General features: G+C 38.0%; 2 protein-coding genes and 1 pseudogene across 2 annotated transcripts; all 3 read left to right on the top strand.

The window, feature by feature from the left end:
* The first annotated feature begins 24,726 nt into the window (after positions 1–24,726).
* Positions 24,727–92,229, top strand: MTCL3 (MTCL family member 3). The gene is made up of 8 exons (XM_001106088.5): positions 24,727–25,450; positions 27,353–28,544; positions 29,014–29,238; positions 31,019–31,177; positions 63,466–63,537; positions 69,871–71,046; positions 72,960–73,271; positions 91,983–92,229. The coding sequence occupies exons 2-7, from the start codon at positions 27,444–27,446 to the stop codon at positions 73,068–73,070; spliced, it is 2,844 nt and encodes a 947-aa protein (XP_001106088.2). The 5' UTR covers positions 24,727–25,450; positions 27,353–27,443; the 3' UTR covers positions 73,071–73,271; positions 91,983–92,229.
* Positions 86,973–104,072, top strand: KIAA0408. Its single transcript, NM_001194871.3, is given in 6 exon segments — positions 86,973–87,189; positions 91,983–92,237; positions 96,246–96,608; positions 96,697–96,776; positions 98,882–100,214; positions 102,305–104,072. Coding segments are annotated over 5 exon segments (2,085 nt in total). The 5' UTR covers positions 86,973–87,189; positions 91,983–92,102; the 3' UTR covers positions 102,479–104,072.
* A 21,939-nt stretch (positions 104,073–126,011) lies between these two features.
* On the top strand, positions 126,012–126,414 carry LOC100429560 (protein cornichon homolog 4 pseudogene; annotated as a pseudogene).
* The last annotated feature ends 17,765 nt before the right edge of the window (positions 126,415–144,179 follow it).

The following is a 144,179-nucleotide window of genomic DNA, read 5'->3' as shown; positions in this document are numbered from 1 at the left end:
AATTGAAAGGTGTTTAAAAAGAAAAGAAAAACCCATGTTAATGAGTTAATGAAAACATGTAAATATAAAATAAAATGCTAGAATAAAATATTAATGAATAATCCCAGATTGAGGAGAAAACTATCCAGTTATGTAACCAAATGCAGAAACCAATAATTAATTTGTAAAGAAGATTCTTTTTCATTAAAAAAATTGTTTTTGTCTTGTTTTGTTTTGTTTTTGTTTTTGTTTGAGAGGGAGTCTCTCTGCGCCACCCAGGATGGAATTCAGTGGCATGATCTCGGCTCACTGCAATCTCTGAATCCTGGGTTCAAGAGATTCTCCTGCCTCAGCCTCCCGAGTAGCTAGGACTACAGGTGCTCACCACCATTCCCAGCTAATTTTTGTATTTCTAGTAGAGACAGGGTTTCATTATGTTGGCCAGGCTGGTCTCGAACTCCTGACCGCAGGTGATCTGCCCTCCTCAGTCTCCTAAAGTGCTGGGATTACCTTACTCAGCCAAATATATATACATACACACACACACACACACACATATATATATATATGCGCGCGCACACACACACACACAGAATAAGTGAAGGTGAGAAAATGGGATAGGGAAACCCACTGAAATCTAGAATTTATTGGATGTCTTTAATGTTGGGGCCCCTCCCATTCAGAGTAAATGATGAAGCCTGGTGTTCTGCAGGTGACCTTAGCAGATGAAACACTTCCAGGAAATTCTACTACAAGCCTCCATATACATGTTTCTCAGCTTTGGAACAAATATGGTACTGCTATAATCTGCCCTGAAATACTTGGACCTGAGACAATGCAAAACAGATTAGTGGAATATATTATGTAGGTAACTAATGGTACTGACTGTTTCACAAGGTTGTGCAGATTCTAGTGTATCAGTTGGCAGAAGAAACCAGAATATAAAAGACATAAGCAGAAATGGGTGTTACTCATGAATCTCTGAAAATGTGTTTCTCTTCATTGATTTCTCAGATATGTATGTCCTCCAAAGCTCTGGCTTTGTGGAGATCAGGGCTAGGAAAGGACTGATAAATGTTAGCAGTGGTCTCTCATGGTCATGCATTAAGGCTGAAGAAAACATGTTGGAAATGTAGTTATCCAATTTTCTTCTTCATAACATGCACTGGATGAGCCCCAGAGGAGACTGATGGCATGTGATTGATACAGTGTTGCATAGAGGTAGACATACAACCTGGGACTACGCATGGTAGAAAGGAGGGTAATGGAGTTCCATATTGAACCTCTCTTTCCTCATCACACTCACTAGGAGGCCAGAAGAATATGTAAAACAATAATATGATTTAGGTTTAAATTACATCTTCTAAACTATACTAGAAGTATCAGAAATACTTTTTCCTGCCATATACGAATCATGTCCAAATCATCAAGGGGTCCAGGGCCTCTCAGCTAGGGCCTTAGGGCCGCTAAGCATGGCCACTACCCTGTGACTAGTAGGCAATAAGTAAATGTTCCCTCTTGGCCCACTATCGCTCCTCTCCTCTGCTCTCAACTCCACGTGTCCCTTGATCCCTCTTGCTCCTGCCACAGGTTTATGCCTCTTCTCTTCAATGTGTCCTGCTTCGGATTGTCAAGTGTTCTGATATCATCCATCTCCAAGGTCCTGAAGATAGGAGTGAAGCTGTGAGTAGAAAGTGAGGACCTAAGAGGGCCTCTTCCTGTCATGTCTCCTGGAGTTATTAAGCTAAAGTTGTCTCTGCCTCTTCCTGTGATTTATGTTGTATTTCCAAAAGCTGCCTTTTTATCCAAGATTTGTCTTAAACTTAGCCCTAGAAAGAAAGGTAGATACAGGAAACACGGTCATCAAGGATTGCAGAAATACCAATCTCAGGCTCAGGGAGTGGAAACCGCAGTTTAACAAAGAGACTTGTCTCTCCATCGGCAACACTCCCCAGGTGAGGAAGAGGTTTGGTGGATTCACTTCTGGTAAATGACACATTTAGAAAGGAATCCAGATGCCAAATAAGGGGAAAGAGAGAGAAGAGGTAATAGAGCGGAATAGAAAGCTGTGGTGCTGCAGAAAGCTTGGATAGGTGTGTGCAAATTTATAGCGGCAAGTTCTCCAGCGGGTGTTGGTTCTGTGTGTTTTCAGCAGGAAGCTGATGACTGAAGAAAATGTGGGAAATGTATGTAGAGAACATGGCAGTTTGGAGTTGATTCTTATGCAAAGTCCACAGGGTGAGGGTGGGGGATTTTGTCAGTATTAGAGGCCCCTTCAGAAGGCATCCATTTGAAAAGTTCACTCATTGGGATGGTCCTCCATGGAGGGGATAAAAAACTACATGGAACCAAAGATTTGGTCCATAAAATGGATTAAAGCACATCTTCTTCACCCCATTTCCCTTCTTTAAATTACTCTAGATAGTTTCTGTGAAACAAGACTGTTCTCGTTTATCTGATTTTCATTATAAACCCAAGTCTACTAAGGGCCAGGGTCCTCTGGGCATCGGAGATTCATCTCTCCTTTTATAGGTTACCCCTGAGGTAGAAGTTTCATGGAGGCTGTTGTGCTTCCAAATAAACAAGCCTAGCCACTGCTTTCCCAGGCTGACCTGGTGAAGATGATTCCACTGCATTAGATCTTGGGGGTGGAGGACCCTTTACAGTATGGCAAAGATGAGCAGACATACTGTTGCCTTAAATATATCTGCTTGAATAATGCTTTAGCAACACCTGAGCTGATTTATCTCTTAGCATCTCTGAATAATTTGCAAAGCTGTTCCTTGTTACTGCCAAGAACAGTGTAAGTTATGTCTTGTCATGAAGAATTGGTGAAAAAGAGAGTTCATTCGGTTGTAATATGCAAGCCCATGGAAATATGCCTACAGGAGGCCCAGGAATCCTGCATCCTGCTTGGATGTAGGAAAACCCCCCAGTATACTTTCCTCAATCAGGGGACTGTGACCAAATGCCACTCTTTCAGGCTCCCCCAGATCTTGAGCCTTGTGTGTGTGAATGTTGATTCTTGATGAATCTTGATTTCTAGGTCACCTCTGGATTACTCTGGAAGGAAGGAATGAGGTGGAGGGGAGCAATATTGCTTTCTATATTTCAGTGAAACATTCTTAGAATTGTCATTAATGTGGTACATTTTTAAATAACTGCTAAGAAGCCAGATGATATCAATAAATATTCCAGATATACTTAAAATATATCACCCACACATCTATACTATAGAAAATATGTTAATGACTACACATATACATTTTATATTTTAAGACTCCATTTAAAAAACCCGTTTACCTCAGTAAAACTGTGATTTATATTCAAAATGTATCTGATTTTAAACCTTACCACTCAATGGACTGCACTCATCAGTCTTTAGTTTACAATGTGACTAAAAACTGCTCCCATGGTGGCATTCGATACAGAAATGGGAAATTAAACTAATTTTTAACAAGCTGGAGTAACAGTTTTTTCTCACCTGAGGATGGATAGAATAATATTCCCACACACCAGGAAATATTGTTACATCAAGGGAAGAACATATGTTCAAATTACCTCTTTTCTCATGACTTTTTCCCTTGTTGATCATATCAAGATTTGAAAAACTTCATCAAATAACTGAGGATTTGTAAATATTAGCCAGATCCTGGGCATATGGGTCATGATATGATGAATTTTCTAAAGATATATAAAAGACCTTGGTACATGCCTAGTGCTCCCAGTACAAGTTTATTTATCACATGCACTATGAAATACTGTATCTGCTAAGTGAATGTCAGTTTATACTAAGCATCATCAAATAATGTTGGACTAAATATAGTCTTTAAAATATTCATGGTTGAGTGCTCAATTTTTTATTATAGAAGCCTGCAGGAATCCCTCACATTAAAATTATGCTGTGCTATGTAGACCTGATAAATGCTGGAATCCCACTGTTGTAAATCACACATCTATAAAAGAAAGAAAATAAAACGTATTTTAATACATTGTATTAAAATATCTGGTGGGTATAGAGTGAACACGTGGATTCAGAACCAGTTTGACTGCCGGCTCAGAGCCCTGTGACTCCCTTTTTTCCTATCCTAGTACCAAAGTGGCACAGCAGCTCTCAGGGGTGGCCCTGGAGTAAGCAAGCATGCCCTCCAGATGCTAGGCTAATGAGACCACTTACTTAACTATGTTTTGCCTCGTTCTCAAGAGCACCTGTTTGTCTCCTAGGAAGAAAGATCATATACCAGACTATCTGTTGCAAACCTTGACATCTGGTTCATGTCATACCATTATATGAGAGCAAATGAATATTTTATGCAAGCGAATTTATCCCAAATTTTCTAAATTTCATAGTTATTGTGACATCAACATTAAAAAGGTGGGTTTTGAAAACATTAATTGAAATGATTCTTTAAATGGCTGCTATTCTCTTGCTGGGCCCATAAAGTATATAAATATGTGGTTATACATTTATTGTCAATTTATGATACATTTGTAAAGATTACATTAAGAAAAATAAAACTTCAAATATTAAATACATATTTAATGTATAATGCTGAAATTCTCTAGATTTATCACTAGATGGTAGTATATAACATTCAATACGCTCTGTTCCCCTGATTGTGCTGTTCTCTGCTTCAAGCTCTTTCCAAATGGCTTTTTAATGATCACAGACTTAATTACAACTAATCTTTAATATCTTCTCTGTCTAATATCTAGACACTGATCAAATAATATTATAGTAACTGAGTGATCTTGGACAAGTCTCTTATCCTCTCTGTGCCTCAGTTTCCTCGTCTATGAAGTGCGGTGCACAATTCCCCTTGTAGCCTCTTGATGTCACCTGAATATATCAAAGGTAAGCCTATAACCTAATAAGTGACTCAGAATCTTTCCCCAGGGTTGTTCAAACTGTACTTAGGAGTAGCTAGTACATCCCTGGTAGTGGGAGCAGCAAGATGTAAAATGCAAGTGCTGGAGGAAGCAGGGCAGGAAGCTGCCCTTGAGCAGAAAAAAAAAAATGAAACTGAAAAGCAGAGAGGAACACAGACAGTATACTGAGGTAGAGAGGGGAGGGTTCAGTAGGAGAGAGTCCTGACCAGGCTGATGTCCCTGGTTCCAGCTATTCCTGGAAGCCATGATGTCACGCTTCCAGGAGTTGATTATTCATTCATTTCCTTCCTTCCTTCCTTCCTTCCTTCCTTCCTTCCTTCCTTCCTTCCTTCCTTCCTTCCTTCCTTCCTGCCTTCCTCCCTCCCTCTCTCTCTCTGATGGAGTCTCGCTCTGTTGCACAGGCTGGAGTGCAATGGCATAATCTCGGCTCACTGCACCTCTGCCTCCTGGGGTCAAACGATTCTCCTGCCTCAGACTCCCGAGTAGCTGGGATTACAGCCACGCGCCACAACACCCAGATAATTTTTGTATTTTTAGTAGAGACAGGGTTTCACCATATTGCCCAGGCTAGACTTGAACTGCTGACCTCAGGTGATCCACCTGCCTTGGCCGTTCAAAGTGCTGGGATTACAGGCATGAGCCACCGCTCGGGGCCACATTCCTGTACTTCTTTAATCAAACTTGATAATAAGGCGTTTCTCTAATAAATATTCACTTTTGCCCCAGCTACTTTGACTAGGATTAGTTACTTTAATCAGTGCAATTCTTACCAATTCTTCCCCAGGTGAGAAAGAGATACTACTGTAGCTCTTAAAAATTAGTTTAATTTCCCATTCCTGTATCAAATGCCGGCATGGGAGCAGTTTTATTCACATTGATAAACTAAGCGCTGATGGAAGCTGCTCACTCATTCTGTCTATTGAGGAATAGTGGAGCTGTTTAAGTCCTTACCCAGGTGGTCTATTTCAAGTTTAACTCTCAGCTATACATTTAACACCAAAAGAGGAAAAATGCAAAGAAGGTAGAAGACAAAATAAGGAGAAGTTCAAAGTTTTGGCTCATTAGAACTAATTAGAATCTTTTTTTTTTTTTTTTTTTTTTTTGAGACAGAGTCTTGCTCTGTCGCCCAGGCTAGAGTGCAGTGGCAAGCTCTCAGTTCACTGCAGCCTCTGATTTCTGGGCACAAGCGATTCTGCTGCCTCAGCCTCCTGAGTAGTTGGGATTACAAAGCACCCACCACCACGCCAAGGGTAATTTTTGTATTTTTAGTAGAGACGAGGTTTCGCCATGTTGGCCAGGTAGTCTCCAACTCCTGACCTCAGGAGATCCTCGTGCTTTGGCCTCCCAAAGTGCTGGGATTATAGCAGCGAGAATCTTAAAGAGATACACGGGCCGGGTGCAGTGATTTACGCCTGTAATCCCAGTACTTTGGGAGGCCAAGGGGGGCGGATCACCTGAGATCAGGAGTTGGAGACCAGCCTGGCCAACATGGTGAAACCCCGTCTCTACTAAAAACACAAAAATTAGCCGGGCGTGGTGGCGCGTGCCTATATTCCTAGTACTCAGGAGTCTGAGGCAGGAGAATTGCTTGAACCCAGAGGCGGAGGTAGCAGTGAGCCGAGATCGCGCCATTGTACTCTTGCCTAGGCGACAAGAGCGAAACTGCCGAGAGAGAGAGAAAGACAGAGAGAGAGAGAGAGAGAGAGAGAGAGAGACCCAGAAAACTCAAGGACTTTACAAATGGGTATTGCCTTTTAAGACCATAACTTCAATCCTAAAAATCTAGATACTTCAGTCCTTCCAGACATTTTACTAGCGGGGATTTTAACAGTTTTGGAGGGTAGGTGAGTGCTATAACTTTATTCTATTAACTTATAGAGGTCCTAATTTGATGATTATAAACTGATGGTGTTGAGTGGGTGCAGTGTCTCACGCCTGTAATCCCAGCAATTTGAGAGGCTGAAGCAGGCAGATCACTTGAAGCCAGGATTTCAAGACCAGTCTGGTCAACATGGCAAAACCCTGTCTCTACTAAAAATATAAAAATTAGCTTGGCGTGGTGGCATGTGCCTGTGGTCCCAACTACTCGGGAGACTGAGGCATGAGAATCATTTAAATCTGGGAGGCAGAGGTTACAGTGAGCCAAGATCATGCCACTGTACTCCAGCCTGGGCAAGGCATCTGGAGTGCAGTGGCATGAGACTCTGTCTCAAAAAATAATAATAATGAAACTAAAACTATGTTAATTAAACATTTTAAAAAATAGAATAAACTGATAGTGTTAACATATATTTCCCAGGTACCTAAATTTTCAGAAATCCAAGACTAAAATACCTAGCAGAAATTACCAGGGGTTCTAAACCAGTGCAGAACCTCAAAGCAATAAGTCAATTTGGAGATAATCCTACCTCTCTCAATCTCTCTATCTTCTTTCCTCTCTCTTTCTCTCTCTTTTCTTCTCCCCCTTCTCTGTCTGTCTTCTCTTTCCCTTCCTCTCTCTACCTCTTTCTCTTTCTCAATGTTTCTATCTCTCTGTCTTTTCTCTCTCTCTCTGGAAAAATGTTGGATTTTGGAGTCCGTTATGGCAATGAGCTGCTTATGAAAGCAGAATATCCTAAAATGGAGACACAGCTAGCAGAGTAGGGCCACAGAGAACCTCAGGATTCATTTATTAGTTTTATGACTCCTTTAGACCCAGCAGGAACATACCCTAAGCTTATTTGGATCTGTACAGAGCCACTGCTCTGCTAGCTAGTATACAGATCAAATGGCAGCTGCCTGATATGTGGAGGAGAAATTTGAAGTATAAAAAGTAAGAACGTGGTTTAAAAGGGACAGTCTTTTACGAGTGTGTCCATTCACCCTTCACTAAGTCATTGAAATAAAGAATACTATGGGTTTGAAACGGTTAAAGAAGAAATTATCAATAAGCCATGGCTGCCCACCCCACTCCCATTCGCAACAGTGTCATTTTCCCCAAAGAAACGGAACTTCCCAAGTTCTCCTTGTTGTGAGTGGACTCACATTTTCCAGTTCTCAAAGATCTCAGTATTGGGAATGTCTATGAAATACCGTTTTCATCCACCCACTATAGTTAATCTGGCCAATTCACATTTTCTCCCACATGAAAATTGTAAAATTTTCTTCATTTCCATAACTATTTCTTTTTTTTGTTTTGTTTTGTTTTGTTTTGAGACGGAGTCTGGCTCTGTCACCCAGGCTGGAGTGCAGTGGCCGGATCTCAGCTCACTGCAAGCTCCGCCTCCCGGGTTTACGCCATTCTCCTGCCTCAGCCTCCCGAGTAGCTGGGACTACAGGCGCCCGCCGCCTCGCCCGGCTAGTTTTTTGTATTCTTTAGTAGAGACGGTGTTTCACCATGTTAGCCAAGATGGTCTCGATTTCCTGACCTTGTGATCCGCCCGTCTCGGCCTCCCAAAGTGCTGGGATTACAGGCTTGAGCCACCGCGCCCGGCCTCCATAACTATTTCTTTAAACTTGATCTCAGTTTGGGTTATAGCAGTCCCTTCTTTACTCTTTCTTGTCTCCCTCAGATTTATGCAGTTTTTGACTGAAGATAATCTCTATTCCCTTCCTCAGGTATCTGCAGTGTGTTCTTGCTGATTTTCATACCAAAACAAAACTCCTTTTGGCGTTTAAAATCTCCATTAATGTTTTTTATTTATTCATACGTTTATGCTTTACTCATGGATGCATTCATTTATTCAAATAAGTTAAAATAATTTTAGTGCTTACTAAGATCCTCTATCCTGAGTCTTAGGGATACAGCAGTGAAGAAAAACAAACTCCACCATCATAGAGTTCCCACTGTAAGGTGAAGTAGCAGACAAGAAACAGTACATCAGGTGGAGATTACTGCTATGAGGAAAAATATAAAGCAATGTAAGAAGGGTAGAGATTATTGAATGGGTGGAAATGTATGTAAAGAATTAAGATTATATCCTGACAATCAGAGAAGGTGACATTTGAAAAAAGACCATAAGGAAGTGTGAAGTTGAAGCAAACAACTATTTGGGGAAAGAGAATTCCTATCAAATGGGAAATGATGCTTCAAAAATCATGAGTCATGAGTGTATATCTAGTATTTGAGGAACAGGAAGGAGGTCACTGTGAAGGAAGACCAGAGAAGGTCAGAGAGAGCGCAGGAGCCAGAATTTGTAGGGCTTAATAAGCAATATATACACCAATGTGGAGGGCTTTATGAGGAATATATATACCTTGAGTTTGCTATGGGAGAGATCCCAAGCCATTGTACAGGTTGAGCTACGAGCAACATGATCTGACTAACCTTTGAAAAGATGACTTTGGTCACCATGTAAGCTTCACTTATATGAGAAAGAGGGCAAAGTTAGAAGTGGGGTGACTCTTACAGGCACCATAAGTTTTCCCCTTGGACTGTGGTGGTAACAGTGAAAGCAAAAAGGATCTCTTCTATTAGAGAATTATTTTGCATATAGGGCTGGCAAGATTTCCTGAAGAGCTGAAGTAGGATATGAAAAGGAAGAGAGGAGCCACACATTTTTAATTGAATAATTGGAAAGATGGTGTTTTCACTAACTGACATTGGAGAACTACAGAAGATATCCAACTACTCCTTAATAGAAAGATTCTATGTGTTTCAGTTTGGCCTCCTTCCTAGACTTACTCTACATCTCTCATTTCCTTTGCTAAAATTCATCTGCCTACCCACAACACTCTCAATCAATCAAGAACATTTATAAGCCACTCATAATTTTCAAAGCCCTGCATTAGAAACTGAAAAGGACATCAAAATATATTATGTGACTCCACAAGTTTCTAAGAATCTATGTGAGAAAAATAACGTTTACCTGTAATAATATAAAAATATAATTCACGTATGCAAAATTATCTGGATAAATAGCCTTTTATGAGCAAAAATTAGTGAATAGCCACAGACATACAGTAGGGCTATAACTATGAACAAGAAATTACTGCTCTTAAGAAGTTTGTAACATACGCTGAAAGTTCAATAAGTGATATCCATGTTTCCTGGTTGGAATGTAACAGTTTTTCAAAATGCATTAAATGAAAAAATGAAACACCAGAACTAAAGTGGGAAGAGATCATTGTCAGCCAGGGGAATTAAATAAATAGGTCAAACCTGCAGTTCCTGCAATACCAGCTTGCATCTTACTGTTTCATGATGCTTTCTCTAACTAAATCCTTCTCCAGCAAATTTCCTCTATACTTACATACAATCAGCACTAGTCTGATTTTCACTTACGTTTATGTTTGCTTAGAAGTATACATTAGTTATGCTCTAGAATATCCATTTGATGGCAGGAGCTTCATCTTATTTAATTCCCTTTGAGCTTTAGAGAAGCTAAATAAATATTGTGAAAAAGTTACAACACATACTTGAATATTAAAAAATGTTTTACATTACTTAAAATCACTTTTGGAAAAGGGGGAGGGAGTAGGGATTCTTTCCAAAAGTCTATAAAACTTCCTTCTTTTGGAATATATATATCTTTTGCAGCCAAAGATAGGAATCCACTCAATGTTCAACAGAATCTGTCGAGTACTTGTTCCCTAATTTTAGTTGTCAGATTTTAATCCAGGAAGTGGTACTATTTCCACATATTGTGTATAATTTCAATCAATCGTGAGATGTGTGATGTAAAGATTCCTTTCATCAGGAACTGCAAGTTATATTAATTTCTTCTAAAATATTTCTAATTTAAACTCCCACTGAAGACTGATTTTTCTAAGCCTCTTCAGTGGGAGTGAAAACTACAGTTAATGTGAAGTCAGATCTATATTTTGTTCCAACTCTGTGGCTCATTCATCTGCACCTGGTTAACTCAGACTAGTAGATTTGCTCTCTCATCTATCACACAGAGCTACTAAACCCTGCCTATGTCACATAGCACTAGATTGTGATGAAAAGTTTAAAAATAATAATAACCATCTATAGAAACACTATCAATCGTGAAGCATTCTACAAAAGTAGAATATTTTTGTTTACCAGTAAAACCTGCTAATATGCCAGTTCTGTCTTCTGGCGAGATGCTTTTGGTCAAAATGGGGCATTTATCTAAAATGGCAGACAGCAGTTTGTTACTTTGCTGATTTTGTTTCTCATACTTTAGGAATTGTGTGTGTGTGTGCATTTCAAACAAAATATCCTTTAGTTGTCTCAGGTCATCAGTGACATTCATAGTATGAAGTTTTTGTTTTTAAAGATGCCAAGATTGACAAAACATAATGAGAGAAATTATTGCACAATGCTGATGTTTTCCATTTGTCAGCCACACTTGAGTTTCTTAAGCAATATTTGAGATTATCATAATGTAAATTGACATATCATTTTTATTGTACTTTTTATGCAAAAGGAAAAGAGAAAGCCAAAAAAAGATAACAAAGAGAAAAAACATTGAAGTGAAGGAAATTGCTTCAAACACAGATGAAATAGCTGAAAATACAAAAAATGTAGTTAGTTACTTTGATGGGTAGATGCAGTGAACATTATAGTTCTCTCTGCCTTCTTCCTTTGTTTATTCATTTTTGTAACCATTTTATATTCTTCATTTCTAAAGGAAGTATAAAAGGCTTTTAATATTCTTTATTTGTAAAAGAAATTTAATATAATACATGAAATAATTAGAATTAGAATTTATAAAAGCATTCAGCTATGTGATAGAGATAAAAATCAACTAGCTTTAGTTTCCATACATAGCATTAAATAATTGGAAAATAAAGCTGAAAAATAGGCTGCTTATCATTTAAACAAACATTCTGGAATACTGGACATAAAACTAGAAGAAAAGTGCAACACTATAACAAAAAAACCTGAAACATTATTAAGGACCATTTTTTAAAAGCCAAAATCAATGTATAGATTATATTCCTAAGCAAAAATGTTCTAATATTTTAAGGACATGAATTTTCCTAAACAAGTGTATAAAGTCAGATAATCACAGCAGGATTTTCATGAAACTTGACAACAAACTTTAAAGTTCATTTGTAAGATAAAATGAAAATAGACAGGAAAAAATTTAAAGAAATAAGAGGGAATGCCCTACCAGATATCAACATGGTGTATGAATTCATGGTAATTAGAATACCATATGTTAGCATAATAATAGATTAATCAACAGACTAAATAGTATGAAAAAGACTCGTAATAATATTGGAATTTAGAACATTAAATAATTAGTATACAGTTAAGAGCACGTATTATGGAGCCAGAGTGCCTGTGTTCAAATTTGATCCTGACACTAATTGGCTGTGTCACCTTGAAAAAATTATTTAATCTCAACCTAAATTTTGATATATATAAAAAGGAGATATAACAGTATCTACCCATTTATAAAATTAAGCTCTTTTTTTATTGAGAAGACCTTTCTAAGCTAGATGCAAACTTAAGCACTATAAATATAATGATTTGAAAAGTGCTTGCATATGAATTTTAAATTTCGTCCAAAACACTATAAAGTCAAGGAGCAAAGGAGAGTCTGGAGAAAAAATTATGAGTAGATTATAGAAAGGTATATTATCTAGAGTATTTTAAAAATCCTAAATATTAATAAGAAAACTTGAATCTAATTGAAAAATAAGCAAAGGAGATGAAGAGCAATTCACCTACCAATGAGATATAAAAAGATGCCCTATATCACTAATAATCAGGAAAACATATATTGAATAAAAATTATATATAGCTTTTATTTACTTTTTCTTAACCTTAAGTTCTAGGACGCATGTGCAGAATATGCAGGTTTGTTACATAGGTATACATGTGCCATGGTGGTTTGCTGCACCTATCAACTCATCATCTAGGTTTTAAGCACTGCATGCATTAGGTATTTTTACTAATGCTCTCCCTCCCCTTGCTTCACACCCACTACGTATAGTTTTTGATCAAATATATTGTAAACTATTTAAAAGATAACCTAGTTTTGACAAAAAGAGGAAAAACAAGTCCTGTCATGCACTGTTAGTAGGAAAATGCATTAATAATGCTCTAGAAAGTAAAAGGGCAAATTCTTAAAATATTAAAGGAGCATATACTTCAATCAGTAATTCATTTCTGAATGTCTACTCTACAGAAAAACAGAGGTGCACAAGGGCATATGTACAAAGTGGGCTTTTTATATTTTTACGTACAATAAAAAGTCACAAACAATATAAATGTCTTAAATATATTGGAATATTTCTAGTATGGTGTACTAAGCAGCAACTAGAGAATAAGGCAAATTAGTATGACTCATAGGAGAAGATACCCAACTCATATTGTTAAGTTAAAAGAAAGCATATTGCAGGACTATACAAGTGGTATGCTCACATTTTATATTTAATTCATTTACTTCTAATACAAATTCATAGGAAAGGCCAGCAAGTGCATGCACTAAACTCTCAACAATGATCAATTCTGTGTTGAATAATGAAACAAGAGAGATGTGAAAGTAGACTTTCAGTTTTTAGTCTATATTTCTCTATTTTAAAAATGTTTCACAGTAAAATATGTAGGCATCACTTATGTAAATAAAATAAAGAATCCATAGTAGACACCCCTATCACATGAAACTCCTTTTCAGTCGATTATATGATATTTTGCTATGGTTTGAATTTTTGTCCCCTCCAAAATTCATGTTGAAGCTTAATCCCCAGTGTAGCAGTATTGAGACGTGGGACCTCTGTTTGTTTGTTTGTTTGTTTGTTTTGACAGAGTTTCCCTCTTGTTGCCCAGGCTGGAGTACAATGGCATGATCTCGGCTCACTGCTACCTCCGCCTCCCTGGTTCAAGCAATTTTCCTGCCTCAGTCTCCCGAGTATCTGGGATTACAGGCACCCGCCAGCATGCCCAGCTATTTTTTGTACTTTTTGTAGAGACAGAGTTTCACTATGTTGGTTGGGCTGGTCTTGAACTCCTGACCTCAGTTGATCCACCCGCCTTGGCGTCCCAAAGTGCTGGGATTACAGGTGTCAGCCACCATACACCCGGCCTGAGACGTGGGACCTCGTAAAGGTGACTGAGTCATGAGAAGTGATTGAGTCATAAGGGTTCTGCCCTCAAGAATGAATTAATCCATTCATAGATTAACGGATTCATGGGTTATCATGGGAATGGGACTAGTGGCCTTATGAGAAAAGAGAGACCCAAACTAGCAAGCTCAACTCCCTCAACATGTGATGCCTTGCGCATCCTTAGGACTCTGCAAAGGGTCCGTACCAGCAAGAAGGCCCTCAACCAGATGCACTCACTCAACCTTAGGCTTCTCAGCTTTCATAACTATAAGAAATAAATTCCTTTTCTTTATAAATTATCCAGTATTAGGTATTACATAATAAGCAACAGAAAATGAACTAATACACCACAGAATGCCCAGCCTCACTGATTTCTATATCTCTAAGATTTTCTACCACCCAAGGAACTTTAACCTCCCTCCTCTGCCAACTATAATGCAGAACAATTGAACTTTGCCCCATTTTGTACTCGAAATCCAATGTGTGAAAATACAGAGTTGTAGTATAATCCCTTGTTTAAAAGCATTTAGTTGAGATGTCTCATAACTACACTGAAGGTGTCTTGGTACCACTAACATTATACGTTTATAATAGACTACCCACTGAAGAACCCTTAACTCACTTCTTTTCCTTTTAGATTTTGTACTATGAGGACATGACTCTTTAAGCCAGGACAATGATCCACTACCTCAAGATATAAAGCCAAGGAAATATTAGAAAATGGGAATCAAAACCTTAACATTGTTGAGCTATAAAATTTTCCCTAGACTGCCTAACTCTGGAAATCTACAGGTAAAAAATATCATAATACATATTCATATATTTGATATATGCTAGTGTATAAACATACTATATATGTATATATTAATTTGTTAGTTATATAGTAATAGAAAATAAATAGATATTTCTTTAATACATAATAAATTACTATATAATAAATACATATTCATATCTAACTAATATATTAATATATTATTAGTTATATTAACATGTAATATGTATTAATATATGTATTAATATAACATATTAATATAGCTAATATTTAATTATATATTCATATATTAATATAACTAATATATGATAGAATAACCTAATATATTAATATATACTATGCTAATATATAAACATATTTTATATACATTAGAATATTTTTTACCTGTAGATTTCCAGAGTTAGGCAGTCCCAGGGATAATTATATATATATGTATACACACACACACACACACACACACACACACACACACACCCCACCATAACCAAAACAAATCAGCATGTGGTATTTTCAATGAACAGGTTTAAAGTTAAAACATTATATTGAATTTTTTTTTTCTATCCCTGCTCTATGTGGATAAGAGAGATGGGGAAAGCTAGAAGTGTGTGTGTAAGTGGTCCCAGCTGTCTGTCTGAGTCCCAGACCCCCCACTCTGAAAGTCTCCACTCAGGACCCTTCTTATTAGCAGTGTCCACTCCTTGGGCCTACGCTTATTGGGAATTCCACTTGTAGAGGTTGTATGAGCTCCAGTTTTCCAAACATGAATTTATAACTCAAATCTCACCCCATAGTTTAGTTCTGTTATCTGAGAATATCCAATTTGGTTTCCTTTCTTACAGTAATAACTACATAAATGGTAAGAATTTGGGGTAGTCCTTTGGATCTTTAACGAAGTCTCAGCTTCCTCAGTAACAAGTTGGTGCAAATTTTATCCATAAGTTGCTCCAAAAGAATCAGACTTTCCAGAGGGTATTGCACAGTGGCATGGTGTCTTTTTAAACATATATAGTGGTCTTTCCTCCCAACTGCTAATATCTGGTCAGAACTCAACTAGGTATCTTAGAGACTCTCTACATAATCAATCACCATTTAAAGGTTGTTTGACCCTTGATTCAGAGAGTTATTGTTTGCCTCAAGACTGAAGTACATATCTACTATTTGGGCATCTCAGTATCAGTATCTCATTCCTTTGATAACAAAGACTTAACTTTCCTTTGGAAGACCTGAATCTTCCATCCTGCCATATGGACTGATGAGATTTACCCTACGACCTAGCTTAAGCATCTGACACATGGTCTAGATCTAGTAGTGATAATTACACGTTCCCAGGACCACTGGAGGGTGAACTTAAGACCCAACGTGGAACAAGGAGAGTGGTGTCTGGAATTTCACTAAAGCTAACTGAAAAAAAAACAGATGTTCTTATTTTTCTGAGGTTGATAAGCCTGGAAATGCAGGTGTTTCCCCACAGACAAAGAGCCTGTCTGAGATTGAAGCCAACACAGAGGAAAGCAGACATACAGGGGGAAAATGACAAATTGAAGATGTGCTTTAAACGCTGAAATTCAGCTTTATCAGGTGTCACGAAAGCCAGTTCTACCTTGGAACTACTTTTTTCTTGCACTCAGAGTTAACTACTATTCTGAATTTTGTTATTATTTCCTTGCTTTTCATTCTAGATTCACTTGTATGCATGTATCCCTAAATAATATTGCTTAATTTTGCTTTTTTTTTTTTTTTTTGATAAAGAGTCTCGCTCTGTTGCCCAGGCTGGAGTACAGTGACGCAGTCTCAGCTCACTGCAAGCTCTGTCTCGCCGTTCACACCATTCTCCTGCCTCAGCCTCCCAAGTAGCTGAGACTACAGGCGCCCGCCACCGTGCTGGGCTAATTTTTTTGTATTTTTAGTAGAGACGGGTTTCACTGTGTTAGCCAGGATGGTCTCGATCTCCTGACCTCATGATCTGCCTGCCTCGGCCTCCCAAAGTGCTGGGATTACAGGCTTGAGCTACAGCGCCCAGCCTAATTTTGTGTGTTTTAAAATTATGTGAGTAAATGTTTTGTTCATGTATTTTGTGAATGACTTCTTTTACTTAGCAATATTGAGAACTATTTACATTGTTTGTAGCTACAGTTCATTCATTTTGACTGTTATATAGCAATCCATTGAATAAATATGTAACAATTTTATTACTCATGTAATTCCTGGGTTTTTGATATTACAAATGTCTTCATGAACACACACACACACTGGAAAACATGGAAGAAATTCTATCCCTATGATTGAAGATCCCAGATTGTAAGAACCTATTGCCTTTAATATTTTTGTATAACATTACAATATTTCCCAGAGTGATTGCACAAATATGTAATCCTACCAGCCATACAAAGGCTTAATGTTGCTCCATATTCATTTCAACATTTAGTTTTATCAGACTTTTTAATATCTTGAAAATATGATGGGAATATGTTAGTTCAAGTATTTTATTAACATTTCCTTTTTTACTAATAAGATTGAAAATATTTTCTATCTTTGTGAGACATCCATTGCTTATTTATGTCTTTTGATAATTTTGTGTTACGCTGTTAATTTTTTATTGATTAGTAGGAACACTGAAATTTTCTGGATATTAATCCTTTGTTGTTACAAATTTAAAGCTACCATTCCATATTTGCACTTTTAAAAAATTATCTTTTGATGAATATAAATTATATTTAGCAAAGTCTGATAGTTTAATGTGCCCATTTGTCTTATACAATTTTTGAATTTTATTTTTTAAAACTTCCTTCTTTATTTGAGACCAAAAATATTTTTCTCCTGATCTTCCTTTTAACTGTTTTAAAGTTTTGTCCTTCATGTTAAGCCACAAATCCATTGTCAAATAGTATTTTATGATGTAACATAGTGACTTATTTCTTTTCTTTTCTTTTCGTAGACTTAACCATTTGCCTTAGCACTATTTATTGAATAATCCATCATTTCTCTGGTGATTTTAAGGTGCCATGTTACTTTACCATCTCTGTTTCTTTAGGTTTTTTATCCCTGAGACATATACGTATACTGAGTGTTATAGTTTAAATATAAATGTCTGGTACAGCCTGTTAACTCATTTTGTGTTATGGCTATCATTGGCCTTCGAGACTTATGTACAAAACTAATACTCATATGCTAAAGTTCAAAAAATAAACCTGTGAGATTTTGATTGGTATTATTTGAACCTATCAATCAACTAGGAAAAAATGGGCACCTTTTGGATAACAAGTTCGCTTAATAACATCTATTAACATCAATGTCTTAGTTGACTTAGGCCTTGTTTAACTTTTCTGAATAAGAGTTTATTGCTTTCTTCAAAAAGATACATTTCTTGTTAGAGATTTTTATAGATACATTAACTCTTTTGTAGTTATGATAATATATCTTTTAAAACCATATTTTTGTTTCTTATTGGTGTATTGGCATGACTTATAAGTTGATTTTTTATTATATAGTAATATTTCCTTATTCCAGTGTTCATAATTTATCTGCAGATCCTTAAGATTTTTGATAGTTAATCATACCAATATAGCATCTAAAATAAAAAACCAATTTTGTTTCCATTTCCATCCTTAAACTTTTATTTTCATTGTTTCCCTGTAGAACCTTCAGCACAATATTGAATAAAAGTAGTGAGAGAATGTGTCCATGTTTGGTTCTAATTTTAAACAGCATGTTTCTAATCAATCATAAAGTATGCTGCTTACTCTGGATACTTTTAGTGGATATACCGTTTTATGATAAGAAAGTTCTCATGTATTCTTAATTTAGTAATAACCAGCGATATGGTTTGGCTGTATCCCCACCCAAATTTCATCTTGAATTGTAGTTCCCATAATCCCCACGTGTCATGGGAGAGACCCGGTGGGAAGTAATTAAATCATGGAGGCGTTTAGCCTCATGCTATCCTTATGATAGTGAGTGAGTTCTCATGAGATCTGATGGTTTTATAAGGGGCTTTTCCCCCTTTTGCTCAGCACTTCTCTTGCCTGCTGCCATGTAGGTCGTGCTTTTGCTCCTCCTTCACCTTCCACCATGATTGTGAGGCCTCCTCAGCCCATGTGGAACTGTGAGTCCATTGAAACTCTCTTTCCTTTATAAATTACCCAGTCTCAGGTGTGTCTTTATTAGCAGCATGAGAACAGACTAATACAGACATTTGCTACTATTTCTATACATATAGTACCAAAGATCCTAGCTAGTACTGTAAAACAAGAAACATATATTTAAGACAAAAAATTTGGAAAGGAGGAAATGGATGTTATTATTTTCACATGATATAAATATCTACTTAAAAATTAATCTTCATGAAAATTACCAGAGATGATCAAAGAATAAAGCAAGGTTAGTGGACATAAGATCATTGCAAAGAAGTCCATTGTGATTCTATATGCTAACAAGAAATAAATAACAAACGTGCTTTAAAAGACACCTTTGACAACAGCATAAAAATATCAAACACCTAGGAACAAATCTAGCAAAGGATTGCCAGATCTTTGAGAAAAAATATTGATATTTAGAAAGACAACCTAATTAAATAAAAAGACGTATCATGTGGATATATAGATAAATTTAATACCACAAAATTGTAATTCTCCAATTGATTAATGTGCAGTTCCAATTAAAATATCCACAGAGAAAATTCATTACCAGAATTATAAGAAATAACTCAATATGCCTGCTTTTACTGAAATTTTTAGATCACCACCATATATAAAAATGAGTTTGTGAGGGACATTGTAAATTTAAAGACTTTGCATTATCGATCATATTGTTGTTTATTGCACTGAATCTTTTTCATTTCACAGCTTAAGATCTAATCTCAAACCAGGAGGTGGCCTTTATGGGCCACATCAGATGGTTATATAGCCTTCTGGACTTCAAGGGACCAAGCAATGGACAGTACCAGCAGGACACCAGAGACAGGGATGAGAATTGCAGTAATGACAATTGTAACACTCAATCCCTCACAGCAAGATAATCTTGGACTAGCTATGTCATCCAATAGGAAATCACCCTTCTCAAAGTAGCATGCTCTACACATCTTTTTCTGGGTACAGTGACCACTCTGTTCTCTCATCTTTTTAATCCCATTGTCAATAGTGTCTTTTTCTTCTGTGTAAGTGTGGTGATAGCACCATCCTAGTACTTAACTCCAGTTTACTGAACTCTCCATTGTGGTTTATCCAACATCTGATCCACATCTTGGAAGTAGTCCTTTTGTAAAATAAACCTTTTTCAAATTATTTTACATTGAATGTGCTATGTATTTCCTTGAAGGACCCTAAAAATTACTTATGTATAATAAATATCACTGGGTGAAGAATGAATCAAGTCAAAGCAATCTAGCTTCCTGTCAGAAAAAAGTACTCTTATTTTGCGTAGCATGTTATGATATCCAAAACTTTAGTGACTACAAGTTGAATTTAAATCCTACTGATATTTAAGAACAATAACAAGAAAAGCAAGATTAAAGTATAACATATAAGTGGCAGTTTGCTTACATTTTCATAACTCGATCAACTGAATATCAAGACCTTACATTTGAAGTTTGCTTAACAGATATTTATAGTATATAATAATACAAATAACTGTCAGATCCATTTACAGTTACTAAGATCTTCCTTAGATTATGTCTATGCAGAGGACTATTTGACTTTTTTTCAGACAGCATGTGGGAAGAGAGGAACTAGAAATGTAAAGTTTGTACCTTAGGATGCCCTCCTTGTTGGTCTGGCATAATGAAACTTCATCTACTGTGCTCATTTTAAGGCATAATAATTAGTGATGAATTCTGAAACTAGCAAGAGGATCCACAATAGGTAAGATAAAAGATTATTAAAATGCAGATATAGACAATTTAATGATTCTGAGTTATTAAAGTAGAGATATTGGGGGAAGTTTAATGGTGATTCTAAATATGTATATTGCATTTATATAATAAGTACCAGAGTTTTTAAAAGTTTTCACTAAGATTAAGACTAGAGTGAGAATGAGTTTAGATTGAAATCAGGAATCCAACAATATGTTGGCTATAATGAGTGGCTAGACATTGGGTTGAATTACCAAGAGTACTTACAGATGTCATGCAACAGAAGTTATTCAATACTACTCAACAGTCTTGAATAGAAGCCTATTCAAAGCCTAACTGCAAATTTATACAACAGTAAAGGCATGAGTAACTAAGGCAGCCATGATAAAATAGGAATTTCTGTCATTCACAAAACATCCTTAATCCAATACATGAATTAAACCATAAGTTATTGCTCATAAAGTTAAGTTGTAACGTGTGTACATGTACTCAGAGAGATTGTAGAATAGCCTTTATTGAGACAGTTGAAATTAGGCTAATCCCAACATATAATATGGTTTGGGCACCCTGCCTAGTGATAAAAAGATGAATCATGATGTTTACAGCTCGAGGACTCTATGATTCATTGATGATTATCTAAAGTGTCATCCAGAAAACAAATACAGTGTGTGACTGCATACATAGATCAATAAAGGTCAGGACAATGGCACATCTCCAAGCTAAGTTACTCTCTAAAAATAAGATGAACCCAAACACATCAGCTTTTCTCAGTTATGACTCTACTAATCAATTTGTATTGACTAGCTTCTATGTGTCCAATTCTCTGCTGGAGATAATGAGAAAAACAGAAATATTATCTTAAAATATTTACTCTCTGGATGAAAAATTATAACATCAGCCAAGTCTAACCAAGTATTTTTAAATAGTGTGACATAGTTTTGTAGAAATTCAGGAATGGTAAAATGTGGTTAAATTAATGATAACAATTAATAACTACAATAATAGTTATTTCATGCGGATAGCCTACAATGCCAGGCACATAGTAATCATCACTTACCATTAGTTGTGATTACTATGTTCCATGCACTGTGATAAAAATTAACGTCACCACTTCATAATAATAATCACATAAACTAGGTATTATTAATGACAAAAAGTCAACAATATATCATACATGTATGAATAAACAAATGAAGTAGTAAGTGAAAAAAACTGGGGCTCAGAAAGTTTAAATAACTTGCCTAAGTTCATGAGACAGAAAGATTTGAAACTTAAGCTAAACCTGAAAATAGGAGCAGATTTGTGGCTAGAGAGGAAGAGGGAAATACCAAGTATGGGGACTAGAAAGAGGAAAGGTGCAGAAGCAGAATAAGCCTGGATGTTAGTGGGAAAAAGAGACAGTAAGTCTGACTAGGACAGGGAGTGTGGTATTAGAGAGTACACCTTATAGAATGTGGATAGTACAGTTCCTTGCAGTCTAGGAAAAAGAGTTTGGATATGATGTAACAATGTAGACATGACTGAAAACAGAATGACATGAGGAAAATGTTGTTTAATAAAGGTGTAAACAGGCAGCATTAAGCAGTGCAGATCTGACAGAAAAAAACCTATCATTAACATAGGAAGCATTTGTAAGTCTAAACTAGAATTATGAGGGTCTGCATTTTGATAGTTGATTGCAAAGGAGATAAAGAAGAAATGATGAATATAAGATATTTTGAAAGAAAATATGATTATAGAAGTGAAGGGAAAAGATAAAGCAATGAATAAGCCCATGTTTAGTGGGAAAGTATATCAAATGACAGTTTCACTGAAAGAAAAATAGATATAGAATATATTGTTTTACTTTACTAAAAAATAGAAATAGATAAGAGATGGAAAAAAGAGAAAAAATTATATGAGTGAGGTGATAATGTTATCTCCAAATGTAGATATTCTACGCATTGGTGAAAAGATTGAACTAGGATACAGGTGCAAAATCTGGCTTTGAGATGCAGAGTTTTACGACATGCTATGAAAAAGAGGTGAGGCACTTGAGACCAATATAATAAGCACAATTGATGGAGAAGAGGAACCAAGTTTAAGTTGCGATTATGAAATTTAACTAGAGGAAGTCACAACATCTCTGAAACTCAGTTATTCCATGTTTAGTGGAGAAGATAATATCTACTTCACACACTTTGTTTTGAGCACACAAAATGAAAGGGCTTTGCAAAATATAAAGCTATGTAAATTAAGATAGTGTGATGTAAAGTCACGAGAATAGAAGGTTGGAGATTTTAAACTACATATTTCTTAAGGGTTTCCAAGTTGAGACTTTAGCCTTCTTCCCTTGATTGAAGATCCACATTTTGCTGTGCTATGAAGGGGATAACTCCTTATCATAAGCGAACATTAGAAGGCTGATTGGCCGGTCTGCTTCTGAAACACAGTAAAAATACTGCTGAAATCTTTGTAAATCTTGGAAAAGCCTTTGAATAATCATCTTTAGGTTTTGCTTAATTGCAGCAATATAATTTTAAGCAGCAAATAAAGGAATAAATTAGAAAAATCTCCAATTCAAAAGTTATTTTTCTTATGGCATACTTATGGGTAAACAAGCATGTTAAATATTGCTTATACTTATTCTGTATTATTAGTTTCAAGCCTTAAAATTGCATAATACTAAATTATAAAATGAAATATTTAGAAACATTGATTTAAGGATACATAATAATCCATTTTTAGTTTTTCTTTTACTTTTTAAAGTTACTATTTGCACTGAAATAAATGATACCGCTTTAGGAAAAAAAATCAAAACATAGATGCCTGAGAAGAGTAAAAATTCTTAGAGAAGCAGGACTATGTATATTTTGTGTCTTTAGACTATGTTTATAATATCAGTATTTTATTGGTAAAGATTGAACTGAAAAATATTTGTATCTACTTTATCCATTTTGATTGGATGAGACATGTGCATCTTGATATTTCTTAAGGGTATTACAGCTCAAGTTTGGGTACATAATAAGAAATTTCCTAATATAAATTCAAACCAACTTGTGATTACATCTTCACTTGCTTTTTTTTTTTTTTTTTTTCCTTTATTTTTGGTATGCTAGTCGAGGTGTGAGCTTTTTATTATAAATGTCACAGATGTCACTTTTCCTTTTCCCAAAGGTATTTGAAAGAAAATAAGGACATTATCTCACTTTTCACCAGTATGCGTGAGTGTCCCCAGCACAGGGAATTTCTTGATTCAGCTTTGCATCCCAGCACCTTGGACAGTGGCAGGCTCAAAATTGGCTTTTAATACCTATTTTGGAACATGAATGATTTTGTCGTGATATCATACTTGTTTTATATGTCTCTAAAAATAACAATCACCAGAGCTTGAGCATGTTTTTATTTTGCTGTAATAATTGCTTTTATGCAAACTACTTCTAAATTGTTTTTATTTCACTTTTAATGCAAGATCAACACTTGGAAAATTGAATCTCTTAAGCTAAAATTCATGTTAGCACAAAATTATTATTATTTCAATTATTATTATTATTATTTTACTTACAAAATCACCATATAAATGTAAGACAAATTAAATTGTAAAATGCTCTTTCAAAAGCAGTGCTTACTTTTATTCTCATACTCAAGCTCACAAAGAAATTCTTAGAGGTAGAAGGGAGGCTCCCATGCCCCCCGCCCCCCCAACTCAAAAAAGAAACTGAAAAGAAAAAGAGAAATTTCCACTTAACTTTTAAAAATATTATTACTGTGAAACAGTATGGGTTAGTGTAAATTGTAAAGACATGTATGTTCTGAACTCCTCTTTTTAAATGAATTCCCTTTCACGCTGATATAATATATTCTTCCTGCTTTCTGTTATTGTTCGCATGCACTACTATAAAGATTATGGATCCCAGCAATTACTCCTTATTTTCACGGTAGAAACCGGCACTGAATAGGAAACAGGAAAATGTACAGAGGGCAAATCCGTCTGTAAAGGATCTCTATGGGCCGATATTTATTTCGGTTTGCACTAAATTAGTCGTGGCTTCGCAAGAACCCTTTGTCTGTGGGACGGTGGGTCCCATCATGGCAACCATTATCTATTCGTGGAAACGACATCTGCTGACTCCGCCCGGGCTGGGGGTGGGGAGGGAGCACCGCGTGGAGGGCTCGACTGAGAATTAAAGTGAGTGAACAAAGAGAATTCCCATCAGCCGCCCGCCAGCGTCTCGCAGCTGCATCAGGAGACGTCAGTCACGCCCGGAAAGCTGTTCGAGTCCGCCTCCTTGGAAAAGGAGCTCAAGTAAATAATTGATGGAGATTGATGGAATCCAGGACAAAGCTTTGCAGAAAACGAGTGCATCCGTGTTCGAGCGGTTTTGGAATCCTCTGCCAAGTACGGGATAAGAGAATAGAGCAAGGACTTTGAGCGCTGCTGCCAATTTTCCATCTCGGGCGTGGCTCTGGCCTTTTTGTCTCTTTATCCCGCCACTCCCCACCCCCGGACCCCGTCCCCCTCCCCGCCGCCTTCTCTTTCCTCTTGAAAGTAACCTCTCTTTGGTTACTTCTACCCTATCGTCCCTTGCAATCCCGCCCTCTCCCCTGCCCAGTTCGGTGAGGTCAGCTCATGAATATCTCTGCACTTCCTGGGGAGCGTCTGGCCCAGCTTGGTACCTCGCGTGTTAGCCTGCTAAGAGCTGCAGCTCCAGCCCAGCCGCGGACCTCCGAGAAGTCACCAGCTCTGGGGGCAGCTGAATCTTGACGTTACCGCCATTGTTTGGAGAAATCGAGTGGGTGTGGAACTGCGGCGAGCGAGCCTAAAGTCATGCTCACCCGGAAAGTCGCATACAATAATATGAAGTTGAACTTCCCTCAGCGAAGAAAAGCACAATAATAAACCCTGAGATCCCCGGAATATCAGAAGGAAAGTGCTGTTGATTTGCTCAACTACTTGGAAACCTCGCCTCTGCTAAGAAGTGAGCAAGTTCTGGATTTCTAAAGGGTTGGGGATGAATGATGGGGTGGGTCAGCGGGCGGATAAAACTTGAGATTAAAAGTGTTGGTCTAAGTCGTGCCGGGGTTGGTTGGGTGGCAGTTTTCACCGGGAAAGCCTTGAAGAGATGCAGCATCTTGTCACTTTGTGGGAACCACGTGACAGCAGCCGGATACCTTTGATTGTGGAGCCCAGTTACTGGAACACAAGCTTTCACCTGGGTTAATGCTGTCTGGGGGCTGAGTTTAAACATTGGCTTCTCAGTTCTGGAATTATTCTGCCTGATTAAAAACAAAAATAAGTTTGCATTGGCAATATAAATTAGTTAGATAGCCCATGTTAGTGTCACCCAAGATGACAAACTAGGCCAGACGTTCTAGTATTATTGTGGCTGGGAGAGAAGATGTAGAAAATAAGTTGATGGGCAAATTTCTCCCCTGATGTCTTCTTTGTTCACCTTTATATTTCAAAGTGAGTTGGAAGGAGATGCCAGAAACAGAAAGGAAGGTGGATTAGGAATCCTCTGGTAATATTTCTTTATAAAATGAGGAATTACTGCATGCTAAGTTGTGATGCTAAAAATAGATGTTAACAAGAATTATGCAAGTAAAATAACTGGCAGTAGGGTAACCTCCTCTCTGTATAGGACAAATATTTTTAAAGCAGAAATTTATGCCTAGTCATGCCCTTTCACTGCTTTAGACAGAAATAATTTTAAGGAAAAGGCAACTAATTGACTAGCTGCCTGGATCCCTAGGGAGAAGAACCTATGAGGCAGTAGCTTGCTGTTTTTCAGATTAAAGAAGCTAGTGATGGATTTATCTTGGAAATATATATACTGGAAATTGATCTTACCACTATGAGGGAAGATGCACCAGCCTTCTGGGTTCTGTCTCAGAATATGGCTACATAGGAGGGAATGGGCACTTTAAAAAGTACAACTTTGCCTATGATATGCAATGTAAGAAGATGGCTAAGAATGAAAATACTTTCTATCTAGCAATTACACTTAAAACTAAAATGATTCATAAGGACTACAAAATTGGATGAGCATAGGAAAATTCATCACCAGAAACTTAGGAAACTGCAGAACTGACCATCAACTTTTCCAAATGTATTTTAAAAATTATTTCCCCAAAGGGAAAAGATAAGCTTTGGGGTTGCTAATAACTAACCCATATACACAATTCTTAATGCTGTTGTTTTCTTGAAACTGAGATTGATTTAAAGGCATTCATTATTTATATTTTCTTTTAGTTCTATTACAAAGGAAATTGGGTGCATTTCCCCAAAAACAACGTTGGAACCGGCTTGGGAAAGTGTCATTTATCCGTAGAAAATTTTCTCTAGGAGCCCTACATCATAACTCTTTTCCTCTAATTGAACTTGGGAATACTAATTAAATGAAAACTTTCTCCACTAAACTAGGCTTTACATATGGATTTGATGGTGAGGAAAGCCAACGTTGTAAAAGCAGAGATTTGACAACTCTAATATATGGACATCTTTTCTTTCTGAAGCCTCTTTTCGACTTTATCTCTTTTCTTTTATATCTCCCTTCCCACCAATTCCTGTCTGACTCTGTATCTCACCCTTTCCAAAGCCTGCTACCATGAGAATGTAAGGTTCAGCTGCTTTCAGATCCGTCATTTTGCTAAGGTGGAGTGAGATGGAGACAGCGCCACCCTGGGCAAAATGAGAATTGGCATACCTGCATCCTATTCCTAAAGACAGCCCTGCGTCCTATTCCTAAAGTCAAAGCTTCTACTAAGCGCCATCCAAATCTCATCATTTTCTGAGGGCTTCTCTTGTACAGCAATATCACCCTTTGCTGTGCAACAACGCAGACATGTTGTGTTCTTCTCTCCTTTTGTTTCTGTCCCAGCTTAGGAAGGAAGGTTGGCGGCGGTGAAGAGGGAAGAGGATGATCTAGTAATGGGCTATTCCAAATAGCATCTGGTAGGTTCTTCCTAGCCATGAGTCAGCCACCGACTGGGGGCGCTGCCCCTGCCACAGCAGCAGCTCCTCCCGCCGCTGCAGCCACTGAGGCTCGTCTGCACCCGGAGGGCAGCAGCAGAAAGCAGCAGCGAGCTCAGTCACCCGCTAGACCGAGGGACAATTCGCTGCGACAGACAATCGCGGCCACCAGGTCCCCAGTGGGGGCCGGCACTAAACTCAATTCTGTTCGGCAGCAGCAGCTGCAGCAGCAGCAACAGCAGGGTAACAAGACCGGGAGCCGCACGGGACCGCCCGCCGGCGCCCGAGGAGGCGGAGGCGGGGCCGACAAGGCGACGCCCCTGGCGCCCAAAGGGGCCGCTCCGGGAGCTGTCCAGCCCGCTGCTGGTGCTGAAGCGGCCCCAGCCGCGACCCTGGCCTCTTTGGGCGGCAAGAGGCCCGGACCGCCCGAGGAGCCGCCTCGGGAGCTAGAGTCCGTGCCCTCGAAACTCGGGGAACCCCTTCCGCTAGGAGAAGGGGGAGGAGGGGGCGGGGAAGGAGGAGGAGCCGGCGGCGGCTCCGGGGAAAGGGAGGGGGGCGCTCCCCAGCCGCCGCCGCCCAGGGGCTGGCGAGGGAAAGGCGTACGCGCTCAGCAGAGGGGCGGCAGCGGCGGGGAGGGGGCCTCCCCTTCGCCATCCTCCTCTTCTGCGGGCAAAACCCCAGGACCCGGCAGCAGAAACTCCGGAAGCGGCGTTGCGGGGGGCGGCAGCGGTAGTGGAGGGAGCTACTGGAAGGAAGGATGTCTGCAGTCTGAGCTCATCCAGTTCCATCTCAAGAAGGAGCGGGCAGCGGCGGCGGCGGCCGCGGCTCAGATGCACGCTAAGAACGGCGGCGGCAGCAGTAGCCGCAGCTCCCCGGTCTCTGGTGCCCCTTCCATTTGTGAGACCCTGGCAGTCCCCTCCGCCTCCCCAATGGCGGCGGCGGCGGAGGGCCCCCAGCAGAGCTCAGAGGGCAGTGCGAGCGGCGGGGGCATGCAAGCGGCAGCGCCCCCTTCGTCGCAGCCGCACCCGCAGCAGCTCCAAGAGCAGGAAGAAATGCAGGAGGAGATGGAGAAGCTGCGAGAGGAAAACGAGACTCTGAAGGTGAGGAGGGTGGGGGTATCCGGCTGGGGGATGGGAAGAGTGGGCCTGGGAGGATTAGGGCGTGTCCCGGCGGGGGTGAGAGGCTGCTAACCTGTTAGGGAGCCTTGAAGAGGGAGGAGAACAAGAAAGGAGGGAGGGGGTTTCCTAGGCCTTGTCCAAATTTGAAACTGAATCTGCTCTCAGTAACGCAAGGTTTTCATTTAAATTCTAATCTGGGCCTCCGTTTCTTTAATTATAATGGTTTGTCACACTTTTTCCTGGAGAGAGGTAGAGTAAGAGAATGAGAGAGGGCCTAAAGTGGGCCTTTTTTCCCAATTTCCTCTTCTACACTCAGCTCCTTGTCACTCCTGTCTCGTGGAGAGAGGGCAATTAAAGCTGAGAATTTGAAATTGGAATGGGGTGTGCATGGTGTGTGTCGAAAGGGCTGGAAGCGAGTTTGATTTTGACACGCGGCCTGTCACCACCTCAGAACGAGATCGATGAGCTGAGAACCGAGATGGATGAGATGAGGGACACTTTCTTCGAGGAGGATGCCTGTCAACTGCAGGAAATGCGCCACGAGTTGGAGAGAGCCAACAAAAACTGCCGGATCCTGCAGTACCGCCTCCGCAAAGCCGAGCGCAAAAGGCTCCGCTACGCCCAGACCGGGGAAATCGACGGGGAGCTGTTGCGCAGCCTGGAGCAGGACCTCAAGGTCTGCGGCGCGGGGGCTCAGTGGCGCGCGGCAGGGGCGGCGGGTGGGGACTTTGGCCAAGGGCTCTTTAGGCTGAGAAGTCTTCACTGGCGACTGGCAAGGAGCCTTAGGGACACAGTTTCGTAGCGCTAACCACAAAATACTAGGGTCTCAGAAGGGAGAGAACTGGCAGGTGGCTCTAAAGAGTGCAGAGTGTGTGGAGGGCCTGGCAGCAAAGGAGCTAAGTGTGCTCTCCTGGGAGCAAGGTGGCTCTTCAAGAGGTGATGAGAAGAAGGCTCCCTTCTGGGCAGAAGCAAGGGCGTGGCAGAGCGCAGGCTCTAGCCTTTGATCTGCCCTAGTCTGTCTACTGAGAGAATGCCGGTGGAATCGGGCAGTCAGGAGCCACTAAAAGGACTCCTCTGGGGGGAGTTGAAACCCAAAATAGGTACTGCACTAGGGAGATTCTGGAGTTAAGATTTATTTCAGCAAGTGTCCACTCCACCTCCTTCTTCCAGGACTACTTCTTTTCTGCACTTGCCACTTAGGTGACTCCCTGAGAAAATAAAAACAACAACAAAAACAAACAAAAAAACCCCCCAACTAACCAACTTGCAGCCTGTTTGGTGTGAGGTAAATGAAAGAATTTCATTTTTTAAAGTGAAGTCGCCCCTTCAGAATTTCTTCCAGTGGAAAAATCTCAACCTTCAAGTGCATTTTCTAGACAGGTGTGGTCTCCAGTTCAGTCTGACTGTAGGCAGATTCATTGACAATGCAAACTTAATCTCCTTGCACCAAATAAGTATACTGTTCATTGCATTAACTTCATCAAGATTTAAAGATCACATGTAATTTTTCTTTATTTTAAAGAAAGCTATGTGTAAACATTTTATGAAAGACATATGACTTTTTTCTTAACATTTGTTGAGTGTTTAGTATGTACTAAGCACTGTGGCAAACACTGTTACATACGTTATTATTTCATGTAATTCTCAAGGGAAAAAAATCCTACAATGTAGGGATTATTCAGTCACCATTTTCCAGCTGCAGAAGCTACACCTTTTACAGAGGTTAAGTGCCCAGGCCTGAAAAACAGCTAATAGGTGCCAGGCTCACTCTCCACTCAGTCCAAAATCACAACCTGTGTCCTAAGCCTCTATACCAGGCTGCTCCACTTTTCTTCCAAACGCTAGAATTTCCAGGATAATCTCAAAACATGAGGCAAAAATGCACAGTCATTCAAAAAGTAATAATCGCAAGGACTAAAATGTTTCCTAACATTAAGCAACTGGAATTCTAGTTATAAGATTGAAATTCAAGCCCAACCCACTACTTGTAAAAACTTCAATTTTTCATTCTTTAACATAGATTATAATAGAAACATCTACCTCATAGTTTTGTTGAAGTAAAGGAGATTTGTGAAATTTCTCTACATGTGATAAAATCCAGTGCAACATTTGTTACTACAGGGTAGTGCAGAAGTTAAGGGAACAAAATTTAGAGCCAGATTGCTAGGCCTCTTAGCCCCGCAGTGTCTACTCGTTAGCTGTGTGACCTTGACCTCTCTGAGACTCAGTTTCCTCATCTACAAAACAGGAGTAATAGTGCCTATCTCATGGGATTTTTATAGGGTTAAATGATTGATATATGCAAATGGCTTATATGTATAGTTTGTAGAATAATGCCTGGCACATGGTAAGCACTATATAAATATTGGGTTTTAATGCATTCAATAGGAATAAAATTTTAGCCCTTATTATATAGTCATTAATTATATTTTATTGTTACAAACACCTTAATTCAGGTTGCAAAGGATGTATCTGTGAGACTTCATCATGAATTAGAAAATGTGGAAGAAAAGAGAACAACAACAGAAGATGAAAATGAGAAACTGAGGCAACAGCTCATAGAAGTTGAAATTGCAAAGCAAGCTTTACAGAATGAACTGGAAAAAATGAAAGAGGTTAGTATTTGATTATTTCATGTTGTACTATGTATTTTTAGCCCATTAGAAAAGAATCCCAAGGACTAATATGACTGTTAAAAAATTTATTTTATGATTGCAGAACAATTTTTTACTCTTTCCCAAATAGTAAAAAATACATCATTTCTTACCAATAAATGAGTAGCGACAAAAGATTCTGACCTAAACACTGTGTCTAACTCGACATGTACGAGCTTTGACTGATCTCTGTGTTTCATCTCTGTGTCTTCTAAATGTATGTTAATTAAATAAATTCCAGAGCATACTAAATGCCAAGAGTGTCAAGAGTGTCAAGGAATGAGCCTTGTGATAGTTGAGGGGAATAATTAGCCCCATGAGATTACTATTGAGTTCATAGAACCATGAATTTTTAGGATGGAAAAGACTCTAAGGTCCATTTGATCTAATTCAGTCATTGCTTGAAGTCTGTCTATAGCAAAGCCACCCCTTCCCACACTGTTCTAATGCTTAGAATATCACCAGTGACTATCCCTGAAGATATTTCACAGCAGCCAATTGTATCATATCATAGCTCTGTTTAAAGATTTTCCTTTTTTCTTTTTTTACATGAGATATATTTAATTGTAACTTTAGCCAGTTCATCTTAGTTATACCCTTTAGGGTAGAAGAGTCAAAGTTCTCCTTCATGTCAGCTATTTGAAGATTCCAAATGTATTTATCATGAGTCTTCTAAAAGAATAGAATCAGGATAAAGAAATGGAGAAGAAAAGAGACAGAAACATCTATCAAGAAATGATTAGCTTTAAGATAAATAGCAATTTAATTAGAATTAAATTATACTTTTCTTTGATAGCTACCTGAACATGTACAATGCAACTTGTGAAAACTACCATTGAGAATTAGCAAATGCACAAGTTGTCTTCTGAAAAATTTCCTCTGCTTGAATCAGCAGAATTCTAAAGAAAATTCTAATCTTTCCACAGACTGAGGTATTGACCCACCTGTCATTGCTGTGCTTATCTCAAAATGGTACAAAAATATATCTACCATGTAGCAGTGAAAATATCAACAGTCTGATTAAGAATATGTGTTAGGACTTTGCAGAATACAGTTTCAGTGGAGTAAACTATTTTTTTTGTCATCTGTCTTATATTATCCTGACTTTAAACATTTTTTAACATAACAAAATAGTAAAAAAAATTTTTAATGATATGAAATCCTTGGCTACTAGCTAGGAGTTGCTCTGTGCTATAGTAGAAAAATATGGAGACTGGGAACTGTGTGATCTATTTTCACCAGTAACTGGATGACTTTAAAAGACCTGTAACTTCTACTTGTCTACTTTTATCCAGTTCTACACTGAAAGGTTGTTTTTGATGATTCTCAACATCTTTTTTCTGGTATATAAGACTTTTTCTCATGAAATTCAGAACATTGCCATTTAAGGGATGGCAAAGATTTTTCCCTGAAGTTAAGAGATCAAATATGAAATTAATACAGATATAAGTATATATTTCTTCAACAATAATGTACAGTTGAAGGTATGTCAAAAATTGACTTTCATTTAATGAAAAAAAAGTAAAGTAGGTAACTGTATTAGTTCTCTAGGGTAGCTGTAACAAAATACCAAAAACTGGGTGGCTTAAACAACAGAAAAAAATGAATTGTCTCCCAGTTCTGTACTCTAGAAGTCCGGAATCAAGACGTTAGTAGGGTTGGTTCTTTCTGAGGGCTGTAAAGACAGGATATGTTCCCGGCCTCCCTCTATGGCTTGTAGATGACCATCTTCATGGTCACATGCCTTTCTCCCTGTAGCTCTCTGTTTCCAGACTCCCCCTTTTTGTAAGAATATCAGTGATATTAGATTAGGGTCCTCCCTAAGAACCTCATTTGACCTGCCTATGCTCAAGCTATTCTCCCACCTCTGCCTCCCTAAGAGCTGGGATTACAGGCATGAGCCGTCGCACCCAACCCTGATTTTAATTTGATTACCTCTAAATACCCTGTCTCCAAATGAGATTTCATCCTGAGCAACTGGGGGTTAGGACTTCCATATATGAATTTGATAGGGAGGGTAGAAGGAGAGAACAGAATTCAACCCACAGGAGCAACAATCTGATAGCTTCCTGTGAGCAAGCAAAGAGAAAGTTCATCGTCAGTCTCATAGGCGCCATTCCCTGTTCATACATTACTGTACTCTCTCATATTCCTTGTTTATACAATTTAAAACATTCAAGAACAAACAAACTTTGCTTGATTACCAGAGATAAAAAAGAAATGCCTTGTAATTTGGTGTCATGTGAATGTTTTAAGTGGATACCTGGAAAATTGTACTTAAGAATGGCATAAGAGCTTTCTGATTTTCATTTTACATCTATTAAAGGGGAAAATATGCATAGACTGTCTATCCGTTAGCCAGAACGATGGGACCTCTCCCATCTTATAATAAAAGCCAAAATAATCTGGCCACCAGGAGGAAAGGGTAGAACTTGGGAATGTCCTCAGGAGATTGTAAGGATGCATTTCCTTGATTCTTTTGCTCACACTCTTCCCGGTGACTATTTCCTTCAGGGCTCTAATTCTGGGTTGGGAAAATGCTATTCCAGTACCAAGCAATGTGGGTGTAGATGTTTGTACCAAAGAGGAAATTTAATTCTCCTTAGAGTTATAAAAAACCAAATGCCAATGCCTGATTAGGGAATACAACAATAAAAGTAAAAATAATTTAGGAGTATATATGCAGAACATCAGCCTTTAAAGTAATCTTTTATTAAGAAAATGGCATTCATGATTTGAGAAGATGGAAGGTGGTGGGGAACAGAAATTAAAAAAAAAAAAAAACAGGAAGGGAGAAAGAGTGGAAGATAAAGATCTGGAGGATACTTAACATAATAAAGGAAAACCAAATAATATTCTTGTAGGAGTGCTCTATAATTACCCATTTGAGGTTGACCTTCATAGTGTTCAGAAAAATGTCAGAAATAGAAAGAGTAGTTTAACAATATGTTTAGAAATCAGAAATGTTCCATTTAGATAATATTTTTGCAATGATAATTTTATAATGCTCTAAGAAGATAAATATTAAAACTGAGCTGCAATTATAACTGGCTTACTCTGTAGCTAAGGGTTGTAAGTTTCTCCTTGGATGACTTGCAACAACTTCAGTTAACCATCTGCTTCATTGGTTGTAAAATGAAAACATATTCAAGCCCTTGGTGAGTGTTAACCAACTTGGTTAATTTGGTCAGAGATGAATTGTTATCCCTTCATGTCATTCTTTTAAAGGAGAAAAGTAGAACCAGGCCAAGCTCTCCATTAAGAGAAAAGACACTAGTTATAGAGTAAAATAATAAAATATTAAGTAGAATATACTTGAGAGAAGCAATCCTCCAATTCCAAGATTTTAGATCTTTATATGGAGTCATATAGATGTTGAACAGCACCACTGGGACCAATAGACCATCTGCTAGAGTTTAGAACTGTTTACTAAAAATTTAACTAGCTTCAAAGGTATTGACCAATTGCTCTCAGGATTGGTGGCTGCACAAGGTCCTGTGCACCTCCTCACATCTATCTGCCTATCTTCTGCCCCTGAGAGGATGGAGTAGGCACCTGGGAGTAAGAAGAATTGAGTAGAGGCAGAATGGAGGTAATTAGCGGCATCTGTTGCATCTCATTGCTTGTATTGAAATAGCTGATATTTGATCAACTACAAACAGGAGGGACCTCTTCAAATGCTGCCTTTGAATCTTAATAGCATTTTCATCCCAATTATAAAACATTGATTGCTACCAGCAGTATGCTTTCTTACTGTAGAAGAATGCCTTTACCTTTCTGTAACCTGTAGAAAATGGCAATCTATCTTTCAACATTGGAAATGATCAAAGAGACAGAGGTTTTTGTTAAAGTTATGTCATGTAAACAACAAGTAGCTCTTTGAATGCCAGAATGGGTTCATGCACAAATAGGATAAAGTGAGGTTATGAAGGAGGCTTTAGACAATGGATTCTCTGTGAGAGGTGAGTTTTTGCTCCAATTAAATTGAGGATCACTGTCTGTCATGAGGTTCTGCTGCTGTAGCAGTGAACTTTATTTTCAAAGCTTTGAAGCTCCTTGTAATCATCAACAGAAGAAGGGTCATGTTGTGTCACTTTTAAGGTCTGCTGCTTGGTGAAGTGTTGATAACAGATATTTGAGCAAAGAATTCACCAACAGAGGAGCAAGGAAAAGAAAGAGTAAGATGATGATGATGAGAACCGTTTATCAGATCTTTTTTCTTTTCAGAATCTGTACTCCTTATATTGTCTCATACCTCACCCATACACAAGATTCTTAAAAGAAAATAATTTTCTTAACTTTTTTCAGTCTGTGCTCCAGAAGGTTCTTAACTGGCCTACTGAAATAGCACCATCTATCTTGGACTTTTATTTTTTGTGCACTTGGTATAATAGATCTTATCTATTACAATGAACTTTCATTCTAGAACACAAAAGTAATTAGTACTATAAATTTAACAGCATCTCTGTTTTTTTGTTTTTTAGAGTCCCTTGAGGGTATATCTGTATACCCAGATTATCTTTACAAATGGAAAACTTTAATAGGCAAATTCTGTACTACATGTTTATAATTACCTATTTATTTTCTTATATAAAATAAAGAACTGATCATAACTACACTTGGTTCTCATAGGGCATGTTTTCCTGAATAATAAAATGTGAAAAAGAAATGTTGCATGATAAATCAGTGAAGAAGCATTTCAAGAGACAGTTTGATGGGGCATTTCTTGCAAATATTTTCCCCTGGTTCTGGTAGTTTACTTAACATTTTAAAATAAAACATTAGTCATTGATATTTTAAAATGAAATGGCCATACATATATTTAGATGCATCAATTAAACATTATTATTTTAGTCATATCTTCTCAGAGCCAATAGTTTGTTGAATAACATGGGCAGGAATAAGAGACTAAATTAAAAACAAGGAAGAGTGTGTCAGGTAAGCATAGAAAAGCTTGTCTTCCAGGAAGTTGCCATGTGTTATGAATGCATTTTAAAGATGTATTTATGTAGGCATTATAAATTTTATTGGATTTTTTAATGAAATTAGATATACAGTTCCATGTACTCTGAAGTGATCTTTAATATTCAGTCGCATGTAAATGGCTCTTTTACCCAGTTGCCAAGCCCCCATCAGAAGCAAAGTAGTACACAGATCAGAAATTGGTGGATTATTTTTGTGCAATATAATGAACTTTTATTATATACTTCAAATTTCTTATTTACATAAAAATACAGGACAGCATGGCACACCCCCACATTGTTGATCAGATTCCAGTTCCTTTGTTGGCTGAAATTTTGCACTTCATATTATTGAAACTGTAAGGTGCTGAACAAATACAGGCTTTTACCTGATTAAGCATCTCCTATTAAGTACATTTCCAGTTTGCATCTAAAATATCTATTGATTTGGATGTTTGCAATGTAATGGGCTTTCTAAAAAAATTGTTTAATACATGCATATTTAAATTTTTGTTGCTTTTGCTGATGAAGCATATTAATAAGAGTTAAGTCTCCAACCCTGAACTCTTAGAGGCCAGTTTGACTTGGTCCAAGGGCTCAAAACTGAACTTTGAGTGACTCACCTCTGTGAGATTAGCAATTTATCCATGTTAAGTATCTCCATGGAAGTATATTACTTATATAGTTACTAAAGTGTTGTTTATTTCTCTGACTTCTGTATCCAACCTACCTTAAAAGGGGATTTGAGGCCGGGCATGGTGGCTCACGCCTGTAATCCCAGAACTTTGGGAGGCCGAGGCGGGCGGATTACGAAGTCAGGAGATCGAGACCATCCTGGCTAACACGATGAAACCCCATCTCTACTAAAAATATAAAAACTAAGCCAGGCATGGTGGCGGGCACCTGTAGTCCCAGCTACTCAGGAGGCTGAGGTAGGAGAATGGTATGAACCCGGGAGGCGGAGCTTGCAGTGAGCTGAGATTGCGCCACTGCACTCCAGCCTGGGGGACAGAGGGAGACTCCATCTCAAAAAATAAAATAAAATAAAATAAAATAAAATAAAATAAAATAAAGTAAAATAAAGGCGGGGGGGTGGGGGGAATTTGAAATGGTTCACAATAAAGCCATAAAACTATTGAAATAAGGGTTTTCAAATTAGGTTAAAACGCTGGGAAGATGAAGAAAAACTTAATCCATGGGATGTACATTGTTATGAAACAGCTCTGAGTTTAGTATCACTCAAGCCTGGGGACCAAATATTGAAAGAAGTCATTTCCTAGCTATGACCAGATGTAGAAGCAACACTGAGTTTTATGTGAGGCCTCTGGGGCAATCATGAAGAAAATCAATATAGTACAACAAAATGTTGTAGTTATACACAGACTTTACGTGCAACCATCATGGATAAATGAACCTTCTAAATACTTGACAGGTCTTTTCTATAGAATCAACAAATTATGAGTTAAAATTTTACAGAAAAGAGAATAGTCAGTTTTTCATTAGCCATGAATTTGAGTGTGATTGTTAGAAAGTACACATATCATGGAGTCTAGAAGCTAGCTTTGAGACCTCATTTGTCATTCCCTATTACCTTGAAGAAACAACTTAAAATGTATAGGCCTCAGCTTTTAATATGTAAATGCAGAAATTAAACTGAGTGCTCTCGAAGCTTCCTATAAATGTACCATTTTCTACTTTGTCAGTTATCCATCTCTGTTCTCCCTGAACGTTTCATAGTCAGGTGTAAAATTCAGTTTCATTACTATTATTTAAATACTGTAATTATTTTTTCATATAGTCAGTCAACAGCTGTTTTTTGAATGCCTGGTGTAGTGTGGCCATGTAGATAACACAGAAGATATAAAGATATAGATGGCAAAATGTTGCATTAAACTCCAAGTTTGCACCCACTGAAGGTCCCTACTGAAAGTTTTTTTTCCAGATAACACATTTTTTAATTGAAAAAAGTGGACATTTGAGGAACATGTGTCTTTTTTTAACTTTTAAGTTTAGGGGTACAAGTGCAAGTTTGTTACATAGGTAAACTTGTGCCATGGGGGTTTGTTGTACAGATTATTTCATCATGCAGGTATTAAGCCTAGTGCCCATTAGTTATTTTTCCTGATCCTCTCCCTCCTCCCACCCTTCATCCTCTGAAAAGCTTCAATGAGTGTTGTTCTCCTCCATGTGTCCAGGCATTTTCATCATTTAGTGCTAGTTGTAAGTGAGAACATGCAGTATTTGGTTTTCTGTTCCTGCGTTAGTTTGCTAAGGATAATGGCCTCCAGCTCCATTCATGTCCCTGCAAAGGATGTGATCTGTTTCTTTTTATGGCTGCATAGTATTCCGTGGTATATATGTACCACATTTTCTTTATCCAGTCTATAACTGATAGGCATTTAGGTTGATTCCATTTTTTAACACAGGAAGTAAGACACACAGTTATCTCTCTGTTGCTACTCAGCATTCAGGGCCTGTGCTAGTGCTGTAGAAATTACAACTGAAGACCTGATATGTGGGAATGAGTACAAGTTGAACCTCTCTAATAATCCAGCCATGCCTTTTGATGTGGCCTTGGCTCTACACTCTAGGAAGCTATAAAGACTATGTAGTAACCAAAGAATTCATCATCTATTCCAGTAAATAAACCAATGTGTTGAATGATGGCCACTAAACATTCTAATTTCTGCAGAAAGTCTTGAGGTGGGGTTTTTAACCATATGATTCTTAGGATGAAATCTGCCTATGCTTCCTGCCCCTGGAAGGCTCCCAGGCCCTCACCACAGAATGTGGCCGTTAACCAGCGCTGATCCTCAGCTAAACATCCAAATGTTTGTATTTTGTTATTTTTGAAATTTATTTTTATTCCCTATGACTTCTCTGATGTTTTTTGAAGATGCAAGTCTTTATGTTTTCAAGAGCATAATAAAAATTTTTTTTGAGATTACTTGGCCTTTGTATGTGTGACAGACATCAACCTCATGCAGAAAAGACATCAATTAAACAACCTCAATCCCTTCCTTAAGAGATTCTCAGGGCACAGTTGTAACTAAATAGTCCATGTGGTGCATTCAGGCTTTGGGGCAGTAATAAACGACACTATTCTCCACCACTCCCCTCTACCGTGGCCACCCTTGGCTGCCTGTGAATGACATTGCTCCCACTAGTGGCAGAAATAACATCTTATTTCTGTCTCAGCCTTTTAGAAAAAAATTAAAACATATAAACTTGGATCTGACTTTCACTTAGCAACTATTTATGAAGCATATATATAATGTGTATAAGGAATAACAGATAATGTCACCAGGTGGGTAGTCCTTGCCCACAAGTTAATTATTTTCTAATAGGAAAGACAGCTAAAGTACTTCGACTGTAGCTGCACATATACATTACTGTACCAAATACTTCTCATGAAGTCCTCACAAGACCAACCAGACTGTGAGTTCTAAGAAGACAAGAGCCCCTCTTACATTGGTCACTGTGTCACCCTCAGCATCTAGTTCAGTTCCCAGCATATAGGCAATGAGACCACCTTTTTCTGTAATATTACAATAATTATTTCTTACTTGATTTGCATATAACTTTTTTCCTGCATTTGACTGTAAACTCCTTGAGATTAAAGACTGAGTCCGTGTTATTAATTGTGTCTATAACAACCAAAAGAGAACAGGGCACAAAGTTGATAAACAATAAGTAATTTTGAAAAGAGAATAAATCGTAATTAAGCAAGGTGTTCATGCCTGATTTTGCAGAAAGAAAAAAAAAAAAAGTGGCTGTGAACCAGGGCTGTTTTATGGTGCTTAGTGCAATCCAAACATTATGAAAAGGAAGTGGATGGGTAACTCCAGCCTCACCCCACTTCCAGAAATAGAGGTCTCCCAAGACCTTACTACCTTCTAGAAACTTCTAGCACTCACTTTGCATCTCTCAGATTCCATTTATCCCACAGAAACAACAGGTCTTCCCTGAAACAAGGTACCATTGGATTCTTGAGAAAGGGAATGAGGACGGGAACCCAAGAACAAGAAGACGACTCTGACATCTTGGGCATCAGCTCTGCAGTTTAACTTCTTTGTGCTTTGGTGAAAAAATGTAAAATGCGAGTTTAAGGAATGAGAGAAGACTGCAGATCCTGTCACTCCCAAAGACTATCCATTGGAATTTGCTTTATATCTTCAATGTCTGAGACAATTGATTTAGCAGCTAATTTGGCTGGAGAGATATGGAAAATTACCCCAGGGCTGCAGTGGTTCAGTAGCCACCAGTGTTGAGTGCTAATTACATGCCAGTGGCTGAACTAGATAGTTTATGTATAATTATGTTGCTAATAGCCTCATTTTAGAGATGAAGACTCCAAGGCTCAGAGAGGTTAATGTCACCAGTTAGTAGAGGCCAGGCCCACACCTAAGTCTGTCTGCCTCCAATGCGTGGTCTCCAGTAGTCAGTGCTGCGTGGCCTCACTGCAAAGACTAGGCTGCCCCTGCCACTTTCATGTTCTTCCTGACCCACAAATAACCTTCATGTTCTTCCTGACCCACAAATAACCTACCCTCTTTAGGGAACCTCAATACTCCTAGAATCTATAATCCTCTATAATACTCTAGGGTCTATCAGAGAATGTTTTGAGTAAACACTGAGAGAAGACTTCCAAGGTGGCTGTAGGGAAAATCTATTTTATCTCACAGAAAGGGAATCTTTGGAGAAAAAAACTAGAAACAAAGGGCTAGAAAAATGTTTTCAGGTCTGTCAATTCTATCTCACTTTTTACAAATGTAATAGCTATGTTACTTCAGAGAAGCCACGTAATAGCTGACTCTCAATTTAATCACCTTTTAAAGGAAAATAAATATTTTTCCTATCCAGTCTATTCACAAGGGTAACATGAGATAACATATGTGAAGGTGCTTTATAAATTGAACAGTACCATATCAGATGTTATTGTTATTATTATCACACAGCTGTAGGTTGGCTGATTAAGAAAATTCCTAGAAAGAATTTTGAAGTCTAATTTTGAAGAATAAAATTTTGGAGCTATCTAGGACCCCATTTTTTTCTACGGAACTTTGAAATGCTTTTGCTTTCCATTTTTTCATGAATGTCTATTAGTCTCTGAAATTCTCCTTTAAATCTCACTTCATTATAAAGCCATGCTAACTTCTTCCATCTGATCCATTGCCTCTTCCACTAGGCCTGTATTTAGTCCTTACTGCTTCATGATCCATTTGCAAGTGTTTTGATGGACAGGGAGATAATCTGGCTGCATTACCTGCCGCTGCATTACCTGCCACGGCATTCATCAACAGGGCAACAGGGCTGACTATGTTGATTTGTCCTATTAAATGGCTCTCTCCTAACGTACTGCTAGATAAATATGCTTCCTGAAAAGAAACAGAGTAGCAGAGAAAGAAGAACTGTTCTTTGATCAAAAGTTGTCAAGCACAAGATAATTTAGATTGCATTGTAGTTTTTATTGACTCCACAGCTAAATTTAATGTTCTCTGAATTTAAGAACTATATTTCTGGCCAGGCGCGGTGGCTCAAGCCTGTAATCCCAGCACTTTGGGAGGCCGAGGCGGGCGGATCACAAGGTCAGGAGATCGAGACCACAGTGAAACCCCGTCTCTACTAAAAATACAAAAAATTAGCGGGCGCGGTGGCGGGCGCCTGTAGTCCCAGCTACTCAGGAGGCTGAGGCAGGAGAATGGCGGGAACCCGGGAGGCGGAGCTTGCAGTGAGCCGAGATCGCGCCACTGCACTCCAGCCTGGGCAACAGCGTGAGACTCCGTCTCAAAAAAAAAAAAAAAAAAAAAAAAAGAACTATATTTCTATTTAATTCAAATACACACACAGTGATACGTATAAAAATTATCAATAAAAGTTTGGGCAAGAGAAGAGCTTTAGAAAGATAAGATTGCTGTCATAGGAGCTCATCTTTAGCTTCTTAAATTATAATTTACTCAGTTCTTTTGTTTTCAAATACTTGTGGTATTACTTTTGAGTAAATATAATGTGCAATTTTGCTGTATATTGGAAAGTATTTTCCAAATTAAAATTTCAGTTATATGTTGAAGACCTTAGACTTGACTGAATTTGAATGGAAATACAATTATTTATTTGATGCTTCTGTCCTAGTTCCATTTTTACATTTCAGGGTCAGTTCAATTGATCTTTATCCAGATGGTAAATGACATTTGAAGATGACATTTGAAGTTGTCATTTAGCCTTTCGTGACATTTTCTATTTTATACTTACATATTTCACTTAATTGGAGCATTTATATTCAGCATGATTCAACTTAGAAGCACTTAAAATTAAAACTTCGGAGTATTCTACATTGATCTGCTGGCTAGCTCAGTTATTTAAGTTTATGTCGCCAATTAATCATGGGGGTAAGTGGTTAATACAATTAACTGTTAATTTTCTCTTTCCTTCACAAAGGAAGAGTTTCTTACCATTACATTACACAAGAACCTTGAATAATAGTAGAAATAACTAGACCAATTGCTTACTTATTCAGGTATATAATGAGCAACTAATACGTTAGTATGTGGTTGTATCCACTGCCTCTTTGCATATGAAGAAAAGAAAAATTTTCATAGAACTTTATCAAGTGATCCATTTGTGTGTATTTAGGAGTATCTGTTATATGGAAAGTATTATCCATCAAGGGTAAAATATAGCTATTGGGTTTATTCATTTAGTGGTATGACTAAGTTTAAATTAGAATAATTGTGTTCTAGAGTCATTCTGAAAGTAGTTATCCTATTTTTAATTCTACTAGTGTTAATTTTATTCTGTAATACATATACAATTCTCAATTTTCCCAACTGTTAAAATCAAAAATGAAACTTAGAAAATTATTGACTGGGAGAAGTGGCTCATGCTTGTAATCCCAACACTTTGGGAAGCCAAGGCGGGCAGATCACGAGGTCAGGAGATCGAGACCATTCTGGCTAACACGGTGAAACCCTGTCTCTACTAAAAATACAGAAAAATTAGCCAGGCGTGATGGCGTGTGCCTGTAATCCCAGCTACTTGGGAGGCTGAGGCAGGAGAATTGCTTGAGCCCAGGAGAATTGCTTGAGCCCAGGAGGTGGAGGTTGCAGTGAGCGAAGATTGCATCACTGCACTCCGGCCTGGGAACAGAGTGAGACTTCGTCTTAAAAAAAAAAAAAAAAAATCTTTCAGTTAGTTTAACTCCTTACACTACAGCCTGTTCATTGTTAATTTAATGTGAGATTATAGACAAAATTATTAATACTAAATGTTTCATTGTTATAGTATATACTTTCCATTTTAAAGCCTGTGGGAAGGTAAAAGGTGGGAGAAGGGAGAGGATCAGGAGAAATAATGGGCACTAGGCTTAATACCTGGGTGATAAAATAATCTTTACAACAAACCCCCATGACACAATTTTACCTATGTAACAAACTTGCATATGTACAACTGAACTTAAAACAAAAGTTAAAAAATTTTTTTTTAAAAATTACAGGTATTCAAACAATTCAATGCTATCAATGATTTTAAACCACAACTTCTACAATTCTGAGATCATAGTTTTAAATAATCTTTCATTGATTAGATAATACTTGACATTATTTTTCAGGAAAAAAGCTTATAAATATTTTCTGAACCTTCGTACTTTTGAAAATAGCCTTTGATTGATTTCACACAGGAATGGCAGAATAAAATTATTGAGTCAAAAAAATCTGTCTTATTATATATTAGCCCTGGCATTCATTTTGCAATGGCGAAGTATGAGATCAGTCTGACTTGTATTCCTTTGTAGGTCAGATTATTTTCTCTCTACGTATTTATGGATATTTTTCTTCATCATTTATATTAATCTGAGTTCCCCAGTGGGAAACAGGATTCACCCAAGATGGTTCAAATGAAAAGAGATTATTACAGCGGTGTGGGCAGGATTATGGGAACAAACCAGGGCTGGCAAGGCGTTCAGAAAAAACTTGCTGCTCTTGGAAGCCATCACCACCCTGAGAAATGAAGACATAGCTAAGGAAATAGTATTGTAGAGGCCAGTGAAAACTAACCGTGGAGTAGGGTCCTCCCAGTGGGATCTATCGCCTGAAGGGGACTTAGCTACTGCCTAAAAATGTGGTGTTATAAAAGAAAGGAAGTGAGGAGAAATACTCTGAACCATCTCTTCTCCCACCTTCCATCCCTCAGCGTGCCTGCCAGTGCCTTGTATTGGCCAAACCCAAGGAGTCGTCAACTGGTGGGGAGAAAGCCTGGGTAAAGTTTGCAGAAGTCAGCCTCCTGGAGCACAGAGCAGGGCAGAGAAGGAACGAGCATGAATCTGAGTAGCTAAAGAAGAATACCCAGTTCAGAAATACCACCTGGGCATATCTAAGTGATGGTCTTTGTTTATAACATGTCCAGAACATACAGAAAATTAACACTTGTTTATTCATTATTTCAGAAAAGCTTTCTTGTATCATAGATTTGATAATCATGTGCTCTTTTTTTCTTCTTAGCATTTTCTTCACTTTGTATTCCTTACTACCTTCTCATCCTTTCATTTTTTAGTCCTTTTCCTCTGTGGCCTTGGAAAATTTTCAAGTTTGTTTTCAATACTATTGAATCAATTTTCTGCTATGTCAGTTGTGCTCCTTAAAGACATCAGTGCAAAATTTCATTCTTGCATTGAATTTTAGTGACCTTTTTGAGTTTTCTTATTCCTGACACCTTCCTAGTCTTTAGAGCTTAATCTCCTCTTACAACTTTCTTGTTAGTTCATAGAGGCCATCTTTGTTATCCTTTTAAGAATACAATATTTTATAAAACTATCTTCTGTTTCTCATAGCAAATAGTTTTCAGAAATGTTTGGGGGCTCTTTTTCTTTTTTTAGCTGACTTTTTAAGTCATCCTGATGCATTTTACTTTTACAGCTTTGAGGTTTGATTTACATACCATAAATTCACTTAATTGTACAATTTAATGGTTTTTTAGTACATATGCAGAGTTATGCAACCATCACCATAACCCAAATTTAGGACATTTCCATCACTTCGTAAAGATCTTTCATGTCCATTTGCAGTCACCTTCTGTTCTTAGCTCTAACCCCAATCAGCTACTAATCTATTTTTGGAATCTATAGCTTTTGTTTTCTGAATATCTCATATAATTACAATCATAAAATATGTCATATTTTGTATCTGGCTTCTTTCACCTAGACCAGTGTTTTTGAGGTTCATCCCTGTAGCGTGTATCAGTAATTCATTTCTTTTTATTTCCAAGTAATATTCAATTGTATATATATGCCACATGTTGTTTATTCATTCAGCAGCTTTTGGACATTGGATACTTTCTAATTTTATAAATAATGCTGTTATAAACATACACATGCAAGTTTTTGTGTGGATATATGTTTTCATTTCTATTGGGTAGATAGCTAAGATTAGAATTTGGGGGTCATATGGTGAATTTGTGTTTGACTTTTTAAAGAAACTGCCAACTGTTTTCCAAAGGGGTTGCACCATTTTACATTCCCACCAGCAATGGATGAGGGTTCCAATTTATCCACACCCTTGTCAATACTGATTGTATATCTTTTTTATTATTATTATTGTTAGTCTACTTGGTATCAAATGATACATCATTGTGGTTTTAATTTGTTTCCCTAATGATATTGAGTATCTTTTCATCTGCTTATTGTGCACTCATATCTCTTATTTTGTGCAATGTGTATTGGCAGTGTTTAGCCCATATTTAATTGGGTTGTCTACTTATTTTTGAGTTCCAATTTAAGCTCTATCTGTATTTTGGATATAAGTCTTTCATCAGATACATGATTTGAAAATGTCGTCTTCTTAGGCTTGTCTTTTTACTTTCTTAATAGTGTCTTTTGAAGTGCAAAAGTTTTCGATTTTGATGAAGTCCAATTTATATTTTTTTTGTTTTATCACTTACGCTTTTGGTGTCACATCTAAGATGTCTTTTTCTAACCTACAGGAAAATTCACTTCAATGTTTTTTTCCTAAGACTTTTGTGGATTTAGCTCTTACATTCAGATCTACAATCCAAATTGAGTCATTTTCATGTATAGAGTGAGTTGGGGATCTAAATTCATCCTTTGCATGTGGATCTCGAATTGCCCCAGTACCGTTTGTCAGAAAGACTATCCTTTCCTTTTTGAATTGATTTTTTCTCTTTTTCTTTCTCTTAGAAGATATCATCATTGAATGTCAAACATTCTTTATAGATTCAATGTTGGCTTTATATACTCACTATGTGGCTTTTTTTCTTAGTCCCTCTCACTATCCACTTGCTATTAGTTGTCCCTTCTCAGAGCCAAAGGTATAGAACAGCTTGATGTGCACAATTCCAGCTCAATTACTGATGATTGTAAACATTCAGCTAGTTCTGGCCTGTTTGAAGTAGGAAAGGCTGCTACTGCAGCACTCAGGTACGCTGACTCTGAGGGAGACATATCTTAGAAATATTTGAAGCAGTGTGTAGTTGTTCTTTACCTACCTTTAATATATGAAAAACAATAAACCTCAACATGGGTGCTCCCAAGCCTTTTCTACCTGTGTTTCTTCCCCTGAATGTTTGGATAAGGAAAGAATATATCTCATGATTCATTGCACAGCTAGTCACCTACCTTTTTTTCCTTGCCTAATTCCTACTTGTTTGAATATTTAACCACCAGAGAGCTACAGTATTGTCTGTGCAATACTTATTTATGTATTGGGGAAAATAGGATTGGGATGCAGAAGTTTTAGTTGCCTGATTTTTTAAATAACTTTGTTGAATCATATTTTACATATAATATAATTAATCCATTCCAATGGTACAATTCAGTGATTTTGTAGTAAACTTCCAAGTTGTACAACAATGACCAGAAATCAGTTTTAGTACGTTTTCATTACCATAGTAGTAAGATTCTTCATGCTCATTTACTGTTAATTCCTATTTCTTCCTTCCCTTTGACTACCTCCAGCCAATTACTAATCTACTTCTTTTATCTATGAATTTACCTTTTCTAGACATTTCATATAATGTCTAGAATTACACTGTATGTGGTCTCTTAGGTCTGGCTTCTTTTACTTAATACACTGTTTTTCAAGTTCATCTGTGTCATATCATGTATCAGTAGTTCATTCTTTTTGTAAATTGCCCAATAATATTCCACTGGACAGATATCATATTTTATCTATTCATTCACCAGTAGATGGAATTTTGGGTTGTTTCCAACTTTTGGTTATTATGAACAATGCTGCTAGGAATAGTACTGTGCACGTCCTTTGTGGATATACGTTTTTATTTCTCTTGGGTATGTACCTAAGATTGGAATTGCTGGATTATACAGCAAATTTACATTTAACCTTTGAAGAAACAGGATGTCTAGTTTTTATTGGTCTGCATGTCCAATCCTTCTGTTTCAGACATTAAAGGCTATATATTAGATGGCTTATATTTCTCATTTGAATTCCGCTGATGTTATTGTTAAGAGAAAATTTTCTCAGATTCTGGTTAATGCTTGATTGCCACCTTAGTTTTTGATATTACTGTGTTTACATTTTTGTCTTTGCCTTCAGATATATTTTAATCAGAAGTAAATGATAGCTTCATACTATATTAACTCAGAATTCTGTCAATTTGAGTAACAATATGAATGGGGTAAATTTTCTTTAAAAAATAATACTTTAGGAAATAAGTCTGATTCATCTTTGATTACTTTCCTTAACTTCATTAATATGTGGAATATTTTATTCCTATGGCAGTGATATCTCATGCTCTTGTGTACATGCATTTATTTCCCCCAGGTACTTATTTTTTATTTATTAAGGCACTACTATATATGTAGTTCTTAAGTTGCTCTCATATCTAAAAAAGATGTATGTGCATGTATGTGTATTCGTTAGCATTATATCAAGAGACTAAGGAATTTCCTTAGCCTAGAATATGGTACTTACTTTTGTTCAAGTTAAATTTTCAGAAACTTAGTGATTGTCCATTTATTCTAAAATAACTTAGAAATGAGCCGACTGACTTGAACACATACCAGTACAATTCCAGAGGATATCAAGATGCCTGTTAACATGAAGTAAAATCAAATTATAACTTATTTCAGTGGGCATGTCTTCTAATATTTGTGATACATTTCAAAATTACCTGTTTGGTATATGGATAGAGATGTCAGAGATTCTGATTACCCTTTTGTTTTAGAATTTGCTAAGTAGTTTTTAAAGTGCACTGAAATTCTTTTCAGAACCTAAAACACATACATATATACACATTCACAGACACATATATGCTTCAGCATACATATACAATTTTCAAATGCAGACACATGCACATAGGCACATACACTTATGCACATTTGCTCTGTGAATGTACACATAAGCAAACACACTTCATGGATGTGTTACTTGCTTTTAAAAGATGGACTTTGTTCTTTGCCCTTTTAAATGTACTCTCAATTTTTAAAATAAAGCTAATTACTTCTGTCTCTACTCTCCTTATCATAAAAATTGGAAAAGGCCAAAGAAGATCAACTATCCCCAAGAATAGCTAATTAATATAGAATCAAATCATGAAGAGAAAATTTTTTTAATCCATTTAAGATTGCAGAGAAAATATTCTATAATCTTACTTTATTCATGATTTTTACTTAATGGTACATGGACAGAGATTACAGAAGTTGTGATTGTCATGCTTTATTGATGATGTTTTCATACATTTGTAACAAAAAGTTAAGTCAGTCTTTCTTTTTGTGATTTTTTTTTTCAGCTTAGTTCAATTATGTCCCTAGTAAATACCTACTCAATGCTAATTAAAAAATATCTAGGCAGGATTCTTCTTACTAGGAACCAAGGAACATACAAGCAAGGATAGAACAAAAAATCGAAATGTTGTCGACATACCAGAGTGATAAACCTGAATTTACAAAATGAAATTTAATATGAATTAATGCAATGTCTTGAAATTTGATTTTTTTTTTAATTTACACAAATACAAGAGGAGTGAAATACATTCATAGGTATTTACACAAAAAAAGGCTTAGGAAGTTTAGTTGATCATAAACTAGGTACTAATTCATATTATATGAGGAATGTTTGAAAGAACTGGGGAGTGTTTATGGCCTGAAGAAGAAAATATTTGAGATGTGATTGCTCTCTTCCAATGTTTGAAGAGATGTACCACGTATAGAAGATAAATTAGATTTTTAAAATCACTTTAAGTGGTTTTTTACTTTAAGTAGATTTGTGATCAAAATAAAGACTTTGTTATTCATTAGAGACATCTGTAAAGGGAATGCATCACCTGCCTCATAGAGAAGCAAGCTCCTGGTTACCGGGAAAACACAGGTAGGGTGTAGGTAGTGTAGGAAAGATTCTTGTAAGGCACTGTACGGAAGGTTGTGTTTCTTGGACTCTTTCCACATACATGACCTTAGCAGTCCAGGGCAGAGTTTGAACATTCCGGTGTCACTAGGGGCCAAGCAGTGTATATGAATGAGTGAAGCTGTCTATATTGGAAGTGATGGGGCCAACTGGAGAGCATAGGTTGTGTGTGTCTTTTTTTTTTTTTTTTTTTTTTTTGAGACAGAATCTCACTCTGTCACCTAGGCTGGAGTGCAGTGGCATGATCCTGGCTCACTGCAACCTCCACCTCCCAGGTTCAAGCAGTTCTCGTACCTCAGCCTCCCGAGTAGCTGGGATTACAAGTGTCCACCACCACGCCCGGCTATTTTTTTTTTTTAATTATACTTTAAGTTCTAGGGTACATGTGCACAACGTGCAGGTTTGTTACATATGTATACATGTGCCATGTTGGTGTGCTGTACCCATTAACTCATCATTTACATTAGGCATCTCTCCTAATGCTATACCTCCTCCCTGTCCCCTCCCCACAATAGGCCCCGGTATGTGATGTTCCCCTTCCTGTGTCCAAGTGATCTCACTGTCCAGCTATTTTTTTTGTATTTTAGTAGAGACGGAATTTCACCATGTTGTCCAGGCTGGTCTCAAGCTCCTGAGTTCAGGCAGTCTACCCACCTCAGCCTCCCAAAGTGCTAGGATTACAGGCATGAGCCACCGTGCCCAGCCGAGAGTGTATGTCTTAATATTCAATTTTAACCCAGTGTTGCCATGCCATAATCTCAACCCAACTTTACCCGTTCTTCAAATGTTTCAAGTTAAACGGGAAATTTGGATTTTTCAAATGTAAATGGTTTACATTTTTAAATTTGGTAACTAATTCCAAAAATTTTAAAGCATAATTGTGGGCTATCACATTTAACCTAGTCCGGGAATTACCCTCAGAAACTTGCTTCTACATCCTATTAGTGCATTTTGGAAATTAATGAATACTCTGACCTTTAAATTTGTGTTATGAAATATCTTAATTATGTAATTGTGTAAAGAACAATTTTTAAACACTCACATAATGCCCACCCCTTAGTGTCCTGCCATCTTGTAATGGCACATTCAAGCATATTTCTTACAAGATTCTAAACCTGATAGAACAATGTTGCTAATTTCACTGCATTAATGAGTTCGAAGCTGATTGAGATGCAGTGTAAAATAGACTGGACAGCTCATCCTTTTACTTTATACATGTTGGCCACAGTTTTTTTCTTTGCCTCAATTATAAACAAAGGCCTTAAGGAACTGTGGTCACTACCCAGACATAATTTTCTAAATGTCTTTTAATTACTCAATGCAATAATGGTTAGAACCCAATCCATTAACAAGAGTGAATTAGAATACATATCTGCATTTGTTGTTATCATCCATAGTTTAATAAACATATCTTTACTGTGGATCTAAGATATAAAATAATTTTTTTTTTTGAGACAGAGTCTTGCTCTATTGCCCAGGCTGGAGTGCAGGGGCTCGATCTCAGCTCACTGCAAGCTCCACCTCCCGGGTTCATGCCATTCTCCTGCCTCAGTCTCCTGAGTAACTGGGACTACAGGCGCCCACCACCACGCCCGGCTACTTTTTTGTATTTTTAGTAGAGACAGGGTTTCACTGTGTTAGCCAGGATGGTCTTGATCTCCTGACCTCATGATCCACCCACTTCGGCCTCCCAAAGTGCTGGGATTACAGGCGTGAACCACCAGGTTCTCAGATTTTTTAAACTGTAAGCTGAGAAATATCCCAGTCTTAAATCCATTTGCTTGGGTGGAGTTCCCTGAGGCTTTTGCATGGTGCCATCCAAGTGTAATACATGATATATTAAAGAAGCACTTAGCATGTTGGCTTTGATTTTTTAAAGCAAGGTGGTGTTGCTTTGTGATAAGTTTATTATTGGCAGTTTGACAGACCCTCTAATAACCCATACCCTGCTCCAAAAGAAGGTTCTACAATGATGAAAGGATTACTTGTATCATAGACTATTTCAGTGGTAGCCTTGAGTCCCTTGACAAATCCCAGAGAAGCTTAGTAAATACAGAGGCCAATTCTTCCTAAGGATCCAGGAAATGTTTTCATCATATGATATGAACTACATAATGGAAGACAGCCAATATTGAGTTCTAACCTGACTTTTAAAGGGGATGTTTTCACAAAGATCTTGTAGGCCTCAACTATTACAGTTTCTGATCAATGCTATCTCCTCCAGTTCTATTGTAACCACATCCCATTAACAAGAGAAGCCTCTACTTTTTTTTTTTCCCTTCTTTCTGATATCCCATGGTTTTTAAGCTGTCTTAGATTTTCTGGAGTTAAGTTCAGCATTTTACTTTCTACGTTTCTGATGTGCCTAAATTTCACTGTACTCTTAGGTTGGTGCAAAAGTAATTGTGGTTTTGCCATTTTAATGTTTAATGCCACTAATAGTTACAAAACATGGGTTCCAGTTTAAAGACATTAAGCATTATTACCAAATAATGCACTAGGAAAAGGGCAGAGATGTTCTAAAGTAATTACTGGCACCAAAGAATGGCTTAAAAAGACACCGTACAGTTGAAGGGTCATTCAAACCTATTTGACCCTGTGAAGACAATTCTGATTCCCATACCAAGAAAGACTTAAAAGTTTTCTCTTTTATTTGTAGCCTGATTCAAGGGTATGCTTTACAGATTGATTCACTAATATTCCTTAACAATAAAGAATTCACATAACTCTGTAGTCAATCTGACCTCTGCTGTACGTATCTACTTTATCACATGGGAAAAGAATAGAGGAACTAAGAAAAGGAAAATTTATTGCATTCTTTAATTTGAAAAAATAATAATAATACCTTGATCACAGCTATTTTAGTTTGGCATTGTATTAGTTTTTAGAGCAGAAAAATAGTTTTCTCAGCTTTTAAAATTTGCTTTTATTTAGGCATTCACTGGAGATAGGATAAAATAAGTTTGGCAGCCTCATAACTCAGAAGATAGGAATGGTATCTGGACTTACAGAATGGAGAAAGGGTTTCGCTGTCTAGCAGAAGAGGGTTGGTTGATTTATTGGCAAATTCAGATCTCTGCCTTCATGACATGAACATCTGTATGCCAGATACACCTCCTCACCTCTGACATGTGCCTCTGTGATCATCTTTAGAAGGGAGTCAGAGTGAAAAATCCAGGACTTTTAAAATTTATTATTACATCTGGAAACAATTTCCAGATTTAAATTGCCAGTCAACTTTCCTTCCCATATCTTCCAACATTATTTATTAGAATTAATGAATTAATAATGTTTCTCTTCTTCCTTTGTCTATTCTTTTTTTTTTTTTTTTGAGACTGAGTATCAGCTCCGCCTCCCGGGTTCGAGCCATTCTCCTACCTCAGCCTCCTGAGTAGCTGGGACTACAGGCACCACGCCTGGCTAATATTTTGTATTTTTAGTAGAGACAGAGTTTCACTGTATTAGCCAAGATGGTCTCAATCTCTTGACCTCGTGATCCACCCACCTCGGCCTCCCAAAGTGCTGGGACTACAGGTGTGAGCCACCACTACCAGCTTCTATTCTTTTCTAAAGTCTGGCTTTTTAAACTATCACTGTAAGTTTGGAAAATCTAATTCTTAAATTAAAATTGAGAATTTCCTGGGTATAGTTCCCTTTGTATTTGTCTTTGTGCTTCAACTCTATAAATTTACATAAGTAGGGAATTTTGGAAAATTTAAAGTTATTTTTCTTCTCTTGCCTAGAAAAACTATAGAAACAGAATGATAAAATTTGCTAAAACTAAGGGTGGGATGGACAAATATAAATCAGAAGCATAGATAAAGGCATTGTGAAGATGTATATATCACTTCTTCCTAAAAATGAAGAATAAAAGCTAAGTTCAAATAGAAGAAACACTTCAAAAATGTGCTGATTCACACCCAATAATAAGCTTAAATGTTAGGATGAAATTTATTAGCTTTTAACTCATATATACCTTTGGTGCTAATTGAACACCTGCTATTATTAAGGGAAGCATCTACAATTTAGAACTGGAAAAGTGAACTTTAAAAATAATTTTTTTCTTTTTTTTTTTTTTTTGAGACAGAGTCTCGCTCTGTCGCCCAGGCTGGACTGCAGTGGCACGATCTCGGCTCACTGCAAGCTCCACCTCCCGGGTTCACGCCATTCTCCTGCCTCAGCCTCCCCAGTAGCTGGGACTACAGGCGCCCGCCACCGCACCCAGCTAATTTTTTGTATTTTTTAGTAGAGACAGAGTTTCACTGTATTAGCCAGGATGGTCTCGATCTCCTGACCTTGTGATCTACCTGCCTCGGCCTCCCAAAGTGCTGGGATTACAGGTGTGAGCCACCGCACCCTGCCTAAAAATAATTTCTTTAAGCTCAGTTTCATTAAAATTTTTTTCTGGAATCAAAATAGTGGCAAAGGCAGGGGAGAAATAAAAACAAGGAAAATACATTAAGCTTTATTTTTCTTATGTTTGATAACCTCAACTCTTCCTCTTAGCCTTTTACATTCACGTTTTTTTGCTTTTATGGAATTTGAATAAGGGATATTTTTTATAAATATGAACTAAATTCATTAGCTTAATGTATTTTTTAATCCCAGTGGTGAAAAATGTTTGGTAGATGTGTCAGTGGTTTTTTGCTGCGTAGCAAACCATCCCAAAACTTTGTGGCTTAAAACAACATTTATGTGGCTCATAATTCTATGGTCCATTCTGGTCTCAGGTAGGTCCATGCATGTATTTATGGTCAGCTAACAGCTAGAAGGCTCTGCATTGAGGATTAACTGGCTGTTCACTAGGGCAATAGTAGCAACTGGGCCACATGACTTCATGGAGCAGGCCAGCCCAGACTTAAAACACAAGGTAGCAGATTTCCAAGAGAGAGTGAGCAGAATTGTATAATCTCTCAAGGATAGACTCAGAACCAGCATGCCATTTCTGCCACCACATTTTACAGGTCAAAGCAAGTCACAAGGCCAGCTCAGAAGAGGTACAGAAGTAGACTCCACTTTTTTTTTTTTTTCTTTTTTTCTTTTTTTTAGACAGGGTCTTGCTGGAGTCTAGTGTCACCTAGGTTGGAGTATGTGGTGGGTTTATAGTTTACCACAGCCTCAAACTCCTGGGCTCAAGCTATCCTCCTGGCTCAGCTTCCTAAGTAGCTAGGACTAGCTGCATGCCACCATGACTGGCTAACTTTTAAAAAATTTTTGTAGAGATAAAGTCTCACTGTATTGCCCAGGCTGGTTTATTCACATATTCCCATTTACAGGCATACCTCAGAGATATTGCAGGCTCTGTTCTAGACCACAGCAATAAAGCAAGTCACACTATTGTTTGGTTTCCCAGTACATATAAAAGTTATGTTTATACTATACTGTAGTCTGTTAAGTGTGCAATAGCATGATATCAAAAAAAAAATGTATGTACCTTAATTTTAAAATATTTTATTGCTAAAACATCCTAAGGATCATCTGAGCCTTTAGCGAGTCATCATCTTGTTGGGTGGCAGGTCTTCCCTGGATGTTGATGGCTGCTGACTGATCAGGGTGGTGGTTGCCAAAGGTTGGGGTGGCTATGACAATTCCCTAAAATAAGGCAACAGTGTTATTTGCCACATCAGTTGACTCTCCTTTTATGAAAGATTGCCTGCAATGCTGTTTGACAGCATTTTACCCACAGTAGAATCTCTTTCAAACTTGGAGTAAATTTTTGCAAACCTTGCCACTGTTTTATGAAGGAAGTTTATAGAATATTCTAAATCTTTTGTTGTCATTTCAACAAAGTTCATAGCATCTTCACAAGGAATACAGTTCATTTCAAGAAATCACTTGCTCATCCATAAGAAACAGCTCCTCATCCATTAAAGTTTTATCACAAGCTTGCAGCAAGTCAGTCACAATCAGGCTATACTTGTAGTTCTCTTGCTATTGTCACCACGTTTGCATTTATTTCCTCAATTGATGTCTTGAACCCCTCAAGTCACCCCTGAGGGTTAGAATCAACTTATTCCAAACTCCTGTTAATGTTTTTGCCTTTCCAATCAATCATGACTATTATTTTTTGTGTGTGTTTTTGTTTGTTTGTTTGAGATGGAGTCTCGCTCTGTCACCCAGGCTGGAGTGTAGTGGCATGATCTCAGCTCACTGCAACCTCCACCTCCCGGGTTCTAGCAATTCTCCTGCCTCAGCCTCCTGAGTAGCTGGGACTACAGGCACTCACCACCACACTAGGCTAATTTTTGTATTTTTAGTAGAGACAGGGTTTCACTAGGTAGGTCAGGATTGTCTCGATCTCTTGACCTCATGATCTGTCCACCTCAGTCTCCCAAAGTGCCTGGATTACAGGCGTGAGCTACTGCGCTTGGCCCAATCATGAATATTCTTAATGGCATCTAGAATGCCATTTCTTTCCAGAAGACTTTCAATTACTTTGCCCAGATTTATCATAAGAATCACTACCTGGCAGCTGTAGCCTTACAAAATACATTTTTAAAATAATAAGACTTGAAGGTTAAAGTTACTCCCTGATCTATGCGCTGCAGAAGGGATTTTGTGTTAGCAGGCATGAAAACAACATTAGTCTCCTTGCACATCTCCATCAGAGCTCCTGTTTGACCAAGTGCATTATCAATGAGCAGTAATCTTTTGAAAGGGATCCTTTCTTTTGAGCAGTAGGTCTCAAAAGTGGGCTTAAAATATTTGGTAAACTGTGCTAGAAATTGATATGCTATCATAAAGCCTTTGTTCTTTCATTTATAGAACAGAGGCAGAATAGGTTTAACATAATTCTTAATGACCCTAGGATTTTCAGAATGGTAAATGAGCATTGGTTTCAACTTAAAGTTATCAGCCACATTGGCCCCAACAAGAGAGCCTGTCTTTGAAGCTTTGAAGTTAGGCATTGACTTCTCCTTTTTAGCTATGAAAGTTCTAGATGGCGTCTTCTTCCAATAGAAGCCTGTTTTATCTGCATTGAAAATCTATTATTTAGTGTAGCCACCTTCACCAATCATCTTACCTAGATCTTCTGAATAGCATGCTGCAGCTTCTATATCAGCACTTGCTGCTGAACCTTGCACTTTTGTGCTATGGAGGTGGCTTCTTTTCTTAAACCTCATGTACCAACGTCCACTAGCTTCTAACATTTCTTCTGCAGCTTCCCCACCTCTCTTCCTTCACTTTCATAGAACTGAAGAGTTAGGGCCTTGCCCTGGGGGATGTTGTGAGTTGTTTGATCTTTTATCCAGACCACTAAAACTTTTTGCAAATCAGCAATAAGGCTGTTTTGCTTTCTTATTATTTGTATGTTCACTAGAGTGGCACTTTTAATTTATTTATAGAACTTTTTCTTTGCATTTACAACTTGGCTAAGAGGCCTAGGTGTTTGTCACAAGAGGCCTAGCTTTTGGTTTATCTTAGCTTTGGACATGCCTACCTCACCAAGCTTAATTATTTCTAGCTTTTGATTTAAAGTGAGAGACGTATGACTCTTACTTTCACTTGAAAACTTAGGGGCCATTATAGGGTTATTAATTGGCCTTATTTCAATACTGTTGTGTCTCAGGGAATAGAGAGGCCTGAGAGGGAGAGAGATGGGAGAACAGCCAGTTGGTGGAGCAGATAGAACACACACATTTAAGTTAGCCAATTTATATCAGCGCAGTTCATTGTGCCCCAAAACAATTCCAAGAGTAACATCAAAGATCATTCATCACAGATTATTATAATGGATATAATAATACTGAGAAAGTCTGAGACATTGGGAGAATTACCAAAATGTAACAGAGACACAAAATGAGCACATGCTTTTAGAAAAATTGCACCAATAGACCTGCTCACTGCAGTTTCCACAAACCTTAAATTTGTAAAAATTGTGGTATCTGTGAAGTACAATACAGTGAAGCTCAATAAATCAAGGTATGCCTGTGCTTTATATCAACTCTAGATTACTTATGATACATAACACAATGTAAATGTTATGTGAATAGTGGTTTTACTATATCATTTTTAAGTTTGCATTACTTTTTATTATTGTACTTAAAAAAAATTCAATCTATGGTTGGCTGAATCCACAGATGTGAACCCTGTAGATACAGAGGGCCAGCTATATGTGATATGTCCTGTTTTAAATACTTTTCGGCTCATACAATTTTTACTCTTTAGTCTTTTTGTTGAAAAGCCTAAGACATTTTTATTTTTCCAGCTTCTTTCCATTTTATATTCCAGCTTTTTAAAGGTCTACTTTTAAAGTTGATCTTTTCAAATGGGCTTTTATTTGTTTACCCATTTTTATCATTTATCAACTTTTAGTAACACTTCCAAAACAAATTTGTTTCCAAAACAAATTTGTTTCCAAAACAAATCTAGGTAAGAAATAAAGCTCCAGTAGCTGTTTCCTCATTGAACTGACATAGACTGAGCACCTACTTTGTGTCAGGTATATTTCCAAGAGCAGGAGCTCTAACAGAGACCAATTCTAGGAGCCTGCTCTTGTGGAGCTGACATTGCAGAATGAGAAAACAGACATGAAACAAACAAATATACAAGTCAGTTGGTGAGATTAGAGGAGCTATGGGGAAAAAGAAAAGCAGAATTAGGAAGACAAGGAATGTGCAGAGGAAGAGAATGGGGGAAGGATTTGCTTTTTGATATGAAATGGCCTGGGAAGGTCTCTCTGATTAGGGAACCTGAAGAGACTATGGAAGTGGGTCATGAGAGTGCATGAGGGAAGAATGTTGCAGGCAGAGGAAGCCATAGTCCAAAGGCCCCAAACAGGGGCATGCTTGGCATGTTTGAGGAACTGCAAGGATGCCTGTGACACTAGAGCAAAGAAAGCAGTGAGGAGTGTGGTGGGAGATGAGGTTGAAGGGCTTGTTTGGGATGTGGAGTTGGCAGGTGGGGTGACCACATAGAGTGGGCTGGTGGTTGACAGAGCCAGCTACACATTCTAGTCACTCTGGGAGCTTTGAAAAAATGTCTGGGCCCAATCCCAAAATCTGTTTTAATTGGTCTGGGTTGAAATCTGGTCAAGTCTTTATAAAACATTACCAGAATAAATCTAGTGTGTAGTCAGGGTCTGGTATACCTTAGTAAATAAAGCATGGCTCTGACTCTGAGTGAGAGGGCAAGCCACTGAAAGATTTTGCACAGAATGACACAGCTTGATCACCCTGGCATGTGCCTCTTCCTCACCCACATTCCCCTCTGGACCTTACGATCATGCCTTAGTATGAAGCTTAGGATCCTTCCTCACCCTTTTAGAGAAGAGAGTGAATGCGACCTAAGCAAGCTCTCTGGGCACTTCACCTGTTCTGCCTCTGCCAGGTTGTCTGGGTAAGTGTCAAGGATGTAATAGAAGGAAAAGAGGAAGACTTCTAGGAACAAGAGCCCCTCCTGTCCCCTTCCAAGACAAGTTGGAGACAGAGCTCCTACCTTTTTCAGTTTGCTTCCAGCAGGCAATCCCTGGGCCTCCCTCCCAGTGTTAGTCACAGTATTTACTGATTGATTTAAGAACCAGTAAGTGGTGTATGTCACTTCTGCTGATCCCTATGATGAAAATATTAAAACTCCTGCACATATGTCATATATGTAACCTAGTACCCCAAACCTTGCAGTCATGTTCTGTTACCATAAAAGATATGCTCAGAAATCATATAAGCCTGCTATCTAAATTGCACCTTTTTTCCTTTGAAGTAACAGTATAATGTAGTTGTTCAGAGTGGGAACTCTGAAACTGGCTAATTTGCATCCTGGTTCTAACACTAGCTAGCTGAGTGACAAATCCATTGTGTGCTTCAGACAATGGTGTCAATAAGGCTGTTGTCAGTCTGAATGAGTAGATACATATAAAGTGCTTAGAAAAGTGCATGACACATATTTAGGGCTCAAAAAATCTAAATATTAATGTGTCTATAGTTTCCTTCTTGATTTAATTACCACACAAATGAATCTCTCTTTAATTTTATCAACAGCATAGGAGACTTCTATATGCATAATACGTCTTTTGGTAGCATGTTAGGCACATTCTTCTCTGTTGTTTAATTGCTGAAAACATAGAGATGCTACATCTTAAGTGGAGTAAATTTCAACTGAGAAAAGGAAGGTAATCTCAAAACATTTTTAGAAAACAAACAACCCATTTTATATCATTGCTGTGCAAAAATAATTACTGGCAAAACTCTCTAATTCCTGGCCTTCTCATGGTCAGAAAGAACAGCAGCCTCTTTTGGACAAGCTGAGGCTGGGAATGTAAAGAATTAAGAAGTGAACAAGAAATGTTTTCAACATATTTATCTAGAGAACCATCTAGAGAAGTGCCTGCTTTGCCAGCAAAGATGAAAATCTGAGATTCCATTGTGGCCTCCCAAACTGCTCCCCTAGCAGAGGTTACAAGATTTAGTGGATGATGGTGGGGGAGGACGACAAGGGGGGAGGTTACACAGTTTCATCCTCACAGGAAAGGGACTACTTGGACTCACGTTATTTCTCTAACTTTCTTTATACATATAAACGTCTCATCTTTGTTTCATAGGATTCAGAAAGCTAATAAAAACTTACTGGAATATGAAAATATGATGAAATATTTATTGAAAATGCAAATGTGATACTTACAGGTACTAGCAGCCCTAAAGGCACCGGAAAGCTAATGTATCTTTATTCAAGGGGAAGGCTTTACTTCAGAGCTTTATTTGAGCTTAACACCCCACTTCAGTGATATCTAAATAAAAGTGAAATAGAAAATGCCTCTTAGGAAAGAATGCCCTAATTTCAGCATTTCTCTTATATTAATTTAGAGGTCTCATTTTAACATTGCCCACAGGATAAAGTCTAAATTTCTCAGCTGCACAAGCTGACCTCAATCTTTTCTGCATCTTCTTCTACCCCATCTCTACAGTGGCCCTACCTCCATCACTTCTTTTCAGGAGTTAGTGCATCTGAAAGGCACACTCATTTCTCTATATCTTTACTCCTAAAACAGTTTGTTCAGTTTTATTTCTGTTGAAATTTTGCATATCCTTCAAAAGTCAGTTCTCTTGGATGATTTTCTCTGATTCCCCAGGTCTGGAATTATAGCTTCTTCCTTTGCTCTCTCAGTCCCTTGTTCTTCATTTATTGCCCTGAGTTAGTTCTGCCCACTGTTTATCATCCTTTTATCATAATAAACAGTTAGCTCTTTGGGGAAAGAGTACAATATTTCTTAGTCATATGTGTTTGGCATATATACAGTACCACATATAGACCAGAAACTAAATACCTGTGAAATGAATGAAACACAAAGACCAAAAAACATTTCCAGAACTAGAACGTACTTTTCTCGAAATCCCTGCATGTCATCTCTTTATCTCACAGCCATTTGTACTGCCACCCTTCTTTGTATGTCTTCTATGACGTCTAATTATGACATTTCTTGCTCAATTAGGAGCATTTACTGCTCCAAGTTGACCCTAGGACAATAATTTGACCTGAATGAGATCAAATTCAATCTTTATTCAATGTCCTTCAAGATCTGACTTATGCCATCAGCAAATCTCATGTCACTCCTCTCCTCTCACTCTGTAACATCCATACGAAATTTCTGCCCCAGAAATGGGTTTTCTGTGTGGAATGCCTTGTTTTTCCCTTTTCCTCCTCTTCATCTTCCATTGGCTGGCTACTCATGCACCAGATTCTAGATAAGATGTTGCTCATTTTGGAAATTATCCCTAGCTTCCCACACCATCTCCAGCCCCAGATTAGATAAATTCTTTCTCCTTAGTGATCTAATAGCTAACAGTTAGATATCAGAAAGACTTGGGTCAAGATCTGAAGCTATTGTTACTAGTAATTTTAGACATTTGCAAACTTTAGCTTATTAAGTCATAGATTTTAGACATTCGCAAACTTTAGCTTATTAAATCATAGATCACTGGGCCCCATCCTCAGAGTCTCTGAATCAGTGGGTCTGGGATGAATCTCAAGAATGTGCTTTTCCAACAGCTTTCTGGGTGACACTGATGATGCTGTTCTGAGGAGCACAGAGATAACTGATGCTTTCGATAATTTATTCATCTACTTTTGTTTGCCACTGTAAACTTTAGTTTCAGCATCTGCAAAGTGAGGCTAAAAGGAGTGTTTAAAAATTAGTTGAGATAACGTATGTGAAGGGGTTGACATGAATTAGGGCTCAATGACAGTTAATATTGTTTTTGTTTTATCATTGCTTTCATAACACTGTGTTGAATTCCAAACTGAACAGATCGTGCCAAGTAAGCTGAGAACCCCCAAAAGAACAAAGATTGGTTTTATTATTATTGTGTCACAGGTGTCTTATGAAGTGTGTTAGTAGTCAGTAAATAAACATACAATGGAGTGAATTCAAATACAAGCATTCAATAAGTATTTAGTGAAACAAATTTAATGCTTCTTGTAGGTAGCCCCTACCTAGAATGTTCCAGATTTCTCCATTTAGCTCACTTTATTCTTGGTATTCTTGGGACTGTTTTGTTGATTATTTCCTAAATTACTTTTTGGTTATGGTGAGTCAGTCCCCAAGCTTTCCTTTCTAAGAAGATTATACAAGCAACAGAAAGAACTTCTTCCTGTAAAGAACTAGAAATGAATAACCACGTGGGCTATTCATTTGTCTCTGTAGTTTCGGTTTCATACTGAATGAAAGCAATTGCATAAAAGTATTCCCCTGCCTTCTGTGCTTGAACATATGCCTTTACTTAACAGTGGATTTGGGTTAGAAATTAACATGTGAAGAATTTAACTTTCATTTCTTTGCAAATTTATGAAGCCTCCTCTTTGGAAAAGCCTTTCCTATTTTTACTGTCAGACTATACCCCTTTGACCTCAGAACCTCGTATTTGGTATATTATATTCATATATTATTAACCTCGTATTTGGTATCATATATTCATATATTATTAGTTTGGCGAGTATTTTTTTCACCAAGTGCCATGTGGCAAGCACTATTTTTATGGTGGTGATGCTTCTCTGTCTCCTCCCCTGCTAAGTTTCAGCCTCCTGATGGTAGATGCAGTATCTAATTGAACTTTGAGTCTCCCCCTCAATGTCTAGTATATGGTAGACATTCATATCTATGGATAATTATTATTTACATACAGAGACCCTTCATTATACTGGTGTGAGAAATGGAACTGAGCACCAGAGATCATATAATGCTTGTCCTTGAAACAGTTTGGCACGAGCTGTGTATTCTTTGACTTCCAAAGTGTTAGTTTGAATTTTAATTAGGATCAGCCAGTAAAATGTGGGAGATTTTACATAAGAATCCAGATTTCCAGCTTCTCTTGTAAAAGCCCACATTCCTGTATCACACAATGAGCTGAAGCTGTGGCTGGTCCACCTGCTTCTTGAGATGGGGCATGCCTTCTCCATTTCACTACAACCCTTACCATGCCCTATCATTTTGCACATGTCGGGGAGGGGCAGGGGGGTGATGTGTGGTGAAGGGAGAATGAAGTTCTTCCAATTCTTCATAAATTCACTGAAAGTGTGCGTTCATAAGCTTATAGCAACCTAACTCCCAACACTGTAAATAATAACTTACTTTTTTCCTTCAGTGATGTGGAATGCTAACAAGCATTTGTTTACATTTGAACTATATATCATATTGAGTAAACAATCTAAATTTTGTCTGTTGTTTTTCTGTATTTTCACAGTAGGTTTCTTGTATTTCTCAAATTAAATAATTGCCAGCTACATTCTACTGTAATGTGTATCCTAGTCCAAAGTAAAAATATATCTAAATCTATGTGGTTTAGAATTCTTTTCCTCCTTTTATGATTACTGAACTAATTCTTTTTATTTGTCTTGGTTTTGTCATTTGAGACTAGAATACTTAAAAACATAAAATTGAATTAAAATTATAGTTTATCCAACTAAATATATTCGTGCTTTGTTTCAGTTATCCTTAAAAAGAAGAGGAAGCAAAGATTTGCCAAAATCTGAAAAAAAGGCTCAACAGACTCCCACAGAGGTATGTGGAAATAAAATTTCAACTAGTACATCAAGTACCTCTAAGTGTATATAATAATAAGCTACATTTATAAATAGATATAATGTCCAGATAAACTTATGGAAAACAAAGTCAAATTTGCTTATCAATTATGTAGTTGTGGATACAGGCAGTATAAATCAGGATATTTACTAATAAAGCCAGCCGTAATATCCCTATTATAATTGCTTTACATTGTAAGCACACAGAAAAATGTCATTCGTACTTTATACGCTGCTGTATTTGAGAACTATACTCATGATGCTAATCTTGTCCTTTTATAATTAATAAGGTCAATAGAAAGGCTGTTCCTATAGTGTCAGGAGAAAGTAAAGAAAGGAATGTTACAGAGGGAAGTCAGAAGGGAGAGAAAGGCTCGTTATATCTTTAGAGACCCCTGGAATGAAGTAATTCTCCATACCAGTGATTGGAGAAGCAAAATAAAGGAGACAAAGGAATAAAAATGAAAGTTGAAAGATGTACTCAACATGGGCTTGTTAAAAACCTTAGAAACACAGCCACAGTAAAGACTAGCTCTGCTTCCAAGGTAAAAAGAGGTGCCAATGGTTGTAATGAAGAAGATTTTAAAATGGAAGGGGAAACATTTGGGATAAAAGTGACACTATTGTTAAGGAAAGGGATCCCGATCCAGACCCCAAGAGAAAGGGATCCCGATCCAGACCCCAAGAGAGGGTTCTTAGATCTCACGCAAGAAAGAATTCAGGGCGAGCCCATAGAGTAAAGTGAAAACAAGTTTATTAGGAAAATAAAGGAAGAAAAGAATGGCTACTCCATAGAGCAGCCCCGAGGTCTGCTGCTGGTTACCCATTTTATGGTTATTTCTTGATGATATGCTAAACAAGGGTGGATTATTCATGCCTCCCCTTTTTAGACCATCTAGGGTAACTTCCTGATGTTGTCATGGCATTTGTAAACTGTCATGGCACTGGTGGGATTGTAGCAGTGAAGATGACCAGAGGTCACTCTTGTGGCCATCTTGGTTTTGGTGAGTTTTAGCTGGCTTTTTTACTGGAACATGTTTTATCAGCAAGGTCTTTATGACCTGTATCTTGTGGTGACCTCATATCTCATCCTGTGACTCGGAATCCTTAACCATCTGGGAATGCAACCCAGTAGGTTTCAACCTCATTTTACCCAACTCCTATTCAAGATGTAGTTGTTCTGGGTCACATGTCTTTGACATTATGACTCTCCAAAAGCACTTGGCTGGATATTAACCTTTAAACTATGTCCATTGGATTCTATGGTACTGTAGTATACTTTTATGATTACAAGGTTTTTTTCACATTCGATAGATAATTTAACTAAAGTGATTTTAAATATTCAAAATTTGAAAAAGTTGATCTCAGACATTTTTTAAAGCATAACATATTAACTGTATATTATTTTCCTTTTTCCTCTCTGTACCTGCTCTATTCCTGCTCTGTTTTCTCTGGTACTTGCACCAGAATGTGTATAGACCTCAGCACTTTTAGAATCCCAGAGAGTCTCACAGCCAAGACCATGATATCATTTTTCTGTACCTTTCTCTCTGTTCCCTTAGTAAGTCCAAATATACTCTGTCACTACAGCTTTTCCACTCTGTCTTTGCTGTCACTTTATTCAACTCACTCTAAATATTTTGTTGTGAATCATTTCACGTGTTGCCATGAATCTTCTTTCCTACCTTGTTTATGGAGTAGACACTGTATCTACATTTTTCCTATTCTTACACTTTCTGTGTTAAAAGTTTATTTATTCTTTTCAACCATAGTCTCTGATGCAGGAATTCTTAACCGTTTAGTCTTGGCTTTATGGACCTCCACTCGCTATGCATGTGGGCAACTTTCTGCAAAAACATCCACAACTTTAATCAGTTTCTCAGTGAGGCCTGGGACCTTACAAAAGTCAGGATGCCATGCAATCCACCAGTTTGCCCAGTTCGCCCAGTTTTCATGGGCAAAAACTTCTTATTTATATATACTGCAGCATTTCAAGTTTCTGCTATCATTTCCAACACATCTATTTTCAGAGCTTATGACCTGTCACTTTACAAAAACCCACCCTAGGAGATGGATCAGGCTATCTCCGATGGGATATCTCAATTATAAAATGGTCCATTTTTACAAAATTATAACGCGATTCCAATGTTCAGTCAAGGTTGCAAGCCATTGATCCACATATTTGAATTACTGAAAATATACCATTCTATTGAATTCTTGTTTATGCATTCATCTCTCCTACTTAGCCAGGCATTTTTGTAGACAGGACTCATCTTATTCAGCTTTGAATCATCTGTGTCTAGTGATTGGCACTCTGGACATGTTCAATACATGCTTTTAAATATTCCCATGTCTCCTTTTTCTATGTTAAACCACACAAAATTGCCAACATGCTATTGATCTACAGAAATGGCAATTTCATATGGTCCAAACCTCTATTATTCATTTAGCTTTGTATTTCATTTTGTTAATTTGCTTCCGCATCTTTGATCTCTTCCTCACATGATCCTCCAGCAGCACAGTGACTTTAGTTACAGAGAATTTATATTGCACGGCAATTAAGAACTGTATCTCTAGGGCCAGGTTGCCTAGGTTGAAATCTCTGGCATATACCGACTGTATGAACTTGGGCCCGTTACTTATTCTTTTTGTGCCTCTATTTCCTCATGTATAAAATGGGAATCATAATAAAGAGTTGTTGCATGGAGTAAACGAGTTAATATATGTAATCGATTAGAATGCAATTTAGTTTCTAGCAGTGGCTCTTAAAGTCAAAGCCAGGCTTAGCTCATTTATTACTGGCCTTCATCATATCTTTATGTTCCCCTCTTCACATGTAATTTGCATCTTAAATTGAGTGAGTCTTTAACATACACAAAAATAACAAATAACTTGCTTCACACCTCAGAGCATTTTAATTTTTCTTGCCTACTGTTCACTGTGGGAAATAGGAGCAAGTATTTACTGCTCAATTACTGTAGACTAGGCACTTTGCATGCAATCTCCTGTCTTTTTCAATAATTATGTATGATATTTCTATGCCAAGTTTCCAATGCAGCCTACAATAGTTGGGTTACAAGATGAGGATGCAAGCATATTGGCATACAGGGTTGTAAACTCTTGGCATTGCAGAAACTGCGCATTTTGTATCTTGAAAAGATTTATTTTTAAATAAATAAAATAATTACCATGCCCATTAGCCCTTGATGCAGTTCCTTCCCTCATAATGCCTCTATTACATGCAGTCTTTGTCCAAGTGTTAAAATAATTGTTGTTTTCATTCCTTTGGGCAGGAGAGCTTACATACACACTCATCAGATATTCTCTTTTTTATTTGCTTAATATAACCCAGTGAAGTGTTATTCTGCTTCAGTTTCTGCCTTGTATCACAACCACTGCGGTTTTGGTTAGACTCAATTTGCAGTATGTGCCAACTATACTAGCAAATAAAGGCCTTGCCTTGCAATCAAGGACTTCCACCACACACGCAACCCTAGCTGGCTTCCCAGTCTCATCTACTCTTGCATGTCAAATAAAACCTAGCCTATATAAAAGCATATTTGACATTGTTGGTCATGTTTCTGTTCAAACATTGTTCTAATTATTGGCCTACATGACCTTAGATTTCCCCTCCCAAACCTTTGACCTGTCTCCCTTCCTTTTTTTTTTTTTTTTTTTTTTTTTTTAGATGGAGTCTTGCTCTATCATTCCATCACCCAGGCTGGAGTGCAGTGGTGCAATCTCAGCTTACTGCAACCTCCACCTCCCGGGTTTAAGCAATTCTCCTGCCTCAGTCTCCCGAGCAGCTGGGACTACAGGTGCATGCCACTATCCCAGCTAATTTTTGTATTTTTAAGAAAGACAGGGTTTCACCATATTGGCCAGGCTGGTCTCGAGCTCCTGACCTCGTGATCCACCCACCTCAGCCTCCCAAAGTGCTGGGATTAGAGACATGAGCCACCGCCTCCAGCCATCTGTCTCCCTTTCTTTTCTTCTCCTCATTGGTTGTGTCTGTGACCATTATGATAGGTTCAACCATCACCTCTACGTATCTCATCCACACGTCCTCACTTCTAGACCTGAGCTCTAAGTGCCAAGATGTAATCTTAGTAATCTAATTGACATTCTACATGACTGTTGATGGATGTTTCCACCTCGTGTCCCTCCACCAGAACACCTCACAGACAGCATTCTTAAAACCTTAAACCCATATTCTTCACACAAAACCATTTCCATTTCTCCTTTGTATTTTTCAATTTGGTTAATGACTGGGCTTTGAGGTTGTCCTGAGAATGTCATGAGAATGTATGAGAAGAACTTCTGTAAGTTTCATTCCACTATCCTTTCAGCAGGCAGAACCAACATTATCCATTTCAGACTGATGAGAGTACATCCTATTTTAAAAGTTATTTAAATGGAATGCTCCTCTTTGTTCATTCCCTATCCTTGCTATTGGCCATACAATCCAATGAGACCCCTCAACTTAAAAATTCAGGGTCATCTTTGATTCCTCTGCTGATGTGATCCAAAACATTGTAACATATCCTTGGTCTCATCCTCACTGAATTAGTGGGAGGGTCCCAGCACATAGTATAATATATTGTAGGCAGCTTCTCTCTTCCCTTGTGAAATGAGTTCTTCCATCAAAGCTTTCCATGACATACCCTCTTCTCCTCCTCTCTGGATGCTACTAAGGCTCTCTCATCTCTTCTGGTAGTCCTTCTCTTCTTTCTTCTAAGCCTCTTCTAGAGGAAAGTGTACAAGACAACACATCTTATATCTTTGCTTTTACCACATTGCTCTATTTTTTTTTCTTTTATGCTTCTTTTCTAGAGGCAGCATGTGCAGTGGAAGGAATATGAGTTTGGGACTCAGCCAGAATATAGACTGTGCTCTGTCACTTATTAACTTGTGCACTGCAATATTAATAAATGTCTCCCATCGGTAAAGGGGAGATCGCATCACCTATCTTGAAGGGCTGATATAAGGATTCAATACTATATGGAATGTAATGTTCAGGTTCTGCACACTCAGCAGCTCTCAAACCCTTCATATTCCCATTAGTAGATAGGAAGACAAGAGATCTGTCCCCTGTTCTCCATCTCTTCCATCTCAAAGGCTCTGTGTGGTATTTACTGAGTGTCTCTGGCAGAAGCTCATTATTCTCCTCACCTTCTCACCAGTGGTTGCTCCTTTTTTACCAGAATGCATCTCAAACACAGATGACTAAGTACTAGATAAGGAAAGAATTTTTATTTTCATTTTTTTAAATGAAGAAACCAAAGTTCACAGAAGTTACATGATTGGCTCAAAATACATACTTAAAAGATAATTTTGAGAAATTGTCCTTGGGAGAAATGTCCATAGATATAATAACATGCTTCGGTAATATCCCTCAGAGAAAGATTTCCACTAGTCCTTTTGTACTTTTCAGTTTAGTTAATGACTGGGCTCTGAGGCTGTCATAAGAATGTGTGAGAAGAACTTCTATAGTTCCACTATCCTTTCGCCAGGCTGCACCAGCTTTATCCATTTCAGACTGATGGGAGTACATCCTATTTAAAATGTGATCTAGATGGAAAAACTAAGAATTTCTCCTTGGATGGACCATTCCAGTGTCAAACTTTCCTGACTTACAGGCCTCTAAAACAATTCTCCTTTGAATAAAAACAGGGGACAGATTATTTTCTAAGTGACACAGAAATCAAGAGCCTGAGCATTAGTTTCAGACAGAACTGGATTCAAATTTCACCTTTGTCCTTTGCTATTCATTAGCTGTGTAACCTTCAAAGAGTTACTGAACATCTTTAAACCAGGAACTTTAATACCTACTCCTAAATTTACTCTGAATATTAAATTAGGTTCATATTTGTAAAACACTTTTCAGCACTTGGCTCAGTGTAAGTGACAAAAAAGTGGCAGCGAATGCAAAGGAACCACATGCTCCTTGAACAGATTTTATATTTATTACTGCAATAATGAAACAAAACAAAAGAAACACTGCTGCAATGATCACCAAACAGTTGTATGCAGTTACAACATATAATAATCTCTGAATAGTGATGACCACAGTTTGTCTCTTTTCATATTCCTTTTCCTTTTTGCTTCCAGGATGTAACATTGTTCTAATCTTTAATTTGCCAAAGAATTTAAGTGATCTGAAGAAAATAGTCAGTGTCTGCTTCTGTTTGTCTGTCATTAAATCTGTATTGCAAGAAAAAGAAATTATTTTTCCAGGTGTCCTCTTTTGGTTGTTTCCTTGATTTACATAAAAATGATGTCCTATCCTTGTCCCTCTTTTCCCCCAAATGAGGAGGACAATGAAGATCTGAAGTGCCAGCTGCAGTTCGTTAAGGAAGAAGCCGCTTTGATGAGAAAGAAAATGGCCAAGATTGATAAAGAAAAGGACAGATTTGAACACGAGCTTCAGAAGTACAGATCCTTTTATGGGGATCTGGACAGTCCTTTGCCCAAAGGAGAAGCTGGAGGCCCTCCCAGCACCAGGGAGGCCGAGCTCAAGCTACGGCTAAGGCTGGTGGAGGAAGAAGCCAACATCCTGGGCAGGAAAATCGTCGAACTGGAGGTGGAGAACAGAGGCCTGAAGGCGGAACTGGACGACCTTAGGGGTGATGATTTCAACGGCTCGGCCAACCCGCTCATGAGGGAGCAGAGCGAATCCCTGTCAGAGCTGCGGCAGCACCTGCAGCTGGTGGAAGACGAGACGGAGCTGCTGCGGAGGAACGTGGCCGACCTGGAGGAGCAGAACAAGCGCATCACTGCGGAGCTCAACAAGTACAAGTACAAGTCCGGCGGTCACGACAGCGCGCGGCACCACGACAACGCCAAGACCGAGGCCCTGCAGGAGGAGCTGAAGGCAGCGCGCCTGCAGATCAACGAGCTCAGCGGCAAGGTCATGCAGCTGCAGTACGAGAATCGCGTGCTTATGTCCAACATGCAGCGCTACGACCTGGCCTCGCACCTGGGCATCCGCGGCAGCCCCCGCGACAGCGACGCTGAGAGCGACGCAGGCAAGAAGGAGAGCGACGACGACTCGCGGCCGCCGCACCGCAAGCGCGAAGGGCCCATCGGCGGCGAGAGCGACTCGGAGGAGGTGCGCAACATCCGCTGCCTCACGCCCACGCGCTCCTTCTACCCGGCGCCCGGGCCTTGGCCCAAGAGCTTCTCCGATCGGCAGCAGATGAAGGACATCCGGTCGGAGGCCGAGCGCCTGGGCAAGACCATCGACCGGCTCATCGCCGACACGAGCACCATCATCACCGAGGCGCGCATCTACGTGGCCAACGGGGACCTGTTCGGACTCATGGACGAGGAGGACGACGGCAGCCGCATCCGCGAGCACGAGCTGCTCTACCGTATCAACGCGCAGATGAAGGCCTTCCGCAAGGAGCTGCAGACCTTTATCGATCGCCTCGAGGTGCCCAAGTCTGCGGACGACCGCGGCGCCGAGGAGCCCATTTCCGTGAGTCAGGTACAGTTCTGCCTATTGCGAGCCACGGCGGTGGCCAGGCTGGCCCGCGGAGCCGCGTCCCAGGGGGGCGTCTCGGCGCCCGGACTGCCGCGCCCCGCTTGAGGGAAGCACCCGCTCAGGGCCGCAGTGGGGCCTGAAACCCCCAGCCGGCCCACCCGTTCTTCCACACTGTCCTGCAGGGATGAGGTTTTTGTGACTCCATCATGTAGTCACCATTTCTTCCTGTGTTTTGTTTAAAAGGAAAAGTTAACACCATTCATCACCCTCAATTTTTGTGGAAAGGGTAAAGGATTTTGAGATTTTGAGGCACAGTATTATTTTAGAAGGTCAATATTTTTCTGTTACTCTGCTAGCAGATGAACTGCAAGATGGTCCTGAATAGGAATATTTAGCTGCTGATTTGTGGTTTTCGAGTCAAGATCCATATTGAGTTTAGGATTTTTTAAAAAATGACTAGACTGGTAGACCGAGGAGGGCGGATCGCTTGAGCTCAGGAGTTTGAGTCCAGCCTGGTCAGCAAGGCGAGATTCGTCTCTCCAAAACACAAAAAATTAGCCGGTTGTGGTGGCATGCACCTGTAATCCAAGCTACTCCGGAGGCTGAAGTGGGAGGATCTCCTGAGCCCAGGCAGGTGGAGACTGCAGTGAGTGGTGATTGCACTAGTGCACTCCAGCCTGGGCAAGAGTGAAACCTTGTCTCAAAAGAAAGAAAAAAGCTAAAACAGAATTGATGGCCGGTCACTGTGGCTCATGCCTGTAATCCCAGAGGCTGAGGAGGGCGGGAGGTCAGGAGTTGGAGACCAGCCTGGCCAACATGGTGAAACCCCGTGTATACTAAAAATACAAAAATTAGCCTGGTGTGGTGGCGCACTCCTGTAATCCCAGCTACTCGGAAGGCTGAAGCAGGAGAATCGCTTGAACCCGGGAGAGGAAGGTTGCAGTGAGCCAAGATTGCACCACTGCACTCTAGCCTTGGTGACAGAGGGAGACTCTGTCTCAATTTAAAAAAAAAAAAATTAATTTAATTAAATAGAACTGATGGATAACTGTTGGTAAATGTAGAAACCAGTGGTAAAGGGACATGATTTTGTGTCTGCAGCCCCCTGAAAGGAACAAATGAAAGCCACTTTTTTTTTTTTTTACCATAAGTTTAAATAACATGATCATTATTTCCAGAGAAAAATCACTCTCAGTTGTATAGTGGAGAATCTCAGTACTGGGGAAGGAGTCTATACGGTAGCTTGAAGGCAACACTAATTCAGAGAAATAGTAATAACTATTCCAGAACAGGGAAAACCAGCATTTTTCCTCCATCCTGATTTGTAGAGGCACACCGGATGAATTGGACTGAGCTGCTTTGGCCAGGTATGGTGGCCATTTAAAGACCAATGCATTTTATCAGAGTTAACCACATGAAAGATAATTTATGAAACAAAACAGGCAATGCTGTTTCCTCTGGCAAGCCTGGTGTCCTGTATCCATTGGAGAACCCACGGAAGTACAACAGCATGCATGGCTTTTAAGACACGCAAGACATTTAAAAGCCAGTTTATGTACAGAAGCATGATTTTAGATTAACTGCCTGTTGGTACAGCTAGAAAAATTGCAACCCTATCGCTTATTTATCTTGCATGTTGCTCTGCTTTGCTATGAAAAATACTGTTTTATGATAAAACTTGTTGAATTTTGATATGTATTCAATTATACCCTCAGGGAAAATAATAGAAATTAGAGTGAGAGAAAGTGCTGTGTATAAAATTAGGCTTTCAGATTTTATAGATATAGGCTTAAGGGAGGGTGGGGGTTCTTTTGTATCTTAAGTTGAATGAATGCTTAAATTAGTTGATATGAATTTAAGTTTTAAAGATTATTATTAATTAACTCTTCTCTTTGTCTTTGCATTTACCTTCCCAGATGTTCCAGCCTATCATTTTACTTATTCTCATTCTTGTATTATTTTCATCACTTTCTTACACAACAATATTTAAACTTGTCTTCCTTTTTACACTGTTTTTTGTACTGTAAATTTTTCACCATCTACCATTCATTGTAGTATTTTCAGTTTGTTTATTTTGTTCACCCTTCAAGACAAGAAGTAAAAGAAGTATAATTTCTGTAGTAACCAATGCTATAAAAACACTGAAGACTGCTTATTTCTTTAAAAAGACACAACTCATCTTACCACGACCAAATTCAATAAGAAGCCCAAGCACTAAAATATTTCAGGTAAGAAAGTAAGTGTGACATTTTTCTGTATGAATTGTTTTAATTTTGCTGCTTTTTCATCCTGTTTGTCTCCTCTTGATAAATAATTGGCATATTGAATATAAAAATGGACTACATGTCTCATAATTATTTCTCAGTAGCTCACTATTATTATTCAAAAGCTGGACGAACATTCACAATTTGGTCACGTTTCCAAAAAGTACATACATTTGTAAAGTACCTTTGCCAGGTTACATCAAACTAGCAAGATAATTTTGACATCCAATAAATATCTGAAAAAAAATATGGGAAATAAATGTGACCCTCATGGAAACTAAGTAATGTGTTGTAATGCCAATGTGTTTTGTCTACAGAGATATGCTTGGAAGCATGAGATTGGATTAGGTCTTAGTTCATTTAGGAAACAATTATCCCCATCCTACTCTGTTTGACCAGATTCCCACCAAACCTGCCATTCCTGCTTTTACTTGTTATACTTGAATTCATGTATTGCTAATTGAACTTATTACTTGGCGTCCTATCCTCCATAATAGAATGCCTCCAGAGCAGGAAATGCTCTATAAATATGATATATGAATTGTTTTGAATAGGGAAAAAATACAGTCATTCTCTAGAATTTCATTAAAATATGGTCATTTTCTCGAAATCATTCGACCACAATCCAAGACTGGTAGCGTAGTTCTGGCGGGAGGTGTTCTCGAGATATAAACTAACTTCAGTAAACCTGAGCATCCCCCTTTCTCCTCATACCGAAAGTGGCCTGGATAGACTCTGTCTACCTAAAAGACCTATTCTGTCCATCTCATTGATAGTTTATCCAGTGCCACCCAAGAGTCAGCAATCTCCACACTTGTTGAAGTCACATATTTGTAAATACTCACAGGCTGGTTGATGGATATGAAAATCTGTGGAAAGTGAAGTATCTTGCACGTCTGCAAAAAGAATATGTGGAAAACTTTGTTCTAAAAGTTGCTATTGGTAATGGGCCTTGGAATCTCCAGGAATTTAACTTTCAAGGGACTCTGATTTATTTATCATCACATCCTCCCACACATCCATTTGAATATTAATTAAACAAACAAACAAAAAACCTTCACAATAGTCTAAAACTTTAGTTTAGAATAACTGCTCTTACTGTCTACAGGGTTTGTTTGGTTTTGGTTTTGGGTTCTGTTTGTTTTTTGATAGGGGGAGGAGAGAGAGTGAGGAGTTGTTAACCAATGGTTGGAATCTGTCAGTATGCACTTCTGGCTTTTCATTTTAGAGATTCAGAGAGCTAGGTAAAACTTCATTACAAAAATGAATGAAATGAGTAAATGCCATGTTTAATCAATTATATATAACTCAGGTGTTTACTTTTTAAAATTTTTCATCTCAGGGATAACAAACACTTTAAAACCTAAAGTTTGTCTGTTAGATCTGTGGTAAGTTTCCAGGCCACCATTTCAGGAACTGAAAGTAAATGTTTGAGGGCTGAAATTTAGCTGAAATATTTATTGTCTTTGGAGCCAGTTACACCTGTTAAAAGGCTCTCAGCCACCTACAGAGCATTTGGAAGTGTGTGGAGTGTTGCAGGTTATTACAATGACTGGGAAGCTTGCTGGCATTTAGACGGAAGGGATCAGAACTTCAAGGTCCCTGAAATCCCACATCACAAAGAATTGTCTTGTCCAAATTGCTGATATTATCTTTGCAGATAAATGTGATATGGCATGCACTCACTCACTTCAGAAGCATCATGCATATTCACTACCCTGTGTGACTTTAAGAAACTGGCTTTAGATTTTAGTTTTATCATGTGATGAATCAAAAATGAAATAACTAGATCGTAGTTGTCAATGCTAGCTGCACATCAGAATTTCTGGGAAGTTTTTAATTGGGGACCTACTCCATACTAATTGAAATAAAATGTACGGACCTAGGCATCTGTATTTTTTTAAACACCCCAGAACCACTACTTTTAGATATTTGAATTGTCTAAAATGCACGTTTGATATAGCCCCAACAAAGCTTACAGTAAACTATGTGATACTAAGATATAGGATCATTGTTGTCTAGGTTTGAGTCGACTTTAAAATTTCAGCTGCTCAGTGGATGTCTGAATTCTCTCCAGAGCATTTCCACTTAGTTGTACAGCCTTTGCCAGAAGGGATATCACCTCCAGTGATAAAGCAGTTATATTTCTGCACTGGTTATGGTGCCAGAAAACTTGGCTTGCATTAATACAAGTTCTCAAAAACACAGAATCAAAGGTAAATAGGAATAGTACCCAACAGAAAAGAGAACCAAGGTGAATAGTGTGTGGGCACAGCGTCACACAGCCACTGAGAGACATAGGCACGTGTGCACACTGAATTCAGGCTCAAGATGATCCGACAGTGATCTAACACATTATTACAACAAAATCCCTAGGCATTCTTAGGTGGACTGACACCATAAATATGCAAGGGTGGTGCAAACACCTCAGTGATAACTTGTGACCTGAATAGGGAAGGAGAGCTGTCTGGGCTAACCAAAACACCAGCCTCAACTGTAGATCTCATTTTAGGAACTGTGGTCATGTTCCTTATGTTGCCCTTCTGGCAACAGTGGTATTAATCTTACCTGTGAATTCCTAAAACAGTGATAAGGTTTGACTCTGTGTCCCACTCAAATCTCATCTTGAATTGTAATCCGCATGGGTTGAGGGAGGGACCTGTAATCTCCACATGTAGAGGGAGGCAAGTGATTGGACCATGGGGGTGGTTTCCCCCATGCTGTTCTCATGATAGCAAGTGAGTCCTCACAAGATTTGATGGTTTTATAAATGTTTAGAAGTTCTTCCTTCACTCCTGTCCACTGCCGCCTTGTGGAGAAAGTACCTGCTTCCCCTTCCACCATGATTGCAAGTTTCCTGAGGCCTCCCTAACTATACAGAACTGTGAGTCAAACCTCTTTCCTTTATTAATTACCCAGTCTCAGGGAAGCTCTTTATAGCAGTGTGAAAGTAGACTAATACAGGCAGTGATTTTATAGAATTTCATGAGACTCTTGAACCTCATCCAGATCCTCCATATGTGAAACTCCTGTGAAATATTGGGGAGAGGAAAGTCGGCTGAAGCAGGACTGACTTTACTGCTCACAGATTCTGGGGGCTATGGGATCATTCCAACAGCTCCTCTGAAGTTAGTGAATCAACTTTACTGAACAGTTGAATTCCAGGGAGGCTCTTTTCCACTCTGCCCCACTCACTACATAGACCAGCCTCCCAGTTGTGCCTGTGTGTACACACACAGATCCATCACACTGCGGTGTATAATGAGAAATGCATCCAGGGTCAGGGCATTCAGACCTGCCTCTATCTTAGGGGACATGCTGGGGACCAGTTGGTGGAAGGTGGGGTCAGAAAATTGCCAGCAGGCACGAAGTGACCTTTTTCCTTGCTGTCTTTTCCCTGTAACTTAAAGCTGTTCAGCGGGCACCCAGTATCCAGGATGCACCTATCTCTTAAAGCATAGAACATAAACTTGGGACTATAAGTTAACAAAGATGGTGCCCAAAACCTCAGAAAGAGAATCCCCAGCATCATCCCCTTTGATCCTGTTGCTTGCATTATTTTTGTTGTATTAAGCTGTTTCTGAAAGAGGAACAACGAGGCTTCTTCATTCACCAAGAGAGAAAAGACCCTCAATTATTAAGACAAGGCGTTGTCTTTTGTTTGGACCTTTGAAGCGGTGCTATTTAAACATCACACTAAACTCAACTCAACAGAGCAAGCCTTATTCTAGAAAATTCTCTTGTATGCACATTCTTGGCCATAGGAAGAAGTGTCTTCTTGTTAATTTGGCCTAGATCTAAGAAAAAAAGGAATTCAGTTGGCTATTTTTAAGCATAAGTAACTAAACTCATAAAACAAAGGAAAATTCAGTCCTGAGCCTGGAATGTGTTTTGGCCTGCATTCTCTAATCTTCAACTTTAGTTTGTGTGGTAGAATGGGATATACTTATTTAATTAGCTGCCAACGACGTTCGGACTGTCAATTTGGTAGCTCAGCCTTAATTCCAAGTATTCATGCAGTGTTTGTAACTGCATTCTGATAGAACTACAGTCCAGTTCATCTAGCAGAGTCATGCTTTGTGTCAGACACTATAAGTGAATGTAGAGATTGAAGAGAAGGTAGTGGAGAATGTACCAGAAAGAAAAGTCGACCATTTATTGAACTACTGGGACATGGTACAGTTAAAACATAGTATGCATGAAGACATAACTGCTTAAACCCTAGTTGTAAACCAATTAGGTCTAATGAAAGATAGAAAACTTTCTGCGGTTTTAATTTTGATCTGGTTTTCGATAGGTAAAGTAATATCATTCACATTTTGATGAAACACATTTCATGGGTAGGTCCTGACGTTCTCAGCAGTCTACTTGTAGAATTTCAGATAAAAACTCATACAGAATAGAATGTTTCATGGCCTGGAGATGGCAGAACACCTTTGTAGTTACAGTAATAAATGTGGGAATATCTTAAATGCTTCTGAACTATACTTTTGTGTTGATCAGTTGAGAGAAGGGAAAGTGGTACTGGCTGTTTTTCATGTTTGCCATTTTGAAAGTGTGTGCAAATCACAGAATCTCTAAAGGTCCTTTCCATGTAACTTAAATACATTTTCATCCATGTCTTCCCTGCTTAAAGGTGTATTTTCTGTACTCACTGGCAGTTCTAGCCTGTGTCTGTCCTAGTGAAGTTATGGGTAGTATTTTAAATATTTCTGGGGAACCTTTTGAGTAGAGTACTGTTATAAACCACTTGATCAAAAAATAAGAGCAGCAAATATAACACTTTTTAGATGTAAAGAGAAACCTCAGAAACTTCTACCTTGCACTGCTCACTGTTAAGCCAGGCCATGTTGTCCTAAAGAGCCCCATCTGATCTTTTTATATCCCACATATTTATGATTAATAAACTTAAGTCTATTGACATTTTCTGATTATTCAATTTCACTGTTACCATTATAAAACTTTTTTAGTTCAGAGTTGTACGTATTTTTCTGTAACTATTTTTCAAAATAAGGTACTAACAAAACACAACATCTGAAGATAAAATTGCAAACATTTAGTTTAAGATAATACATAATCAGTGGTTGTTAGCAGTTATTCAGCCTTTACAAAAATGTTCATAAAATTTTATTGACTTGCATATTTGGTGTTTTTCAATGTTTTTGAATCCAAATTCCTATTTAGCATATATTAAACTCAGATAATAAAAACTTGCCTTTGTTTTGATGATTTTTATTTAAATTATCAGTAAAGTTTTAGATATATTTTAAAAATGATTTTAAGCAACTTTTGTTTTTTAGGAAAATAAGCATTAAATAAACAGTTAACAGTGTAGAGCATTACACTAATTTAAAAACTAGAACTTTTCAGAAAAGTTTAGAACACCAACTCACTTAAAAAAATTGCAGGCCGGGCGTGGTGGCTCACGCTTGTAATCCCAGCACTTTGGGAGGCCAAGGAGAGCAGATCATGAGGTCAGGAGATCGAGACCATCCTGGCTAACACAGTGAAACCCCATCTCTACTAAAAATATGAAAAGTTAGGCAGGTGTAGCGGCTCCTGTAGTCTCAGCTACTTGGGAGACTGAGACAGGAGAATGGCATGAACCTGGGAGGCGGAGCTTGCAGTGAGCCGAGATCGTGCCACTGCACTCCAGCCTGGGCGACGGTGCGAGACTCCGTCTCAAAAAAAAAATTAAAAAAAAAGAAAATGCAAACCACCGTGAGGTATTCATGAGTGGTGCAATATCTTGACTGTTTGAAGAGTTATAATATCATGCATACTCCAGATGTGGAACTGTGGAAATTACTGACTCTGAGAAAGTGTGCTTTATGTGTTTATTTTCTGTAGTCTCTTCTGAATGCTTTTAGTTGAGCTGCTTGTGTTAACAAGCATGATGCATAAGTGATTATTGAAGGCTGGGAAATGGCATCACTTCTTTCTGAGGTTGCCAACATGATGTACCTTTAAAGCCAGCTCTTTAAGTTTATTCAAAAGTACCTGCTTTAACCTGTGTATTCAAATATTAAGAGAGTATGAGGGGCAGAGAGCAACTCATCAGTTTACTTAACTTGCCTCAAGTGATTTAGTAAGGGAAGGTAATTTAAGAGCTTTTTTAAAGAAATGACTTACATACTCTTATTTCTTAAAGTCAGAACATTCAGTTTAGTTCGTAGTTTATAACTCCCTTCCTTCTTTCTTATAAACAGTTTTTTCACATTCTTTGTTACTCCTTTTGTATCTCTGACTCCTGAACAGACAAAATAGAGTGAGACTTCTTAAATAGAACATCCTGTATATTGGCCTAGATCAGTCATTTATAACTGGGTTTCAACATGACAAGGTACTGAAATTAATTTTTTTCCGGGCATTAGGTGACTCCTGGGAATCCAAGCAGGAAAGGAAATGTGTATCTTCTGAGCCTTTGCCTGAAAGGAAATGTGTACCTGCTGAGGCTGTTGGGCCACTGCATAGAGGGCCTTAGCATTTGTGAACAAGCTTAGATTACATCTGGTGGAAAAAGCCACATTGAAGCTAGTTGAGGTAGTCAAGGAAAATGAGGACTGCCTGGCCTTGGACTTCATCTTGATGTGGAAAAACTGTCCAAGAGGGGAAACTGAAGCCTCTGTTCAGCCTCCTTACTTCAGAGGGAATGTACTTGATTCAGATGCAGCTATTAGTTTGAAGATACCTGATATTTGTAGAAAGTGACTGGATTCAAAGTAGTAGCGGGGATTAAAAAGAGTTGGATTAAAAAGGGTGAGGTTGGCCAGGCACAGTGGCTCACGTCTGTAATCCCGGCACTTCGAGAGGCCGAGTTGGGTGGATCACCTGAGGTCGGGAGTTCGAGACCAGCCTGGCCAACATAGCAAAACCCTGTCTCTACTAGAAATACAGAAATTAGCTGGACATGGTGGCGGATGCCTGTAATCCCAGCTATTTGGGTGACTGAGGCAGGAGAATCACTTGAACCCGGGAGGTGGAGGTTGCAGTGAGCTGAGAACATGACATTGTACTCCAGCCTGGGCGACAAAAGCGAAACTCAGTCTCAAAAAAACAAAAACGAACAAACAAAAAAAAAGAGTGAGGTTACAGAAATCTTATTTTGCAATACATATTGATAGCATCAACAACAACAGAATACAGTGGAAGGGTCAGACACAGCTGCTTTTGGGGAGGTACTAAATACCTACTGCCTCCTTCCTGCATTTGAATAGCTTTTGCCCTGCACGATATCACCATTTTGTGACTCTCTTTTCCTAAACCCTTTTCCTTTATGAATTTTTGAGATGTTCATGGGCAAATTACCCATCAAGGTATTGTGCTTATAGGCTGATATGGACTTACTGAGGGACCTTGGCCATGGAAAATGGGTCTGGCTGGTTCTGCAGAAGTCTTCTGATTAGAGTGGGCCTGGGGGCTACACTGAAGTGTGAATTTAGGCCTCCCTTTCTGTAATTTTACCTCCAAATCCTTTACCGTATCCCTCTCATGTCATGATGCCACATTTCTTTTGACCTGAACTCCAAGTGCTCAAAATCTAACACCCACCCATGCTGTTCCCCATTCAGATCTTCCACCTGTTTCCCTACTCCATGCCCTGTGAATGAAACAGATGGCTTTCCCGACCTCTAATCAAAGCCCTACCCATATTGATTTGTTCCTTCTAGTCCTTAGTATGTGCTACCTCTTCTCCTTTTCTGTGCCGAAGTGTGACTAGCCAATAATTATTTCCTCTATCAGTGGTATTTTACTAGGCAATTATTGGAAATAGAATGCTGTCATCCAGTAGTGATAAATCTAACATTTCTCGTAGAAGATATAGGTGGATTAGTTACTCCCTGGGGGAATATAGATTAGTTCCTGTGTCCTTCAAATTACACTCACCAAGCCTGAGCCATGCTTTACTGCTGAACCAGCGCAGCAGAGAGAAGTGGCTCAGGGTGGCCCTCTTGTGGTGGACAAGCATTCCCGGAACTCTTCTGGTCACTAAAGAAAAGGTAGCCCTCGAGCAGTCCTTTTTATTATTTTGATTTTATTCTCATCATTATCAGTATCCTTCAAGTCAAGAATCTGTAAATAATACAATGAGATGCTAAAAGCAAATTTGAAAAATGTGAGCAAGCTCTGTTTCTAGTTTTAAAATAGCCCACATTTCTCAAATATGTTACTGTTTGGTTCAGAATTTGGACCATGACTTGAAAAGAACAGATCATTCAAACGTGTGTCTTTTGAATATTTCTGTCATCTGGAAATGCCTGTGTATAAGCCCCATGATGGATGTGCTTGGCTAAAAAACCTGTTGACGTGTCATCAGCCTTCAGAATAGAAGAGAGAGCCAGTGTCCCATGATTCTAAGGATAAACATCCCCCACTGGAAAAATAGTACATTAGCTGGCAAGTAATAATCCAAACATGTAACTTCTGTGGATAGTAAATATTCTGTGTGTTTTCTTCATAATTTTATATCCCAAAACAGTACTTTAGGAGGATCAAAATTATATTTATTAACACACAGTTGAAATTGCCATTCTAGAACTCAAATAACACAGGACCAAATTTGACAGAATCAGCTGTGGAACTTTATCAAAAGTCTGAAGCCAGGACCTCACCACTGGATGGTCTGAGTCAGAAGTCTGGGGAGAGTTCCAGCATGGCTATTTTTCTTTTTCATTCGCTGTGTGATTATAGTGTGCAGCTAGGGCTGAGTGAGAGTAACACTAAACCGTGATCTCCTTGGTGGAATGCTGTGGGTACTCCTAGGAGGGACTCTCCAAATTTGTGAATTTATACCAGTGTAGTGGGCTACTCAGAATGTAAACAGTCATGCTACATGTCACATTTCAGGGAATCTTCAGAGCTGACCAGACCTGTTGAAGACAAGGACTTCTTACTCTTCTTTGAGCCCTCTTGGTCTAACCAGGCATAGAATTGGTATTCACAAATATTTGTTACATGGAATGTTAATTGAAGTACCCAAGACCTTAGGAATTGAAGATAATTTGAGATTCAAGAGTTCTGCTAACCAACCGAGATCTCATGATCTTGAAGTAATTTCACAATTGCAAGAGGAAGACATTATTCAAGAAGAAAGAATTTCTTAAAATAACATTCCTTATAGTAGCCTTTGAACTTTAACATGCACAAGAATGAGTTTAGGCTGGGCATAGTGTTTTGGGCCTATAATCTCAGCACTTTGGGAGGCCAAGGAGGGAGGATCATTTGAGCTCAGAAGTTCAAGACCAGCCTGGGCAACATAACAAGACCTTATCTCAAAAAAAAAAAAAAAAATCAAAAAATTAGCTGGGCATGGTGGCAAGTGCCTGTGGTCCCCTATTCAGGAGTCTGAAGCTGGAAGATTGCTTGAGCCCCGGAAGATGAGGTTGTAGTGAGCCATGATCACACCACTGCACTCCAGCCTGGGTAACAGAACAAGACCATCTCAAGAACAAAACTAAAACAAACAAAAAATAACAAATTTAGTTTTTTAAATCTTTTCTGTCTTCTTTCCGATGAAAATAGAAACACAGTACCCCTTTTACTGTTAAATATGTTTAAAGGGTAAAAGAATAAGCAATGGAAAAATGATGTAAGCAAGAAATCAGAAGCTCTCCAGTCTCATAACAACCAGGTTGTCATAGCATAAAGAGAACAAATGAGTAACTGCTTTGTAATACTTCAAGATCGTTCTGCAAATGAAACTATAGATTAAATATGTACTGGCATGCTTAAGGCCATGTTGCTGTGTTTATCTTCAGATCTTTTTAACTGCTAAGATAAAATCCATTTGCCTTTTTATTTTGACCCAGTGTTTACAATTAGCTAAGGACATAAGCCTCTTTAGACGGTAATAAATACTCAGCTGGCTGGGCACAGTGGCTCACGCCTGTAATCCCAGCACTTTGGGACACTGAGGTGGGCGGATCATGAGGTCAGGAGTTCAAGACCAGATTGGCCAATATGGTGACACCCTGTCTCTGCTAAAAATACAAAAATTAGCTGGGCATGGTGGCGTGCTCCTGTAGTTCCAGCTACTCAGGAGGCTGAGGCAGAAGGATCACTTGAACCTGGGAGGTGGAGGTTGCAGTGAGCCGAGATCACCTCACTGCACTCCAGCCTGGATGACAGAGTGAGACTATTTATTTTAACGACATAAATAAATAAATAAATACTCAGCTATATGATTCTTAGGTCATACTTGGAAGACAGAGTATCATCTCTCTCATTTGGACATAGAAGAAAACTGAATTTAAAATTTGCCAAAGCCAGAAGTCAACTTCTCAGTCTCCTCTCATATCCAGCATTCTTATTTCAATTTTCTTCCCTTGCACTTCTTGGAATTTTGAACTTCAAGGCACTCCACCAGGAATGAGGAGACCGGGATTCTATTCCTGGAATGGCCAGTAAGTGGCTTTGTGACCTTGAACAGATGAGTTACCCTCAGGGCCTCTTCCCTCAACTGTAAAATGAGAAGGTTAGCTAGATGATTTCAGAAGTTCTTTCTGACTGTAAAATTCTGTAAGTCTGCAAACACCTGCTAGTGACATTTATGCACGCATTATTTCTCTTTTACGCTTTTCAAAATGTTTTTGCTTGTGCCTTAATATTATTATTAATATAGATCTTTTCCAATCCTTTTTAGAATTTTCTTTTTTGTTTCTTGACAGCAGGCGGTGTTTCTACATTTATTTTCCATTAAGTGTTATTATGTACATTTCTTTACATATCTGTTTTACGTTGAAATAAGATTAGTATGTCATCAGGTATGAATAATGTAATTCTTTCTAAAACATAGGACAATCATTTGTGAATTTCATATTTGAAGATTTAAATGTTCAAATGGTTTAGAGATAAACCGCTTTACAAAACAAATTGCATTTTTTTTTCCATAAGGTTTTCAGTCATTCTGACACCTGCTTGAAAACCTCAGGCAGTTCAAGATGTTTGAATATAACTGTTAGGGCTGAGTATGCCAGCATCAACCTTTTAAATCTGTTCATTTTATGTACATAATTGTGGGAACTATCTTTTAAAAGTTTTCTTAAAAAACAAAAAGTTTTCAAGGGAAAATCTCAAAAGCTGTGCTGAACAGTTCTTGACTTTGCACTGTATCAGCTAATTGACTTACTTTCTGTCTTTGGGGTTTGAAATATGGCATGGAAATTATATATTATACATAAATAACATATAATATAAATTTTACATATATATATAAAATTCAACAGAAAAGGTTGGTAAATACTAGAAAAAGTGGTAAACTTGGAGTAAACTTTTTATCAAAGACTTTCACTAGTATTTGATTCTGTGTACAATTTAAGATGAGCTTTACCGTGACAAGAAGCAGATGAAGCACTTGAATCTGTTATACACTGAAATTATAAGATTAGTATGTCATCAGGTATGAATGATGTAATTCTTTCTAAAACATAGGGCAATTATTTGTGATTGCCCTGGGACAATCACACCGGGACATCCATGAAAAAAGATTGAAATGGGTACTACTGAGTGACACTTAGGAAGTATAGTCCAACGTAACATCTCTTGTAACTTAGACACATACTATCTGAATTTTCAATAGGATTTAGAAAATAGTCTTAATTTGATTTACAAGTGATACATAGAAGTTAAGACGTTTGGAGTAGAAGAAAAGGTAAAGGAAACAATGTTTTTTGGTTTGTTTTTCTGAGACAGAGTCTTGCTCTGTCAACCAGGCTGGAGTGCAGTGAGGCCATCTCCGCTCACTACAACCTCCGCCTCCCGGGTTTGAGCAATTCTGCCTTAGCCTCACTAGTAGCTAGGATTACAGGCCTGCGCCACCATGCCTAGCTAATTTTTTTATTTTTAGTAGACACAGGGTTTCACCATGTTGGCCAGGCTTGTCTCGAACTTCTGACCTCGAGTGATCCACCTGCCTCTGCCTCCAGAAGTGCTAGGATTACAGGCATGAGCAACCACACCCGACCGGAAACAATGTTAAGATAATTCTGTATTGATGTTTTTGTGCAACTCCCTCCTCCCTCTCCCTCTCTCAAAGAATCTTCTTCCTAGCCTCATAAGTATGGAGGTAGACATGAACTACCCTTTATTGTAGTTTGGCGCTGTATGCAATATTATTGTATTGCTTGGCGCTGTATATATTCCCTCATATTCTTACGGCCTCTTAAAGTAAATATAATTATCTCTTTAAGGAAGAATCAGGGTCTACAAGATCACACAGATAAGTGGTGGCAGTAGAACTGAAACCTAGATCTCTATGACAAAATTCCATGGTTTGCAATAAAAAAAAAAAAAAAAAAAAAACCGTTTCAAACCCTTTTCCTCCACATAGGTGTGTTTCTATGAATCTTTGCAGGTTGCTTTACCACTATGAGCCTTGGGTTTTATCAGTAAGATCAGATTATCAGTATCTACAGACAGAATTGCTATGAGGGTGAACTCAGATAAAGGTCTGTTCAAAGTACTTAGCACAGAACCTTGTAGAGAGTTGCCCCTCAGTGAATAATTACTATTATTACTGTAACTATCACTGTTGTTGTTGTTGTTTTTGCTATTGAGATTATGATGTCAGGCTTTCCAGACACAGAGTAGGGTTTCATTTGATTGTCCTACATGTATTAAAGTCCTACTATGAGCAGGTTACTATTATTAAACTTTAGCTCCTCATGAAATGTTTATCTGGAAGCAGGTGAAAATAATATCAGTAAATATGTATTACTTTAAAGACCACACCAGGGACGCTCTTCAGACCTGAAGATAAGACCTTATTGTTTAAACTTGTATATTTGCTAAGTTAGGCACAAAATTACTCTAGAGACTTTTTTGGCTAAATTAAACCAAATGCCATCAGGTGGGTGTGTGTACAAAGCCACAATAAACCTGGAAATGTCGCTGGGGAGGCAAGATCTCCTAGCATTTCAGAACAGGCTGATTTGATCATGATTTAGAGAACTTTTCCATACGCTTAGGCTGCTTTCTTTTCCTATGGCTGCGGCACACTTCAGTGGAAAATAAGCCCATAAGTATCTCATATTTGGGGGGGATGTGTGTGTGTGTGTATGTGTGTGTGTTTTGTCCTCCCACAGTAAGAAATCTCATCCTTTCCCATGGGCTCTGATTTTCTCTAATGTAAAGACATCGCTATTATTGTAGATAAAAGCAACACACTGTCAGAATCACAGAGAGCTAAGAGGTTGGACTTTATGTCCCATTTCTATTTTATTTGAAGATAGAAGTTTGGTAACTTTCACAGATCTTTTGAGAGTATGTAGTATTTATAATTATGCTACACATGCTGTTCTGCCACATCCAGATGCAAACTTCTAAAGGCGCAGCAGAGTACATCCTACCACCAGCTGAGAAGGAGAAAGAAGTATGGAAGGAGCGAGATAATTCTTGCCTATAAAAAAAATGAGTTTACTTTCCTAATAAAATAAATCTAAAATTGGCCATTGTCATCGTATGATGTTAACAACCAGCTCTTTTGGCAAGTTTGAAAATACTGGGCTCCATTATAAAAGCTAAAAATGTCCTGGACCTGGAGTTGTTTACCCAGAGCAGGAGCTGCTCTAAAGTTACAGAGCTCTGGTTGGAAGAGGTGGCTTGAAGGCCGCCTCCAAGTAACTGACGTCACTGTAGTCTCAGCTGCTGCTGTGACACTAAGCTGAGCAGCTTTTTGACTTGTAAAAGTGGTGAAGGTTTCAAAGGGACTTGTCAGTACTGCTCTGTGGAATGGTTGGACTTATTTTGCATCCCCTTTTCTTGTAAAGAATTGAGATTCACCGAGTTGAGACTTTTCTCTTTAAGACAGCTAGCCATCCACTTCCTTCCATTGCTAGATTGACCAGTGGTCGAGCATCCATAGGATTTCTCCCCAGTGTGAAAGGTATGTTTCTTTCCGGCAAGTTTACAAGCAAGTGACTAATTAGGGCAGGCTACAGAGGGGCTGCTGGTGAGATGTTTTGAACTGTGGATACTGTTTAAGTGGAGTGTAATTTCAACATCTGTCTCTGCTGTTGTCTGTGTCTGGGCTTAAAAACAGTGGGCGGGGTGCCTAACAGATTGTACTGACTCCTAGGAAAAAGGCTGTTCAGCTGCTCAGGGTAGATTTCCCAACTCTGGACTGACAGTACCATCCGCTCTTTGAGACTGTTTTTCCAACACTGCTTCTCAGTTGTTTGAAAAGCACTTTGCCCATCATTGATTTTCACTAAGTATATTTATTCAAATGTGATTTTTTTTATTCATATAAAGACTTTTAACATTTGCAAATTAAAGTTCACAATCCTTGAGATTGTTGGTATTTGAAAATTGTGGTGAAAAACATATTTTAGTTTTATCTAAGGTGGTGGTGGACTCTCTGTAGAGTTAGTGTTTCTGTAATTTGAGCTGAAGTCTATGCCATTCATAATTGAATAATCTACAGTTAGGAGGGAAACTTACCACTATGTCTTTTGTTCACGATGGTTAGTTTTAGACATTGTTTACTCAAACCAAATGTTTGCTTTAAAGGTTGCATTTTATAAGTTAAGTAAAATCAGTGTGCATACAGCTTGGATGTTTTCTAATTTGAGTAAATAACTGTAAAGAAAACAAGAAAGAAGATTATTAAATGAGACTGTAAAGTTGATTCATTCGGAATTGTGGTAGTGTCTCTTTGACCTTGTTGGAGCATGAGGAATGTGCTAAAACGGCAATAAACAGCAATGAAAAAAATTTCCCTTTTACCCTGTAACAGTCAAATCACGGTGGTCTTCGGAAAGATTCAATTGCAAGTGAACAATAGAGAGGAATGAGATTTATTAATTCATTGAAATAATTCAAGTGATTATAATAGCCTGGAGAAAGGGATAGAGAATTTAGGAGGTAAATGGTACATTACTCTGATAGGTTATAAGCATGGGAATTCCTAGTCCATCAAAGTTAATCAGAAGCAAAGCATCTTCAGGCCAAATGAGTCTTCTAGGGGAATTGTGAGATTAGCAGTACCTACTGTGTGTGGCATTTCTATTGGAATATGTAACCTCTTATAAATGAAAAATCTTTAATTATATGAAAAGTGATATGTTTAGCAAAAGGAAATAAGGAGAGCAAGAAACAAGTACTCTAAACAATAATCTAAAAAGAGAGAAGTAGAAATGGAGCAGCTGCCCCTAAGAAACGCTGTTTGGTTTGTTTGGCTGCAATCCAGTTTTCAATGGGCAAGGTGGAGGTTGAAAGGGTAGTGACCAAGGTCTCCTAAGAATGGAGCACCCCTCGGAGAAAGAATTGCTGCCATGACCAGACGGAGGCTAATCTGGGGGATGAAAATTTCTTGTGAGACTTGTATGTTACTCTTAAACTTTGCTTACTGGTAGGGCCGGAAGGCTAGCAAAACTATTTGCCTCCCATCACCATACTTATGCAACCCACTCACAACTCTTTATAATTCTGGCTTTCAGCCCTGGAAAGGGGAAGTAAGTTAAAAGGGATTATGCAATGCTGGTTTAGAGTTGGGGTGTGTGACTAAGTACTGCAGCTCACTCTGTCCTCTTACATTTGCTCTAATAAATTTTTATTCTGAAATGGAATTCTAGAAGGAACAACATAAACTGGAGAGCGAAAGAGATATGGGGTAGGGGACACAGACAGCAGAAATCCTTCCTTCTCTCCCACATAGATGCCAGTATCTGTGGGAGAAAATGAATGACAACTAGGAACAAAAAGAACTTTTATTTTTGCCCCAGTAGAGAGCACTTAAATTGAGTTTTTGAATCTGCTGAACCACTTTACCCCATAACTTCTCATTATGAAACATTCTGTCTCTACAAAGTTGCCCCTTCAGTTTGATTTTTTTTTGTAATATTTAAGTCAGATTTATAACAAAAGCAGTTTTACATAAGATTTGTTCACATTTTTACTAACAATAAAACTTTTTCTTTAAATACTTGACATGTATCTTTAAAATACTTGGAAAAAGGCAAAAGAAGATCATGGAGAATATGAGAGTTCACACAATTATACTTGCTTCTATCTCGTTTTTAAATAAAGATCAAAATAATCAGGTTTTTTTTTTTCCAGAGAACAACAGGGAGAGGGATAGATGAAGAAAAGAGAGGAGAAAGGGAAGGAGGGAGGAAAGACAAGGAGAGGAAGGGAGGGAACAAGGGACAGAAGGAAGAAAACAAGAAGCAAGTATTTATCAGGCATTTGCTATGATCCAGAGCAGGGTTTAGGCACTTCTTTTAAGCATTTTTCCCTTTTGCTCACTTAATCTCCAAAATAATTTTATGCCCCTCCCCCTTTATATTTAGAGGTGGAAGCAATATGTTTGGCTACGTTAACATCTAACATTATATTTATGACAAGACTGAGATGCTAAGGAGGCCAAATCCTTCCACAAAAAATTGGCACAGATATTGCTCTATAGAAATGTTCTTGTAAAGACTTGTTTCTGATCCATAACTATTACATATTTTGGCACTAGCAAGTGCTCTGGGCCTGGAAAGGAAAAGCTCCATACATTGGCCCTTCTCCATATTAAGCGATCAGTTTGGCTCTTTGCAGATAGGTGCAGGATTCATTCTGCTTCAGGACTGTTACCTGGGTTTACATATAGTCTTGTTATCAAGAGCAAGACTGATTTAGGGTATTCCTGAATGATCTTCTGGTAGGTTAAAAAGAGAAAGGCCTGGCATCTTTCAACAGTAGTGTGGAAACGATTCGAGAAGAGTTAGGAATAGAAGGAAAAATTGGAGCCATTTGCTACATAATTGTAGAAAAGACTTTATGGTGATTTCGGAACATTTCCAGTGTTTAAAGACAGTTGGGATAAAACATGGATTTATCATAGCTCCTCTTTTCCAGGTAGCTTGAAATTAGTCTGCATCCTTTTTTAGCTTCTTTGGTTAAATCTGCAGTTATGTCTTATTATCTCAGTCCACACCATTCTTCCTAAGAAATTACAGTGGCAAATACTTTCTAGTCAGCAAGGTAGTTTCACCACACAGTTAATTACATATAGTTTTAAAGCAGTCTGCTAGTTTCAAGACAAGTGAGACATGATAGCACCTTTAATAGCTGGATCTAAAATTATGTATTTTTCTTGACTGAATTAATCATAATAGTACTATTGCCAAAGACATAGGAAAAAATTATCAAAGTATCTTTAGTAAATAGTTTGAGAGTAGAGTAACAATATAGATCCTTAAATTATTAGGGTGTTTTGAAGGCAGAACCCTGCATGTATAGCTAACATTTTTTATTCTTATTCTATTCTAATTCATTGATTGTGACTCAAAAAATCTATGTTCAAAACTGTTTACCACTCAGATATGTATGTTCACAACAGTCTGACAAAAATAAAATTAGTCTTCGATATTTATCTTACTTTTAGGATATGAAATATGCAGTTATCTTCTGTGAATACAAAATTGGCGCTTGCTGCTTGGGTATGTGGGCTTAATTTGGTAATGCCAGCACCCACAAAGCTATTGATTGTTGGGATTTTTGTCCATAATTAGCATTAGCTGCCACCAGTAAGTTATAGCATTTTGATAATGGCCTAGTGACTGAAGAGTTAACATCTTATAGGCACAATTGTCTTAAACAGAGATTCAAACATTTTAAACATGTTTTTCTACCTCCTAAAAAGGCACATGACTTATTTAATACAAAAGTATTTTTAATTGAAGTCAAAATGAAATTTTGTAAAGCAAAAAATAGAAAACTTTCTTAAATTTCTCAAACTACTCTGCATTCAGTATGCCATTTAATCTTTTTAACAGTTCTATGACTATCCCCATTTTAATGCAAAAAACTAAATCTCAGAAATTTTAGACTTATACCAGAGTTACATAGCTGGTATTTTAAATTGTGACTTCAAACTTTAAATACACATCCCTGAAGGCTAGAAAATTAATTATTTCAGTCACTACTTAATGTAATAGAGGATTCCCTGAAAACCGAGCAAAATGTTTTCTTCAATTCTCTGTATTCGATATCCTAAGCAGTTTATAGTATATAGTCTATTCAAAGGAAAAGAGAGCATGGATAAATTTTAACATATATTTCACAGGATAGTTTTGATGCTTCTAGATTTTCCTTGATGAAGTGACATAATGAATATATTTTTTATAATTTAGATTAGTTTCTGGATGATAAATCAGTCCCAAGTTGACTACCAACTTTGGGGTCTTAATAAGTAACACAGTAATGACATTTGGCACAGGCTTGATCTCTGAACATAGAATTAAGACTGCAACCAAGCTCTGTTTCAGGAATTTAAGTCATAAGAGTATGGTTGCATCAGAACAGAAAGAATAATTTTATTGCAGCAGAATCTGTCACAGTCTGTAGAAGTGACCATACATTTGAATTATATACTTCCACTCTTAGATATTCATGAAAAAATCTACTTTTAGAGTAAGTGGTTAAAGGGATGATTATATCTCACATGTGCATTTAATCATCTTGTCCACTATAATTTTGCTGTCTGGTCTCAGAAAGGGGAAAAAACTTTGGACTATACTTTTTACTTTATTGACTGTGTTAGTTTCTTCTTAAGTAGACTGTTGTCATCTCTTTTCTTTTGAGTCCAATTTTCCTATAGTTTGTTTATGTGAATGGCTCGACAAAATGATAAATATATTTCCAGAAAGCACATGGATTTGGAACTCTCTCTTGTTATGTTTATATTAGGCTTTATTTTAAAGGCAAGTGAGACTGCTTCAAATAAAACAACTTCAAGCTTCCAAGAAACGGTTAAGAGGAGGCAGAGAAGAGCAGAAACACTTCTTCACCGACACTTACACTGTTGCCATGGACCTACATAAGCAGTGGGAGAACACAGAGACTAACTGGCATAAGGAAAAGATGGAATTACTGGACCAATTTGACAATGAAAGAAAGGAATGGGAAAGTCAATGGAAGATTATGCAGAAGAAAATAGAAGAGGTACACTTTAATTTGTTGTGGATGTACTGTAATGTTTAAGTGCAGGATGAAAATTCTGTTGACTGTTTTGCATTGGAAACTCTTTTGTTTTCCTTATTCCACCTAAGAGGTGCATTTCTCAGTGATATTTACTAGAACAAAAATAGCATAATCTTATCCAGTGGCATTGTAAGGATTATTTTATATCACTGCATGAAAATTAAGCATTTGAAATGTCACTCTAAAATGTTTCAACTTATTATTTTCTGATGAGAGAGCTTTTTTATCAAAAGTGAGGTATGTATTTTGTATGAGTTTTCAAATACCAGGGCCAGGACTAAAATGCAAGAAAGATATACTTGGCGGGACATAGATTAGTAAAATTATAATTGGGCATTAGAACATAGATCTTTCCTAAGAAGATTTATGAGTAATGTCTATTAAAGGAAATTACATGTTAGATAGCTCAGTATAATCAAAAGGAGTATCATATATCAAACAGAAAATGGCAGTAGACATGAGATTTATTATATTAAGGTGTGCACATTTAGTGGCATATTTATTGGAAAAGGGGTTATGAAAAATAACATGACTCTGACACAGTCATTTTGTTTCCGTTAACCCTCCCTCAGTCCTTTGACCCTGAAATATTTCCTTCAAGCATTTGCATTGATGTATATTCAAGCTTTTGCACCAACTGGAAATAATTTATGCTTATCTTGCTTTCTTTTGGTAGCATACATAGTATTGACTTTATATGGTTTTATGCGCATTACCAAAGTTGTTACTTTAAGACTTCTTGACCTTTTTTGCAGGCAAAGTAAGTGCTTTATGTGTTTATAGTTCTGTCATGTTTCTTATTAACAGCCGTGTAATTGACTGTGAATAAAATATGAATTGGCACAGTAGGAAGAAAGCTGAAGAAAAGTAACTATTAAGCCCTTCCTCTAAAGTAGAGCTGAGAAGGCAGGCATGTAGTATATGATTAGGGATTATAGGAGAATATATACTTCTTGTCCCTCTATAGTTTGGAAAATGTGTCCTACTTGCTCCTTTAACCCCTCTACCCATACTCAGATTGGATCAACAAAGAGATTCCCTGGTCAAATCAGAATTCAAAACTCAAGTTCAGTCAGAAACTGACCCGTAGTCCTAGGTCATTGCCTCCCAAATGTTTGGGAAGTTCAGTTGGTAACAGTCTCAGACAATTCTAGCATCCAAGCAAAATAACTAAGGGATGCAGGATTAGTCTACCAATTTTTAAAGCCATGTAGTTAAAAGAAACTGCTGTCTGATTAAATTTATTACTGTCCAATAATGATTCTGACAATTCTATAGAGTTCATCTAAGGTAAATATTAGCCTTATCAATTAGCAGGCACGAAATATGTTTTAAACATCAAATTATACCTCAGAGAGATAACATCTCTTTCCGTATCAGGGAGACAGAAAAGCTGTCATTTTTTTTTTATCTTGGAGAGTAGCTGTACTGCTGTTTATGTTTTGCTGCCTGTGCTATACAGCTCCATAGCTGGGAATTTGTTTAGATAATGTGCTTACCCCTAATGCCTACAGATGATGCTTTTCAATAAAGACTTGAATACCAGCACTGTGCTACCCTTACTAATATATATGCCAAACATGTATCAAAGGTACCTTCTTACAGGCTTCAAAGCTGGGGTAGAAAGATCAAGGAAAACAAGAGGAAAGTTTCTTCACATGTCACAGAGAATCAAGATAATTTTTTAAACTAAAATTAAGAAATCAACACTTGGAAAAATAATCTCATACCGCAAGCATAAAAGACTGTATTTGTTTAACATTTATCACAAAGTTCTATATGTTAAATCAGATGTAAATTATTAAGTCATGTACTAGAGATTTGTAGATTCCCAGGTATGCACATATATCTTCAGTGATTTTAATATCTAATGAGAGGATACAGTATTGGCTATTAAAATGCTCATAGTTCACTGTTCAGCCACTATCCACAGTCATTGCATTTGCTATGGCAAAACCAAAATGTTCATACTTGAAATAATTTGAAATAATCCAGATAGAAATTCTGGATAGAACTTATAGACATCTGGGATTTTTTTTTTTTTTTTTTTTCCCCACACTGTAGTCTCCTGCCTGTATCCGTTGGTAGAATAATCAGGTAACCATTGACAAGGGCTGAGTACCAAGTAACTTAGATTACTTTTGTACAAAATAGTTTTCCATCAGTAACATTGTTATTTGGTTATTCATACCTCACATAAGTCCGCAAGAAAATTTAAGATGGCATAAAATTAGGTATAATATAAAATATGCAAAAACAAAAATAGAAAGATGAGCTGAAGACAGGAGGAAGGATCGTATATGAAATGTACCAGTGAGTCTTTCTAGTAACTAACAAAAATTATCAGGTACATATACTTTCAAATTCAAATGATAAGGCAAACTTATTTCCCAGGAATAGCACATTTTCCCCTGGTTTTGCAACTAAAGCAATTTTGTTTTTACTCATGACTTCTCAAAAACAGGACAGTTTCACCAACAACATCCTTAAATTTAACATGTCACTTTTTAGCCCGGGCGCAGTGGCTCAAGCCTGTAATCCCAGCACTTTGGGAGGCCGAGACGGGCAGATCACAAGGTCAGGAGATCGAGACCATCCTGGCTAACCTGGTGAAACCCCGTCTCTACTAAAAAATACAAAAAACTAGCCGGGCGAGGTGGCGGGCGCCTGTAGTCCCAGCTACTGGGGAGGCTGAGGCAGGAGAATGGCGTCAACCCGGGAGGCGGAGCTTGCAGTGAGCTGAGATCCGGCCACTGCACTCCAGCCTGGGCGACAGAGTGAGACTCCGTCTCAAAAAAAAAAAAAAAAAGTACTTTTTAGGGTGGCTTCTTATAACCCTCAAGGTCAGCTCAAACCATAATGCCCACAGAAGTTCAGTACAAATAATTTGGCAGGGACCAAACAATCGATTCATGGCTGCAGTTTGATGCTATCCTGATTTCATACAATAAATACTAATAAATTTATAAGCATAAGAAAAATAAATGCACCGTATATATTTCAGGCATCAACTCTAGTGCTTCTCTCAACTGAGTTACTGGTATTTATTAAGCAGCAATAAATCTGTTATATTACTTGAATAATACATGTAGTGTAGATATTGATTGTGGCTGTTAAATATAGAGTCATTTGCTTTGATAGTCATCTGACAGTCTTTTGAAGTTTGACAAGCTTTTACATGACTCAAGCCTAAAGAGAAAGCCATTTCTTTCCTCTGTTCAGAAGTGAACTGAATGAGTGTGTGCAGGTTTAACTAAGATCTCATAAAGAAGTCATCTGGGTTCTGCTTTAATACAGACTAATAGATGATCAAAGCCTTGCAGTTCTATTATATCACGTAGGGTTTTGTCATATTTGTTTTAATCTGGATGAGAAACTTTTTAAAAATGTGTATCACCTTGACATTTTTTTAAAATCTCAGTAATGTCTAACCCTCACCAATGTAATTGACCAACCAAAGGAAACATCTTTTGACTGACAAGTGACTATTTAAGGAACAGAGTAAGTTGACTTACTATATGAGATTGTCAAGCATTTAGACAATTAAATGTTAGTGTACAAGTGGGACCAGACGTTTGGAAACTATGGCTTGAATGTTAAATTCTTGCTTTTCTCTGAAAGCAATTATATAGTATGGCCAGTAGTTGATTCAGGTCATTCTAATTTTGTGACAGTGTTTCTGTATTTATATACAAATACAGATTTATTTCATTTTTTGAATGATTGATTGCTAGTCAGAAAGAATTAGCATCCATGTGTTGCCCTAATAAAAGTAGCCTTTATGTTTCATCAAACTTGTTCCAGCTAATCCATATTTTAGAGGCACTATTTAGAGGCCGAAGCATTAATACCTAGGAAGTATATTTTAATATGGCAAAGAGAACTCAAAGTGGTTTGCTTAGTATCAAGAATATTAACAAAGTGAATTAAGGGAAAAGAAGTTTTAATTTTGTTTTCTTTTTCTTACAGCTTTGCCAGGAAGTAAAGCTTCGGAGGGAAATCAATATGAATGAACGTGCTAAGATCATTGATCTTTACCATGAGAAGACCATTCCAGACAAAATGATAGAATCTTCCCCAAATTACTCCGATTTAGGACAATGTGAATTTATAAGGACAAATCACGAAGATGGTCTGAGAAAAGAAAATAAAACAGAGCAGAGCTTAGTCAGTGGAGGAAATCAAATGTGTAAGGAACAAAAAGCAACAAAAAAATCAGAAGTAGGGTTTTTGGATCCTCTGGCTACAGACAACCAAAAGGAATGTGAGGCCTGGCCTGTCCTGAGGACTTCTGAGGAAGAGAGTAAGAGCTGTTCTGGCGCCCTCAATACAGTAAGTAAGATGTGATTGGCCTAGAACTGTTTCTAAAGAAATATTTACATTTCAAAGTGCTAACGGGCTGTTGCTTATATGTGTAAAGGCTCTTGAAGAACTTGCGAAGGTTAGTGAAGAATTATGCAGCTTTCAAGAGGAAATTCGAAAGCGGTCTAACCATAGAAGGTAGGCTGGTACATATTATTATTTTAGATGGGTAAATAAAAAGAATATTGTTTTTAGTTAATGAATCCAAACTGCCTCCTCCTTACATGTAAGAATTAATGAGTTATTAAAATGTATTATCTAGGGTGGGAGATAGAAACTTTAATTTCTTTTTTTTTTTTTTTTTTTTTTTGCTTGTTTTTGAGATGGAATCTTGCTCTGTCTCCCAGGCTAGAGAGCAGTGGTGTGATCTCAGCTCACTGCAGCCTCTGCCTCCCAGGTTCAAGCGATTCCCCTACCTCAGCCTCCCACGCAGCTGGGACTACAGGCACACACCACCATGCCTAGCTAGTTTTCTTGTATTTTTAATAGAGACGGGATTTCACCATGTTGGCCAACATGGTCTCGAACTCCTGACCTCAAATAATCCCCTGCCTCAGCCTCCCAAAGTGCTGGGATTATAGGCGTGAGCCACCACACCAGGCCAGAAACTGTAATTGTCTATTTCTCTGTTCACTAATTCTTAAAGCAAATCTTCCAATTCCCTTTGTAATCTATTAGTAATACTTTACTGTTTTTGGTGTTTAATTAAGGAAGACCCTCTATAAAAAAATCAGTAAGTAACCTCTAAAGTAGTTCTTTCTCATTCTGAGCATTTGAGCAATGAGAGTGTGCAACTGGACTAATTCAGTTAAACGTATCATTGAACGATGTCAGATTTAACAGTGTGGCATTTTGCTTATATAATCATGTTCTAAAATATTTAATGCTTAAGAGTACTTTATTTTACTTCAATTAGTATTTATATAATGGAGGCCTACATACTTTTCAGAACAACATATTATAAATATGTACACATGTACACATGCCACAAAAAAATGCTGTTTCCATTTGGAAACAATATATACTTACAACAGTAAGTTTTAGCCAAATGAACAAATACATTGGAATTCTCTACAAGTTAAGTAAAGATGGATTATTCTAGGATCAACATTTATCTGTCCTCATGGGGCAGTATGCTTCATTTAGAAAGCTACACAAATGCATTCCCTTATTTTTCATTAGTTGTTAGGAAGCTCAGAAAGAATTTTTGTGCTGACTTACAGTAGATTTTTTTAGCCAGTCTTGTTTTAAACATAACTTTGTCCTCTATTTGCCCATTTAGTTTTGTTTCTATTCTCTGTTAATAGGTATTTATCCACATTTTATTGTAAGCTATACCATAATCTTTTATAATTTGAAGACGTATAAATATGATTTATATTTATCAGTGTGATTAAGTTTGAATTGTGATATTTAGCTTATTTAATATAACCCAGAAAAGACTTAACAATTTTCTTTTACAAATCACACCTAATATAAAGTTCTTATTGTCACCCCATGGACTTTAGAACAAGGTTCAAGATATTTGTAATTCAGAGACATTACAATTTGGCATGACCTGATGTTTCTCTCTCATTTTTCATTATCCTCCCCACTCTGCTTTATAATTCATCCATATCAAAGTACTCATTTTCCTTCGAATAGCCATAGTATTTACTCCTTTTGCCTTTTACTTTAATCCTATATGCTTTTTACTCAAGTCATCCAAAAAAATTTTACTTTTTTTTCAAGCCCAAATGACACTTTCCATTTGGAATTACTCATGCCTCATTGCACTTTTATTCAGATTTCTATCTGACTACTTAAAATGTTATTTCACATTCAAGGAGAAGACCTTGAGCTCACATTACATAATGAATAAGAATTCAGCAGGCAGAGAGGAGGTAAGGGAATGGCAAGATAAAAGCTACAGAAAGGGAAATGCCAGTAGCAGAAACCCAGGAGACTACATAGTTCAATCTCAGGGTAGGTGAAGTCTCAGGTAATAGTGAAAATGAGAGAGGAGTTTGGAAAGAGTTTGAGTCAGAGTATGTAGGGCATTGAATATAACACTGAAAGGTAGACTTCATTCTACCATAAAAGGACTTGAAGTTTTTAACTGGGAGGTTTATATAAAAATGATGTATGAGGGAGTTGTGAATCCTTTTATTATAGCAGAAACTCATTGCTTTAGCCATGGTTGCTGTAGAGAGCTTATTCTAAATAAAGTTATAACTAATACACCATGTTTCATTGTTGTTTAGGATGAAGTCAGATTCTTTTCTCCAGGAAATGCCAAATGTAACTGATATACCTCATGGGGACCCCATGATCAGCAATGACCCGTGCATTCTTCCAAGTAGTTTAGAAAAAGAAAAACAGAAAAATAGGAAGAATCTGAGCTGTACCAATATGCTCCAGAGCAATCCTGCGAAAAAATGTGGAATTGATACAATCGATTTGAAAATAAATGAAACTCCACCAGTTCCTCCTCCAAGAAGCACCTCTCGAAATATTCCCAGCTCAGATTCTGAACAAGCCTATGAAAGATGGAAGGAAAGGTTAGACCACAACAGCTGGGTGCCCCATGAGGGTCAAAGTGAAAGGAATTACAACCCTCACTTCCCTTTGAGACAACATGAGATGTCTATTTTGTATCCAAATGAAGGGAAAACTTTGAAAGATGGTATCATCTTTTCCTCTTTGGTACCAGAAGTCAAAATAGATAGCAAGCCTTCAACTAATGAGGATGTTGGACTTAGCATGTGGTCATATGACATTGGGATAGGTGCAAAAAGGAGCCCCTCTACTTCATGGTTTCAGAAAACCTGCTCTACCCCCAGTAATCCAAAATATGAAATGGTGATCCCAGATCACCCTGCTAAATCTCATCCCGATCTTCATGTAAGTAATGACTGTAACTCCTCAGTGGCAGACAGCAGTAGCCCACTTAGAAACTTCAGCTGTGGCTTTGAAAGGACTACAAGGAACAAGAAGTTGGCAGCAAAGACTGATGAATTTAACAGAACTGTATTTAGAACAGATAGAAATTGTCAGGCAATACAGCAAAATCAAAGCTGCTCAAAATTATCGGAGGATCTCAAGCCCTGTGATACTTCATCTGCTCACACAGGTAGCATATCACAAAATAATGATGTGTCTGGTATTTGGAAAACCAATGCCCACATGCCTGTGCCCACGGAAAATGTGCCTGATAATCCCACCAAGAAATCCACAACAGGCCTAGTAAGACGAATGCAGGGACACCTAAGTCCTCGCAGTTATCGGAATATGCTCCACGAGCATGACTGGAGACCGAGTAATTTGTCTGGCCGTCCAAGGTCAGCTGATCCCAGGTCAAATTATGGTGTTGTGGAAAAGCTGCTGAAAACCTATGAGACAGCAACAGAGTCTGCACTGCAAAATTCTACGTGCTTCCGGGATAACTGGACCAAATGTAATTCTGATGTCAGTGGTGGTGCCACATTAAGTCAGCATTTAGAAATGCTCCAAATGGAACAAGAGTTTCAGCAAAAGACAGCTGTGTGGGGGGGACAGGAAGTGAAGCAAGGAATAGATCGGAAAAAGATAACAGAGGTGAGAAAGCAAATAACATAATTTGGTAGCCTCCATATTAATAATGGCTCTGAATTCTGTTCATATGTGCCATTCATATAAACAGAATGGGGGCACAAGTTTTGGACTCTTCTTAGCCTCTTGACCCTGTTTGTAAATAAATATAACTCAACACGAACCTTGAAGGTGTAGTTTTTAAGACTGAGAATAGTACATTGTAACTTTTGAAAAATTCTGAAATGAGATAACATAAATACAGTAAGTGGATTTAGGAAACTGAAGAAGATCAAATGTTTGTTCTTTCTTGAAAAAATATTCAGAATGGACATTTCTTGATTTGTAGAATTTCATTCTTTTAAAGGTTCTTTTTAAGTGTGTGGAAAATATTTTAAAAATCATTTTCACTTTTCAGTTATTAACTATGATTGGTTCAGTCATTCTCAGCATTTGACTCATGTTCTTTCTCATAGGATTAGTCACATTAATATGAATATGAGAAATACACATCATTTAACAGTGCCTAATAGAGTCCTCTTATCTGTGGAACTAAAAGATAGTATATATAAATAAGGTTATTCTTATTTCTATGTATTCTTAGCATAGAAATTGACCAAAAAAACCCCACTCAAATGGACATTTTAAGTAAACTGTTATCTTTTTTGTTCCTGTCTATTTATGAGAGTTTAATATTCATCAGTTATAGGAGAAAAAGAAGTCGAAGAAATTGGTATTTACAAAGAAGAGTTATACAACACTCTCTTTTACTCATATAATGTTTAAGAACCTAACAAAAAGTTACGAGGTGACATATTGTTATTATTAACCAATACTTCAACACTCCTAGTTTCATAGAATGCAGTGGGTATGCAGCATGGTTTTAAACTATTGTGCAAGTTGCTTCCTTCTGGTGTAAAAAATTACTATGTGGATTTCAAATTCTGCAAAAATATCAGTTTTCATCCATCTTATGAGAAATCTTGCCTGTCTTTATAAGGTGCAAAAAATATTCTGCTTTTGTATTTCTCTGCTTTTTAGTTGAGCCCATCAATGCCTGCAAGGTCCTGTAGCTAAAGATGGGAAATACATATATCTGTACGATAACCAAACAAAATTCTCATTAACTAACAAGAAATAATACTAAATGATTTCCCTTTTTGCATTCGTTGGGAGTTTGGCAGGGAGGTCCTCTACTCGAGATCCTTAGGAGCAGCTTTTGTTTTCATTTTTTATTCTTCCCCCTGTAGGAACAAATCTAAAAAATAGGTCTCCAAAAAGAAAAAGAAACTGCAGGTTACTGTCAGACCATGGCTAAAATAGTAAAAATAGGAGGCCATCCTCACTGCCTAGCTCATATGAAAGAGCACAGGCTTTGTGGGGTCTAAGAAGGGTCAATAAGAACCAAGTGTATAAAGTGTGTCATGGAAGCTTTGTACTTTCGTTTTAATTTTAAGGACCAAGGAAGGCTTTTTTTTTTCCATTAAAATAAAAGGAAAGAAGGAAGGAAATAAAAGAAAAAGAAGAAAAGTGAAGGAAAAGGTTCTCTCCCATCAGAACATGCCCAAGAGATAGGAATTTTGTATTAGTAATTAGAATGAAGATGTATTTAAAAGCATTTTAATGATAATTTTAAGGTTTTGATGGTGCGAGTGGAAAAAAGCATCAGATTAATCATTTGGTTTGTGTGCCTTTTGCTTATCACCTCTAAAAGTGTCAATAACTTGACATGAATGGTTTCTTCTATAAATTATCTTTTTATTTTTAAGTAACACTGTAACCTCCTCATCGCCCACTAAGAAACATCTGTATTTCCATGATATTCAAGTTACTTAACTTGAAATTTTAAATCCATTAGTTCTACAAAGAGATTAACTGTATTAAAATTTGTCAGTGTGAGGAAAGGGACAAGATTATCAAATGGCATATTCCGTATTAAAATTGAATTGCTTTAAAGCATTCAAAACCACAAATATTAGACAAGTACCTTCTTTAGTTTTCAATACTTTTTCTTTCTTGTAAATTTACTAACAGACTAATGTTACAGTTGAGCTCATCATATATGAAGCCTATTGTTGGTGGCCAGACAGTGAGGAATGTTTTCACTTGCGTCCTAGGAATCCATGTCAGTGAACGCCTCACATGGAAAAGGATTTTCCCGACCTGCTAGACCAGCAAATCGTCGTCTCCCCTCCAGATGGGCATCCAGATCTCCATCTGCACCCCCTGCGTTGCGAAGATCTACCCACAACTATACCATTTCTCTGCGATCCGAAGCATCAATGGCTTAAGTCTTTGGCCTGGACTGCTATATTGCAGAAGTTCTAGTCCACTTGTCAAACAGAGCATTCTGAGCGTTTACAGGCAGACCTGTTCTCTTCCGACAAGCAATTTAAATCTTAACTTTCCATCAGTCTTCAGTGTTTTTAATCTAAGGAATAATTATCTTCCTGTATTTTGATTTCTTAGGTCAGAATTTTTTAATACCATCCTCATTAATTTTCCAATATGATATAAGTTGAAACAATGTACAATATTGTATATTCTTTCTTGCAAGTGGCAGAAAGTAAGGTTATGTGCATGGCCATGTGTTTGTAGGTGCATGTGTTGAAATAGGAAGTATCCTAGTATGTATTTAGATAGGAAAAACTTATGTGCTAGTGTTGACTTTGAAATTATAACATGTATACCTATATATTCTTTGTGTTTATTTAAAAGTTTTGAAAATATACAGTACTGTTTATATTTTGTATACCTTTTAATAGGTATCCACTTAAGGCATTTGCAGTACAAATATTAATTAACCACTTCCTTGGCCCCCAGCTACATTGAAAAAGAAGAATTATGCACACATCTAACATTGGTAGATTATGGCACACATAAAACCATATAAGGATAAAATAATACCATTGATATCCTTGTTTATTCTTTTTAAATAAAAATGTCACAAGTTTAATAGATCAGCCTTGTAAAGCAAGCATAAAATGTTCATAAAGTTTTATATATTATTTGGTAGTCTAGTATGGCTTTAACTGAACATTTGATCCTCAGAGACAGTATCATGAGACTGCATTATAAATGACATGACTAAATAATGAATTTATTTTGTCAGCCTCAGTGACAAACATTTCCTAAATGGGATGCAAAAAGAAACTGAATTATGTTGAATTTTAGTTTTTCTTAAAGTTGTGGTAAGCTTTTAGTTTAGCTGCTTTAACATGGAGTCATACATACTTAGAGGTAAGTCATTTATTATTTTCTTCTTTTTTCTAAACTTTTCCTTAAAATTAATAGATAACAAACTAATAATTTACTTTTTTACTAACAAGGAAGATCAGGAATAATATTTCATTGAGAGCTGAATTATACTTCTCATAATTTGCTACAAAAAAAGGCTTAAACTAAACCTTGACATCCACAGTAGCATCAGGAATAGAAATGTATATTTTGGCTACAGTTTGCATACAGCGAACACATAAAATCTATATTGAAAACTGACAGAAATATGAATGTTGAGGGGCTTGGAATTCTAAATGGAAGATTTTAGAAGGAACTTTGCTCTCTACTGTCACTATGTAAAACCAATTATGTTATGTTATTAGATATTAATTCTATTTAAGCTTTTCTTTTACTAAGAACTTCTTATGCCAAACGTATTCCAAGAGCCATCTCCTTATGATGTATTTGAACCATTTAGAGAAATTCACTTCGTTGTACCCCATGACCTGAGGTAAAGAAAATAATTTTCAAATTGCAGACTTCCTTGAAAGGCTCAAGACTGTAGCATGGTGATGTCTAGATTCATACTTTACTGTAAGGACAGTTTCGGAACTTAAATGGAATTAAAGATCTAGAGTGATTTGGATTGGGTGATAACTAAGGTCTGTAAATCTACTCTTTTAATTCTTATTTCCTTCAGGAAGATCCTTTTCCACAGGAGTATCAAAGAAAAGTAAACTAGACACCAAGTAATATCACTCTTATAATATGCTTTCCAGCTAGAGGGGAGAAAACACCAGGAAAGTGGAACCCTGGGTCATAAAATGACGGACGTGTTAGGAAAATGCTGTTGTGTGACAGTGGAGAGCCTGCCCAAGGACTGTGCAACCTATCTGTTCCTCTCCACCACTGTTTCCTAAGTAGTCTGGTATGATCTGTGTTTCCTTAGGATATTGAGGATCTCTTTTAAAAAATGAAATTTCTGATCTCACCCCATAATTACTAAAGCAAAATTTCCAGGGGTAGGAATGGGGACTCCAGAGCCATTAATAAAGTAAAACAAAACAAAGCAAAATATTGATGATCAGGCAGATTTGAAAACAGTGACATTGATTGATCTCTGAATGGATGGATGCCCTTGAATGATCACTTTTCTTCCTAGGACTTGCCTTTGTTGTCTGTAAATTAGAATGGCTATACTTTCAGGCTTCACAATTTTAAGCCACTTTTTTCTACTAACAGTTGAATGAACCAGTGGGACACATTTTAACATCTTTTTATGTTGACTAAAGTTATAGTTAGAGCTGAGAAAAAAAAAATAGCATCTAGTCCAACTCGTTGATTGTAAAACTGAATTAAGATCATTTGAATGTTCTGTTTTCTCTTTTTAAATATTTTATAATTTTTAAATAGAAAAACCTGTTGGGTAAATGGAAATAATCTTTGAAAATATTTTTTGATGTTTTGTGATTTTTAACTGGTAACTTTCTACTTTAGGTGGGCATTTTCTTCCCTAGAATATACCCTTTATTATGCTATCATTGCTAGATTTAAAGGGGCTTCTAAGCATTTCTGGAAATATTTGATTTAAAAACATATATTAATAGATGTTTTCCCTAGCAGACTTTTGGAGCAAAAATATTATTTTAGTTCAGCAGAGGATTACTGATATTATGGGCTGATCTCAGAAAGGAATAAGAATGAGGCAGAGAGGAGTACTTGAGTTTCTGTGTGTGTTTGTGTGTGTGTGCGAGTGTGTGTTTGTGTTTGTGTGTCACATAAGTTCTCCATATTGCCTTATGTCCCAAAGCCAAATATAAAAATATAAATGATGCTTTGTGTAATTCATTTTATCAAAACTTACCCATAACTTTCATTTGTTTTTATATCGACAATGAAGATGATAATATTTCATTTTGCAGATGTGGCCATAAAATATTATTTATTTCTACATAGGTGATTTTACCAGATTTAGTTATCTTGAGAAAACATCTGGACTTCAAAGAGTTTCTGCTTCCCTACAAAGATCTTTAAAATTATTTTTAGGCACATTTGTGATAAACAATTACTTGATATTGAAATCTCCTTCAGCCATTAGAAGCTATCAAATAAAGTAGGCGTAAAAACAACTGTCTGTGGCATTTGTATACATCGAGAACATTTTTCTTTCCCTCCTTTTCTGCAGTGAACTCCAGTAAAGTTGAGCGTGTTATGAAATCTAAACTCAAATATGTACACAGTTCACTCTAACCTCTTCCAAAATATCTCTAGATAGTAGAATTGAAGCCAAACCTGCCTGACTTCCCAGACAGATTCAGGGGCTGGGAAGAGCACTACATCAAGGACTCCAGGGTGGACGGCGCTCAAAGGTCAGACACGCAGTCTGTCCTCAAGGAGATCTCTTCCTAAAACAGCAGAGACCTGACTCTGCAGAGGCCAGGGTACAAATAAAGAGTTTAGGGGAAAAAAAAAAATAGCAAATGCAAGATCCAAGATCAAGAATCCCGGTCCTGGGGACCAGCATGTAGGAAAAGAGATACAGCCTGAGGTATGGAGGCAGGCCCATTGGAAATAGGAATTGAGAGGTCTTTACCAGCACATCACATCTTTACTAAAGTTGAAACCTAAAAAGACTACAGTGGCAAATGAGGACCCTCTTGTAGGCAACTAGGAGAGTAATCACCACTAAGCTGAAATAAATGGAGGCTCCATGCAGCTTGAGCCCTCATCTGGGATATTTTCAGGAAAAAAAATTATAGGAAACCATCAGAGGCCTCACTGTGAGAGACTGGAAAAGATACAAAGATGATGAGGTGGGGACTGATCCTCTCTTTTCTCTCCACTTTCCATTTATTGCCATTTTCTTGTGACTCTATCCCCAGAACCTAAAACTTTACCTGATAATATAATAAATAAAATAAACCATCTATACTTTCATATAATTGACAATAAAAACAAAAATTAGAAAATATATTTTTCTTCAATTAAAATCAAAAATAGGCACATAATTAAAGAGTAGGATGATTTTTATATCTTATAAAATTACTCAAAATTGCCATTATAAATATGAAGTAGATTAGCATAAGGAACACCTGTACTGCATTGGTAAGAATAAATACAGTCTCATGGAGAAAGAAATGCCATGTGAGTATAAGTAAAGGCAGTGAAATGGAATCGACCTATCCTGAGCTCCAGCTACAGGTGGGGTGATGGGCTGCATGCACCACAGGAAAAGGAACCCCAATAGCAAGAATATCCAGTGTTGACCCACTATTGTCCAGTGAGAAAGACCAGGCTCTGAGAACACAAACTTTCTGCCACACAGCTACTTCCTTCTGTTGTGGGAACAGGAGATGCCTCCAGATGGATCTGTGCCAGACAGATATCCCTGGAGGTCAGGTCACCCAATTCTATCGACTGACTTCTTTCACACTCATCCTAAGAGCCTTCTGATTTTCAGATTAACTACCTAGGTCCTCAGAGAAATTAAAGAGCATCTAAATCAGTGTTTCTTGACTGTTTCCAGAAAGTTTTTTCTAACTGGAGAGAAAAATAGTCCTCCAAAGGTCTCTGATAGTATCTAAAGCAGCCCATTGTTAAGAGAAAATTCTTTAACTTTGAAGGGTTTTAACTTGAAAATGTTTATAAACAAACCAGGATTCTCTCTGCTTCTTTCACTGATTATGCCAAGCACTTAGAAAAATGACAGCAGAGACTACGTTGAATGAATTAAGATTTCAGCCAGGCACGGTGGCTTACCTCTGTAATCTGAGCACTTTGGAAGGCAGAGGTGGGTGGATCACCTGAGGTCAGGAGTTAGAGACCAGCCTGGCCAAAATGCTGAATCCCCATCTCTGCTAAAAATACAAAAATTAGCCAAGTGTGGTGGCACACACCTGTAATCTCAGCTACTCGGAAGGTTGAGGCATGAGAATCACTTGAACCCGGGAGAGGGAGGTTGCAGTGAGCCGAGATCGTGCCACTGCACTCCAGCCTGAAACTGTCTAAAAAAAAAATAATAATAATAAAAAAATAACAAGATTTCTTTTTTTCTTTTTAACTTTTGTTTGCATGTATTTTATTTTATTATTCTCACACCATAAGTTTTTGTTGCTACAGTTTCTTCTGGGATATCTTTTTCTCCAGTGGATCCTCCTCTTCTGGTTTAGGAACAATCTGTTTCTTTTATGTAAGGATCATCTCAGTGTGGCAGGGGAACTAATGCATGGATTTAATCAGACCATGAGCTCTGTAAGTCCAACGGTGCACCCTGAGTGCTTTGTTCACCTGGATATGCTCGATGACCAGAGAATCTCTGCTACAACCTTAGGTTCACTTAGCATAACTCTGCATTTTAAAGCACGTGCAGCAAAAATTCAGCACTCTTTTTGGACCACTGACCCTGTGTCCAACCCCACTGTTTGTCCTGGACACAGCTATCAACTCCATCCTTGTAACATCAGAATAGTGAACACTGTTTCTATAAAGTGACATATTTAGTGGCTTTTTATATGAGTATACCCTTGATGGCCTGGCCAGACTCATGAGTGTTCTTAAAATGAACACAAAGATTTGAACCTCTTGGTTTGCATGATTTTGTAGAGTTTTCTGGGTCAAGTGAATAACAAACCATTTTCATAGATCACCTCAGGCCACTTAGGAGAAGAGTGAATTAATGAAATTTTTAAATATTTTAATTACTTGTTATCAGCAAAAAAAAAAAAAAAAAAAGTTTTTCTTCTCTGACTCTTCATTTAGTCATAGCTGGATTAAGAGTGCAGGATTTTTGCTCCACTAAATTTATTTATTTCAAAACTTGAGCTGACCTGAATATATATGGTACAGTAATTTCTGTTCTGGTGTCAGCATATTTTCAGAACCTGAATCCACTGAAAAATGAGCACACAAATTGAAACTGTTTTCTTGTTGTTTTGAAATTTTTATAATATAATCGCTAAGACAAGATGACCAGAATACTATTAAAGAGATAGCACACTGTAACATTTCAGATGACTGCTGGTAGAAAGTCTGTTATTTAACAGAATTAAAGAAGAATTAAAGATTTTAATCTTGTTAAATATTTATTTAATATTTATTAATAATAAAATAATATGAATTTTATTATTAAATTAATAACGAAAGGCTAAAGGACTTGCAACATGTGAAATATAAGGCTGTCTCTTCTATTGTCTTAGGAAAACAATAGTTGAAGGGCCTTTTTGAAGGAGGAAAAATAACAAATTACATAGACTTTAATTTTGTGTAGTTGAATTAAGTGTTCAAAATTTTATTGTTGATAAAAACTCTTCACAGCTCTCACACTTTAATTCTGTTGCAATCTTATTGCACAGAATTAAAAGTGAAATGTAATTCACTAATGAAAACTTTCACAATTTCCCTTTCACAGAGAAGTTACCCTTAAAATGTCTTGGCTGAGTAAGTCAACTTTGAGAACCAGTTTATCATTAGGCAAAACAATAATTAGGCATTTTAACCTATGTTTTAGGCATTGTTATGGAAAGTTTTTTAGTTCTCCACTTTAAAAAGAGTAATTCCAATAATTGAAAATCTGATCAGTATTTTTCTCTGCCTAAACCAGCAAATACATATGTCAAAGAGCAAGTTTTCAAACTTATCTCCCATTTCTTTCTTTCTTTTTTTTTTTTTTTTTTTTTTTTTTGAGATAGAGTCTTGCTCTGTTGCCCGGGCTGGAGTGCAGTGGCCGGATTTCAGTTCACTGCAACCTCCACCTCCCAGGTTCAAGCGATTCTCCCACCTCAGCCTCCTGAATAACTGGGATTACAGGCTCCCACCACCACATCTGGCTAATTTTTTGTATTTTTAGTAGAGACGGGGTTTCACCGTGTCGGCCAGGCTGGTCCTGAACTTCTGACCTCAAGTGATCCACCCGCCTCAGCCTCCCAAAGTGCTGGGATTACAGGCATGAGCCACCATGCCTGGCCTCATCTCCCATTTCCTTATGGATTAATCTAAAAAGATAAGCATCTAAATTTTTTTTCTACTAATGTTTTTTTTTTTTTTTTTTTTTTTTTTTTTTTTTTTTGAGACGGAGTCTCGCTCTGTCGCCCAGGCTGGAGTGCAGTGGCGCGATCTCGGCTCACTGCAAGCTCCGCCTCCTGGGTTCACGCCATTCTCCTGCCTCAGCCTCCCGAGTAGCTGGGACTACAGGCGCCCACAACCGCGCCCGGCTAATTTTTTGTATTTTTAGTAGAGACGGGGTTTCACCGTGGTCTCGATCTCCTGACCTTGTGATCCGCCCGCCTCGGCTTCCCAAAGTGCTGGGATTACAGGCGTGAGCCACCGCGCCCGGCCTTTTTCTACTAATGTTAAACGAAATCCAGCATTTCTTTCCAGCTCAGTAAAGCACAAAGAAAACCAAGAGACGTTCGTGACCAGCCTAACTAACATGGTGAAACCCAGTCTCTACCAAAAATACAAAAATTAGCCAGGCGTAGTTAGTGGTGGGTGCCTGTAATCCCAGCTACTTGGGAGGCTAAGGCAGGAGAATCACTTGAACCTGGGAGGTGGAGGTTGCAGTGAGCCGAGATCATGCCATTGCACTCCAGCCTGGGCAACAGAGCAAGACTCCGTCTCAAAAAAAAAAAAAAAGAAAGAAAGAAAGAAAGAAAGAAAGAAAAAAGAAAAAAACAAGAAAACCAAGAGACAAACTCTTTGAGAGGAGATATTATTAGTGAGTGACTGCAGAGCTGCTGACTCATGCAGGATACAGAAATGCCACCTTTCCTGCCAATGTCAGCATCACAGATTTGTTTCCATCATACACCCATCTATATGCGTTATTACATTCATTTTTTAAATCTCATTTATCTTTAAAAAATGATTTTTACCAGTTATATCAGTATAAATTATCACTTTAAAATTAATGGACAAAGATCAATAACTACATTCCTAAATTATTTGTGTCCATTATTTCCAATGTAAAATAAATACCAAGGTGATTCTTCTCTCAGCCAATCATTCCAGGTTATCCTTCTTCAATGTTAGAATTGTTTCATTGGGTATCATTTAATAAGTATGGCTTTTTCAGTTTACCCGTTTATTTTTTATTTATTTATTTTTATTTTTTTATTTTTTTGAGACAGAGTCTAGCTCTGTTGCCCAGGCTGGAGTGCAGTGGCACGGTCTCTGCTCACTGCAAGCTCTGCCTCCCGCCATTCTCCTGCCTCAGCCTCCGGAGTAGCTGGGACTACAGGCACTCGCCACCACGCCCAGCTTTTTTTTTTTTTTTTTTTTTTTTTTTTGTATTTTTAGTAGAGACGGGTTTTCACCGTGTTAGCCAGGATGGTCTCAATCTCCTGACCTCGTGATCTGCCTCTTCCTGGCCTCCCAAAGTGCTGGGATTACAGGCGTGAGCCACCACACCCGGCCTTTACCAGTTTATTGTTAAGCTTCACACAAGTTTGACCTTAACTTCAGTGTGGAATTTACCAAGTTTTTGTTTGATTGGGGTTTGTTATTGTTGTTACTGTAAATAGATTTTAAGTTAATTATCAAGTAATTTTGGCTTTTCAATTGTGGTTTTCATTCCTAGCGAATATTTTTTTCTTTTGTTAATACAATGTTTTCCGGTTGTTTGAATAGTTTATTTTTATGTTACCTACAAAAAAAATGAAGATTTATGTAATTATTCTCAGGATTTTATCCACTGAAAGATATAAAGGATCAAACCTTTGGCAGTTACACAATATTAAAGCTGTTTTAAATATGCCTCTCAGTATATCTACTATTTTTAGATGGCATCCACCTACTACCAGTAGTAAAGAGAATTGTCTGTGATATTTTTCACCATCAATTTCTTTGGGAAAGCCTCATCTCTCCAATCTTTGCAGATTTCTGATTGTACTGAAATTTTTAAATTATCTTTCCTATTTTACCCAATATCAAATTTATGATCCAAACTTTCCGTATTAAATCACAATATGTGTTTCCCATTGGAAATATAATTTTAACATTATTACACTTTTAAATGTATAAATGGAAAAAAATGGTAACTATACACACAAAGCAGAATATTTAGTGGGTGACAAGGGTGATACTTATCTGCTATTAGTAGGAAGTAGAACTAATGGGAATCACATGCTTCTAAACAAAGTATACAATGAGAGTAACTTAGAAACGTTTAAGCTCCATTTTGGAATCCATGACTTCTGGAGGGGTGTAATCTAAAACAGTGATTCCTGCAGTAGGAAAATAATTTATCAAAACACTGGCTGTATGGGTCTCTGAGTTTACATGAAGACATCACAATTTTCAGCTCTTTTACTCTGGTGGCCAGTGCCATGAGCAACCTCAGCACATGCTGTTCTTCCCCTAGTAGCTTGCCCACATCAACTGTTAGGAAGTGCAAGGTTAATGCCACTTTATTCTCCAAGCACAGAAGTGCCAAATTTTCTAATCAGCAATTGCACATAAAAATTTATGCTTTCCGCCTGTAATCGCAGCACTTTGGGAGGCCGAGGCAGGTGGATCAGGAGGTCAGGAGATCGAGACCATCCTAGCTAACACGGTGAAACCCCGTCTCTACTAAAAATACAGAAAAAATTAGCCGGGCTTGGTGGCGGGCGCCTGTAGTCCCGGCTACTCGGGAGGCTGAGGCAGGAGAATGGCGTGAACCCGGGGGGCGGAGCTTGCAGTGAGCCGTGATGGCGCCACTGCACTCCAGCCTGGGGGACAGAGCAAGACTCCGTCTCAAAAAAAAAAAAAAATTTTTGCTTTCCAGGCTTAAATAAAAACAACACAATATTCACCAACAAAGAAAATAAAATTTTCTTAGGTTCATTGAGTTGGCATATACCAAACACATTTTTTAAACTTTTTGTTGTGAACTGAGAATAAACTCATGAGAGGTTGTAAAACTGGGAAAGTCCCATGCAACCTTCACTCAGCTTCCTTTGATGATGACATCTTTTATCAGTGTAGTAAAAAATCAAAACTGGGAAATAAACATTAACACATTAGTGTTTAAAAATCTGCATTCATTGTGTGTGTGTGCATGTGTGTGTGTTTCTATGCACCCTTTTCCATGTACAAATTTGTGTAATCGCCACTATAGTCAAAATACAGATTTGTTGAGCGTCACAAAAGAACTCCCTTCTACTACCTCTTTGTGTCTCCTCTTCCCCACTACACCTGTTCCTGTGCTCTGGCCAGACAGCCACTGATCTGGTCACCATCTCTGTAGTTTTGTCCTTTTGAGGGTATTATGTGAATGGAACAATACAGTATGTAATATTTTGAAATTAACTTTTTTCAGTAACCAAAATGCCCTTGGAGTTCATTCAGATTATTTCATAGTATCAATAGTTCATTACTTTTTATTGCTGAGTAGTATTCTATTGTATGGATGTACCAGAATTTTTCAACCATATACTCATTTAAAGACATTTGTGTAATTTCCAGTATTTTACTATATAAACTGTTCTTAACATTCAAATAAATGTGTGAACATGTTTTAATTTCTCTGGGATAAATGCCCCCAAAATAATTCCTAGTTGTACTATAACTACATGTTTAAGTTTGTAAAATCTGGCAGACTATTTTTCAGAGTGACTGCACCATTTTCCATTCCCAACAGCAGTGCATGAGAAATTCAGTTTCTCCTCATCCTCACTGATATTTGTTATTACAGTCTGCCTTTCCTATTCACAGGAGATTGGTTCCAGGACTCCTTCTCTGACTAATACCATATCCACTGATGTTCAAGTCCCTTATATAAAATGAGAAGTGTCGCATATGGGGGGCCAACTATATAATTATTTTGTATTTTGGATGTTCTGAGAGATATATAATATTATCTCATTGTGGTTTTAATTTGCATTTCCTAATGGCCAATGATGTTGAACATCTTTAAATGTGCCCATTTGCATGCAATTCATGTGTCATTTTTGACAAAATGCTTTTACATATCTTTTGCCCATTTTCAAATGGGATTTTTTTTAATGTTGACTTTTGAGAGTTATTTATAGATTCTTGATATAAGGCCTTTGTCAGATATTTGACCTGCCGTTATTTTATTCCAATCTGTAGACTGTCTTTTCAACCTCTTCACAGAGTGTTTTGTGGGGGAAAAGTTTTTAATTTAATGAAGTCCAATTTATTAATTTTTTTCACTTATGAATCATGTTTCTAGTGTCAAGTCTGAGAACCTTTCCCCTTGCCATAAGTACCAAAGATTTTCTCCTATATTATATTCTAAAAGTTTTATAGTTTCATATTTTACATTTAAATCTATCATTCATTTTGAGTTAATTTCTTTAAGTTGTGAAGTTTAGATAGAGTTTCGTTTTTTTCTCATTCTTATTCCTCTTTTTCACATTTCTTGTTCTCTTCACATATTTTAGAACACGACTTTGGTTTATCGAGAATGTTTCTCAACGTATCTCTTGGTATAGTTTTTAATGGTTGCTTTCATTACCATGTTCAGACATCGCATGTTACAGTCTACTAGTATTAACATCTTATCACTTTGAGTGAAGTGTAGGAACCATACCTTTATTTAGATCATTTTGCTCACCAAGCTTTTAAATATAAATGTCTTCAATATTTTCTCTATATATTTTAAGCAACAAATCAGATGATGTTATAATTCTCATTTCAACTTCAAACACGGTTTAAAAACTCATGAGACAAAAATATAGTCTATAATTTTTACCCCTATTTTTACCCATTTCCTTTTTAAATTCCTTCCTCCTGAAATCCCAGCCTCCTTCTGTTAGTGTTTCCTTTCTCCTTAGAGAACACCCATATATATATATATATATATATATATATTTTTTTTTTTTTTTTTTTTGAGACAGAGTCTTGCTCTGTCCCCCAGGCTGGAGTGCAGTGATGCGATCTCGGCTCACTGCAAACTCCACCTCCCGGGTTCACGCCATTCTCCTGCCTCAGTCTCCCAAGTAACTGGGACTACAGGCGCTCGCCACCACACCCGGCTAATTTTTTTTTTGTATTTTTAGTAGAGATGGGGTTTCACCTTGTTAGTCAGGATGGTCTCGATCTTGCTGGGATTACAGGTGTGAGCCACCGCGCCTGGACCCTTTTAGACATTTTTTAAGGGTAGTTCTGGCAAGAAACTTTCTTAGGTTACTTTCATCTGAGAATGTCTTTACTTCTCCTTCCTTCCTGTGGATATTTTTACTGAGGTTGAAACCAGAACAACGTTGTACCACTTTCTCCTTGGTTTCATAAGTTCAGATAAAACAATTCACTTTAATAATTTCCCTCCATAGATAACGTAGTGTTTCTCTACAGTGTGTTCTAAGATTTTACTTCATTTTGTTTTGTTTTTATTTAGCTCTCAGAAGTTTCATCATGATATATCTTGGCATAGATTTCTTTAATAAGTTTATCTTGTTTGAGTTTCACTCAATATTTTGAACTGGTAGGTTTATGTCTTTCACTAACTTTGGGAAGTTTTCAGCCATCATTTCTTCGAATAATCTTTAGTATCCAGTCTTATTTTATAGGGCTCTAGTGATATAAATGTATCTTTTGTTATTATGTTACAGATATATTTATTAACTTTTAATATTGAACCAGCCTTGTATTTCTGGAACAAACCCTACTTGGTCATTTTACATATATATTAATTATATATAAATATGTAAAAATATCATTTATATATAATATCACACACATACACACACACAGCACTAGATTCAGTGTGCTAGTATGTAGTTGAGGATTATTGTGTCTAAATTCTTGAGAGATTGAGAGATATTGATCAGTTGGTTGTTTTCCTTCTTTGTGCTATGTGGTTTTGGCATTAGCATACTACTGGCCTCATAAAATGAGTTGGGGCTGAAAGCAGTGCTCATGCCTGTAATCCCAGCACCTTAGGAGGCTAAGGTGGGAGGATCTCTTGAGTCCAGGATTTCGAGACCAGCTTGGGAAACATGGCAAAACCCCATGTCTACAAAAAAAATACAAAAATTGGCCAGGCATGATGGGGCACACCTGTAGTCCCAGCTACTTGGGAGGTTGAAATGGTAGGATTGCTTGAGCTTAGAAGGCAGAGGGTGTAGTGAGCCCAAATCGTGCCACTGCACTATGGCCTGGGCAACAGAGTGAGACCCTGTCTCAAAAAAAAACAAAAAAAGAGTTGGGAAGTGTTTCCTCCACTTCTGTTTTCTCAAAGAGATTACGTAGAATTGGAATTAATACTAATTCTTACTTAAATATTTGGTAGTATTCTCCAGTGAAATAATTTGAACCTGGAGATGTCTTTTTAAATTATTTTTAGACTATAGATTCAATTTTTTTGGAATTGTTAGACTAATTAGATCATGTCACTCAGGTTGGATGTTTGGTAGTTTGACTTTTCAGAGGATTTGGTCCATCTCATCTAAATTGCTGTATTTGTATATGCAGAGCTGTTTATAGTACTTCCTTTATATCATTTTAATGGCTGCATAATGTGTAAAGATATTGCTTGTTTCGTTTTTGATATTCCTAATTTGTGCCTTCTATTTTTTAATATTTATCAGTCTTGCTAGAAGTTTATTCATTTTGTTGATCATTTCAAATAACCAGCTTTTTGTTTCATTGATTTTCTCTACTTTCTGTTTTCAATTCCAGTGATCTCTGCCCTTTATTATTTCCTTTCTTCAATTTGCTTTGGGCCAATTTTGCTAATTTTTCTTCTAGTTTCTTGGGATATAATCCGTATCAACGAAAGTTTAATGAGCACTTGAAAAGAATGTGTGGCTGGGCGCGGTGGCTCATGCCTGTAATCCCAGCACTTTGGGAGGCTGAGGCAGGCGGATCACCTGAGGTCGGGAGTTCGAGACCAGCCTGACCAACATGGAGAAACTCTGTCTCTACTAAAAATACACAAAATTAGCCCGGCGTGGTGGCACATGCCTGTAATCCCAGCTACTAGGGAGGCTGAGGCAGGAGAATCGTTTGAACCTGGGAGGCGGAGGTTGCAGTGAGCCGAGATTGTGCCATTGCTCTCCAGCCTGGGCAACAGGAGCAAAACTCTGTCTCAAAACACACACACACACACACACACACACACACACAGAATGTGTATTCTGCTTTTTGATGTATAGTGTTCTGTATATTTCTGTTAGATCCTCTTCGTTGGTTGTGTAGTTCAGTCTTCTATATCCTTGATACTCTTCTATCTAGTCCTGCTATCAACTGTTGAGAGAGTGGCATTAACATCCTCAACTATAATTTTGGATTAGAGTCTATCAATTTTTGCTTCATGTATTCTGAAGTCAGTTTCTATGTCTCCTTGGTGTATTGACCCTTTTATCATAATATAATCTCCCTTTGTGCTTGGTAACTTTCTTTTCTCTGACTTCTAGTATATCTCATATTAATATATCCACTTCTGCTCTTTTTAAATTAATGTTTAGGTACCTTTTTCCATCTGTTTACTTTCAACCTACTTACATTGTGGATTATTTGAAGTTAGTTTGTTGTAGACAACAATAAACTTGGCTCATTTTTTAAACCCACACTGCCAATCTCTTTTAATTGGTGTAATTACATCATTTACATTTAAAGTAATTATTGATATGTTAGTACTTTAAGTCTGTATTTTTTATTTTTTATTTATTTAATTTTTTTTTTTTTTTTTTTTTTTTTGAGACAGGGTCTTGCTCTGTCACCCAGGCTGAAGCGTAGTGGCACAATCCTGGCTCACTGAAACCTCCACCTGCCAGGCTCAAGCAATTCTGCCTCAGCTTCCTGAGTAGCTGGGACTATAGGCGTGCGCCACCATGCCTGGCTAATTTTTTGTATTTTTAGTAGAGACGTGGTTTCACCATGCTGGCCAGGCTTGTCTTGAACACCTGTCCTCCTGTCCACCCGCCTTGGCCTCCCAAAGTGCTGGGATTACAGGCTTGAGCCATCATGCCCAGCCTATCTTTTTAAATTTTATATGCTGGATATAAATCCTGTATTAGATATATAATTTGCAAATATTGTGTCTCATTCTGTATGTTCTCTTTTCATTTTCTTTATTGTGTCCTTTGAAGCACAAAAGTTTTTAATTATGATGAAGTGCAATTGATGATTGTTTTTTTCCTTTTATCACTTGTGCATTTAATGTCATATCTTAAAAAATCCATTTCCTAAAGCAAGGTCATAAAGATTAGCTTCTATACTTTCTTATAAGCATTTCGTTGTTTTAGCTCTTACATTTAGGCCTAGATTCATTTTTAGTTAATTTTGTATATGGTGTGAGGTACAGGTCTAACTACATGATTTTCGATGTGGATACACAATATCCCCAGAATCATTGATAAAAAGTAATTGATCTGGCTGTGTGTGGCGGCTTATGCCTGCAATCCCAGCACATTGGGAGGCCAAGGTGGACAGATCACTTGAGGTCAGGAGTTCGAGACCAGCCTGGTCAACGTAGTGAAACCCCATCTCTACTGAAAACACAAAAATTAGCTAGGCGTGGTGGTGGGTGCCAGTAATCCCAGCTACTCAGGAAGCTGAGGCACGAGAGGTTGCAGTCAGCCAAGATCGCACCACTGCACTCCAGCTTGGGTGACAGACTGAGGTGCCATCTCAAAAAAGAAAGAAAGAAGGAAAGAAAGAAAGAAAGAAAGAAAGAAAGAGAGAAAGAAAGAAAGAAAGAAAGAAAGAAAGAAAGAAGAAAGAAAGAAAGAAAGAAAGAAAGAAAGAAAGAAAGAAAGAAGAAAGAGAGAGAGAGAGAGAGAAAGAAAGAAAGAAAGAAAGAAAGAAAGAAAGAGAGAGAGAATGAAAGAAAGAGAAAGAGAGAAGGAAAGAAGAAAGAAAAAAGAAAAAAACTTAAGTATTTAATTTGCTGATGCTATTATAAATTGAATATTTTTCTTGATTTCATATTACAATTTATTTTGTATATTGACTTTGTGGCCTGCAGTCTTGCTGAATTAGCTCATTTGTGCTAATATTTTTCTGTGCAGGATTCCTTAGGATCTTTTACATACAAGAATGTGACATTTGCAAATAGAGTTTTACTAGTTTCCATCTAATCTGGGTACCTTTCCTTCATTTTCTGCACTAATTGACATAGAACATCCAGCACAAAGTTGAATAGAAGTAGCAAGAGTGGATATCCTTGTCTTATTCCTAATATTAGGGGGAAGAACTCAGTCTTCCACCATTAGTTATGAAGTTTACTATAGGTTTTTCATGGATCGTTATCAGTTTGAAAATGTTTCCTTATATTTCTAGTTAGTTGAGTATTTTAAACATAAAAGGGGGTTGGACTTTGCCAAAATCTTTTTTCACATCTGTTGAGATGATCATGTTAATTTTGTCTTTTATTCTACTGATACAGTGTATTACATGGAATGATTTCATGTATTAAACCAATGTTGCATTCCTGTGATAAATTCCACTTGGTTATGGTATAATCCTTTGTATATGTTGATGGCTTCAGTTTGATAATGTTTTGTTGAAATATTTTACATATATACAAATATATATATACTGTCTCTAGTTTTATTTTTTGTGATGTCTTTGTCTGGCTTTGTTATGAGGGTAATATTGACCTCACAGAATGGGATATGAAATGTTCCCCCCTCCTATTTTTTGAAGAGTTTGTAAAGGATTTTAAACTAGTAAAATTACCAACTTTTCTTTAAATCTTTGGTAGAATTCATTAGTAAAATCATCTGCCCCCAAAATTTTAAGATTGAAAGAAATATTGTCCTTTAAGCACAAATTTTCAAGTAAAATTTACATTCCAGGAAGCTGTGTTGAGCTTAAAATATGACACACCACTCCCATTTTCATTTCAGAAGCATGAATGTAGTTCCTCATTCTTTTGTGAAATGCTATACCTTCTTAGAAAAGGAGTATCATTTTTCAGGTGCCTCTTTCTTCTGGTGTCAAAGACATATGTTCTATTTGTAGTGTAGGATTCTTAGTGGCTTTTTATCAGTACTTTTATCAGTCAAGGTCCAGTTAGGAAAACAGAGAAACACTAAGCATTTAAACGCATAACAACAGGAAACTGGAAACAAAGGTGCTAAAATATCTAGAAGAACAAAATATGACGGGAGACAGGGGAGCAAGAAGGAAGTGGAAATAAAACCTAGAGATTAGAAACTGCTAATGATTCTGGCCTGGAACACACACCTGAAACTGCACTGTTGGCTGATTCTGGAACACTGAGTAAGAATGATTTCACATGGAAAAGTTCTGCTTCCATTTGAAAGTGTGAAATCATCTGACTTCCAAGGCCATAACAACAACTACCAGCGTTTCCCACTGGTATAAGCTAGAAACCAGAAGCTTCTCTTTTCCTTTATTCTTCTGATCTTCTGCCAGTATCAAAGGACCCAAGGAAATATAATTTGTAAAGTCCCAGCCCTGACCACACACAGCAAAGTATGTAAAGGCAAGTGGGGAAAATCCAAGTGTTTCTGCAGAACATATTCGAAAATTAAACATTTGATCTTAAAATGCCTTAAACTATAGGAAAAATGATAGACAATAATGTCTGTTGGGTGATTTTTCTGTTTATTTCAATATTTTAAAGCAAAATAAAATTATCCCCCAAATGTAGAAGTATCATTTACTTACAGCTCTCAGTAAAATCAACAAAGAGAATTTATAGCTTAACTTGGCAGAGGGTACTACACAGAAATGTCAAACTGCCAGAGAAGAGAATAAATAGGTTTAGTTTTTTTAAATATATGTTATACTCAGGGTATTAATTTGTCGTATCAAGGAAAAGAGCAAGGAATAAGACTTTCACCATAAAAGCACTCAACCCATTCCAAAGAGGGAAGGGGAAGGATAGGAGATTCATAAACCATTGAGGGCTATTCCTTAAGTTTTATTTCACATATGTGCCTTAAGCAAGCACCTGTAACCCAGGTCATCCTGAAATAATTTACAAAACCAGTAAATATGTTCATCTACCTAATATTTCTTTAATTCTGAAATTTACATTCTAAAATGTTCATGCTTATTTAACAAAGATTCCATAATTATTTAAATCTTAGTCCAGGCTCGGTGGCTCATACCTGTAATCCCAGCACCTTGGGAGGCTGAGGCAGGCATATCACGAGGTCAGGAGATCGAGACCATCCTGGCTAACATGGAGAAAGCCCGTCTCTACTAAAAATACAAAAAATTAGGCCAGACACAGTGGCTCATACCTGTAATCCCAGCACTTTGGGAAGTCGAGGTGGGCGGATCACCTGAGGTCGGGAGTTCGAGACCAGCCTGACCAACATGGAGAAACCCCATCTCTACTAAAAATACAAAATTAGCCAGATGTGGTGGCACATGCCTGTAATCCCAGCTACCCAGGAGGCTGAGGCAGGAGAATTGTTTGAACCCAGGAGGCAGAGGTTGCAGTTAGCTGAGATTACGCCATTGCACTCCAGCCTGGGCAATAAGAGCAAAACTCTGTCTCAAAAAAAAAAAAAAAAATAGCTGGGCATGGTGGCATGTGCCTATAATCTCAGCTACTTGGGAGGCTGAGGCAGGAGAATCACTTGAACCTGGGAGATGGAGGTTGCAGTGAGCCGAGATGATGTCACTGCACTCCAGCCTGGGCGACAGAGCTAGACTCCATCTCAAAAAAAAAAAAAAACCCTTGAATTCATTTTAAGAGGGAAGTACAAATTATTTTCTTTGGTCAAGCATAGTGGATCACACCCATAATCCCAGCACTTTGAAAGATCCAAGTGGGAGGATAGCTTGAGCCCAGGAATTTGAGACCAGCCTGGGCAACACTGAGAGACCCTGTCTCTAGAAAAACAAAAAAATTAAACTTAGTCCCAGCTACTCAGGAAGCTGAGATGAGAGGATTGCTTGAGCCTGGTAGGTCAAGGATGCAATGAGCTGTGACTGTGTCACTACACTCCATCCTGGGTGACAAAGTGAGACCCTATCTCAAAATATATATATTCTTAAGTAAAAAATATGTATATTTTAGATAAATATATATGTTTTTCCTTAACAGTTCAACTTTCTGGGGCAAGCCTGGTGGCTCACGCCTGTAATCCCAGCACTTTGGGAGGCCGAGGCGGGCCGTGGGTCAGGAGTTGAAGACCAGCCTGGCCAACATGGTGAAACCCCATCTCTACTAAAAAACACAAAAAATTAACTGGGAATGGTGGCATGTGTCTGTAATCCCAGCTACTCGGGAGGCTGAAGCAGGAGAATTACTTGAACCGGGACCTGGGAAGCAGAGGTTGCAGTGAGCCGAGATCACGCCACTGCATTCCAGCCTGGGCTACTAAGCAAGACTCTGTCTCAAAAACAAACAAACAAAACAGTTCTACTTCTGAAATGTTATAAAGTGCAAAGGGAGACTTTTCAGAATGAAAAGAAGAATGACTTACAAGTGATCGTAATGAAGTGATTGAATTTTTTTATTTCAGTCTGGACATGGGGTAAGAAGCCCTTTGTGTCTCATAAAATTCCAATGAAAAGGCAGCTCTGGTCTGAAATTACACCACTGCCATCTTCCCCAAATTCAGACAGTACATGTCATGTAATGGGAGCACAGACACAAACGCACACACAAAATTAGCAACCAGAGGCATAAAAGTAAAGTGGGTATCCTAGGGAATATAGCAAATATATCGGCAGTGAAAACAGCAAAGCACACCCCATCCCATTGGCTTGTGTTATCTTGCAGAGAGACATGCTGAAGCAGGGGGATCCGGATGCCAGGGGAATCTGGACGCCAGGGGGATCCGGACGCTTCCTGGAAGGAGTTCTAGGAGTGCCTCACCTACTACTACCACTCTACATATTGATAGAGTAAGAGGGGTAGGTTACTTCATTTTGGCAGTGTAACAAGGAGAGCGTTCTGTAACAATGCCACGGGTCATTGAAAACAGCCTCGTGACAAAGAGGGAGCGGCAGAACTCAGGCACTGTATCTGCTAGTTTGTTCTTCGGTTAAACTGACTCAGATGGATGTCTTGCTAAACTACCAAAAGGGGGAGGAAGTAAGTCACCAACACCAGCCATCTGACCTAGTCTCTCATTGTATTAGTGAACTGTTACAGCCAAGAGAAAGAGAAAGAAAATTTAGAGAATTTTAGAAGACTTACTGGCAAATAGGCATCTTTTGACTGTACCGGAAAAAGTTACTATACAGTAGAATGCCTAAAAAGTAACGAGATCACTTTTATATGGTAATATATTTTTGTATTTTCTGCTCAAAATGTTTATGAGAACAGATATATGAAAAGAGAAAACAAATTTTTAAAGATATAGACAATATATGATTTATTTTATTTAGCCATTCAAATTATGTTTATCCTTTAGAGTCCTAATTAGATTAGCTTAATTTTCCCCTAAAAAATAAGAAATTATGTTTTTTATGGTATAAATATATTTCTTTCTAGTCATGTAAACTAATACACCCTATTTGTTAGTTTTATGGTGTTCGGCCTATTAACTTATTTTAAATAATATACTGTAAATGCTGAGTTATTTACCCTACTGATGAATAAGAAATTGCCATCCTTGAGGAAAAGTTTCAATAAACATATTTATGATGACCATGCATCTGGGGTTACTAGATTTAACAAATATGAATATGGAATCTTCAATTAAATTTTAATTTCAGATAAACAACAAAAGTGTTTTAAAATAAGTATACCCAAAATATGCATTTATCTATCTCTTTACCTATCTTTGTGTTAACAATCAGTTCATAACCACTTTATTGGTTAATTACACTAAATCACTAATTTGAGTCAAAGGTACTCCCAACCTCAGATTCTTTTGCCTACATACATCCAGTTTTGCCTAGCACAGTCCTGGTTACAGCATAACTTCCCAGTAATTATTAACCCCACCTTTTCACTCTCAAAAGTGTCCCAGTTTGAATATTAAATTATATAAAAAATTTATGCACATTAAGTATAAAATGCAGCTCAAAGCACTCAAAGGGGTATTAAAAGATAAACAAAAGAAAAAAAAGGAACAGTTTAAAACCAGAAAGCAGAAATCAAAGGAAGGGCTAACTAGAACTAGTGATAAAGTCCTTGTGTTGAAAGTAAGGAAGACTAGCCAGGTGCGGTGGCTGACACCTGGAATCCCAGCACTGTGGGAGGCTGAGGCAGGTGGATCACCTGATGTCAGGAGTTCGAGACCAGCCTGGCCAACATGGTGAAACCCTGTCTTTACTAAAAATACAAAAATTAGCCAGACATGGTGGCATGTACCTGTAATCTCAGCTACTTGGGAGGCTGAGGCAGGAGAATTGCTGGAAACCGGGAGGCAGAGGTTGCAGTGAGCCAAGATCGTGCCATTGCACTCCAGTCAGGGTGAGAACAGTGAGACTCCATCGAAAGAAAGAAAGAGAGAGAGAGAGAGAGAGAGAAAGGAAGGAAGGAAGGAAGGAAGGAAGGAAGGAAGGAAGGAAGGAAGGAAGGAAGGAAGGAAGGAGAAAGAAAATAGGGAAGGCTTTAAGTTTACTTACATGGGGCACTGGTAGAGCTCCTAGTTGTACAAGATAGTGCAGATGTATTTCCCAGTCTTAAAAACTATGCTGTGAAGCTGAGAAGAAAATGGAACAGACAGTCTGTAAGTCAAAATAATTGGAAGTGGAAGGGAGCTTAGAGCTTAGAGTAGAATAAACCAATAAAGTGGTGTTAGTTATTGCTAATGAAAAGGTAAAGAAATCATCAACTAGGAAAAAAAGCAATAATTTTAAAGTATATTTCCCATTGTAAGCATAATAAAGCTCATTATATCAATGTGAACTTATTTGATTATAAATATAATTAGAAGGATAATCTTCTCCCAACCCAGAAATTCTCTCCATAAAGGTAGTAAAGAAAATTATTGAATAAACATTAAGCCAGAATGTGAGGTACATCACAGGTAATCCATTAAGAGATTCAAAAAACAGAAAGTAATCATACCCCCTTATATTGCCAAGCAGATACAACTCATTACATACATGTTTTCAAGATAAATAACAATTTCTCAGGTAAGACAACATGACAGCCCCATTTGCAAGCATCATTCATCCTAACTTTACCTAGAAATTGAGGAGATCATTCCTGTTAGCTAGGTGACCTTGTCCGGGGAAAAGCAAACTTCTCATATTTTTATGACAGAAGGTAGTTCTGGAGCCTGGCTTCCACTGAAGTTAGATTCCTATCCTCCCACAGAAACTGGGAGATTAAGGATGCTATCTCCCTCGATGTGTACATTTCAATGGCATTGTTCCTAGATTATTGAGAGACATTCCTGGGCTGACAAAGGGCCTATCTAGTCTTCAAGATGATTTATATACATTTTAATGAAACAAGAAAGTACAGTGGGCCCTCTGAATCCAGGAGTTTGCATCTGTGGATTCAATCAACCATGGATCAAATATATTTGGGGGAAAAAAAAAAAATTCCACAAAGCTTCAAAAAGCAAAACTTCAGTTTGCCACATACCAAGTACTACATTCAGTCCATGTAAATGAAGTGATACGTAGACATGGTATTAGGTATTATAAGTAATCTAGAGATGCTTTAAAGTCTATAGGAGGATTGTATAAGTTACATGCATATACTATGCCATTTTATAGAAGAGACTTGAGCGTCTTTGGATTTTGGTATCCTGGGGGTCATGGGGGGCCTGGAACCAATCGCTCACAGATACTGAGGATAATTATGTTTAAAATTACAAGCTTTCTAGAATAAATGCTCTGATAAAAAAAAAAAAAGAGAAGGAAAATCTCTTATTTTCAGCAGGGATAATTATGCTTCTTATTTTAAAATTTTAATTGTCTTTACAAAACCTACAAAAAAGGTTGAGAAAATTAAATATTACCTATATCTGGATATAACTGTATTAGCATTTTTGTATATTGTCATACATTTTATGTATTATGTTGGTTTTTTATAGCTTTTAACATACAATATATATATAATTTTATGTCCCACTTTTTTCTCTTAACATTACCCCATTTTATTAGTTTAATATCACTTTAAATGGCAGTATTGTAATGATTGTATTATATTTCATGTTATATGATAGATGATATCTTGGTAAATAACAAATTTTCTTTTTTTTCTTTTCTTTTTTCTGAGACGGAGTCTCACTCTGTTGCCCAGGCTGGAGTGCAATGGCACGGTCTCGGCTCACTCTATCCTCTGCCTCCCAGGTTCAAGCAATTCTCCTGCCTCAGCCTCCCAAGCAACTGGGACTACAGGCGCCCGCCACCACACCCAGCTAATTTTTTTTTTTTTTTTTTTTTTTGAGACAGAGCCTCTCTGTTGCCCAGGCTGGAGTGCAGTGGTGTGATCTTCGCTTACTGCAAACTCGGCCCCAGGGGTTCATGCCATACTCCTGCCTCAGCCTCCCCAGTAGCTGGGACTACAGGCGCCGGCCACCAAGCCCGGCTAATTTTTTTAATATTTTTGGTAGAAGACAGGGTTTCACCATGTTCGCCAGGATGGTCTCAATCTCCTGACCACGTGATCCACCTGCCTCAGCCTCCCAAAATGCTGGGATTACAGGTGTGAGTCACCGCGCCCAGCCTTTTCTACTGTTTTCTTTTGAAACATTATCAGGAGTAGGATTTCTAAGTAAATAAACATTTTAAAGCTTTTGATAGATGGAGGAAGAGGACATGGTCTTTGCCTTCTTTCTCCTCAGTTGCAGGCTCATTTTTCTCTCAGTCTTCATAATTACATTGTCTGATTTAGAGTGTGATTACATTAATGTTAGATCATGTTGCTCAAAATTAAACAAGTAGGTAATTCCAAGATTGATTGGCCATACTATTGTCACTGTATTAATGCTCATTTTGTTACACTGGTTCATCTTCCTTCTCAACTTACCTATTGCCACTTGGAATATATATTGATTCATTATGATGCCAGGCAGTAACATAGGAGTGTTTGATCCAACAGAAATACACAATCAAGGATAACAAAAGTAACACATGAAAGACCATAATCAAGCTTAATTTCCACTTGCTCTATTTTTTCACGTATCTTTAAACTATGGTTTTAGCTTTGATAAATGACTGAAGCTGGAGAAGCCATGGTTGAAATCAACCTATACTTCAGTGCACAGTTGAGGAGCCAGAGACTAAAATCATCTACAGAACCATGACAATGGCAGCATATCTTTTCTTCTTTGAACAAAAATCTATTTTTGCTTTCTTTTTCACTGTATAAAGTTCTTCTGATTTTGTTTTGTTTTTTATTTTATTGGGTTTTTTTTTTTTTTTTTTTTTTTGAGACAGTTTTGCTCTTATTTCCCAGGCTGGAGTGCAATGATGGGATCTCAGCCCACCACAACCTCTGCCTCCGGAGTTCAGGCAATTCTCCTGCCAGCCTCCTGAGTAGCTGGGATTACAGGCGTGCACCACCATGTCCAGCTAATATAGACGAGGTTTCTCCATGTTGGTCAGGCTTGTCTCGAACTGCCAACCTCAGGGGATCCGCCCACCTCAGCCTCCCAAAGTGCTGGGATTATAGGCGTGAGCCACCCTGCCTGGCCTAAAGTATTTTTTAAACATGAAAATAATAAAGATTTTGATAGATGTTGCTGAATTGCTAAACCTTATTTAAATAACTGTTTTATCCAATAGTTTTTATCCTCCTTGTTAATCAAGCAGTTGCAGAGTTTTAAAGTAACTTTAACAATTCCTTCTTCTTCCAATTAAATAGCCTAAAACATTCAAAACCAGTAGGCAGCGTGAAAAAGACATATATCCTTTTTGTTCTTTTTTCTCCCTGTTTAGGGGGAGCCCAACACCCTCTGCCCTCACTGGAAGCACAGTGAGCCATCACTGATAATTCAGTAGCAGATATAAAACATAAGGGAAGAAAGAATACTGAGTCATTCTCAGGTTGCCTTCAACTCTGCTTTAAAGCCTTGAGCATGGGTGATAAATGTTATACTCATATAGAGAAACAATTTGCTCAACCCCATAAGAATAACAGAAAGGTGGCTTTTTAAATAATCTAGTTGACTGTATTACATATTTGTCTTGCTCTACTCCAGACTGTCAGGTTTGTCCTAGATACCCAATAAAGTAAAGCCTGGAGACTACTAACCCAAGTCCCTGAAGTAGCCACTGATGTCCTGTGATCAATGGATACAAAAAAATAAATAAATAAAATAGGTTGCTCAAACAAAGTACCCTTTCTCTTTTTCCATTCCATCCTCAGCTTTTCCACTTTTGTAGCTGTTTAAAACCTCTGAGTAAAGCCACTGTGTTTTGATACACACCCAGCCTCTGGTAGCTTAAATTACAAGTCAGTCTGCAGTCAGAGAGACTCAAAGCTGTGTCCTAACTTTCAAAGCTGAAAGTGCATAGGAGCTGGCATTTGATCCAATTCAGCATTTGGTTTTACAGCAGAGAGATGAAAAAGAGAACTGTACATTTTTGAAAATTAATATGCAGAATATAAAGCTCTTGTAACAATGGTTAAGCCCTGTCTTCACATATTACTAACCAATGAATAAAATGTCAAATATGAGACAATCTGAAAGCATTTCATCACTGTATCAAATCTAGTTCATCAATTGACAAATATTTTTGTTCATATAGAATAGAAAGGACACTTGTCCAAGCATATTGGGGAAACAAATTATAATAACTATACAGCACTCTCAAAAACTTTAGAATAATAGATGGAGAAATAAGGCAAATAATACAAATAATACATGGTATTGAACAGGAATTATAATGATACACCTAGTATTTCCATAACTTTCTAGAATTTACAAAGTTTAACACTCACATCAGCTCTGCACATTTGGCATTATTGTCACAATTCAATGGATGAAGAAATTGGTATTTGAGAAAACTGCACAGGCCAAGTGTGGTGGCTTACACCTGTAATCCCAGCACTTTGGAAGGCCAAGGTGGGTGGATCACCTGAGGTAAGGAGTTCAAGACCAGCTTGGCCAACATGGTGAAACACTGTGTCTACAAAATTACAAAAATTAGTCAGGCATGATGGCGGGTGCCTGTAATCCCAGCTACTCAGGAGGCTGAGGCAGAAGAATCACTTGAACCTGGGAGGCGGAGCTTGCAGTGAGCCAAGGTCATACCATTGTGCTCCAACCTGGGTGAAAGAGTGAGACTCTCTCAAAAGAAAAAAAAAAAAAAAAAGAAAACTGCACTTGCTCAAGGTTTCACTCCTTCACTTCTGATCTTCTAGACATATAATTTTTGGAATTTGATCTTGGTATCAAATTCATTATTCTGAATGTTCCAAGAAATTAAATGTCTAGAAGATCAGAATTGAGGCATGACTGTACCAAGCATTCCTAACAGATGCTGTATTTGTCTGGGCCTAGGGACATAGATCATGCCAAGTGCAGACGTTTGTTGGCAAAGGCATGGCAGTGGGAATTCTTGAGGCCTCTCTTGAAATCTGGAAGACAGTGAGTGAACCATCTTGCCTGGAGGGGAGGCTTCCAGTGAGGCTGGGATGGTAAATATAAAGTTGTATACTTTATTCAGTACCCCAGTGGGTACCTAATGAAATTTGGAAGAAAGGAATGATATTATGTCTTTGAAGAAAATGATAGTAGGCTTCAATAGGTAGATGAGTCAGAAGTGTTCTTTATATTTTTAAATAATTTATGCCTGGGAACCTAGGATTGCCTTACTATAAGACCATAAATGTTCAGACCACTAATCTTGGCAAGATAGTTATAGGTATCTTGAGCTGTCAAAATTCACTCGTGGATGCTCAGTAGCTAAAAGATATACACTTATGGAGGAGGGGCGTTCCAAGATGACTGAATTGGAACAGCTCCAGTCTGCTGCTCCCAGCATGATTGATGCAGAAGACGGGTGTTTTCTGCATTTCCAACTGAGGTAACTGCTTCATCTAATTGGGACTGGTTGGACAGTGGGTGCAGCCCACAGAAGGCGAACTGAAGCAGGGCAGGGCATCGCCTCACCTGAGAAGTGCAAGGGGTAGAGGGATTTCCCTTTCCTAGCCAAGGGAAGCCATGACAGACTACCTGGAAAAACGGGACACTCCCACACAAATATTGTGCTTCTCCTAACGTCTTAGCAACCGGCAGACAAGGTGATTCTCTAACACGCCTGACTTGGTAGCTCCCACACCCACAGATCCTTGCTCACTGCTAGAGCAGCAGTCGGAGATCAATCTGCCAGATGGCAGCCTGACTGGAGGAGGGGCATCTGCCATTGCTGAGGCGTGAGTAGGTAAACAAAGCGGCCAGGAAGCTTGAACAGGCCTACTGCCTGTTCAGCAAGGCCTACCGCTTCTAGACTCTCTCCACCTCTGTGGGCAGGACATAGCTGAACAAAAGGCAGCAGACAACTTCTGCAGACTTAAATGTCCCTGTCTGACAGCTCTGAAAAGAACAGTGGTTCTCCCAGCACAGCATTTGAGCTCTGAGAATGAACAGATTGCCTCCTCAAGTGGGTCCCTGACCCCTGCTAGCCTAAATGGAAAACACCTCCGAACAGGGGCCAACAAACACTTCATATAGGCGGCTGCCCCTCTTGGATGAAGGTTCCAGAGGAAGGAGCAGGGAGCAATATTTTCTATTCTGCAATATTTGCTATTCTGCAGCACCCGCTGGTGATACCCAAGCAAACAGTGTTTGGAGTGGAACTCCAGCAAACTCCAACAGAACTGAAGCTGAGGGACCTGACTATTAGAAGGAAAACTGGCCAGGCATGGTGGCTCAGGCTGGGTGTGGTGGCTCACGCCTGTAATCCCAGCACTTTGGGAGGCTGAGGTGGGTGGGTGGTCAGGAGATCGAGACCATCCTGGCTAACACAATGAAACCCTGTCTCTACTAAAAATACAAAAAATTTGCCAGGTGTGATGGTGGGCACCTCTAGTCCCAGCTTGTTGGGAAGTGGAGGCAGGAGAATGGCGTGAACCAGGGAGGCGGAGCTTGCAGTTAGCTGAGATTGCACCATGGCACTCTAGCCTGGGCAACAGAGTGAGACACCGTCTCAAAAAAAAAAAAAAAAGAAAGAAAAGAAAAGAAGGAAAAGAAGGAAAACTAACAAACAGAAAGGAAAAGCATCAACATGAACAAAAAGGTCATCTACACCAAAACTCCATCTGTAGGTCACCAACATCAAAGACCAAAGGTAGATAATACCACAAAGATGGGGAGAAACCAGAGCATAAAAGCTGAAAATTCTAAAACTCAAGAGTGCCTCTTCTCCTCCAAAGGATTGCAGCTCCTTGCCAGCAAGAGAACAAAGCTGGATGGAGAATGACTTTGATGAGGTGAAAGAAGTAGGCTTCAGAAGGTCAGTAATAACAAACTTCCCCAAGCTAAAGGAAGATGTACAAACTCATCGCAAGGAAGCTAAAAACCTTGATAAAAGATTAGACAAATGGCTAAACAGTGTAGAGAAGACATTAAATGACCTGATGGAGCTGAAAATCATGGCACGAGAACTTCGTGACATGTGCATAAGCTTCAGTAGCCGATTTGATCAAGTGGAAGAAAGGGTATCAGTGATTGAATATCAAAGTAATAAAACAAAGTGAGAAGAGAAGGTTAGAGAAAAAAGAGTAAAAAGCGAACAACGCCTCCAAGAAATATGGGACTATGTGAAAAGACCAAATCTACGTTTGATTGCTGTACTGGCGAGTGATGGGGATAATGGAACCAAGTTGGAAAATACTCTTCAGGATATTATCCAGGAAAACTTCCCAAACTAGCAAGGCAGGCCAACATTCAAATTCAGGAAATACAGAGAATACCACAAAGATACTCCTCAAGAAGAGCAACCCCAAGACACATAATTGCCAGATTCACCAAGGTTGAAATGAAGGATAAAGTGTTAAGGGCAGCCAGAGAGAAAGGTTGAGTTACCCACAAAGGGAAGCCCATCAGACTAATAGCGGATCTCTCAGCAGAAACCTACTAACCAGAAGAGAGAAGGGGCCGATATTCAACATTTTTTAATTTTATTTTTTATTTTTTGAGACAGAGTCTCCCTCTGTCACCCAGGCTGGAGTGCTGTGGTGTGATCTCAGCTCACTGCAAGCTCTGCCTCCCAGGTTCACATCATTCTCTTGCCTCAGCTTCCCCAGTAGCTGGGACTACAGGCAACTGCCACCACACCAAGCTTTTTTTTTTTTTTGTATTTTTAGTAGAGATGGGGTTTCACTATGTTAGCTGGGATGGTCTTGATCTCCTGACCTTGTGATACACCCTCCTTGGCCTCCCAAAGTGCTGGGATTACAAGCGTGAGCCACCATGCCAGGCCTCAACATTCTAAAAGAAAAGAATGTTCAATCCAGAATTTCATATCCAGCCAAACAAAGCTTCATAGGTGAAGGAGAAATAAAATCCTTTCTAGACAAACAAATGCTGAGAGATTTTGTCACCACCAGGACTGCCTCACAAGAGCTCCAGAAGGAAGTGCTAATCATGGAAAGAAACAACTGGTATCAGCCATTGCAAAAACAGGCCAAATTGTAAATACCATCAATGCTATGAAGAAACTGCATCAATTAGTGGGCAAAATAACAAGCTAACATCATAATAACAGAGCAAATTCACACATAACAATATTGACCGTAAATATAAATGAATTAAATGTCCCAATTAAAAGACGCAAACTGGCAAATTGGATAAAGAGGCAAGACCCATCAGTGTGCTGTATTCAGCAGACCCATCTCATGTGCAAAGACACACATAGGCTCAAAATAAAGGGATGGAGGAAGATTTACCAAGCAAATGGGAGAGAAAAAAAAAAAACCAGGGGTTGCAATCCTAGTCTCTGGTAAAACAGACTTTAAACCAACAAAGATCAAAAGAGACAAAGAAGGCCTTTACATAATGGTAAAGGGATCAATTCAACAACAGCTAACTATCCTAAATATATATGCACCCAATACAGGAGCATACAAATTCATAAAGCAAGCCCTTAGAAACCTACAAAGAGACTTAGACTCCCAAACAATAAGAGTGGGAGACTTTGGCCAGGCACAGTGGCTCACGCCTGTAATCCCAGCACTTTGGAAGGCCAAGGCGGGCGGATCACAAGGTCAAGAGATCAAGACCATCCTGGCTAACATGGTGAAACCCCGTCTCTACTAAAAATACAAAAAATTAGCCAGGTGTGGTGGCGGGTGCCCATAGTCCCAGCTACTCGGGAGGCTGAGGCAGGAGAATAGCGTGCATCTGGTAGGAAGAGCTTGCAGTGAACCAAGAATGAGCCACTGCACTCCAGCCTGCGTGACAGAGTGAGACCCCATCTCAAATAAATAAATAAATAAATAAAAAATAATAATAATAATGGGAGACTTTAACACACCACTGTCAATATTAGACAGATCAAGACAGAAGGTTAACAAGGATATCCAGGACCTGACCTCAGCTCTGCAACAAGCAGACCTAATAGACACCTACAGAACTCTCCACCCCAAATCAACAGCATATACTATCTTATCAGCACCGCATCGCGCTTATTCTAAAATTGACCACATAATTGGAAGTAAAGCACTCCTCAGCAAATGTAAAAGAACAGAAATCACAACAAACTGTTTCTCAGACCACAGTGCAATCAAATTAGAACTCAGGATTAAGAAACTCACTCAAAACCGCACAACTACATGGAAACTAAACAACTTGCTCCTGAATGACTGCTGGGTACATAACTAAATGAAGGCAGGAATAAAGACTTTCTTTGAAACCAATGAGAACAAAGACACAATGTACCAGAATCTCTGGGACACATTTAAAGCAGTGTGTAGAGGGAAAGTTAGAGCACTAAATGCCCACAACAGAAAGGAGGAAGATCTCAAATTGACACCCTAACATCATAGTTAAAAGAACTAGAGAAGCAAGAGCAAACAAATTCAAAAGCTGGCAGAAGGCAAGAAATAACTAAGATCAGAGCAGAACTGAAAGAAAAACAGACACAAAAAACCCTTCAAAAAAAAAAAAAAAATCAGTGAATCCAGGAGCTGGTTTTTTGAAAAGATCAACAAAATGGATAGACCGCTAGCAAGACTAATAAAGAAGAAAAGAGATAAGAGTCAAATAGATGCAATAAAAAATGATAAAGGGAATATCACCACAAATCCCACAGAAATACAAACTACCATCAGAGAATACTATAAACACTTCTGTGCAAATAAACTAGAAAATCTAGAAGAAATGGATAAATTCTTGGACACATACACCCTCCTAAGACTAAACCAGGAAGAAGTTGAATCTCTGAATAGACCAATAACCAGCTCTGAATTTGAGGCAATAATTAATAGACTACCAACCAAAAAATGTCCAGGACCAGACGGAATTAACTGCCGAATTCTACTAGAGGTACAAAGAGGAGCTGGTACCATTCCATCTGAAACTATTCCAATCAATAGAAAAAGAGGGAATCCTCCCTAACTCATTTTATGAGGCCAACATCATCCTGATACCAAAGCCTGGTAGAGACACACACAAAAAGAGAATTTTAGACCAACATCCCTGATGAACATCAATGTGAAAATCCTCATTAAAATACTGGCAAACTGAATCCAGCAGCCCATCAAAAAGGTTATTCATCATGATCAAGTTGGCTTCATCTCTGGGATGTGAGGCTGGTTCAACATATGCAAATCAAGAAACGTAATCCATCACCTAAACAGAACCAATAACAAAACCCACATGATTTTCTCAATAGATGCAGAAAAGGCCTTCGGCACAATTCAACAGCCCTTCAGGCTAAAAACTCACAATAAACTAGGTATTGATGGAACATATCTCAAAATAATAAGAACTATTTTTGACAAACTCACAAACAATATCATACTAATGGGCAAAAACTGGAAGCATTCCCTTTGAAAACTGGCACAGGACAAGGATGTCCTCTCTAACCACTACTACTCAACATAGTGCTGGAACTTCTGGCCAGGGCAACCAGGCAAGAGAAGGAAATAAAGGATATTCAATTAGGAAATGAGGAGGTCAAATTGTCCCTGTTTGCAGATGACATGATTGTACATTTAGAAAACCCCATCGTCTCAGCCCAAAATCTCCTTAAACTGATAAGCAACTTCAGTAAGTCTCAGGATACAAAATCAATGTGCAAAAATCACAAGTATTCCTATACACCATTAACAGACAAACAGAGAGCCAAATCATCAGTGAACTCCCATTCACAATTGCTACAAAGAGAATAAAATACCTAGGAATCCAACTTACAAGGGATGTGAAGGACCTCTTCAAGGAAAACTAAAAACCACTGCTCAACGAAGTAAAAGAGGACACAAACAAATGGAAGAATATTCCATGCTCATGAATAGGAAGAATCAATATCGTGAAAACGGCCATACTGACCAAAGTAATTTATAGATTCAATGCCATTCCCATCAAGCCACCAATGACTTTCCTCACAGAATTGGAGAAAACTACTTTAAAGTTCATATGGAACTAAAAAAGAGCCTACATTGCCAAGACAATCCTAAGCCAAAAGAACAAAGCTGAAGGCATCACGCTACCTGACTTCAAACTATACTACAAGTCTACAGTAACCAAAACAGCATGGTGCTGGTACCAAAACAGATATATAGACCAATGGAACAAAACAGAGGCCTCAGAAATAACACCACACATCTACAACCATCTGATCTTTGACAAATCTGACAGAAACAATAAATGGGGGAAGGATTCCCTATTTAATATATGGTGCTGGGGAAACTGGCTAGACATATATAGAAAGCTGAAACTGGATCCCTTCCTTACACTTTATACAAAAATTAATTCAAGATGGATTAAAGACTTAAATGTTAGACCTAAAACCATAAAAGCCCTAGAAGAAAACCTAGACAATACCATTCAGGACATAGGTATGGGCAAGGACTTCATGAGTAGAACAGCAAAAGCAATGGCAACAAAAGCCAAAATTGACAAATGGGGTCTAATTAAACTAAAGAACTTCTGCAAAGCAAAAGAAACTACCATCAGAGTGAACAGGCAACCTACAGAATTGGAGAAAAGTTTTGCAATCTACCCAACTGACAAAGGGCTAATATCCAGAATCTACAAAGAACTTAAACAAATTTACAAGAAAAAAACAAACAACCCCATCAAAAAGTCGACAAAGGATATAAACAGACACTTCTCTAAAGAAGACATTTATACAGCCAACAGACACATGAAAAAATGCTCATCATCACTGGTCATCAGAGAAATGCAAATCAAAACCACAATGAGATATCATCTCACGCCAGTTAGAACGGCAATCTTTAAAAAGTCAGGAAACAACAGATGCTGGAGAGGATGTAGAGAAATAGTAATGCTTTCACATTGCTGGTGGGAGTGTCAATTAGTTCAACCATTGTTGAAGGCAGTGTGGCAATTCCTCAAAGATCTAGAACTAGAATTACCATTTGACCCAGCGATCCCATTACTGGGTATATACCCAAAGGATTATAAATCATGCTACTATAAAGGCACATGCACATGTATGTTTATTGTGTCACTATTCACAATAGCAAAGACTTGGAACCAACCCAAATGTCCATCAGTGACAGACTGGATTAAGAAAATGTGGCATATATACATCATGGAATACTATAGCAGCCATAAAAAAGGATGAGTTCATGTCCTTTGCAGGGGCATGGATGCAGCTAGAAACCATCATTCTCAGCAAACTCTCACAAGGACAGAAAACCAAACACCGCATGTTCTCACTCATAGGTGGGACCTGAAAAATGAGATCACTTGGACACAGGGCGAGGAACATCACACACTGGAGCCTGTCACTGAGGGGGGAACTGGGGGAGGGATAGCATTAGGAGAAATACGTAATGTGAATGATGAGTTGATGTGTGCAGCAAGCCAACATGGCACATGTATACCTGTGTATTAAACCTGCACGTTGTGCTCATGTACCCTAGAACTTAGAGAGTATAAAAAAAAAAAGATACACACTTATGTCAACTCTTTCTTTGTAGCAGTGCCTAGAAATTCAAAGAATTGTTGTTGTTGTTTTTAATATAAGAAATTTGGGTCATTATCATCTCTAGTAAATAGTCTCTGTATTCAAGGACCTTGAACATTTTCTGAAGAATAGTCTTGTTTCCCAAAGGCCTTGAGATAACCAAGAAACTGGGAAGAAGCATGGCAGAGAGGAAATGAATGAGATAGCAGTAACAACTGGTTTATAATCTATTAGAGTGGGGCTTTCAGACTTACTGATAGATGGGATCTTGTGTTAGAAAACATTGCCTCTTTATCTTTCTAGATCAGGGCTGAAATCGTTATCTTCAGTCTTGCTGAGACAACATAATAAAGGCTACGTCACTAGTACTTTCTTCAACAGACCTTGGTCTCACTTCTAAAATTCTCTGGCACTGAAGTGTAAGGAGAATCTGGATTTGAAGAGATCACTAAAATGGTTTTGATGAATATTATACCAATTACTTTCATAAAATATATCAAAGCAAGACACATTAGGATGAACAGGATTAATTTGCATTCTGAAAATGTTTTCAACGCTTAAATAATTATCCAATATGAACATTGAAGCAGTATAATACAAAATGACTCTTTTAATTATTCCTTTCCTTCCATTTTCTGATTCCACATTTCTTGATATTTTTAAGGACATAAAAAAGAATTTTTTCTTGTATGGATCTTATATAGTTTGATATAATTGATACCCATGGGTTATGACTATAATTTCTGTGACATTAAAAGACAGTAATCACTGCACCAAGTCAACCTACATTTATTGAGCCTCTGTACACACTATCATTTTGAACATCATAGAAAACTGGTCCTTTGCACATGCACACACATGTTTATTGCAGCACTATTCACAACAGCAAAGACTTGGAACCAACCCAAATGTACATCTGTGACAGAATGGATTAAGAAAATGTGGCACATATACATTATGGAATACTATGTAGCCATAAAAAAGGATGAGTTCGTGTCCTTTGTAGAAACATGGATGCAGCTGGAAACCATCATTCTCAGCAAACTATCGCAAGAACAGACAACCAAACACCGCATGTTCTCACTCATAGGTGGGAACTGAACAATGAGATCACTTGGATACGGAAAGGGGAACATCACATACCGGGGCTTATTGTGGGGAAGGGGGAGGGAGGAGGGATGGCATTGGGAGTTATACCTGATGTAAATGATGAGTTGATGGGTGCAGCACACCAACATGGCACATGTACACATATGTAACAAACCTGCACGTTGTGCACTTGTACCCTAGAACTTAAAATATAATAAAAAAGAAAACTGGTCCTTTGCCTTCAAGTATTAAAACTGGCTACGGACAGAAAATATACATGCTTTGAACCCTTTCCAAAGTCAGGAGGTTGGTGAGCATAAAATAATATTGTAACAGCACAAATTAAATACACACATGTAAGATATAATCAGAGTGAAAATGATGACAGACTAGACAGATTGAGTAATAATATATCTGATCACAGATGGTATCCATATCCCTGCTAGCAGATAAAGATTTCACAAGGTCCCAGTGTCTTGGGAGCCCACAGATAAACTAGAAGTCCAGTAGCAGAGTGGCTAGCAACCCTGCCCTACTGGCAACCCAAGGGCGTCTAATCTTTTGGCTTCCCTGGGCCACATTGGAAGAACTGTCTTGGGCCACAGAAAATACACAAACACTAATGATAGCTGATGAGCTAAAAATAAAAATCACCAAAAAAATCTCATAATGTTTTAAAAAAGTTTATGAATTTGTGTTGGGCTGCATTCAAAGTCATCCTGGGCCACATGCAGCCCATGGATCATGGGTTAGACAAGTTTGTTTTAGACAGAGGAAATAGTAAGTTAAAACGTCCTAAGACAGCAATGTGCCTAGTGTGTCAGAGGCACAGCAAAGACTCCAGTGTGGCAAAGGGTGAGCAAGAGAGACAGAAATAGAAGCGAAACTAGAAAAGTAATAAGGAACCAAGTTGTGTAGGGCCTTGTAGGATGTCTTAAGGACTTATGCTTGCACCCTGACTAAAATAGCCATTTCAGGGTTTTAAGCAAAGACATGGCATGATCTCACACATTTTAAAGTGATTTCTCTGCTGTGTTGATAATTTTTTTAAAAAATCTAAACATGTAATTTTTATCTACCTCTTAAACCAGAAGTTTATAAAAATATTATATATCAGGTGAAAAAAATAAACACCTTGTCCTTAGTGTGCAAAAATGTGACTAACTCATCCTCATTTGGGCATGTGGCAAAAAAAATGGTACAAGTTGGAACTGACCCACCTGTCCTCTGTAACCCTGCCACCCGTATGACCAGTTGTACACACTAAGGAACCAGCTGGTCAGGATTAGGAAGGTAGAACAATAGGAAAGTGTGGGTGGCAGATGCTTCTCATCGCAAGTGCAAGTTCAACTACTGATCTCTCCTCCTACTCCTACTCAGATGAATACCAGCTTCCTCTCAAGTACATTAACAGCATTTTTATTAATAAAAAATAAAAGTCTTTATTTCAATTACTTTCTCTAAAAATATTGCTTCAGTCATCAGAATAAAATGCAAAATCCCAACTTTGAAATCCAAGGCTTCATCAGCAAAGCCCTGTTCTTTCCCACATTTTTTGTCTTTCCTTAACACAGATGGTGGGCTTCAGCCCAACTGAACTGCTATTTTCTACTTCTTTGCTCATGCTGTTTTCTCCACCTAAAAGGCTTCCTGGCTCCCATTTCCTCTGGTCTAAATCACACCCCAAACAAGGCAACAAAATACATTTGAAAGAGCAAGAACTTAGAATAAGAAGCCCTGAGAGACTAATTGTTTGGGATTTTGTTTGTTTGTTTGTTTTGAGATGGAGTTTTGCTCTTGTTACCCAGGCTGGAGTGCAATGGTGCCATCTCAGCTCACTGCCATCTCTGCCTCCTGAGTTCATGCGATTCTCCTGCCTCAGCCTCCTGAGTAGGTGGGACTACAGGCATGCGCCACCACACCCAGCTAATTTTGTATTTTTAGTAGAGACGGGGTTTCTCCATGTTGGTCAGGCTGGTCTCAAACTCCCGACCTCAGGTGATTTATCAGCCACCTTGGCCTCCCAAAGTGCTGGGATTACAGGCGTGAGCCACTGCGCCTGGCTGAGATACTAATTGTTAAATGTGAGTCACATCACTTGAACTTTCTCAGCCTCTTTCCTTATGTGCTGCTGCCTACCTTGTGGAATTTGTTATACATCAAATAGATGATATAAGTGAAAGAACCCATAGACTGAAAAAAGGAACTACACTAGTTTACATATTTATTCATTAAAAGGGAAAAGGTTGAAAATAATTATAGGTTATGTCAGACAATATTCAGGAATAAGAAGGCAGGGTGATAAGTGCTGTCAGGAAAGAGGATGAGGGCTCCTAGAGTCTCTTATCCAATTGTACCCGATCGTTGGGTGGAAAGAAAGAAATCAGGCCTGCCCTAACATTTGTGGGGCTTAGGGCAATAGTACAAAAGGAGACCCATATTTCATATGTCACTTACCATCATGGCAACAAAATTGCAAAATATGTGTAAAACTATGGTTTTTATATGACTGAAAGTATGCAAAATACCAAATTTGACTGAATTCGATTACTGTTACACATATCAGCGTGTTTTGTCAATAGACAGGTGATGTGATGAGTAACACAATGAAGATAAATGTAATGAATAAATTATCATACATTTTATAACATTTATTTTTTATGTCTTTAGCAAAACCACTAATGATGTGCTATATGTGTAAAATACACACAAATTTTTGAAGACTCACTACCAATAAATGAGAATGTAAAATATCTCATTAATCACTTCTGTATTGATTACATACTGATATAATTTTGTGTATACATTACATTAAATACAACATATTATTTAAAGTATGTATATATAGCCCTCATTTACTTTCACATTTTAGGTAAAACTACGCACTCAGCAGTCTAAAGCGAATTTTAGCTATTACTGCTTCTCATTTTATTTCTGAGTCAAGAGACATAAGACATTTATTGTAATCATTGTTCTTTCCATCCTTTTTTTGACTGGACACTAGGACATGTCAGGGGCAAGGGCTGTAGCTCAAGAACCTGCATAGGCCCAGGTTCAGTTGAAGTTCACCATTGGCTATGCTGTCTTCTGGGTTCTCCCTTTCTCTTTAGGGTCACTATGATGCAGATTTTTAGACTGGGCAGGGTGAGAGGTGGGGAGGACTCTGAATTAAAATGGGGCCTGTGAACAGGAAGAGAATGCAGCACCTTGAACCGGGCACAATCTCAGAGACCCCAGAAAATCACACCCAGAAAAATCTTCCTCCGGAAACTTGGAATACTGGAAAGAATTTCTTCCTAAAATAATGTCACATTAGGTAACGGACAGCAGCATTCAAATCACTTCCCATAAAACCATATTGCATGTTTTGTGGAAGTCTTTGAGTATATTGTAAAATTAGGGACATCAGAGCTCTCAGAAACAATCTTGAAATTGTAGAGGAGGCCCGGCGCAGTGGCTCACACCTGTAATCCCAGCACTTTGGGAGGCCAAGGTGGGCAGATCACCTGAGGTCAGGAGTTCAAGACCAGCCTGGCCAAGATGGTGAAACCCTGTCTCTACTAAAAATACAAAAATTAGCTGGGCATGGTGGCGGGTGCCTGTATCCCAGCTACTCGGGAGGCTGAGGCAGGATAATCGCTTGAACCCAGGAGGCAGAGGTGCAGTGAGCCGAGATTACAACACTGCACTCCAGCCTGGGCAAAACAGGGAGACTCCATCTAAAAAAAAAAAAAAAAAAAAAAAAAAGAAAGAAAGAAAGAAAAGAAAGAAAGAAAGAAAGAAAGAAAGAAAGAAAGAAAGAAAGAAAGAAAGAAAGAAAGAAAGAAATTGAAGAGGAATTATAAAATGGCGCATATTCTATCAGATAGAGCCTATATCTTTAATCATATCACTGGTAGGAATTCTTATCTGGTCAACTCAAGTAGAGGAAGTGATATGGTTTGAATCTGTGTCCTTGTCCAAATCTCATGTCAAATTGTAATCCCCAGGTTGGAGGTGGGGCCAGGTGAGATGTGATTGGATCATTGAGGTGGATCCTTCCTGAATGGTTTAGCACCATTCTCTTGGTGCAGTTCTCGTGACAGAGTTCTTGAGAGAGATGGTTGTTTAATAAGTTTGTAGCACCACCCTGTTCTCTCTCTTCCTCCTGCTCCAGCCATGTAAGACGTGCCTGCTTCCCACTCACCTTCTGCCATGATTGTAAGTTTTCTGAGGCCTCCACAGAAGCCAAGCAGAAGCTGTTATTCTTCTTGCAAAGCCTGCAGAACCGGGAGCCAATTAAACCTCTTTTCTTTATAAATTACATAGTCTCGGGTATTTTTAGCAATGTAAGAACAAACTAATACATGTAGCAAATTCAGATAAGTATGATTTTAAAATTCTGAATCTTTGTCTTTTTAATCTGAATTATTTAGACTGAGGAAATAACCCAAGGATTTAGAACACTCGGGATGTTTGGGCATAGGATGGGGGTTGGGGGTTGATCACAGGGACAGGTAAAGTAAATTTCCTTCCCGCTAGAAGGAGAGTTTGAAGAAAGGTGTTGAGGCGTCTGTACAGTCTTCCTCGAGGAACAGGCTGGGAAGCAGGGAGAGTCAGGGTCAGCAGATGCTCTCAGCATGGCCTGGAGTAGAGCAAGTGTAACACTGAGTGGGTGAAAGGAAAATGGTAACAGGAGAAAAGAAGGCAGGAAATCCTCTTGCTTTTTTTGTCTCCCTCCTCTTCCGTTTTACCCCATAATACACACGCTCTATGGGGGAGGTATGCCCTGAGAAAGAGTTTAAACACCAGGGTTGTACCCAGGATACAGTGTTGTTCTCATCCACAGAGACAAACAGGTGAGAGGATTTCCATTGTCCTTAAGAAAGCGGTAATGAGATACTTGACAGAAAGCTGATAGTAGAATGCATAAACACCCTCACAGAGGATGACCAAAAATATGTAAAGCTGAGGTGCGAAAGGCAAGAACTATGAATAAGCCATGAGGCCAAGCAGCCAAAGATACAACAGATACAGGAAAAAAAAAAAGAAGAAGAAGAAAAGAGAATCAACTTTATAAGAGAATATTGTTTGGCCAAGTGGGGAGAAACAAATAAACAATATAATTGGTCTTCTAACAGGTGGGATGCAACACTCCCCTTTCTGAGCTATTAAATTTGATTGTAGCTCTAGGCAGGTAGAGGTAAAAATGAGAGGAAAAGGATCAGATCTGGAAGTCCTTTAGAACCTCATCCCAATTGGGGTTAAATGTAACGGAAACATAATTATTGGTATCAGGACCCAAACTGATGTGAACTTAGAGAAAGGCTGGGCAATCCTCCTCCTTAAAATATTTTATATTTTTAAATTAGTGTTACACTGTCTGTAACAGTCAAAGTTAGCCTGGGCATGGTGGCTCACACCTGTAATCCCAGCACTTTGGGAGGTAGAGGCAGGCAGATCATCTGAGGTCAGGAGTTTGAGACCAGCCTGACCAACATGGAGAAACCCCGTCTCTTCTAAAAAATACAAAATTAGCTGGGCATGGTGGCAGGAACCTGTAATCCCAGCTACTCAGGCCGCTGAGGCAGGAGACTCACTTGAACCCGGGAGGCAGAGGTTGTAGTGAGCCAAGATCATGCCATTGCACTCCAGCATGGGCAACAGGAGCGAAACTCCATCTCAAAAAAAAGAAAAAAAAGGCTGGGTGCAGTGGCTCATGCCTGTAATCCCAGCACTTTGGGAGGCCAAGGTGGGCGGATTGCCTGAGGTCAAGAGTTCGACACTAGTCTGCCAACATGGTGAAACACTGTCTCTACTGAAAATACAAAAAAATTAGCCAGGCATGGTGGTGTGAACCTGCAATCCCAGCTACTTGGGAGGCTGAGGCAGGAGAATTGCCTGAACCAGGGAGGTGGAGGTTGCAGTGAGCCAAGATCACACCACTGCATTGCAGTCTGGGAGACAGAGTGAGACTCCATCTCAAAAAAAAAAAATGAAAATGAAATCAAAAACAACAAAATAAAACACTCAAAGTTAGCCTGTTCATTACCCTTCTTTCTGTAGGGCAAACATGCAGAAATATGTTTTTTTGTTATTTATTCAGCCCATATTCATTGGCCTTTTTCTTCTAGTTAGATCAAAATGAAAAATTAGAACAAAACTGTTTTTAATCTTTGAACTCATCTTTTTTTATCATGTAATATAAAAATAATTTATCTAATTAAACATGTTTGAAAGAGATATTTGCATAAGGTAGTAACTTTTGAATATGGGGAATGTTTATTTTGGTTTTGGTTTTGTTTTTGTCCAGTCCAACAGAGCAATTTGGAAAGCTATGCTATAAGCATTTACAAGGTCATGTTTGGACAAAAACTTACTCGATAATAGTCAAACTGTGAAAGTGTTACTGGAAAGAGGTCCTAATCCAGACCTCAAGAAAGGGTTCTTGGACCTCACACAAGAAAGAATTCAGGGCATGTTCATAGAGTAAAGTGAAAACAAGTTTATTAAGAAGCTAAAGGAATAAAAGAATGGCTACTCCATAGGCAGAGCAGTGGCATGAGCTCCTCAGCTGCCTATATCTATGGTTGCTTCTTGATTATATGCCAAAAAAAGGGTGGATTATTCATGAGTTTTCCGGGAAAAAGATGGGCAATTCCTGGAACTAAGGGTTCCTCCCCTTTTTAGACCATATAGGGTAACTTCCTGACGTTACCCTGGCATTTGTAAGCTGTCATGGTGCTGGCGGGTAGCGTCTTTTAGCACATTAATGCATTATAATTAGCACATAATGAGCAGTGAATATAACCA

The sequence above is a fragment of the Macaca mulatta genome, chromosome 4 (assembly GCF_049350105.2).
Source record: "Macaca mulatta isolate MMU2019108-1 chromosome 4, T2T-MMU8v2.0, whole genome shotgun sequence".
NCBI lineage: Eukaryota > Metazoa > Chordata > Mammalia > Primates > Cercopithecidae > Macaca > Macaca mulatta.
This window is presented reverse-complemented; position numbering and strand designations above follow the sequence as displayed.

What these genes read in the sequence shown, in the direction of transcription:
- MTCL3 (XM_001106088.5), top strand. Translation starts at nt 27,444, where the DNA reads ATGAGTCAGCCACCGACTGGGGGCGCTGCCCCTGCCACAGCAGCAGCT. An exon ending in CTCAACAGACTCCCACAGAG is followed by an intron (nt 63,538 to 69,870) that starts GTATGTGGAAAT and finishes CCCCCAAATGAG; the next exon opens with GAGGACAATGAAGATCTGAA. An exon ending in AGCCCATTTCCGTGAGTCAG is followed by an intron (nt 71,047 to 72,959) that starts GTACAGTTCTGC and finishes TTACCTTCCCAG; the next exon opens with ATGTTCCAGCCTATCATTTT.